At 36.9% G+C, this 144,179-nt stretch overlaps 2 protein-coding genes and 1 pseudogene across 2 annotated transcripts; all 3 read left to right on the forward strand.

Annotated features, from left to right (window-relative positions):
- Nucleotides 1-29,946: 29,946 nt before the first annotated feature.
- LOC141512394 (cytochrome P450 2J2-like) lies at nucleotides 29,947-61,132 on the forward strand. The gene is made up of 9 exons (XM_074221299.1): nucleotides 29,947-30,264; nucleotides 31,224-31,380; nucleotides 38,794-38,943; nucleotides 40,976-41,136; nucleotides 43,093-43,269; nucleotides 47,214-47,355; nucleotides 52,786-52,973; nucleotides 55,788-55,926; nucleotides 57,923-61,132. The coding sequence occupies exons 1-9, from the start codon at nucleotides 30,052-30,054 to the stop codon at nucleotides 58,102-58,104; spliced, it is 1,509 nt and encodes a 502-aa protein (XP_074077400.1). The 5' UTR covers nucleotides 29,947-30,051; the 3' UTR covers nucleotides 58,105-61,132.
- Nucleotides 61,133-77,785: 16,653 nt separating this feature from the next.
- Nucleotides 77,786-106,417, forward strand: LOC141512397 (cytochrome P450 2J2-like). Its single transcript, XM_074221300.1, has 9 exons — nucleotides 77,786-78,320; nucleotides 81,069-81,231; nucleotides 88,257-88,406; nucleotides 90,156-90,316; nucleotides 91,546-91,722; nucleotides 94,667-94,802; nucleotides 97,942-98,129; nucleotides 101,582-101,720; nucleotides 104,868-106,417. Exons 1-9 carry the CDS (start codon nucleotides 78,108-78,110, stop codon nucleotides 105,047-105,049), a joined length of 1,509 nt encoding a protein of 502 aa, XP_074077401.1. The 5' UTR covers nucleotides 77,786-78,107; the 3' UTR covers nucleotides 105,050-106,417.
- A 12,059-nt stretch (nucleotides 106,418-118,476) lies between these two features.
- The window catches only part of LOC141512396 (cytochrome P450 2J2-like), a 46,921-nt pseudogene continuing 21,218 nt past the window's right edge, over nucleotides 118,477-144,179 (forward strand).

Genomic DNA, 144,179 nt, shown 5'->3' on the forward strand with positions numbered 1-144,179 from the left:
AAAGCGGTCTGCCAGTGTAGCTGTTTGGAGTGGGAGGCTTTCGGTGCAGCAGGAGCCCATAGAAGCACCAGTCTCCACTGCATGGGTTCTCTTCCAACTTGCCAACCCATCATCTTTAGGATAGGGCAACAGCGCCCTCTCCTGCTCAATGTGAAGACAGCAGCACAAGGCCACGTCTTGCAGGCTCCTTTAATCCATAATGCTTTTTTGTAAACCATCCTTCACTCCTTCAAATTTAGCTTCTCTATTCTGATGAGAACTCTGCGATGTGCTAATGCCATCAGTGATGCATTTCCTCTGTGGCTGACTCATGATTTTTTTTTATTTTTATTTTTTTTCCCAAAATGAACCATCCTTCTAGATTGTTAGCATTTGAATGGCTAAATCTTTTTCAAGATCCATTAGAAGCAACCATCAACACTCAGTGAGAACTGAGAAACTAGTTTCTTTCCCCAGCAAAGCGACCGAATTGTAGCATTATAATAAATTGGCCCCATCAGCCAATCACTTTGTAATGTGGCTTTTCTCAAGGTAGACACATTTGTCTTGTAGAGCAGATGGCGAAAACAAAACAAAACAAGACAAATACATATAGATATATATGCACATATACGTGTTCTATGCACGTATATAATATGTATAAATAATTTCTATGTATATGTGAATACATGTGTATATAATATATAATTTATATTAATATGTGTGTGCATGTAAAATATATATACTCATAGAGATACAGAGAGAGATAAGGAAAGACACAGAAAGATTTGTTATTTTCCTTGCCTATTTCTTTTATATATATAAATATTATTTTCATTCGTTTGTACATACATGTTTCCAAGTTACAAAATTTCCCTCCACCCTTCCTTCCCACCCCCTTCCCTCAGTAGGGAAAGTCAGGTTAGTATTTTACATGCATATTTTGTTAAATATATTTACAAATTAATAATTTTGGGCATGAGGAATTAGGATTAAAGGAAAGAGGTACAGAAGAGATTTTTTTTTATAAAGTGTTCAGATTCAGTAGGGGTGGTTTTTATTTTGTGCATTTTGTTTTGTTTTGTTTTTCTTCCTCTGATTGGAGATAATATAGATCATTACCAGTCTAATAAAGTTGTCCTAGCTCTCTGGACTATTGTGAAGGAGCTGTTTCCATCAAGGTTGTTCATGCCATAATGTTGTTGATGTGTACATTGTTCTCTTGGTTCTGCCCCCTTCTCTCAGCACCAGATCCCGTAAGTCATGCCATGCTTCTCTAGAGTCCAACCATTTATGGTTTCCTATAGAACAATAATATTCCACAATATTTATGTACCATAACTTGTTTAGCCATTCCAATTGATGGGCATCCCCTCAATTTCCAATTCTTTGCCACTATATTCCTTGCCCATTTTCTCCCAGAAATGCACACTGCAGGCACCAGGGACCCCTACAAGGATTGAAGCCTCCAGCCTTGTCCATTGTCAACCTACTCTAACTTCTGGAGGAAAGATACAGATGGTCTGGGAAGAAAGTTCTAGACTGCAGCCTGATGGAGATTTAATAAAGATGAAGTTAAATTCTTCTTCCTATACTGGCATCTTATGTCCAGGCATGGCCTTCCCTGACAGGTTTTGAAAATCCCAAACAGACCTCTTTCCTCCAGTGCTTCCCCTCACAAGTCTCCCCAAAAACCTAATGTTTTGCCTGAGGAAGGAAGGAAAAGAAGGCAATGACTTTAGACCTGGAACCAGCTGTTTGTTTAGCCTTCAGACTTTCCTTTCAGCCTTTTCAAACCTTTATTATCTCATCTGTAAAATGGGAAGAAACACAGTCACACTCTTAACTTGAGATAAACTTTGTAAAACTACTTGGCTCTTTTAATAAATAATGAACATCCCCTTTATCCAACCTCCCACCACCCATCCATCCAGTTTTATGGAACAAAGAGTTTTGTGAACCATTAAATGGCCTAGAATTATAGGTTATTATTGTTATATTCCAAGTTATTATTTTAAATTCTAATATATATATTTCATTTTTAAATTCCAAAATATATGCTATGAGTTATTATCGTTATATTCCAAGATGGAAGAGATAGACAGTATATAGAGGGAAAGAGCAAATCTGCTAACTGAGTTTATAAAATAAGCCTGTGAAGTGAGTTTTGCTAGTGCTATTAATTGTCCTCCTTTCCCCTGCCATTTTATATATAAGAAACTACATCACACAAGGGAAATAGTGAATTAACCTGGTCACAAGAGCCCCACGGGATGGGACAAATTTGGAATTGGAATCCAGATGCCTCCTTCATCATTCTCCTTCTTCATCCCTTCTTCTCTCATTCTTTCTTCCTCACCTCCTCCCCTCTGATTTTTTAGTGAAAAATTTTGAAAATAGTCAAAATTTAAATATAGTGATTTGTATCATTCTCTTGTGAGTAGTCTCATTTCATTCCCATTTTACAGATGAGGACACTAAAAGGGAATGAAACAAGGGACCGCCCAGCTAGCAAACAGCTGACCTGAGGTTCAAATTGAAGGCTCCTGCCCCCAAGTACATGTTATTTCCATTGCTTCACGTTCCCTTTCTGGCTTTGACTTTGATTTTGAAGCCAAAGCTAAGGCTCAGTTAAATGATTGGTCCCTGGATCACACACAAAGGACTTCATATCCTATCTCCCTCTGCTCCAAGAGACAAACAGGAAAACTCCCAGGATCTATTGGAAGGAGCATGGGCACAACTCCTCAGGCAGAGTGTGCATGGCACAGCTTCCTGGTCCATTGTGCAAATCAATTATGTTCCCCAACAACTCACATCTTGCATATTTAGAATGCATGGAGTTAATATGCCAAACATCTGCTCTCACTAGTAAACATGTCATGGTAACCATCACACTCTCAGACGTCATCGCTACCAGCACTGGTAATAATCGGAGAGAGAGAGAGAGAGAGAGAGAGAGAGAGAGAGAGAGAGAGAGAGAGAGAGAGAGAGAGAGAGAGAGAGAGAGAGAGAGAGAGAATGGAGGATGGAGGATGGAGGATGGAGGATGGAGGAAGGGAAGAAAATCTATGCAGGATGATTGCATTTTTAACCCCCCCCATACATATACACACACCTTGAGGCTAGGGACAGCTACATCTCTCCATGTCTTTCCTCCTGCTATCCATGTCACAGGGCATGTTTTAAAAATGCTGCTGCCACTTGCACCCTTTTTCAAATCCTCTCTTGCTCTATTTTCTTTAGCAGTCTAATAATGGCAGTGGGATGTGTTAGATCTTTGCCAGGGGGGGCATATGTGGTCTAAGATGAGCTTATGACAATTAGCTCAAGAAGAGCATCCTTGGACTAGACAGACAGCTGGAGAAAAGGAAATTATTTTGATCAGGCTCTAAGTGACATTGAACTTGAATCAGAAGCTCCTTCTCTATTGCCTTGAAAAAAAAGAGAGGAATGAAGCAGAATAAACACATGGAGTGCTCTTTGGTAGACACTTTCAGAGCTAGAAGGAACCACTGAGGTCAACTAAACCAACGTGTGAAAGAATCCCCACTAAGATATGTCTGACAAGTGGTCATCTGGTCTCCATAAGAAGACCCCAGCCAAAGCCTCAGAAGTCTTGGTGTGTACTATTAAATAGTCACTAGTTTTGGTCACAGTTGATTTTGCTTATGGATTAGTCAGTGATGCTGATGACACCTTTCCTGTTCTCTCCCACACATATATTCAGATCTGTTGATTAGACCTTCAGCCATTGACCTCCCATCCCCTCATTACCACTATAGCTTTCTTCCAAAATGTAGGCCCAATGATTTGAAAACTAGAGAAAACCCAACTTAGGTATGTACCAATGATCTCTTCCTTTTGCTTCAGTTTCCTCCATGTATACATCTAATTTTGCGTATGTATGATTCCTCTACAAAGTCAGTTAAATCAGCTGTAAAAGCCACAGCCGATATCTGTCCAAACTGCGGGTACATACAGTCTTTATTTCAGGCAGAGGAATAATCAACCAGATTTAATCAATAAGACACTCACACAACAAAGTTTCTGTTTGTAATAGGAGCTTAGATACAACATTGAGGGTAGATAATATGCAATTTATTACATCCATAATGGTGATAGTTGGACAGGTGGAAAGGGAGTTTCCATGATCCAATGTGATGTCAAAGAAAAAGGAAATAGAAGTTTAGTGACTTTTACTGAAAGTTATTAGGGATAGATTTCTGTTCTTGAGGGGAGCAAGACAGCACCCCTAAATGAAACCCCAATACAGAATTGCTCTCCCAACCTTGTGGGAGCTTGTGTGTCAGAAGGTAGAATCCTTCAGAGAGAGGCAGTGTAGAGTAGTAGCAAAAGATCTGAATTAAGAGTCTGAGAACCAGTCTTCAAATCCTGCCTCACATATTTAATAGCTCTGTGGAAATCCCTTAGCATCGTAGTCTCAGTTTCTTCATCTATAAAATGGGAATAATAATAGCACCTGTCTCCTTGGTTTGTTAGAAAAACTTAAATAAGAGAATGGGTGTAAAATCAGTAAAACTGAACTCAATGACTTTTCATAACCCTCCCAGTTCTAAAGCTATGATCTGTGATATTAATAGATTAAGCAGTTGTGGGTGGGAGGAGCATTCTCCTAGGACAGAATTAGATATCTCTAGTTTTCTTTACATCTTTCAAACAATATTCATATGACATGGGTTCCAGATCCTTCTCCATTATAGCCACGTTGCTCTGAACACTTTCTAGTTCCTAAATATTCCTGCTAAAGTTTAACATTCAGATTGCAATGCCATACCTCAGATGTTGTCAGAAAAGGCTGGAGAAGATACTGCAGGATCGAACATATATGTAAATGTGATCTCATTTCAGGAGGAAAAAAAATCTCTGAAGACTTATAACCTGAGCTAGACATTGAGGGTCCTTAAGACTTTGTGACAAATCAAGACTTGGAAACATCCATGAACCTGGACTAGGATCAGGACAAAGCTCTAATCCAGGGACCCACAAGTTCATTAAGGCTGGTCAAGAGAATGCATGAAGGGAAACAATATATACCAAGCTGTGGGAGGGAGGCAGGATCCATACTATATTGTATTTATTTCCTTGAAATAATAGGGAGCCACTGAGTGGGATAATACTATAGAAAGATGATCTTTACCCTGTGATTTAAGATGTATCAGAAAGGGAAAAGATTAGAAGCTGGCATTATTGGAATAATAGAGCAAGAAGCAAAATTCTAATGATGTTCATGTTAGTAGAGAGGAAGGAATGGAGGAAGAGATGTGGTAGATGGGGATAGGCAGCTAGGTAGAGCAGTAGTTAGAGCGTTGGAGTTGGACTCAGGGAGACCTTAGTTTGAATCCTAAATCAATTATTTACTACATCTGTGATGCTGGACAAATCATGCACATGCCCTCAGCCTGTGAAATTGGGGCAATAATAATAATAATAATAGCATCTTCCTTCCTTCCAGGGTTATTGTGAGAACCAAATGATATAATATGTGCAAGCTGCTTTACAAACTCTGAAACATTATATACATTTTAGCCACTATCATTAGAACTATGTGACAGCACTGAATGGACATGGGGCAAGAATGAGAGAGAAAAACTTCAGGCATTCCTTTTGAAGACAGGGACAGTCTTACTTTTATTTTTTCTATCCCTAGAGCTTAATTTTTCCCATTCAATCATTTTATTAGTCTTTTGAACAAATAGCCAATATTAATTTAAACCTTTAATTTGGAAAAATAATTCCAGTCATACTTTATCTCATTTGATCCTCTTATTCTTTTATTAACCCCAGGCGAAAAACCTGAAGACTGAGGATTAAGTGAGGTCTCTAAGGTTATAATGCAAGTAAGTGTCTGAGGCAGTTTGACTTTGAGTCTTCCTGCCACCATGTCTAAGGCTTCATGTCCTACACAACCACAACCTAGTTAACTTTAAATACAGAGGCGTAACAGTAAGAGGGGTATTTGGTGAATGACAAATGAGCAAAGAAAAAGTGGAGAGGAGTCATATGAGATAAGCCAGAAATAGTTCCAGGTTATATGGAACTGTTTAAATTTATTTTATTTTTTTTTTACAATTACATGCAAAAGTAGTTTTCCACAACCATGCTCCTGCAATCTTTTGGGTTGCACATTTTTCTAACATCCTCCCTTTCCTCCCACCTTCCCAAGGCAGAGAACAATCTGATGATATTAGTTGTAGATATACAATCCTGTTTAACTACATAGAACTTTGAAAACCAAGTTTGAATTTCTTGCAATGGAAAGTCAAATTGATGAGTATGAACAGGCTGTAACATGTAAAAAAAGGGAATTATGACTGACAAGTTGAAAAAAGGTCATTAAAAATTGTAGAAGTGAAAAAGAGATGAATGGGACATGTGGCATTATCAGACAGCCCACATGTCCCAATAGAATGATTGTAATATCAAGAGAAAGTAAGGGAGACTCCCAGCACATTGGATGGTCTTCTATTAGTGAAGTCATGAGACACCACAGAGGGAGAACTGTAGCAATCATATACTCCATCCCCGTCACAAAATACCAGCATCAATAAGATGACAAACATATTTTTAAAATATTTCCCTAATGAATCAACAATCAATCGATGCCTGTATTAATCCCCTACTGTATGCAAGCACTGTACAAAGTGCTGAAGATACAAAAAACAAAACAAAACAAAACAAGGAAGAAACACAGTCCCTTCCCTCAAGAAGCTCACAGTCTAATGGGGAAGACAATATGCAGATAACTTACATAGGAGATACTGAATGTGTTATAAGTAAATGGATGGCAGAATGGTGGGATGGACAAATGGATGTACATCTGGAAATTGAGAGTTTGGGCCTATCTGATGTTGCTTAAGGGAGAGACACAAGAGAAATCAATGAAAAGAGAATATTAGGATTCTGTGGGCTCCATCTCTTAATAATTAGACAATTTAGCAGGCACATGGACCAAGCTGTTTCCTCTGTCCTGCTATAAATCCCTTCTGTTGCCAGTTGCTATTAATGGGATGTTGCCAAACATATTTGCTGCCTCTTTGTCTTGGTGAAAACATGATGACAGCAACAAGTGCTGGGAACTGGGGGGTGAGAGTTGGGGAATTACAAAGAGGAAAAATGGTAGGAAAAAACCAATGGTGTCAAATGCTGAGATGAGATGAAGACCAAAGCATTGGCCTTCTCAAGGCTATGCCTGGAGAACAATGGACTTGTGCTGTCTTTGGAGATTTTATCTTATAACAACAAAAATATCCCTCTTTGGTCCCCTTTAATATATAGATATTTTGTTATTTTTATTAGGTCATTTCAGTTGGATTCTATTCTTCATGACCCCAGTTGAGGTCTTCTTGGCAGAGATACTGGAGTGGTTTGCCATTTTCTTCTCCAGATTAGGAACTGAGGCAAATAGGGATAAGCAAATTACTAGGGCTTCAGCTCTAGGATTTTATTCAGTAAGCCACCTAGTTTTGTGTGTGTGTGTGTGTGTGTGTGTGTGTGTGTGTGTGTGTGTGTGTGTGTGAAAGAGAGAGGGAGAGACAGAAAGCTAGAGACAGCGAGATAGAGAGACAGAAAGAGAGACAGACAGACAGAGAATGAGAACCTGAATCACTCTCCAAATATATGACTGCTTATATACAGACATATGCAGACATACATACATACATACATACATACATACATGCCTACACACACATGGATTGGTATGAGAGGACTGGTACAGTTGCATCTGTGGATGCCTTGGTGTCACTCCAAATTGCCAAGGAAGAGGGAAGACTGGAAACATATAAAGAAAAAAGAATAAACTGAGGAAGTTGTAGGGGATGAGGGGAGGTTGATTGTGTCAAGGATAATCTCCATGAATGACTATTCCAAAAATGAGGTTTGTGACTCATCTACCATTCCTCTGATTGTTTGATCATGGAGTTAGGCTGCAGTCCACTTTGGAGACCTGTGTTCTAGAACAGGGGTGGGGAACTTTTTCTCTGCCAAGGGCCATTTGTATAATTATAACATCCTTTGAGGGCCATTCAAAATTATAATTTTAAAAATAAGTCTTCTATATTTAGTTAAACATTTATTTTAATAATAATAATAATAATAATAATAATAATAATAATAATAATAATAAATCCTAGATTTATTGAGTTTCAAGTCCTGCCTGTGGTTGCTGTGACAACACCAGGCCAGATACTTCTTGGCCTTATATGACCCAAGAGCTGGATATTCCATGCCCTGTCTCTACAATAATGTATAAAATACTGAGTATTATGGTACATGTTAGTTAATTGTTAAATGAGGGTAATAAAAAAAACTTCAGGATATACCAAGGATGCTTTTGTACCATCTCTATCTATTGAAATCCAACCTCATATTCAAATATTCAAATGCTCTGTCTTTCATAAAGTCTTCCCTGATTCCTCCAACCAACTATGATCTTTCCCAATAAGAATTTAAATGTCCTATTTGGATCTCGTACAGAACTTCACATGTAAATGGTTATTGTATCCTTCAACAAACACTAACTGCCATATCTGAACACTGTGGGATCTGAACACTTGGCTCAGGAAGACAAAAAAATCTTTGTAGATCTTAATCTTTGGGAAGAGGTTATGACACATGCTCAGATAATTGTAATACAATGAATGAACAAAATGAAAATGAATAAGAGCAATGCAAAAACAGGTAAAACTTGCTAGAGCAAAGGTCAAGTAAGTTTGGCAATCATCACCATCACCATCATCATCATCATCAATAATATCATTAATATGGTGCTTCAAGGTTTACAAAACACTTTCTTTATGCTAACTTACTTGATCCTCACAACAGATCTGTGATCTAGATGTGATTATTATTCCCATTTGAGAAAACTAAGGTTTCGAGAAGTTAAATGACTTGCACAGGGTCATACAACTTGGAAATATCTCAGATAGTATTTGAACTCAATTTTTGTTGACTACAAGTCACCATATTACCTAGTTTCTTTTAAAATTTAGATAGACAACCTAAAAAAAGACCTAAAAAACAAAATAAAATTTAGATAAACAAAGAATGGGAAAATATATTATCAAAATCTTCACAAAGGAAAAGTTCTAAATTATTATCAATTCCATAGAAATTGCTTTAAATCACTAGCATTTTGATAGATAGGGTAGAAATCACTAAGATTAAAAAATTAAAAAGAAAACTCAAACAGTTCCAAGGTTTCATCTCACAGCTAATAAAATATTTAGGATGACAAAAGATAGAAATTATCCATCTTGGCAGACTTATGAAAATATGCTAGCATTAATACATTGTTGGGTGGAGTTATGAAGTAGTCAAACTGCTCTGAAAAGCAATTTGCCATTATGTTAAAAATATGACTAGAATTTCCATTGTCTTTGACTCTGAGATCCCATTGCTCTGTATGTATGCTAGCAAGTCAAAGACAAAATTAAAAAAATATTTTTTGCAACAAAATATTTGTAGAAATACTTTTTTATAATAACAGTCAAAAATTGGAAACTAAAAATCTTCCTGTTCATTGAGGAGAGACAGAGAAATATAAGAAGATGGGTAGATGATAGAGATGATAGACAGAAAACTAGATAATATAAATATATATAATATAAATATATTATATATATATATATATATATATATATATATATATATATATATATATGAAACAAGACAAATAACAAATAATGAAAAGGAAGTCTTGGATAAGAATAGACTGAGCAAAGCCAAAGTATAGAGGGTTTGGGGTAGAATAAGATGTAATAACAAGACAAAGAATTAATAAATTATGGTAACACTCAGAATAATTGGAATCTACTACAATATAAAATAATCTGAGAATTGTTTATTTAAAACTGATATCCTGGGTTTATATCTTGGGTTCTTCTTTACAATTTTACAAAGGGAAAGAGGTGGGTTTTTTGGTTTTGTTTTGTCTTGTTCTTGCAAGGCAGTGGGGGTTAAGTGACTTACCCAGAGTCACACATTTAGGTAGTTATTAAGTGTCTCTGAGGTCAGATTTAAATTCAGGCCCTCCTCACTCCAGGGCCTGTGCTCTATACACAGTACCACTTAGCTGTTTTTTTTTTTGTTGTTGTTTGTTTATGGTTATTCCTCATCACCACCACCAATCTCTTTTATACAATTTAATCCTTCATGGTCTCTGATTCCTCAAACTAACAACTCTCACAAAGCTTCTTCCCCAGTAGGGAAGAGTCCACTGGCTGTCTCTTTCTCTTCTCAGACATGGTGTATCCTTAGGATTTTTCTTCCCTCCCCACCCCCAGGAAAACTTCTTTGTATCATCCTTGTCAGAGTTCCTGAGTACAGAGTATGACAAGTCTTTTCTACTTCAAGGCTACACTTGGCCTTTTAGAGGGTGGCATCTGGATTCCATATCCTAGACAAGTCCCACACCTCTTTTGAACCTGGGGAAGCAGAGAGACCAGTACCTGGTGGTTGAAGTCATATGCAAGTGATTAAAAAAATAAAACAAATTCAGGAACCACTGAGAAGATGAGTAACTTGGAGCCAGAAGCCCTATGAGCTGGTTAACATTTGGTATCCAAGTCTGTAAAGCTCTCAAGTCCCTTAACAAATGTGCTACCAGCTGGGATATGAAGGTTCTTTGTTTCATAGAGTCTTCAAATCTTAGAGCTGGAGGGAAATCAGAGCTGTTTTGGCCTGTCCAGGGACTCTTGGTCTGGGATTCAAAGATCCTGAAAGGATCCATAGTTGAAATTCAGCAGGTCCATGACCTTGGCCATGTGTGTGTATGGGGAAATACCATCCATCCTTATTTTCACCAGCTTCTAACTGAAATTTATAATTTTCTTCAATTAGGAATTCAGACAACACATGCTATTCTGAAAGGGGTTTGCAGATTTGCCAGACTGACAAAAGGGGCTATGATACAAAAAAAAAAAAAGATTAAGAATCCTTGATCGAGTCCAGTCACTACCTTAATAAGAACTAAAAATATTCACATACACACACACACACACACACACACACACACGAGTCTATCTATAGCAATCCTGGAATCAGAAGGACTTGAGTTCAAACCTGCCTTGGAATGTCAACACTTTCTAGCTGAGTCGCCTGGGGCAAGACTCTTAACCTCGATTGCCTTGCATCCAGAGTCATCTCCAGTTGTCCTGATTTGTATCTGGCCACTGGTCCCAGATGGCTCTGGAAGAGAAACTGAGGCTGGTGATTTAGCACAGAACCTCCTCACTAAAATCCAATCCATGCACTAATCAAGGCATTACCTCCCTGATGTCATGGTCTTCTTCCAGAACAAAGGACAAACATTATCATCCTCATCATCTTCTTTATCATCATCTTCATCATCATCAACATCTTCAACATCTTCAACATCATCACCCATACCCAAGTCATCTAGTCTTTGTGAAGGGAATTATTTCATTTCCTCCTATTCTCCACTTTACCATTTGACTTTGGAAAGCTATCATTGCCATTATTGTTTTTCCTAACATCAAACTTAAATCTGCCTCTCCATATCTCCTACTCATTGCTCCTGAATCCACTTTCTAGAGTCAAAAAAACAAAACAAAACTAATCCCTCCCCACATATCAGCTTGTCAAATACTTGGTGACAACTATTATTAAGACAGATTTCCAAATTCCTTCCACTAATTCACATAGGTCTTGCTCTTAAGGCCTTTAAGCCTTTATAATGGAATTAAAATTTGTTCTGTTCCTTATTCACTTCATCTTAGTGAATACACTCCTTCTTGGAGAAAGTATGTTACAGTGCTCTGGGGTCAGAGAACCTGAGTTCAAATCTTGCCTCTTACAAAAGAAAATCTACACTTTTAGGTCTTTTTTGTTCTGCTAAGGATATCGACATGCCCTTTTTTTGATATTTATCAAGTTTGAAGTAGAAATCAATTTGAAAAAAACAGTAAAAGGAACTAGAAGGGTAAAGAAAGAAATTTGAATCTAGATTTTCTGACTCGACATGTTGGGTTTTTCTTGGTAGATCCTGTAATACCAATTGCTTTCCTTTGATTCTTGCTACAGGATTAGAAGTAGAAGAAGCAGTGCCATTGTTTCCTTCCTTATTATAGAAATGAGAAAACTGAAGCTAGAGGTCACTTGGCAGGGGAATATCCAATATTATGCCAAAATTAGAACTACCATGCATATATTTTGTTGTTCCCACTGATCTTTGGGAAAAGGAGAAATTCATGCAGGAAAGATTCTTTGGAGTAGAAGAACCTGAATAATTTATTGGGCTTCCAAAGATGAATAAGTAGTAGGCAAAGAAAAGAAGAAACATTGTTGGATATTGTGAAAACAAGTCATTCTACTGCTCTAACCTCAGTTAAAAAATGCTCTAAGTCCTTTACAAATCTGCATTCCCTTTCCTACTTCCTCTTCACACTCCTCATGCCCCAGAAACTAATGACATCCATCCCCAAGATGGTGGTCTGAATGTGAGCTAACATGTTAAGAGCATAGCTTAAGGCCAAGGAACAGGGTCTTTCTCTTCAAATCAAACCCTTAACCTGGGTCTCATTAGCACCACTGCTCAGGACCAAGTTGTTCAGAGAGGTATGAGAACCCTGGAACAGGTCCCAGTTGACAAGAGTTCCTTAGGCTATGTGGACATCTGTTCCTAAGCATTTTTTTTCCAGGCACAAGACCACAAAGAGTCCCAGATTCCTGGAGTGTGGATATATGGCCATTAGCCTCTGATTAGAAAAAGATGCAAAGAGAGAACATACTCTCAAAATGTGATTTATGACTTTTGAGGAGGGGGGGGTAAGTGTAACAGTGGCCTTTGTAATGAATGTGTCCTTAGATTCTCTATCAAGAATATAGGCTAGAAATTACTTGGCTTCAAAGAAGGATTTGGTAAAATAGAGCAATATGAGGGAGACATCTTGGATGTCAATTGGAGGTTCATAGATTTAGAAGGTTGAATAAGTCTTAGAATTAATCATCTAAACCAACACTGAAACTCAGGGCTAGAGATATTAAGTGATTTGCCCAAAGTCGCATAAGGAGAGACTATAATTGGGTCTAGACTTGTATCATCAAGTAGATGAGGGAGAAACCAATTCTGTTTGGCCTCAAGAGGCAGAACTAGGACCAGTGGTTGGAATCTACAGGAGGTAGGTTTTAGCTCAGTTTTACAGAATGTATTCTAAACATGAAAGATGCCCAGTAATAGAATAGGATGTCTCAATACGTAGTGAATTCACTGTCAACCCAGGTCTTCAAGTGGAGGCTAGATGACCAAACACTTTTTGGGGATATTGTAGAAGTGATTAGTGCTTCAGGAGTTTTTCAGGATAGAATCACAGACTTTCAGAACTGGAAGAAGTCCAAGGCAACTCATAAAGTCCAACCTACCCCAATAATAAGAATCTATACCATAATCCAGTAAAGTGGATTTGGCAAATAGATTACAGAGTGCTATTTGCTAGCACTGAGACAGGACATTGTTGTTTTCCTCCTTCTTGGATCCAGGTTCCAATCCTGGTGGTAGTCTCTGAGTGAGAAGGAGCACTAGCACCCCAGAGTTTGTCTTCATAGTGAAGCAGGGATCCTCTTCACAGTTCCGGGCAGAAAAGTGTGCTTGTGATCACACAAAGACCTAAGCTACTCTCCTATACCTAGGAAAGTAACAAAAACACCTTTCCTTAAGATCATAATACTTTGAAAAAACAGAAAACTTACAGAAGTGTCTCTGGAAAAAAGTAGACAAAGCACCTGGACCTTGGGACAATGTGCCTTCCACCCTAGAAGCAGATCACCTCTTTAATAATGAAGTAAAAGACAAATAATAAGCTGGGAAAATGAAATAACCATAGGAAAAAATTTGACCATAGAAAGTTACTATGGTGTCAAGGAAGATCAAAACATACACTCAGAAGAAAATAACAAAGTCAAAGTTTCCACATACAAAGCCTCCAAGAAAAAAAATATGAAGAAATGTCACAAAAAATTGGAAAGAGATAATACCTTAAAAACATGAGTCCAAATGGTAAAAAAAATGTTTGTTTTTTTAAAAAGCCAATGAAGAAAAAAATGAAAGTTAATGATTTTACAGGAAATCCAGAAAAAATAAAACAAAACTTAAATAATGAGAAAAATGAAGAAAATTTTAAAATTCTCTTTGGAAAAACAATCTGGAAACTAGATCTAAGGAAGATATTTTTAAAAAATAAACCATATCATGGTATGAGAACAATGATGAAAGAGATTAGACATCATGTTTCAAGAAATTATCAAAAACAATTGCCCTGATATTGTCAATTTAAGGAATTTTGGGAACTCTGAAAGAGATTCCAAAATGAAAGATCCTAGGAATATTACAGTCAAACTCCAAAGCTCCCAGGTCAAGGATAAAATATTGTAAGCCATTAGGAAAAAGAGCAATTCAAGTAATGTGAAGCCACAGTCAGGAGAGCACAAGATTTAGTAGCTTCTACATCAAAATATCAGAAACCTTAGAATATGGAATTCAGGAGAACAAATGAACTAGGGTGACAACCAAGAATCACCTATTCAAAAGAATTGAGTATAATCCTTCAGGAGAAAAATGAATTGAGAACTTTGAAGCATTCTCAATGAAAAAGGTCTTTGATTTTCAAATAAAAGAAACAAGAGAAGCATAAAAAGGGTAAATAGGAAAGGAAATCAAATGGGCTTAATAAGGTATAATTGTTTATATTCCTTGGTACTTGTAACTAAAAAGAACTTTCTCATTATTAGGTCAGTTAGAAGGAGTTTTATAGACAGAGAGCACAAGTGTGAGTTGAATGTGACCGGAGGATATCTAAAAAAAAAAAAAAAGGATTAAGTGTGAGTGAGAAATGTCCTGGGAGAAAAGGAAAGGGAGAAGTTAGAATAGGGTATATTATCTCACATAAAAGAGGCAAGAAAAATATTTTACAGTAGAGAGGAAGAAGGTCCACCAGAATTGACTTAAGGAGGGAATAACATACACACTCAATTGGATATTGAGACCTATCTCATTCTACAGGAAAGTAGGAGAGGAAAGGGACTAAAAAATACATGGGCCACAGAAGGAAGGGCATTTGGGATGAAGAAGTAGTGAGAAGCAAACACTTTTGATGAAAGACATGGTGAAAGGAGGGAGATAATAGAATGGGGGGAATAGAATGGAGGGAAATATAGTTAGTAGTAACTGTAAAAAAAATTGAAGCACATTTCTCTGAGAAAGGCTTCATTTCTCAAACATAAAGAACTGAATCAAATTTTTAATTGATCCAAATCTATGAATCAGATGAAGTAATCAATGCTATCAATACTCCTATGAAAAAAATCCTAACTCATTATTGATTGTAGAAATGCAAATTAAAACACTTCTGAACTAGTACCTCATACATATTAGATTAACTAATAGGACAAAAAAGGAAAATGACAGATGTTGGAGTAGATGTGGTGGGAAATGAGACATCAAGTCACTGTTGGTGTAGTTGTGAACTGATTCAACCATTCTGTAGGGCAATTTGGAATTTTGCCCAAAGAGCTATAAAAGCATGCATATTCTTTGATGTAGCAATACCCACTGTAAGATCTTTAACTCAAAAGAGATTTTAAAAAAGTAAATAAAAAGGAATAAGATCTATTTTTACAAAAATATAGAAGCTCTTTCCTGGTGGTAAACAATTGGAAATTGAGGGGATACCCATCAACAGAGTAGCAGCTGAACAAATTATAGTATATGATTATGATGAAATATTTTTCTGCTATTAAAAATGATCAGTTGAGGGAATGCTCATTAATTAGGGAATGCCTGAAAAAATTTTGGTGAATGAATGCAATGAGAAATGATGAACAGAAAAAAACCTGGAAAGACTTGCATGAACTGATCCAAACAGAAATGAGCAGAATCAGGAAAACAATGTACTTAGATCAGTGACGTCATGTGATGATCAACTATAAATGACTCAGCTCCTTTTAGCATCACAATGATCCAAGGACATGTGAAGGAAAATGCTATTCGTACCAGATAAAGTCCATACTGATGGATTCTGAATGCATATCAAAGCATGTTTTCTTCAATTACTTTATTCTATTCCATTGTTATTTTTTCCTGTTTAACTCTGTTTCTTATTCCACAATTGAGACAAATATAAATATATGTTAAATATGGCACCACTTGTATAAACTGTGAAAATTATTTTTCTAACTAAAATAATTTTGGTAGCTTTCTTAGTATGGTACTGAATAAATAGAATATTCTTGAACAAATTATCATCTTTTAGTATATTAGTTCAGTTTACCTATGAACAATTAATATTTTGCAATTAATTAGCTCTGATTTTATTTGTATGAAAAGTGATTTATAATTGTATACATAAGGTTCCTGGGTTTGGCTTGGCAGTCAAGTATTTTGTATTTATACAATTGTTCTAAATATAATTTTTTATCTATCTCTTGCTAATGGACTTTGCAGATAATATATAAAGTGTTAATCATTTCGACTAGTTTTTTTAATTGATTCACTAGGATCCTCTTAAGTATACCATCATTTTATCTGCAAAGAGTAATACTTTTATTTTCTCCTTGCTTCACGGAAGGCATCACATCCAAATAGCAGTCTTTAATGAAACAAGAATGGCAAATGAAGAAAAGCTTACTGAAGTTAGAGCTGAATATACTTTTGGGGGGGGAGTGGCTTCAATGAAGGGGAACACTATAAAACTGACATAGATTGTGCAATCAAAACTAATATCTTCAACAAGCTCATATGCCTACCAAAAGAAGTATATGATAGACTCATGACATGATTTTCCCTTGTAGGAAAATGCCATGCCACCATCACAGATGTCTGTATTCCCACCATGATGATCCTGATGAGGTCGAAGGAACATTTTATGAAAACCTGTAGACCCTCATCAATGTGCCAAAAGAGAACAAATTTATAATACTGAGTGATGTTCATACTAGAACAGCAGAGTACCAGATATAGCAGGGAGTTCTTCAGAAGATTAGAGTTAGAAGGAACAACAACAATGGTTACTTGCTACTGAAAACTTGTACATCTCATGACCTTTTCATCACTATTGTCTTTTAGTTGACACAATAAAATTTCACAGATAAGCCCTCACAACAAACAATGAAATTTTATAGAATATGTCACTGTAAAGAGAATAGATAGACAAGGTGTGAAAATGATGAAGGCCATGAGTGCTGTACTAATCATAGACCTATTCTCTACAAGCTAAATATTCATATTCAACAAAAGCTTTGGGCCCAGCCCAAGATGACTATCAGAAAACATAATGTCAATGGATTAGAGTGCCTAGCTGAGTCAAGACAGGGTTGGCAGTAGTGGAGCAGAAAGGGAATGGTCAACATTCAGAGATTTAGTGTGTAGCCTTGCATATACTTTTCTGAGTCAGTACATTCCCCCAAACCAAGAATGATTTGACAAAATGATGGGGAAATTCAGAAGCTGCCAAATTAACAATAAGAACTCCATTGGTTTTATTAGCAGGATAGTTTATCCATCTCTAAGAAGGCAACTTTTAACTACTCCAAAAATATCATGCAAGCCAAGCTAGAGACATGCAGGATTCTTAAGAAGGCAGATGAAACTTAGTTTTATACTAATAGTAACAATCCAAACCACTTTTATGATGCTCTGAAATCTATTTTGGGCCAAAGTCCTACAGTACACCTTAATAGCTCAATGCTAATGGAGTCACACTGATTAGTAATAAAGACTTGATCCTAGACAGATGAGTCGGACCCTTCTAGAGTGTTCTTAACAGACTAGTGTCAATCAGTGCTGAAGCCATTGACCATTAGGTTCAAGTCAATCTCTTGTCAATGTTCAATTTCCTACTGAAGAAGAAGTTTAAATATCATTTAGCTCCTTTCATGTAGCAGAGCACATGGCACTGATTCTATTCTAGCTGAGATTTAGGAAGTGGGGAATCTATTGGTCATACAAAAGCTGACTGAATTTCTCAAATTATATGGCAAAAGGTTATCCCAGGAATTCATGAACATCTCTATTGTCCATCTCTGTCAAGATAAAGAAAATAAATGGTCCTGAAACAATCTCAGGGGAATCTCTCTTGGTTATTGATGGCAAGATTATTTCCAGAGTCTCTTTAATAGACTGATTTCTCATCTTGAAGAATGTCATCTACCTGAGAGTCAGTGTGGTTTTGGAAAGGGTCAAGGAACAATCAATAGGGTATATGCTGCTTCATATCTTCATGATAAATGTCAGGCGAACAAAGGTCAGTACACAAAATTTGTTGATCTGAACAAAGTCTTGGATACTGTCAGTCATACGAGATTATGGACAATTGCGTCAAAATTTGGTTTCTTGGAAAAGTTCATCAGTATTGTATGTCAGTTTTATGATGGCATGTTTGCCTGTGTTCTGAATAATGACATATTTTGTTCACAGTTTGTTTCCCAGTCATCAATGGAGTTGAATAAGACTGTGTGCTTGTTCAATGTTTTTTTAGGTAAATTTATAATTTTAGCTATATTTGTAATTTTCAGCTGTATTGCCAAATACCTTCAATGAAGAAAAACATAGCATGAAGTTCAGCTACCCCATTGATGGATAAACTACCCGATCTAAAGTTATAGTATAAAGATTCAGGCATCAAAAATGTCTGGTATTGGCAAAGAAATAGAGTGATGGATCCGTGGAATAGACTAGGTACAAAAGGGACAGCAGGAAACAATTATACTAATCTGCTGTTTGATAAACCAAAACACTAACTTCTGGGATAAAAACCTCTCTCTTCAATAAAAACTGTTGGGAAAATTGAAAGTTAGTATGGAAGAAACTTGGATTAGACCAACATTTCAGACCCTATACCAAGATTAGATCAAAATAAATACAGAATTTAGAAAGAAAAGACAATATCATAAAGCAAACTAGGAGATCAAGGAATAATTTACCTCTCAGATCTATGGAAAGGGGACCAGTTTATGATCAAGGAAGAGATGGAGAACACCATTCAAAACAAATTAGACAATTTTGATTGCATTAAATTAAAAAACTGTTTGCACAAACAAAACCACTGTAACCAAGATCAAAAGAAATGTAATAAATTGGGAAATAATTTGTACAACTATTATTTCTCATAAAGGACTCATTTCTAAAATATATAGAGAACTTCTTCAAATTTATTAAAAAACTAACCATTCCCCAACTGACAAATGATCAGAGGATGTGCAAAGGCAATTTACAGATGAGGAAATCAAAACTATCTGTAGTAATAAGAAAAATTGCTCTAAATCATTACTGATTAAAGAAATGCAAACTTAAGCATCTCTGAGGTACATCTCAGGCGACCAATATGACCAGAATGGACAATGATCAGTGTTGAAAGAGATGTGGGAAATCTAGGGCACTAATACATTGTTGGTGGAGTTGTGAACTCAGCCAACCTTTCTGGAGAGCAATCTGGAATTATGTCGAAAGGCCAACAAAAATGCACATACCCTTTGATCCAGCAATACCACTATTGGTCTCTACCCTGAAGAGATCATGAAAAAGGGTAAAACCATTACTTGTTCAAAAATATTCATAGCAGCCCTGTTTATGGTAGCAAAGAATTGGAAATTGATTGAATGTTCCTCAGTTGGGTAATAGCTGAACAAACTGTGATATATATATATATATATATATATATATATATATATATATACATATATATATATTATATATATATATATGTATATGTCATGGAACACTATTTTTCTATTAGAAACCAGGTGGAATGGGATTTCATAGAAACCTGGAAAGACTTGCCTGAACTGATGCTGAGTGAGATGAGTAGAACCAGAAGAATGCTGTACACCATAACATCAACATGGGGTAGATGATGGACTTGCTCATTCCATCAATGCAATAATGAGGGAAATGTTAGAGCACCTGCAACAGAGAATACCATCTGTACCCAAGAAAAGAATTATGGAGTTTAAACATGGACCAAAGTCTGTTATAACCACCAGTTACATTAAATGGAGAATATTTGAATACTATGGATATTAAGTTCATTTACCTTGGCAGTATCATTTTCTGGAATGAGCACATTAATATTTATGTTGACAAATGTATTGCCAGAGATAGCTCAGTATTTGGAAAGCTGCAAAGGAAAGAAAGTGGGAGAGAAAGAAGTTACCAGATTCAATACCAAACTGAAACTCTATAGAATCATTGTATTGACTTCATTGTTGTATGTCTATGAAACCTGGCCAGTATACCAGTGCCATGCGAGGAAAATGCATCACTTCCCTTTGAAATGTCTGAGGAAGATTCTGAAGATCATCTGCCAGGATCATGCACTGGACTCTGAGATTCTATCTCAAACCCAATTATCAATCAAGGAGCACAATTCTGTTGGACTGATCACATACACTTTCCTAAAAGACTATTTTATAGAGAACGCACAAAGGGGAAGCACTGGTCAGAAGAAGAGATCAAGGTCATTCTACAAAACCTTGGAATCGTTTGCATGACATGAGAGACATTGTACAAGACTGCCCAGCATCGATTACTTTAATTAAAGAAGGTGTTGTGCTCTATGAGCAAAGCAGAATTGAAGTTCCACAAGAGAAATGTGAGATGCACAAATTTAAACCATATTCCTTAAATATTCACATGGACTATTTGGGCCTAACCTGTGGGAGAGCATTCAGAGCTCATATTGATCTGATCAGTCACAGTCTGACACGCTATAACTTGACTCTAACTTGGGGATGTCATTTTAGTCCTCCTCAAGAATGAAGAACAACAATCAATCAGCCTATTCTAATTTCTTCAATTTCTTTTTCTTTTCTTCTCATTGTAGGTAACATTTGTAGTCTAATGTGTAATAATAATGGAGATAATGCGTATCCTTTCTTCCCCCCCCATCTTGCTGGAAAAGTTTCTAGTTTATCACCATTTAAGTTAATGTTTGCTGATAGCTTTAGATAAAGGTTACTTATCATTTTAGGAACTCCCTTTCTTTATTCTTATGCTCTCTAGTTTTTTTGTTTTGCAAGGCAAAGGGGTTAAAGTGACTTGCCCAAGGTCACACAAGCTAGGTAATTAATAAGCATCTGAGGGCAAATTTGAACTCAGGTCCTCCTGACTCCAGGGCTCGTGCTCTTAGCACCATGCCACCTACCTGCCCCATTCTCTAGTGTTTTTAATGGAAATTAGTGTTGCATTTTGTGAAGGCTTTCTCTGCATGATTTCTAGTGGGTTTCTTATTGATATGGTCATTTATGCTGATAGTTTTCCCAATATTGAACAGAATCCTTCATTCCTGTTGTAAATAACATCTGGTGACAGATAGTGTATGATCCTTCTGATATATTGCTATAATATTTTTGCTAGTATATTATTTAAATTCATTACAGAAATTAGTCTATAATTTTGTTTCTGTTTTGGCTCTCCCTGGCTTAGATATCAGTATCATGTTTGTGTCATGAAAGAATGTTGGTAGGTCATTGGGATCAATTATTCTTTAAATATTTGGTAGACTTCATTTGTGAATCCATCTGGCTCTAGGGATTTATTCTTAGGAAGTTCACTGATGATTTGTTCAATTCCTTTTTTAAGATAGAGTTATTTAAGTATTCTATCTGTTAGTCTAGATAATTTACATTTTTGTAGGTATTCATTCATTTTCTTTAGATTGTCAGATTTATTGTCACATAATTTCACCCCTTTCATTTTTGATATTAGTAATTTGACTCTGTTCTTTCCATCTTTAAATCAAATTAGTCAATGGTTTATCTGTTTTATTTCTTGTTATGAAATAAGCTTCTAGTTTTATTTATTAGTTCAATGGTTCTCTTATTTTAAATTTTATTAATCTCTCTTGAGTTTTGTTAATCTCTCCAATTTGGTGTTTAACTGGAGATTTTTAATTTGTTCTTTTTTTAATTGCATGACCAATTCATTATTCTGATTTTTGCTGTTTTTTTATGTAAGCAATTTGATATATAATTTCCCCCCTAAGTACCTCCTTCTTTGCCTCCCATAATATTTTGGTATGTTGTCTTGTTTTTATTTTTAAGTCAAATTATCAATTATTTCTGTAATTTGTTCTTTGATAAATTTTTTTGGATTATATTTTTGATTTTCAATCTATCCCTTTATTGCATATTATTGAATATAATTTTTATTGCATTATTACATTATGGTCTGAAAAGAATGCATCTACTTTTTCTGTTTCTCTTTGTAAGATTTTTCTTGATGTATGTACATTTTTATGGGTGCCATGTTATTACTATTCCCATTCAATTTTCTTCAGAGATTTATCATATCTAACTTTTTTATTTATTCAACTGCTTAACTTCTTTCTTGTTTGTTTTTTATTTGATTTATCTAGTTCTGAGAGGAGAAAGTTGTGATCTCTCACTAGCATGATTTTATTGTTTATTTCCTCCATTTAACTAATTCAACTTTTCCTTCATGAATTCAGATGTCATCCCATTTAATGTATGTATGTTTACTATTGATAATACTTCATTTCCTGTGGTCCTTTTTAGCAAGATATAGTTTCCTTCCTTTAATTAGATCTATGTTTTCTTTTGTTTTCTCTGAGGTAATGATTTTTACTCCTGCTTTTTTTCATTGCTTCAATTGAAGTATAATATATTCCTCTCTGGCTTCATATCTTTACTCTGTGTGTCTTTATGCTTCAAATGTGTTTCTTATACACAACATGTCAGAGCATTCTGGTGTTTAATTCATTCTGCTTATCTACTTCTGTTCCATGTGAATTCATCCTATTCACATTTATGGTTATGATAATTAATGTTTATAGCCCTCCAAGCTAATTTCCCCTTATCTCTGTCTCTCTCTCTCTCTCTCTCTCTCTCTCTCTCTCTCTCTCTCTCTCTCTCTCTCTCTCTCCTCCTAACTTGTATTATCTACACAAATCTGCCCTCCCTTTTATTAGTCTCCTTGTCCCTGAGTTCTTACAATCTATTACATTACATATAATCTGTAATACATAAGAGGAAATTGTGCGAGGATCCATGCTTCATTGGGTTTTTTTTTTTTTGCAGGGCAATGGGGTTAAGTGGCTTACCCAAAGCCACACAACTAGGTCATTGTTAAGTGTCAGAGGTCGGATTTGAACTCAGGCCTCCTGACTCCAGGGCTGGTGCTCTGGCCACTGCACCACCTAGCTGCCCTTCCATTGTTTTTTTCTTACAGGGGCAAATAAAGGAGTCAGTGACTCGTTCATCCTCATCCTGTGCCAAAGTCAACCAGAAGAAGATCGGTCTATACAACTCGAGCTTCTTGAAGTCATCACAGAGCGCGATCTGAGAACCAACATCTATGGGGTCTTCAAACTCTGCTCAAAGATTCCCCGGAGGTCCCCATCCTTTCAGCCAGCGCCCTCTCCTGGGAGACAGCCAGAGTGGTGTGGAAGGAAGCCGAATGTTCCACTGTCAGTGTGGCCATTTATACCTCCAAAATGATGTTTTGTTGATTGTCTTGAAGCCTTGGTTTGGATGGGCAGCACCGAAGAAAAGCCTTCCTAATGACTGATTGTACCTGTCTGAAGCTGTGATGGGCTGCCCCAGAGGGGGCTGGGTGCCTTTACTGGAGGCTCATCCTGTTCAATGATAATAACAATAGAAATAAGGCTATCTAGGGGTGTCTAGGTGGCGCAGCAGATAGAGCACCGGCCCTGGAGTCAGGAGGACCTGAGTTCCAATGCGGCCTCAGAGGCTTCATAATGACCTAGCCGTGTGGCCTGGGGCAAGCCACTTGACCCCACTGCCTTGCAAAACCCTAAAAAGATAAAAATAACAAAAATAAGGCTGTCTAGCATGTTTATAGAACTTTTTTTAGGTTTGTGCAAGGCAGTGGGGTCAAGTGACTTGCCCCAGGCCACACGGCTAGGTCATTATGAAGCCTCTGAGGCCGCATTGGAAGTCAGGCCCTCCTGACCGCAGGGCCGGCGCTCTAACCGCTGCACCACCTGCCCCCCATCTAGAACTTAAAGCTTGCACCTCACTTCCCATGTGTCGGCTCCGTAGGCCCCAGCTAGATGAGCCCTTGTCGGGGGGCCCGGGGGAGTCTCCTTCAGGGACCCCTGAGACGAAGTGGCCCCGGGCCCCGCGTCTGCTCCAGCCCACGGTCCTGTCCGTGTCTGACCACTCTGAATCCGGACACAGAAGCCCGTCGCGGCCTCAGGGCCCCTGCGGGAGGCCTCAGCCCCTCGGCCCGTGCTGCCAGCCCCGCCCGCCCCCGCCCCCCGAAATCTGCAGGCCTGGGGGGTCAGTCCTGAGTCACCGTCTGTGCGGGGCCAATGCGGGCCGGCCCACGTCTGCGCCCCGCGCCGTGGTCACGTGGCCGGGCTCGCCCTGTCCTCCGTCCCTGCCCCAAATTAGTGAGCAAGGCGAGCCCGGGCCGGGGCGTGGGGCCGGCCTGCAGCAAAGGCCCCCCGGAGCGCCCCGCAGGGCCCGCGGGGCCCGCCTGGCAGCCGGCCCGGGCCGGGCAGCAGCGGCCCGCGACGGGGCGCCCCTGCAGGAGGGGCGCCGGGGCCACCCCGTGTCTCAGGAGCCAGAAGCGGGGCCGGCCAGACCCCCCCCCGCGCCCCCAGCTTGTCTCCGGGGGGCTCAGCCCCGGGGCGGGGCTGCCCAGAGCCGGGCTCCAGCCGGGCTGCACGCGAGGGCTGGTGCTGCGGACAGCGGCCTGCGGGGCCGGAGCCGGCCACCAGGGGGCGCCGGGGGCCCGGCCCGGCCACTCCGCTCCGCTCCGCACCCGCTGCCGCCCCGCCCCGGCGCTCCGCCCTCTCTGTCTGTCTGTCTCTCTCTGTCTCTCTGTCCGTCTGTCCGTCTCTGTCCGTCTCCTCTCTCTGTCTCTCTGTCCGTCTGTCTGTCTCTGTCCGTCTCCTCTCTCTCTCTCTCTCTCTCTCTCTCTCTCTCTGCTCTGTGTGTGTGTCTGTCTCTCTGCTCGCTCTTTGTCTGTCTCTCTGTTTCTGTCTGTCTCTATCTTTGTTTTCTCCCTCTGTCTCTGTCTCTCTGTCTGTCTCTTTGTCTGTCTCTGCCTGTCCATCTCTGTCTCTGTCTGTCTCTGTCTCTCTCTCTTTCTCTCTCCTCTTCTCTCTTCGATCTCTCTTTCTCTGTGTGTGTGTTTTGTGTGTCTGTGTCTGTCTCTGTCTGTCTGCCTCTGTTTCTCTCTGTCTCTGTCTGTGTGTGTCTGTCTCTCTCTGTCTTCCCGTCTCTACCTCTCTCTCTCCTGTTCTCTTTTACACACACACACACACACACACACACACACACAGACACACCATTCACAGGCTCATCAGGATGAAATATTCCATCTTCAGTTTGACTCTTAAAGCCCTTCCTAACCAGTCTCCTTCCTCAGTTTCCACACTTGTCACCCTGCCCCATTTCATTGGCTGTCTTTTGCACAGGTTTCCCTGCCTTACTTTTCTTCCTTTGACTTCCTTCGGATCCCCTGGACAATCTGACCTTCCACAAGAAGTCTTTTGTGGTCCCCCTCGGTGGCGGGCCTTTCCCCTCTCTTGATTCCCTCCAATTTGACCTGTAGGAGTCTTGCTTGTGAGAGAGCTCGATGGGGCAGTGACGAGCACTCCTTTCCTGGAGTGAGAGAGACATCCTGAGTCCGACTTTTTGTCAAACACTTACTAGTTCTGTGACCCTGGGCAAGTCACTTAACCCTCTTTGCCTCAATTTCCTCATCTATAAATTCAGCTGGAAAAGGAAATGTTCAATCCTTCTAGTATCTCTGCTAAGAAAACCTGAACTGAGTCCACAGAGAATGGAACATAGACATGTGTGTGTGTGTGTGTGTGTGTGTGTGTGTGTGTGTGTGTGTGTGTGTGATCTGTACAGATTAGATAGAATTTGGCTAGAGAAAGTGGGGAGAGGGCAGCTAGGTGGCGCAGTGGATAGAGCACTGGCACCCTGGATTCGGGAGGCCCTGAGCTCAAATCTGGCCTCAGACACTTAATATTTACCCAGTTGTGTGACTTCAGGCAAGTCACTTTAACCCCACTGTCTTGAGAGAGAGAGAGAGAGAGAGAGAGAGAGAGAGAGAGAGAGAGAGAGAGAGAGAGAGATTAAAGGGACCAGGACAGAGTCTGGAGTAATACCCATGATCAGGGAGGATGAGAAAGATGGAGGTTTATTATGCATCATTCTCTTTGGCTAAGTGGTGCCACAGTACATAGAGCCTGAAGTAGGGAAGACCAATACTAGATATGGGAGCAAGCCATTTAAGCTCTGCCTGCCTCAGTTTCTCCAATTTTAAATTTGGAATACTAGTACTGCCTACTGCATGAGGTTACCATGGGGATCAAATGAGATAGTATATAAAATTCTCCTGTAGGATTTAGTTGCGATCTAAAGGAAGCTGAGGAGACTGGTTTTCAGGGCAGAGGAGGGGATATGTAAGGTCCAGATGTAAGATCCAACCCCAAGAAAACGACTGGTGCCTAGGGCGTGTCCTGTTCATTGAACAGCCAAGGAGCCAACATCACTAGATCAAAGAGCACTTGGGCAAGGAATTACCTGTAACAAGGCTGGAAAGGCAGGAGGGCAAGGCTATCAGGGACTTGGAATGCCAACCAGAGGATTCTGTATTTGAACCTCAAGGAAATAGGAAGCCACTGAAGTTTATTGAGGAGTGGGGGAGGTGTTAAGGTCAGATTTGCACATTTGGGCCTTAATAGTAGTTAACATTTAGATAGTGATGATGACGTGCTGTGCACTTCATTGTTATCTCATTTAATCTTCAAAAATCCCCCAGAGGTAAACACTATTGTCACCCCTATATTACAGATGGGGAAACTGAGGCAAATAGAGATTCATGTCAGGAATCAGCTGGCATCTGAGTCAGATTTAACAGTGTTTTCCTTCCCCAAACCTGGAGCTTTGCCTATTTCACCCAGTAGCTGCCCCACGTGATAAACGAGTGGAGGGTGCACTGGCATGGGGAAGACTTGTGAGGTGCTTTACAAATGATCTCCTCTGATCACAATGATCTTGGGAGGAGGGTGGTCTTATTGTCAATTGAGACTGATGAATGGTGAGTGACTTTCCCAGAGATTCAGTATCTGAGGCAGGAAGAGGACAGAGGACAGGAGTGGCTGCCTACTCCTGAGCAAGTCACTTGGCCATTCAATGTCTAGATTTGCTTTCTAGGGTTCTATATATCATCTGACTAGCTTTGTAGGGCCCCTATGTTTTGAAATGCAGCTGTTAGATTTCTAGTCCCACCCCATCCCACATCCAAATTCATTAAGAAACAGGACTTTCCCTGGTCTCATCTGCATACTTTATTAGTGGCAATGGAAAACCAAAATTTAATACTGATAAGAGAACAAGAGAGTAATAAGGAGTATAAGTGTGTGGATGTTGCATGTGAACTGTAGGAGTGGTTTGCAGGTATTTGTGGGGGTTGGGATGGTAGGGTGCAGTCGACAGAGAGTTCCCAGTGAGATTGATGTTTGCTTACTGGGTCTTAGTGCCCTCCTCTCTGACTCCAAAATTTGGGGAAAAGGAGGAGAGTGTGCTGACAGGTGGCTTCTATGTGAATGGTTCAATTCAGACTTCACACTTAAATGGGAAAATCTCAGGGGTGGGGACTATTCTGAAGATGGAGATCGGCATGCATGGGCATGCAGCTACAATACAATACCTACTCTAACTACCTGTCACTAGCTGGTTAAAAGCTTTGGTTGGCAAATTCGCAGTTATGTCTATTATTCTTGGGTTCTTGGACTATTTTCACTGCTAAAGATTTGGGGGAGTAATTTTCAGGTTCTGGAAGCCAAAGGTTTCTGAAAGACCAAAGGATAGTAGCCAAACTTTTGTTTTACAATTTACATTGTTTTCTTTATTTTGCATTTTGATTTTCCAGCTCTAGTGATTGCAGGTTCTAGATTTACTTAAACATAGAATATGCCTTGGGAATATTTCTTCCAAATCACTTAATAATAATGAATAATAAATAATAATAATGAATAATAATGAATGAAGATATGAGGAAAAAAGGTTGATATATTTGGTGTGTATCAATGGGTAAGTCACATACCCCAAATCATAAGTTAGATCTATTGCAGCATCATTATCAACAAATTGTAAAAGAATTTAGAGTTAAACAGACCTCAAAATCCATCTATTTCAAATTCTTTTACTCATTTTACAAATGAGTAAACTGAGGCAAACAGGAGTAAATGACTTGCTCCAGGTCACATAGATAGCCTGTGTCTGAGGTCAGATTTGAACTCAGGAAGATGAATCTTTCTGGCTCCATGTCTGGTGTACCACCTGGGTTACACAGGTGTTAAATCTTAGAGGAAAAATTTGAAAGCAAAGTTGGGTTCAAATATTGCTTCAGATTTCACTATGCAATTTTTCTGGGTCTCAGTTTCTTCATAAGTGAAAAGAGGCATTTGGTTTTAATGATTTCCAATATCTCTTCTAGCACCAAATCAATGATCTTCTAAGCAGCTTTGTAAAATAACTTCATTTCCAGGTACATACACATTTGCCTTTGTAAGAGTGTGACAAATTAACAAGCAAAGGAAAAGATAGTTTTGCAGAAAATTAAGAAAGCAATACATTCCAACTGAATAATGTCGAATTTCTTTTTATTGACATTTTGTTTTATTTTTCCAATTCCATGGTATGAAAGTTTCCCAACATTCATCCATTTTGCAATGAATACATATTTACATATGCATGTAAGTATATACATATTTATAAAATATATTTGCATAATTATAAGATACACAATTTTTCTTCCACCCTCCCTTGCCCACCTCCAGAGCTGAAAGGTCTAGTAAACTTCGCTACATTGATGTTGCATATGTTTACATATTATCTTGTGTCTGAGGAATAAAGACTAAGGGTAAAGAAAGAAAAAACCTTGGGATTGGAAGGAAAAACGTAAGTGAAATTATAAAAAAGTGAACACTGTTAATGGAATAATGATTTTTCAAGAGAATCTATGAGCTTTCTCTCTAACTCCTTAATGGAAGGCAAAGAATGATTCCAAGAGAGACTACCCCTGATGCATTAATAGCTGTTTTGAATACTCCACTATACACTAGGGAGATCTTGTCAAAGTGAGATGATTACAGAAGAGACAGACTCACAAGTAGCAAACTGCCAATGGTCCCCAAGCAAGGTATCCATTTTCTAGAAAGAAAAAGCCTAGAAGATGATTGGTTCCTGCTATTTCAGACTGTGGTTCATTCTTGTTAAATTCTTCCATAGTCTAGAATGGGAAGATGGGTTAGAGTGGCTGGCTGGCTGGGTTACAGGGCTGGTGGAGACCCACTAGCAAGCTTTGCAATAATGCAGGTGGGGTGGGATAAGGGGCTACTTTAGGATGGTTGCAGCATCAGAGGAGAGGAGGGAGCACATGCAAGAGATGGGCAAGGTTGAAGGCAGCCACCCTGGCACTGTAGTAGATTATAGGGTAAAAGATAGCAAGGAATCCAGGAAGGTTTCTAGGTGATGAGCCTTGATGGCAATAGCAATTTAGGAGGTAGGGCAGGGTTTGGGGCAGGGAATAAAGAGTTCAGTTGAAGCTGTCTTCTGGACATCAGTTTGAGATTGCTAAAACAAGTAGGAGACCCGGTCACTTTGCTGGCCTCCCTGGACCTCAGGCTGCCTCATTCCTAAACCAGGGTTATTGTTCTGTGTCCCTTCTGGTCTCAAAGCTCTGGCCCTGTGATTTGGGTCCAGTTGGACGAGGCTGTCCATGTATGGAGCTTCTGGCCAAGTTCTCTCTCTCGGGTTGCCAGAAAGCAAGTGTGGTTTCTTTTCTGGGTGGGTGGGTTTGCTCCCAGGAGGCAGGCCCTGGTAGCAGACAGAAGGCTGGGCTACAGAGAGGAGGCTGGCATTCCCCGGAGCTCACCCTATAAAGGCAGCCCGGGCAGCAGCATTCAGGAGACAAACACAGCCTGGGCTTGGTCTCTTGTGAACTCTGCTCCTGTTGGCTCCCCAGCTGTTGTAGGAAGGGGAAGAGGGAGGAGCTTGGCTGCTGAGGCCTCCACGCCAGAGCTGGCAAGGATGCAGCTCTCTCTGAGAAATATGCTCCCTTCCCTTTGGGAAGGAGCCCCCCAGCAGACCCTCCTGCTCCTCTTTGCCATGCTGCTGATCCTGGCATGGTATCTGCAGAGGAGGTGGCAACATCGAAACTACCCCCCTAGCCCTCCTAGACTCCCCTTATTGGGTAACTTCTTCCAGATGGACATCAAAAACCCCAAAATCAGCATCCAAAAAGTAAGGAGTGAGACGGGAGGGTGAGAATCTCCTGCTATGAGGGGGCCTGGGAAGTATGGTTTCTGCAAAATAGCCATTATTTTCTCAACTTGAAGTCCTTCAGTTTCTGAGAATCTTAACATGAGACCAGCCTTCAGGCCCTGCCAAGCTGCCAAGGCTTCAGATAAGGAGGTGGTGACAGACTCTCAGGGTGGGTGTTCCCCAAGGGCAAGTTCAGAGAAGCTCATGATCAGGGAGGCAGCAACAATGATTTATTTTTCTTCTAGTCTCTTTCAAAGTCATCTATTGAGTTCTGAAAGGGCTTTGATCAGTGTCAAACTGGGAAAGAACCAATGGATCTATCAGCTACAAAGACTTTCCTAAGTGTCTGCTCTGGGCTAGTTCAATGCTAGGTGCTGGAGAGTAAGAAACTGAAAGTAAAAGTGCCCTTTCTTCTGGGAGTTTATCCAATTCAGTGAGGTTCCTAAACTCTGAGCTGCTCTTTGTCAGATAATCCTAATCCAGAATGCTGCTTTGAATGCAGTCAGCTCAGAGTCTGGGATACACTTCCTCTTCCCCTGAATATTTTGGAATTCCCAATTTCCACCAAAACTCAGCTTCAGGGGAGCCATCTCCTGGACAAAAACTTCCTGGCCCATCTCAAGTGTTAGTTGCCTGAGATCACTTAGAATTGCCCATTTATGTAATCTGATTTTACTTACATATATGCACAAGGCATTGCTTTCTAATGCCCGCTTTTCAAGGCAAGGACATATTGCTTTATTTGTAACTAAGGCAGCTCCTGGAAGATCACTTGGGATATAGTTGGATGCCTCAGTGCTTGTTGAGTTGAACTCAACTGGATTCAATGAAATGGAATCACTGAACTGAGTGGACTTCATTAGAATGGATTTTTTACCTTGCTAGAATGTCATCTGATAACAGTACAGCAATAACAATAGCACTACTTTCTTTTTCAGCTTACCAAGAAATATGGAAATGTTTTCTACATCCATATAGGCAACTTTAAATTTGTAATGATAACTGGAATGCCGCTGATCAAGGAGGTCCTGGTCAATCAGGTTTATATTGATCGCCCCATACTTCCTTTCCACTCCCATGCTTTTAAACCACATGGTAAGTTTTTTTTTAATTAAGTTATTTTTTGGCTTCTTTGAAAGATATCTATGACTCCTGTCCTTCATCATTCCTGAAGCATTTGTACGTATTATCGAGTTTTTGACTACAAGAATATGAGAGAAAAATAGAGTCATTTGAAATTTCCTTCCTGGGATTGAGAGAGAAGACAATGAGAATGGTGAAGGGGTTCAAATTCCTTCCATAGGAAAATCAGATGAAGGAGTTTGGATTGTTAGAACAAGAAAACTCAGTTTGGGGAGGAGGAGTGAAGGGAAACATGGTGACTTTCTTCAAGTATCCCAAGGTCTCTTGAAAAGAAAGGTGTTAATTTGTTCTTCTTGGCCTGAGACACAGAAGCGAAATGTGAGAATGATGGAGGGGAACCAATGGTTGATGATAGGAAAAACTTGTACCTATCAGAGCTGTCCAAAAATGAAATGATTTTCTTCAAAGTTGGTAGATTTCCCCTCCCTGGAGGTCTTCAAGCAAAAGTTGTACGATATACTTTGCTGATATTATTTGGTGGGAATAAGATCGCCTGGATGACCTCTGAGATGCCTTCCGACTTCCAATCTCTATTGATTTATTGTTGTTTGCTCATGTCCTTTGGCCCACGTGATGGTTCAGTGCCAACAGAGCCAAACCTAGAAGTCTCAGGTCAAAGTCTTTTATTTTCTTTAACAGTACAATAAAAAGATGATTGCACATAAAACTGCAATACTACAATGCCAAAATTAATAATCCTTTCAAATCTACAACAAAATTTTCATGTTTCTTTTTTCCTTTTTTCTTCCTTCCCTCAACTTCCTAGAGATCGTCGTATTTAGAAATGACATATATGTATATGCCAAATTATTCTATATATACTTTTCCAATGTTTTGGATGTAGATAGCATCTTTCTTCAGATTTTTATAGTTTTATAACTTTAGAGGTAATTTGCATATTCATAATAGAGAAAATAATCATTAATGCAAAGAATTCTTGGAACAATATTGATTTTACCATATACAATCTATTGGTTCTACTCTTTTCACTATTCATTACTGAATGCAAGACTTTCCATGTTTCTCTAAGATCATTAAGTTTATAATTTTTCATAGCACAGTACTGTTAGATCACAATAATATACCACAATTTGTTCAACTAATTGATGGACTTCCCTGCAACCAGAAAGAGAGCTATTATGACCATTTTAGAAGATAAAGATTTTTAGAAGATAAAGATCATGGTAGTGGAATTGCTGAGTCAAAGGGTATTAGTGTCCCAATTTTCCCAATATCCCTCAACACCTCTTACCCTCCCCTTCAATCAATTTGCCCAATCAAATAGGTATAAAATAATATCTCAAGGATTTTTTAAAGCTTCATTTCTCTAATCAATAATGAAATCCAACATTTTTTTTTATCTGATTATAAATTGTTTTGATTTCTGCCTGTTCACATCCTTTGACCATTGAATCAGTTGGGTAATGAATGATATTCTTTTAGATTAGACAGTGTTCTTTTTATATTAATGAGAAACCATCTATAACTCTCCCTCCCCTACAGATACCCAAAGAAATTTCTGCTTCCCTTCTGATCATGGCTAAATTTGTTTTACTTGCACTAAACTTTTAAATTTAATGAAATCTACATTATCCATTTTCACCCCACTTTGTTCTCTATCTCTTGTTTATTCAAAAATAATTCACCTGTTCACCATACTGATAAGCAATATCATCCATGTTCTAATTTTCTTTAAAAACCTCTATATCTAGGTCATGCTTCAATTTTATCTTTATCTTGATAAATGACAAGAGATATTTGGTCCATGGCTAGTTTCTGCCATGCTTTCCAGTGTTCTCAATAAGTTTTGCCAAAGAATGAATTCTTATCCCAAAATCTTAGGTCTTTACATTTGTCAAATACAAGTTTACTGGGGACAGCTAGGGGTTACAGTGGATAGAGCCAGGCCTGGAGTCAGGAGGACCTGATTGAAATCCAGGCCCAGACACTTGATAATTATCTAACTGTGTAACCCTGGGCAAGTCACTTAATCCCACTGCCTTGCAAAAATAAAATAAAATAAAAATTAAATCAAATGTAACTTTATTGTTGGCATCCATTATTGCAAATTATATCTACTTTATTCTATTGCTCTACCTTTATATTGCTTTTCCTCTACCAGGTTGTTTTGATAATTTCTCCCTTTAATACAGTTTAAGATTTGGTACTACTAAATCTCTTTTTTTTCACAATCTCCTTTGATATCCTTAACTTATTTTTCTTTTTTCTAGATAAATTTTGGTTTTTTTTTATAATTCAGTAAAATATTTTTTGACAATTTCAGGATGGCATTGAATATACAAATTATTTTGAGTAAAATTTTCATTTTATTATATTGTTTCAGTCTATCAACCAACCATTAATATCAGTTATTTTTAAATGATTTTAATTATATAAAAAGATTTTTTAAGAGAATTCTGGAAAATGATGGTGTAGGTCAGAAAACTTCTTGAAGTTTTTTCAGTCCTTCAATATCCATATTTTTTCCATCCATGGTTACACTCAATGTTTCTGAACAAGGGATTCTTGGCTGCAACCCCAGATCCTTTGCTCTTTAAAATTTTAACTTTCTAAGACTTATAGTACTTTAGGAAAGGAGTTGTTAGGTCTTGTGAAATCCTTATTTTTTTCCACAATAGAAAATTTTTTATTCTTATTGCTTGCAATATTTTCTCTAACCTGGCTGTTTTGAAACTTGATGATGACATTCTATTAAGTTTTGTTCTTGGGATCTCTTTTAGGGAGTGATCTACTTTACTTTCTTGTTTTAGAACTTCAGAGCAATTTTTATTAAAAATTTCTTATAATTTTGAATCCAGACTCTTTTTTTTAAAATCATAGCTTTCAGACACATTGACAAACCTTATTTTATTCTTGATCTTTCTCCTGATCAGCTGTTTTTATAATTTTATTTTTCTAGTTTTATTATGTCTTGGGTTTTTTTGTAATTTCATTCAATTCCACTCTCCAGATTTTAATTTTTATGGAATTTTTTCCTCAGGATTTCATAGTTTATTTTTATTCCCAATTGATTAACTTTCTTTTAATGATTTTCTTGGATTTATTTTCTATAAGTGGAAGGAGACCTTTTTGAATGTGTCTTGTGAGAAAATGTGAAAAGGAGTTAGCGTGAATTATAGATAATTATTCTTTTATAACACAGAAGAGAGAAGAATTCATGTTTCTAAGATTTAAGGAATGAAGGCATGTGACCCCATTGGCCTAGTGGAGTAGAGAAGACAGGGATTGAAAGAGTCACAATGTAAAGGCTTTGACAGGGAGTCATTAAGGCTAGTGTAAAAGGATTAAGGGCCCAAATGAAGTAAGGTATTATTTGACTGGATACTTTTAGTCTAGACATTCTAAGGGTCTGTGATTCTTTTCCACATCATTAATGGCCCTCCAGCCATTTTTTTCCCATATTGTCTGACAGATTATGCTCATGTCCTCAAGACTTTAGTCAAAATAGCCTTGGCACAGTTTCCCAAATGCCCCTTTCTACCACCTAGACCAGTCATAGGATCACAGATTTAGAACTGGCAGGAAACTTAGAGGTCAACATGTCTAAACCCCCAAAACTCATTTTTCAGATAATGTCATTGAAACTGAGATCAAATATCAATCACAATTTCAGCCCAGAACTTCATATCTCCAAGACCAAAGCTCTAGCATATGAACCATGTTTTGATTCCATGTATGCCCTCCATTTGGAATATACTCCTCCCCCTCAGTAGCTTCTTAAAATCTTTCAAGAACCAATTCACAAACAACATTTCCACAAAGTTTTTCCTTGTCCATTATAAATTCTTCTTTGTCAGCTATCAAAGAATTTTGTGCTAATCTTGAATTAGTATTAATTTATAATAATGATCCCTAGCAGTGCTTAACATGGGACCCCTGATATAATAATAATGTTGATTGGTATTTATGCATTTGTAGAGGAGTTTCTAGCTTAATTTTACAACAAAATAGAAATTTAATTTCCATTAGAGCTCAAGAACTGTAACACTACCCATCTCCGTTTCATCATTTAATGCTCATCTCTCAGTTTCAATGACTTTATCTGTAAAGTAAGATCAAAATGGGTACAGGATTTAGACATAAAGGACAATACCATAGATCAAGTAACAGATCAAGATATTCTCTATCTGTTGGATTTATGGAAAGGGGAGAACTTTATGATCAAACAGGATTTAGAGCACATTACACATTTTAAAATATAGAGAGAATTGAATCAAATTTTTAATATTATAAGTCATTCCTTAATTGAAAAATGATCAAGGGAAATGAACAGGCAGTGTTCAAATGAAATCAAAGCAACACATGATCATATGAAAAAAATGATCCAAATCATTATTGCTTAGAGAAATGCAAATTAAAATAACTATGAGTCAAGTTGGCTAAGATGACTAAAAGGGAAAATGATCAATGCTGGAAAGCTTGTGGGAAGATTGGAAGACTGATGCAGTGTTGGTGGAATTGTGAACAAATGCAACCATTCTGGAAAGCATCTTGAACTCTGTCCAAAGAGCAATCAAATTTATCATACTTTGACCCAATACCAGGCTTATATCCAAAATAATTTATAAAAAATGGGAAAAGTTCTACATGTTCAAAAATATTCATATCAGTTCTTTTTATAGTGGCAAAGAATTGGAAATTGAGGGAATGCCCAACAATTGGGGAATGGCTAAACAAGCTATAGTACATGAATCTGATGGAGTACTATTGTTCTATAAGAAACCACAAATGTTCAGACTTTAGAGAAGTGTGGAAAGAATTACGCAAACTGATGCTAAAGGAAGGGAGTAGAACCAAGAGATCATTGTACACATATACAACATTGTAAGTTACTCAACTTTGATGAATGCAGCTCCTCTTGGCAGTTCAGAAATCTAGGATAACTCTGGGAGACCTACTATGGATAGTACCATTCACATCCAGAGGAAAAAAACAAAAATAAAACAAAAAATACCACAAAACCACAGAATCTAAATGGATTCTGTTCATTTTTTCAAAACTGCACTTCTATTTTTCCTTTCTACCCCATCTTTTTCTTTCTTTTCCCTTAGTCCTAATTCCTCATACACAAAATGATTAATATGTAAATATGTTAAACATAAATGTATATCACAAATTTTGCCAGACTGCCACTGAGGGGAGAGGAGTGGGAAGGAAGGATGGTAGAAAAATGTGTAATTTATAACTATGCAAGTGAATGAATATTGAAAAATGTTGATGAAATATAATTAGAAAGATAAAATTTTTAAATGTTAAAAAAACAGCAGAATTAAACAGAAAAATAAATCATCAAATACAAGACTCAAAAGAGACATAAAAAGGTTAACAGAGAAGAAAAAAACTGAATCCTTATACAGGAAGATGATACCGGTCACTCTTGAAAACTGAATCTCTATCAGATAGAAGGTGTGACCATAAGTTGAATTTAATGTAAGGTATAAAAAATAATACATGAAAAAAAGATCACAATGGAAAAAGAGATAAGACAGAGGCAGAATAGGGTAAATTATATCACATGAAAAAAGTCAAAGTACCTATTACATAGAGAAAGAAGGGAGGGGATAAGAATTGCTTAAAATAGTATTCTCATTGAATTTGGCTCAAAGAAGAAATAATACATATAAACTGTTGGTTTTACAAATTTATCTTATCCTTACTAAAAAATTATTGTATAGAGTTAGAAAAATAGTAATAAACTTCATCTGGAGGAACAAAAGGTCAAGTCTATCAAATGAATTAATGAAAAAATGCAAAGGAAGGAAACCTAGCTCTACTAAATCTAAATTATATTATAAAGTAGTAGTCATCAACATTCTTTGATGCTGGCTAAGAAATAGAGTGGTGGGGTCAGTGGAATACATGAGGCCAAAAAACAGTAGTAAATAATCATAGTAGTCTACCGTTTGGTAAACTCAAACAATCCAGCTTCTGGGTTATGAACACAGATTCACAAATCTACCCAGGGAAACTTGGAAAGAGTATGGCAGAAACTAAGCATAAACCAATAACTCATACCCTATTCTAAGATAAGGTCAAAATAGATACAGGATCTAGGCATTAAGGATGTTACCATAAGCCAATTAAGAGAGCAAGGAATAGCATATCAAGTAAAGGTACAGAAAGGGAAGGAATTTATAATGAAACAAGAGACAAAGAACACTATAAAATGCAAAATGGATAATTTTGATTACATTAAAGATTTTGCCCAAAAATAACTAATTCAACTAAGATTAAAAGGAATACAGAAAGTTTGGAGATAATTTTTACAGTTAGCATTTCTGATAAAGGACTCATTTCTAAAATATGTGAAAAAAGAACTGAGTCACATTTATAAGAAGACAAGTCATTTCCTCATTAATAAATGGTCAAAGGGTATGAACAGGAAGTTTTCAGATGAAGAAATTAAAACTATCTATAATCATGAAAAAATGCTCTAAATTATTATTGATTAGGAAATGCAAATTAAATCAATTCTGAGGTTCCACCTCACACCAGATTGGCCAATATGACAAAAAAAAAAAAAGAAAATGATCCATGTTGAAGAGGATGTGAGAAATCTGCGACACGAATTCACTGTTGGTGGAGTTGTGAACTGATTCATTGATTCTGGAGAGAAATTTGAAACGATGCCCATAGGGCAATTAAACTGAGCATACCATTTGTTCCAGCAAAATCTCTATAGGTCTAACCAAAAAGATCATAAAAATGGGAAAAGGACCCCTATATACACAATTATTCACAGCAACTCTTTTGGTAGTGGCAAAGAACTGAAAATTGATGAGATGCCCATCAATTGGGGAATGGTTGACAAAGTGTGATTACTTATGCTGAGTAAGGTGAACAGAACCAGGAGAACCCATTAACTGCAATATTTTGTGATCATGATCATGTTTAGCTCTTGTCAGCAATACAAAGTTCAAAGTCAATTATAAAAGACTTTGAGAAGGAAAATGCCATTTACATTCAGAGAAAGAACTATAGAGTCTGAATACATACTCAAAATAATATAAAAACATGAATTTTGAAAACTATTTTTCATGTAACTGGAAAAAACATTTTTGATAAAAGACTTTCAGTGTTTACATTTATCCTATACTCAAACTTTAAATGTTATTTTCCCAATCAATGTGTAGTTCCTTGGGCACAAGAGCTGTTAAGCCCTTATTTACTCTTTGTATAGCCCAGCAGAGTGCTTAGCACCTAGTAGGTGCTTATAATTATAAATTATTGGTTCAAATGAATTCCATTGCCGTTGGAGGGGATAACCATGCCAGGAGAACTACATATATTTTGAAATACTGACATGCTATTGATTTTATTGTTGTTATCATTATTATTTTTCAGGCTTAGTAATGTCCAGTGGCCAAAAATGGAAACTGCAAAGAAGATTTGCCTTAACAACCCTAAGAAACTTTGGTTTGGGAAAGAAGTCCCTGGAGGATCGCATCCTGGAGGAGACCCAGTTTCTCACTGAGGCTATAAGGGAAGAAAATGGTGAGTAGTGGTTAAACATAGACATTTTTAGCTGATTTTGATTGTCCTTTTGACCAAATGATGCTTAAAGTGAACCTATAACTGTAGATGGGAAGAGCAGGTAGAGAGCCCCTCCATAGACTAGAAAAAATGAAATGTCCTCCCACCACCCATGGAATGTTTTCAAAGACCTAATATTGCTTTCTATGAAGAAATGAGGCAGTAAGTAAGGAATAGAGCCCTTGATGTTTCATTCTCTTGAATCCCACTTTAATCATTTTCTTCCATCAACACAGAGACTATTACAGACTTTATATGTTTCACATGGAGTTCTCTCTTGACTAACCACTTATCACACTCCTTACACACATACACACACACACACACACACACACACACACACAGCACACACAGTCTTTTCTAAATTATTTTTCTTCCTATTCATTCTTTTCCCTTTCTACTTAATCATCTACTTCATTCTCTTTGTATCTTCCCTCTCAACTATATCTTCTATTTTGCTCTCTTTCTAAACATATATGTGTGTCTACATATATATATATATATATCGTTATCCTCATTTTATAAAAAAGTTGCTATTATTCTAATCAATCATTTATTTCCTTTGTACCAAATAGAGAAAACTTAGTAACAAATATGAATAGTCAAGCAATATAAATTCTTATCTTAGGCATGACTACAAATGTATATCTTATTGCATAATCTAATTCTATCACCTATATGTCAGGAGGAAATTAGCAGGTATCATCATTGGTCTTCTGGAATCATTCTTGGTATTACCTTGAGCCAAGTTCTTATGCCCATCTAAGTTATCTTTCTTTTTACTTGTTTTTATGCTTCATTTTTCCTTCTCTTCATTCTTTCACCCTCATCCACTTCCTTTGTCTTCTCCGCTTTTGTTGCTGGCTTTTATCATCATACATGGAGCCCATCAATCCTACCCTCCGCCCCATTCTATGAATGAGTGAACTGTGAAATGGAACAGTTAAGGGACTTGCTCAAGGTCAGTCAGTAATTGAATAAATATTCATCAAATGTGCTGTACTAAATCCTAGGGATATAAAGAAAGGAAAAGGAATATCTCTTTTGGGGTAGCTAGGTGATGCAGTGGATAGAGCACCAGCCCTGGAGTCAGGAGGACCCGAGTTCAAATCCATTCTCAGACACTTAATAATCACCTATCTGTGTGGCCTTGGACAAGCCACTTAACCCCATTGCCTTGCAAAAACTTTAAAAAAAAAAGAGTGTCCCTCTTCTCAGGGAGCTCCTAGGCTAAGGAGGGAGACAACCTATAAATAAGCAAATACATACACATACAATATAAACAAGAGGAACTGAAAATAATTAACAGCAGGAGCACAAGAACAAAGTCACCCAGTTTGTACATATCTGAGGTTGGACTTGAATAACTATCTGAGATAGATAAGATCTTCCTGACTCCTTTTTCCATTACCAGTCTTATAATGCTTCCCTTCCTAATTCATCTTTTCATAGCTTTTTATTTTATTCCACTGTCTTCAGTTGTAATTTCATGTATGTAATTATATGTATGCAAGTAGCCCCCAGTGTTTATAGTCATGAGTATTGATATATGCACACATGCATCTATGGACATACATGCCTGCATGTGCCCATACCCATTACGAAAATGGCACATTTTTGTGAAACAAGGGACATGATATTTCAGATATAGAATCATAGGGAGACCAGAAGGATCTTCGGATGTCCAATCCAATTTCCTCATTTTGTTGATGGATAAACAGAAGCAAAAACAGGTAAATTGCTTGTAACTAAAATAGGACAATGACATCCCAAGTCTTGAGGAAAACATTATAAAGGTGACATGATCTTTCCCTTTTTTTCCTTCTCATATCTATCTAAGCCCTGGATGGTTCTGGACAATTATAACAAAGTAGATGGCTGGGGATGGGGAGGAGATGAGGGAAAAAAATTGTTTAGGAGAAAAAGGGAGACAATTCGGCAAAGAACATAAAAGAAATGAATAGCCTGTGGCCTTTTTTCTTCTGGTCAACAGGACAGCCATTTGACCCCCACTTTCAGATCAATAATGCTGTTTCCAACATCATCTGCTCCATAACGTTCGGGCACCGGTTTGAGTACCATGACTCTCAGTTTCGGGAGCTGCTGAAGATTTTGGATGATCTCACAATTCTGTCAACCACCTGGGAGTCTCAGGTAATAGACCATCCCTTCCTGGGTCAGGCTGGTTTAGAGCCAACTGGGCCCTATGTCTCTCCATTTGAAAAGAAGCAACTATGACTGCAGGAGACTAGAGGAACTGAATCAGCTTATGCAGGAGTTCTCTAAGCAGTGAAGGGACTGAGAAGGGCAAAGGAATAATACAGTGACATGAAAGAACCTGCCTGGAAGAAGCAATGCATTTGGGATAATGGGAAAGAAATGTCTACAGTTTTCAGTATTTTTTTCTAAAATCTTTATCAGAATGATCAATTTACAAACATTTATTAAGCACCTGCTGTGTACTAAGTATTTGGCTAGGAGATGGAAACACAAGGAAAGAAATGAAACAGTCCCTGATCTTATGCATTCTCTTTTTTTAATTTCTGTTTTATTTTTCCGCTGATTACATAACTGTGTACCTTCTACTAGAGGGGACAACATGCTCTCAAATCCATGCAAATAAAAGAATACAATAGGAATAGCTTTGAGAGGGGGGAAATTAGAAGTCAGGAGAACCAGGAATAGATTCCTGGAGAAGCTGGCTCTTGAGGAGAGTTTCAGGGAAATGAGGAATTGTATCTTCATCTCTGCAGGGGGAAGTAGGAGAGAGGAGAGAGAGAGAGAGAGAGAGAGAGAGAGAGAGAGAGAGAGAGAGAGAGAGAGAGAGAGAGAGAGAGAGAGAGAGGCAGAGACAGATACAGGGAGAGAGAGAGAGACTGCAAAGTGGGAGGAAAATAAGGGAAAGAGGAAGGATGCAGGGAGGTTCAGAGACAGAGAGGGGAGAGAGACAAAATGAGGAGAAAAGAAACAAAATTAAAGATGAGGATCATTTAATTTTGTTTCTTCTCTCCTCATTATGATTTATGATTTGTAAAAACCAGTACATGTATATATTACTTCCCACCTTAGTACCTTGTATTGACTGTTCCTCCTACCTGAAATGCACTTCTTCCTATCTCTACGGCTTGGCTTCCTTCAAGAAACAGTTCAAATTTTACTTTCTACTGCAGGTTGTTTTGCTTAGTCCCTCCAGCTGCTAGTGCCTCCCCCTCTGAGATTCCCTTTCCCAAATTCTACAAATATCTTGCAGGCAACAAATTCTTTCCATGCTGTTTCTCCCAGTACAATGTGAGCTCCTTGAGAATAGGGTCCAATATTTCTTCCCCTTGACTCAAATGCCCAACACTTACCACAGTGCCAACACATTGTGTAAGTGCTCAACAAATCTTTATTGCTGGATTGATTTCTTTAGATCCCCACAATGATCCTTTGACAGAGTTGCTATAGATATCCCCATTTTACAGATGAAGAAACTGGCTGAGAGAAGCCAATGATTTATCCCATACTTAATAAGGGTTTGAATCAGAATTCTAACTCAGGTCTTTCTGAGTCTTATTCCAGCATGCTATCCGCTCTGACTCCTAGTTGGTCAGTGAGTGACTTAGAAGCCTGTCTAAAGAAGAAAAGAAGGGGAGAATTGTGCATAACATTAACTCTTACTTTCCTATAAGGATCAAAAGTGAAATTCAGAAGGAAATTCTGTGACAATAAAGGGAAATACAGTCCAAAGTTCTAGCAATTTATTTAGACAAATTATCTTCCCTCCTTCCTAGCAGCTTGTGAGATTACCTAACTTAGTGACATCTTAAAAGAGTTATTTAGGTGTATGAGGATATGGCCAAGAGTTTGGTATATGAGACAAGAAAGGGTTTGGATGCCAGTCTTTTGGTTAGGAGAGCAAAAATATGGCAGGAGGGACTGTGATCACAGGGATGGTGGATTTTAGGAGCAGTTGAATATAGAATTAGGGTAATTTCCATGACACCCAAGAAAACCAGTTAAGGACACTGGCCTGACTTAGGATGAGGATGATGAAAAGATAGGGCACCCTCATAGGAAATAACACTCATCCCTCCTTCATTTTCACCTTGCCCATTTTCTATTATTTAGCTCTTCAATATGTTTCCTTGGATAATGAAATTCCTGCCAGGATCTCATAAGAAGCTCTTTAGAGAATGGGAAAAGTTAGAGTCTTTTGTAGCAGAAGTGATCAAGCAACACAAGGAAAACCTGAACCCAGATGAGACCTTGGACTTCATTGATGCTTACCTGAAGGAGATGCCCAAGGTATTGGAGACAACATGTGGGCACTGTGTTTTTAAAAGCAAAAAAAAAGTACAGAATTGGGGGGATGTGTCTTAAAATGTTCAAAACTTTACTGCTGCTTCTTAACATATATATGTGTCTTCAAGGACAACCCTGGGGGGATAAGTGAGATAAGTAATGGAACTTGGTAGTGAGACATTCATTGTATTGTTTCATTCACACAAAACTTTGGAATCTGAAGCTGAGTTTGAATGAAACTCTTTCTTGTCTCCATGTCCCCTGTCCTATTCATTAGAACCTACTCTGCTTGAGATTGATATTTGACCTGACATTTCATCTCTATGAATTCATCTTTCTTTTCCTCTATATATTCCCTCTCCTATCCAGACTTAAAGTGTATATATTCTTCATAAACCTAACTATCACTATTAAAATAAGTTAAATTATCAATCTTATTTATACAATCAAAATATAACCATCTTAGAGAATATTGCAATGGTCAAACATGTGGGAAACTTTGCAGCCCATGACCCCCCTGAATACTATGTAATCAAATTTAAAATGCAACTTAGAAATATTATATGAAATAAACAAAATACAACAGAACTCAGATAATATAGGTTAATTAATTATGTGAGGAACAGAAACCAAGGAAAGTCTGAGAGGAAAGGTTAAATTGATCATTAGGCCATCAAGTAACAGGGTAGGATTTATCTGATTGTCACATTCTGTTGCTGGATGTCTTTTTTTTTTTTTTTTGCTTGCCCAGTGTTTATGTGCTGTGGTGCCTAGCTGATAAGGGAAGAAGAGAAACCAATTTAAGGTCAAGAGACTCCCACAATTGTCAGACCATCTCTAATAGTCCTGTTTCCTATCAATCCGGCCATGGGGGTGGAGAAATTCTGGTAAAGGCAAGTGAGAAAGATTCCTTGCTCAGCATACCCCTCTCTATGAAAACATCATTGTGCAACTCATGCCACCATTATTTGGTTGATTGGTGTAATCCTATTCGACACTGGATGACTATTAGTAGTCACCACAAGATCTTTTCATATGGTTTAGTGGCTGCATTTCTATTTGACTTTGATATCATTGGAATTCCTTCACAACTTCAAGATTTTATGATTATGGTCTATATAATTCAAGGGTGTTGGACCTATTTGAATTCCAGAATCTGGGAATAAATCACTGTTTTAAGACTCAGTGTCTTTATTTGAAAAATGGATTTAATATTATTGGCACATCTTAACTCACAAGATTATAGAAAATAGCTAACAAAATGTAAAGCAATTTGATAATATTCACTTTCATTTTTATTAAAAATGAATCAATGGACTAATATGCCTTTTTATAACTAGAAAAATAATAATGTACATAGAACATGAAGGCCTACAAAAATGTTTTTCCTCCAAGCAATGCCATGAGATAGCTAGCAAAAGTATTATCTCCATTTCAAAGATAAAGAAATTGAAACCAAAAAAGATCAAAGGATTTGTCCAGCAGTCACAGAGCATGAACATAGGAACCCAGTGCTCTGCTGTTTTAGGAGCTTGAAACAGGTGAGGGTAGACATAAAACAAGAGGAAGGTCATCTAAGCAACTATATACATTATAGAGCACTGGACTTGAGGTCTGGAAAAATTGGGTTCAAATCTGATCTCAGACACTTAGCTTCATTACCCAGGGAAAGTAAATAAATCAGTTTGCCTCAGTTTCCTCAGCTATAAAAACAGGATAATAATAGTTCCTATTTCATAGGGTTGTTGAGATGAGCAAATGAATATATATATTTTTGTAGAACCCTTATTGCAGTGTTTGGTATATGATGAGTATTATCTAAAAGTATTCATAATTATTCTCCATTTTACAAACAATTTTATTCATTCCAAAAGGAAAACAGGCAGCTACTAACATTCACATTAATAGAAATTTAGTAGAAGGAAAATAAGGAATCAGATAATAAGAAGGAAGTGAAAGAGATCTTTAGTAGAAACAAAAATAAGGAATATGATAATAAGGAGAAGGAAGTGAAGGGTAGAAGAGGAGGGGCAAGATGAGAAATGAGGAGAAAGAATGAAAGAAAGAAAGTAAAGGAAGAGAGAGAAGAAAAGGAAAAAGAAAAGAAAGAGAAACAATTTAAGACAAACAAAGATGCAAATTCAATACAAATGTCTCTAGTTATGCTACATTAAGCTTCATGATATAGAACATATCCTGATCAGATGATAGAAAAATCCATTGGCCTCATAATCACCTTCTAAAAATCTGATCAGAATGTAATATGTTTCTGTGTGTTACACTGGTTGGGGTGATTAGAAATGGATGGTGGTAGAAGCATGGGGTTGAGCAATGGCATGATGTAGCAAAGAATGTTAGATTTTGTTCAGGCGTCAGTATTCATAAATCATTTTTTTCATTTATTAGCCTTATAGTTCTGCACAATTCACCCAGTTGTCTCTGAGCTTTAGTTTTCTCATCAGTAAAACAAATCTCACTTTTCTACATGGGTTTGGTGAGAAAAATACTGAAAGGAACTTCCCAACCCAAGAGAAATAGGAATTGTCACAGGTAGAACCAAGATGGTGGAGGAAAGGCAGGAACTTGCTTCAGCTTTTCCCAGTTTTCATAGAAATAATTTTAAATCAAGTCCCAAAACAAATTCTTGAGAGACTGAATCCATATTAGGAAATGTTCAAATTACTTTCCAGGTCAAAATAATTTAGAAGCATGGCAGGTCAGGCCTATCTCACATGAACAAAATGGGAGCCCTGCCTAGTTTAGGCAATATATGGGCAAGCTAGTAGGAGGCCCTAAACCCAAAACTGATCAGAGTCCGGATGAGCAGGCTACAACTTATGAAGCCTACACACAGATGCACCAGGTAAGCTGCCAACCCCTGAAGTCTACTGCGGCAGACCCTAATAGACCAACACAGCAGCAGACAACTTGTAGGAGGGAAGATTGAAGGACCACCCCCCACCCCCAGCTCTTATTTTTTTAATTTTTTTTTTTTTTTTTAGTTTTTGCAAGACAATGCGGTTAAGTGGCTTGCCCAAGGCCACACGGCTAGGTCCATTATTAAGTGTCTGAGGTCACATCTGAACTCAGGTCCTCCTGACTCCAGGGCCAGTGCTCTATACACTGCGCCACCTAGCCGCCCCTCCCAGCTCTTTTAAGAAATTAGACCCAGCAGTGCTGATCAAATGGAATTGATCTGTAACTATGGCTGTGGGCAAGGAGAACTGGGCACATACCCTAAGAGAGTGATACCCCAGGGAGCAAGAACATATTCAAGAAAGCATGGTTAGGACTTAGGTAAAGAGAAATTCTTCAGGTTGAACTCCGAGATAGAATGAAGAAAAATAACACTAATAAGATCCCAAGATCTGGGACAGCATTATTCACAATTTGGGATTAAAACTTGACATACATGATATAAAGCTGCTAAAAATAAAATATGATGAAGTAAAAATAACACTGAATAAGCAAAGGATAAGACAACCCAACCAATGATATCTACTGTGCTGTCAAAGATCATCTGGTGTAAGGCAAAGAGCTTTGGTTCTAGTACAGATTCTGGGTTCAGATAGACCAAAGAAAGGTTGACAAGCTGGAGTGGAGGAGCTTCACCCCATTAATTCTCACCTCAATCAACAAGTTTGGAAGTCAATCAGCTAATCCTCTGCAGGGTCTGCCCACATTTGGAACTTAAGATGTTATATAAAAAGAATGTTAAAATTATTTTTACATAAACTTAGACGAAACAATATTTCAAAGACAAAAAAAAAAAGAAATAGGGACTCTCATTCTAACAAACAGGTATTGTATTCTTGGTGTTAAAGAAAAGTCCAAGATCTGGAACCTTGACTTTTCTCAAAGACCATTGAGGTTGCAGTGCTTCATGCTTTAAGAAAGCCATAACAATGTTTGGATTTATCAACTAATCTGTTGTTTTTTTTTTTTAGTTTAAGGATGACACCCGTTCAAGTTTTAATGAAAATAATTTAATCTACTGCACTCTGGATCTCTTCATTGCTGGAACAGAGACAACTTCAACCACTCTGAGGTGGGCCCTGTTGTATATGGCCCTTAATCCAGAGATCCAAGGTACAGTGATGGTGCCAGGTTCTGAACCCCATTAGCATTATGCACTGATTTCACATTCAAAGTCTACCCAGCACTTTGCAAACATCATCTTTCAATTCCCATTGGAATGGAGCAGACATTATCATTTTTCATAATCATGAAAAACTTTAATTTTTTCAGTTCATTACATGATGGTAGTCATTGATTATGGCAGGAGAAGAGTAAAGCATTTATATTCAGAAAGATGTGAGTTCAAAACCTGCCTCAGGTATTTAAAAAAACCATGTGACTCTGAGCATATCACGCAATTTCTCTTAGTCTCTGTATCCTCATAGTAAGATCTGTAAGGGTTATATGTCTGTGTGCATATATGGCAATATTTAATTAATAATGATAAGAATAGCTGTTATATTTTTATCATTATTAATTATTATTTCCATGCAGTATAAGTATTTTGGTAACATTTTCAAAAGAAATGGTATCCTATTAAATATGATAAATCTCAATAGATTTCAAAACAGAAAGATGCTTTTGTTTTAATTGATATTTTATTTTTCCAATTACATTTTATAAAAGTATTTCAACATTCATCCACATGCATATGCAAACTTTTAAGTTACATGGTTTCTTTTTACCCTCCCTTCCCACCTAACCCCTCCTCTCAGTGATGAGCAGTCTGATGAATATCATGCAAACACATTTGTGTTTGACATGGTTATAAAGTAGTCATTTTCCACATGAGGAATTAGGGTTAAGGACAAAGAAAGAAAACCATGAGATGGGAAAAAATATTAAGTTTTCAAAAAGTAAATGTAGTGTTCATTTGGAATCTGTAGGATTTTTGGTTTTGTTTTGTTTTTCTTCCTCTGGATGGGGATAGCGTTTCCCATAGCCAGTCTCCTAGCATTGTCCTACCTCTCTGATCTGTTGAGAAGAACTGCATCCATCAAGGTTGATCATCTCATAATGCTGTAATTAGTGTGAACATTGTTCTCTTGGTTCTGCTGCCTTCACTCAGCATCAGTTGCTGTAATTTATTCCATGCTTCTCTAGAGTCTGACCATTCAGAGTTTCTTATAGAATAATAGTACTCCGTAACATTCATATACCATAACTTGTTTGGCTATTCCCCAATTGATGGGCATTGCCTCAATTTCCAATTCTTTGCCCCTGAAGAAAAGAACTATGATTAATATTTTGGAACATATAGGACTTTTTCCATTTTTTATGATTTCTTCTGAATATAGGCCTAGAATTGGAATTACTGGGTCAAATGATCAGTTTTATTGCTCTTTGGGCGTAGTTCCATATTGCTCTCCAGAATGGTTAGATCAGTTCACAACTCCACCAACAATGAATTGATGCCCCATCTTCCCACAATATTTCCAAAATTAATCATTTTCCTTTTCTGACAACCAGTCTGGTAGGTGGGAGGTGGAACCTCATAGATATTTTAATTTCCTTTTCTCTAATCAATAATGATTGGACTACTTTTTCACATGATTATATATGACTTTAGTTTCTTCTTTTGAAAACTATCTGTTCATATCCTTTGACCACATCAATTTGGGAATGACTTGTAACCTTATAAATTTGATACAACTCTCTATATTTTAGAAATGAGACATTTTCAGAACCTCTAGCTATGAAATTTGTTCCCAGTTTTCTGAAAACAGAAAGATTTGTGATTTTTATTATATTAAATGATAATTATTCAGTCTCTTGAAGGCCATAGGGTCTTTAGATTTAGAGTTATAAAGGAACTTAAAGGCCGTAAAAGCCAACCCCTTCATTTTAGGGATGTGGAAACCAAACTTGAGAATAATGAAGTGATTTGTTTAGGCCATACAGATGTGTCTGAAGTGAGATTTAAATTCAGGTCTTCTTGACTCCAAGTCCGGGGCTCCATCTCCAGGGATACCTAGCTCCCTCAAGAGCTCCATACTCTAAAAGCCAAGGCATGATCAAAAGTCCTATTTCCTAGTTTACTAAACTGTGAATAACTCATATCATACTTAAGCTAAAGATCAGAATAAGGATTCATGAACCAAATGTGGATTTGCAAATGTTTAGCAATAATTGCTTGGAGAAATCCACAGCAATCAGGCAGTCACATTTGGGTTCTCCTTACACATCTCCCCAAAATGGAGCATCCATTCTACATTTCCAAGGCAATCCCCAAAAGTAAGCAGCCATATGGCATCATGGAAATCAAATCAAGTATTTATTATTTATTTACTATGGGCCAGGCACCAGAGACACAAGTACAAAGAATCAAGAATTGCTTCTTCTTTGCAAAGACTTCCTGATGAAAGGAAACTGACTTACAAAGCAGAAATTTGTTTTCTTGTCCAGGTTTCCTATCCAAGGAATCATAAGGCAATGATCAAGACATTTCAGACTGTAGCGAGTATTTATATAACCTACAATGTGTCACATACAGTGTTAAGATTAGGAATATAAAAAAGGCAAAACAGCAACAACCAACAATGAGGCTCTATTCTCAAGGAGTTCAAATCTAATGGAAGAAATGGCATGCAAACAACTCTTTATAAAAAATGATACAGACATAAATTGGAATCCTCCGTTTTCCAATCATTAAAATGGGGCCAAAATATTATAGACTTAAAGGAGACATGATAGTGGCCTTTAACTATCTGAAGGACTCTTGTCCTTCATAAACTCATTCTCTTTGGCACTTGTAGATATAAGTAGTTGCAATGAGTGGAAATTTCAGGAAATCTAATTTATTCTGGAGGTTAAAAGAGATCTCTCCAAGCCCTTATCTAATGCCTCTCTGTAATGTAGATGTGACCTCAAAGTCTATGTCAATAGAATGACTTTGTCAGGTTCTAACATGATAGAAAGAAAACCTTCTCTCTTGCCTCCTTTTTGTAACCACCAGTACTTAGCACAGTGTCTAACATAGAATAGGCTCTTTATTCTTTATTGCATTGAATCAAAAGGCATAGAGTATAGTCTTAACAATTAAATCATACATCTTGAAGCTCAGCAGTTCAGGAAGTTGAAGAGTACTTGATGAATGCTAAGGCCAAAGCATCTTGTGATACAAATAATGATAAAAAAAGGACCCTCAACTGTCTGCAGTTAGCCACTGCTTCTATAATGATCATGGCCGAGTGATGGGAAATGGACATTGGTGCCAAGAATCACATTGCCAATAAGCTTTAACTCAGCGATTACCTACTCTAATCTATATTTATATTATATATTACTACTACATATTAGGTGGCTTATTTATTACATGATACTTCATTTATGAAGTAATATGTATCATAATTATAAGCTTAGTTAAAAACTTCTCTAAAGGGACAATTACATTACAAATATCAGGGCCTGAATTTAAGAATTCAAAGTTTCCCTTATCTCTTCTCACTCTATTGATGTTCCACCTTTTTCTCTGCCTTCACTGACTACCAATCTCTTAACTCCACATTCCCTCCCAGACCATTATACTAAGCATGAGTGACATTCATCTCCCTTTTCCATCTTGAACCCTTGTTGAATCAGTCCAATTCATACTTGCCCCACTGTAGTATCATCCATCTTGGCCTGACAAGTTTCAGGCTTAATTCACTTCCACTCTCACTGTCCTTCATTCTCACTCCTGTGCTGTTAAATGAAGGTAAAGAGGGGCAGCTAGGTGTCACAGTGGATAGAGCACTAGCCCTGAAGTCAGGAGGATCTGAGTTCAAATCTGACCTCAGACACTTCATAATGACCTAGCTGTGTGGCCTTGGGCAAGCCACTTAACCCCATTGGCCTTGCACAAGCCTAAAAAATAAAAATAAAAAAAAAAATAAAGGCAGGTAAAGAAAATCATAAAACCATTTGTGTCAACTACAAATTTATCTAACAATCTCGTAATTATCGCTATAAAGAAACGTTATTAATTGCTTCCGTACCATTGTCCTTTTGGATTTTCCATCAACAAGATCCTCTACCTCTTGGCTCTGGGCATATTTTCTAGTTGTCCCCTTGTTCATCTAATGTCTCCCCTCCTTATCTTTTCTCCCAGATTTTCTTGGCGTCCTTCAAGTCCTGGATGAAAACCCATGAGCAGCAAATAGTCTTTCAAAATCCACCTTCATCTTAGTGCTTTCCCCTCTGTCATTATTTAAGTAAAGCCAAATTGAAAGAGTTCAAAACAAATGTGAGATGCTCAGATTCATAGAACCTATTCCAAATGATCACATGGCCTATTTGTGCCTCATCTGTGGTAGAACATTGTGAACTTGTACTGATCTGATCAGTCATAGCTGGAGACAATGTCACTGGACTCTAACATGGTTATGTCATTGTGGTTCACTTTGAGAATGAAGGGAACAACCAATCAACCAACCAACACTCAATCAATCCTCAGTTTATCCAGCATATGTCTTGCTTTCCTGTTGCCACCATTATTAGATTGTGAGATCTATGAGTGTCTGGTCTTTCTTTGGCCTTTCTTTGTCTTCTCACTGTTTATAGTAAAGTACGTGATAGTACCTGATAAATAGGAGGTACTTATCAACTTGACTTGAAATACTTTCCTTCTGTCTCCATGGTTCATCTCAATTGTTGTCTCAGGGATAAGCTCCCATAGTGGGGCAAATTATCTTTGTTCTAATATTACCATCTTCTTCAGAAATCCCTTTTTGGGGCGGCTAGGTGGCACAGTGGATAGAGCACCAGCCCTGGAATCAGGAGGACCTGAGTTCAAATCCAGCCTCAGACACTTAATAATGACCTAGTTGTGTGGCCTTGGGCAAGCCACTTAGCCCCATTTGCCCTGCAAAAATCTAAAAAAAAATCCCTTTTACAACTGATTGACTTGAAAGTCAGAGAATATTGGACATTATATGTAAAGCTATAAAACACATATAATCTAAATAAATAAATGTAAGGTCTTTGAGACATTCTAGTTTGAGCTGATTATTTTAGAGATAGGGAAGACAAAGTCCCAAGAATTTCGGTGAACATTCACATAGCGATTGATAAAGCTGAAAACTGAATCTGGATCTTCTCTCTAGCCCCAGCCTATTTTCCATGGTGCCACATTCCTGAATACATAAACAAGTATAAACAATCAAGTCTCTACTTTTCTAGGCTAAAGAGTTTGGTACTTTGGTGAAGTGTCCATCAAAATTTCATTTAACCACAGATGTGATTGTTATTTTCTCACATAATCAGAAAAAACCCCAATCAGATAGGAGGGGAAAGAGAGCCTTGAGTTCATAGGTACCTATGTATATGTCTCTAAGCAAGTCGCTTAACTTCTGCTGTTTCACTTTCATCTATAAAATGAAGATAATAGCAGCACTGTCCTCCTGGCATTTTTGTAAGGATCAAATGAGATATTATTTATGAAATATTTTACAAACCCTAAAGCACTCAATAAATGTTAGTTATTATTTAGGTCTCAAAAAAAACTCTCCATCTTCTTTCTAGAGAAAATCCAAGCTGAGATTGACACAGTGATTGGCCAATCCAGGCAGCCCACCATGGCTGATAAGGAGAAATTGCATTACACTTATGCAGCAATTCATGAAGTTCAGAGAATGGGGGATATTCTTCCTTTCAATGTGGCCAGGATAGCCACAGTTGATACCACATTGGCAGGATATCATGTGCCAAAGGTAAATGACTTTTATTCTCATGAAACTCAAGGGGATCCAAGGCTTTCATCTACCCTGTGGGATGGTGGAGTAGAAAGTGAAAAAGAAACCTAGATGGTAGAGCAAAGGTTATTGATCTAGCAAGCCTGAATTTGGTCTTTATAAACATATATTTTGGAGTAGTTAGATGTCTTATTGGATATTGTATTTGCTCTGGCGTCAGGAGGACTTGAATTCAAATATGGCCATAAACAGTTGACACTTATTAGCTGAGTAACCTAGACACGGGACTTAACCCCAATCGAGTTGGAAAAATAAATACATATAGATAATAGAAAGAAAGAAAGAAAGAATGAAAGAAAGAAAGAAAGATGATAAAGAATACAATAAAAACAAATAAATATAATATATAAATAAATTTATATTACTATATAAATGATTCATTGCCATATAATTGGGTTTTCATAATCCTATTTATGTAATTTATGCAATTTTAAAATATTCTTAAAAGGGAGGCATAAGCTTCATCATACTGACTGAAAAAGGACTCCATGTTTAAAAAAAATGGTGAATAATCTTTGGAATAAGATCTTAAAGTCATTGTTTCTCATAGTTGGATGAAAAAAAATCACTGGATTTGGAAGCAGAAGGATTGGGTTTAAAGCCTAGTTTTAATCCTGAGTTTAAACTCCTTGTGTCCACTTAGATTTCTGATGTCAGCCAACCAAATTTGAGATGCCCCTCTGGAACTCAGTTTCCTCATTTGAAAAATAAGAAGGTTTGAGTAAATGTTCAGTAAATGTCCTTCCACCTATTCCCTATTCTAGCTTCGTATGAACATACCACATCTAGCACGGACACTTCCTAACTTTTTTTCTGGCCAAAACAAATAATATTTAATAGGACAGCATGGGTTCTCAGTCACAATGGGTACATAGATTCAGACAGACAATGAGTACCGAATTCTGAAACACTTATTTGCATCTTCAATCTCCTGGATTGCACTCCCGAGTCCTGACCAGGACAGTCCAACTGACACATTCCTGGAACCCAGGCTCTAATTGAGGCTGCACTGCTTTAAAAGGCCCTAAATGGAAACTAAATGGAAATCATCATGAACAAATCATTTCAACAACTCCAGTTTTCTAGAGCTTCCTTACCTCCAAAAGACTTGCCCTCATAACCACATCCCAGTTCCGTGGAATAAACATTTTTATACAACTATTATTTCCCTACTGTGTTCAGTGCTGTTGAGCTTTAAACCCAGGACTTTTGACAAAGGTATCATTTATTTGTCATCTTCTGAATCAATAGCTACACAGAAAATCCTGTCCAAAATCCAAAGCACCAAATTGAGTACAGAGATGGTTGTCATTTATTTTGCATTGGCACTTGTTATTCACAACAGTCTTGGGAGAGAGGGGCTATTGTCATTTGCATTGTACAGAAAAGAAAACTGACTCAGGCAGAGGGAAAGGGACTTGCCCAGGATCACACAGTTAGTTAGTGAGGATCAGATACAGATGATGGATGATTCAGGAGGAAGGAGAGCTTATGATAGAAGAAGACAATCAAGGAGAGATTTGTAGAAGAAGAGGTAAGCAAACTGGACTGAAGGATGGATTTAGAGAGTTCTGAGAGAGAAGAAAAGGAACATTTTAGGGAAGTGGAATGAGTTGGGCTAAAGTGGGATGGGAGATTTAGTTTAAGGATGGAAACAGAAGGACAAATTGGAAAAATCTAGAAGACCAGAGTTCATATTCTAAGTTGTGTGATCATGGACAAGTCACTTAACCCCTTTATGGTATGAAAAAATTGGAATGGCCTCTGGGTGATATACCGCCAAGATTTTATATATTCTAGGACACAGATTACTCACAAGGTGTAGTTTGTAGGTCATGTTTGTTCTAAGATCTCCAAGTCCAAAGATAGGACCACACCTGCTCACTCAAAGAGCTATAAGAAGGCCTGGGAATAAGCGTTTCTCTGCCCTCTTCTCTGCCCCATCTTTGTCTAACTCTAAATCCCTACTATGAGGAGAATTCTTTCCAAATTGGGTTATCTAAACAAATCCAAGCATTTCATTATAGTCAAATACAAGAAAGTTGGAAATTCCGATCCAACCAGGCTCAGTGGGTGCAGAGCTGGAATCAGAAAGGCTTGGGTTCAAATCCACCCTCAGATGCTTATTGTATAACCCTGTTCAGGTCATTTCACCTGAAAACCTGTTTCCTCATCGAGAAAATGAGAAGGCTTCTAGTCATAAATAGGTCATCGTAATTTTTAATCAATCTATATCAAAGATTATGAATGGACTCCCTTATCTCCAATTCCCTCTGTCTTTCACAGTATCTTTCATTTCTAACCATCATTTTTATATGATGTCTGAAGGAATTTATTTATTTAAGGGACATTGTTACTACCTAGTTTATTAGGAGGTATTCAGGTAAGATGTGGGCCCAGGTGGAGCAGAGATCCACTGGAAGACAAATTGCAATATGACTCCATAATGCCAGGGTACTTAGCTTGGGGTTCATGAACTAGATTTTTATTTTTGTCTTGTTGCTTTTCAGTTTCCTTTGTTATTCTATGGATTTTATTTGCTTCATTTTAAAATGTGATTCTGAGAAAGGGTTCAAAGATTTTGCCACATTTCCAAAAGAATATGTGACCCCAAACAGCTTTGAAACAAAAGTTCTACACCAGGCTAGACCTTTAAAAAACTGTGTGGCCTTGAATATTTCTTTGCCCATCTGGCCCTCAAACCCCTCTTCTATGGACCATATCCCTTCTACCTCTAAATTCCTTGGATTCATTTTTTTCTCTTGTTTTCAGGGGACCATGGTGCTGACCAACATGACTGCATTACTCAGAGACCCTAAGGAGTGGGCAACCCCAGAAACCTTCAACCCAGAACATTTTTTGGAGAATGGTCAATTTAAGAAAAAAGAGTCCTTTCTGCCTTTCTCAATAGGTGAGCTACACTCAGTAGAAAGGAAGACCTCAGCTAGGTGGCACTTTTAATGATAAGGATCTTTGCATTTTTTGAAACCTATAATCAAGTGATGGGGCAATTTAAGTAATAGTCAGTGACTGGGAAAAAAAACATGACAACAATATGTAAAAAAGCAGATGTTTGGATGGCTTTTTAAAGACTACAAGATTGTAGTTTCACAACTGTTCCATTAGGTAGGTAATACAGGTGCCCATTTTACAGGTGAAGAAACTGAATTTCAGGGAGGTTAAGTGATAGACTCATAGTCACAGAGTTGTGAAGGGTTTGAGATGAAAGCAACCTAGTCCCTGCACTCCATCCCCTCTGCCTCATGGATACCAAAGTGTGATGGACTCAAGAAGTCTCTAAAGTAGACTTGCATTTTCTTCACAAGAGTAACTGCATCCATTTGAATATAAAACCAATAAGCAAGTATGGAAGGGACACGGCAGACATCTGACCCTGAGCTGTCAAAGGAGTCAACAAGTGTTGTTTGTATTCTTTAGAGAAGAGAAATATGATCTAAGTGAGGAAAGTTTCATCATTGGATCCAGATTTGCCTGATAGATTTATAGACCTTTGGCAGGGAACCCTGAATTCTCCTAGGTGTAGCCACTCACAACCTCTGGCATTCATTCATTAACTATCCTTGGGCAGTCTTACTTAAAATTTCTGGGCCTCAGTTTCCCACCTATAAAATGAGGGGACTGCACTAGATAGCCAATATGATTCCTTCCAGCTCTGAAGCCATGACCCAAGAATCCCAGGAATTCAAAGGCAGAGGACCTGAGTTTGAACTGTGTCTCTTTCTAGTGTGATTTGAGTGAGGGGGATGCTCTTAGACCTGATTTTTCATAGGTAGCCTGGAATGTCCCTTCATACCTGTGATATTCTGATGCTAAGTACAAACTATGTATTTCAATAAAGGGAAAGCATTTAGAAGTGGGGACGCCCTCTGAGAAGAACCTTGCAGGGTTTGAATGGGCAAGAGCAAGGAGGAGTTGCCAAAGAATCTGGGTCAGCATCCTGTGCAAAAGGAAGAAGGTGGGGACAACAATGTCCCAACAAGCTGGGCTGCCCCATTCATCCTCCTTGGGAGCAGCATAGACACTTATCCAGTAGGTCATTTTAGGGAACACTTCTTTAGGACATTTACGAAATGACTCTTGAGGCATCAAACCCTATTTATGTCCTTCCCATACAAACTTACATTTATAAAAATATTTAAATTATAAAAATGTAAAATCATTTAGATTTAATGAATTTAATTTTTATTCATAAAGAATTGGAAAGTTACTAGATAATAACTAGAATTCAGATCAGCCTCCAAGGTTGGCATATGTCTTTACGTTGCCATGTTGCTGACCAGGTGGCAATATTACCTGCCTTTTACGTAGGAAAAAACTGAGGTTGAGAGAAGTTAGGTGACTTGGAGAAGGTCATACAGCCTCTATATATCAGAAGTAGGCTTTGTACTGAGAGCATCCTCACTCCAGGTCTGTCTTTATCTGTTCTGAAGCCATATTAAATTCCGAAAAGGGATCTGTTTTTCTTTAGGCTATCTAGAAGCAGGGTCTTAGATCCAGAGCTAGAAGGTCCCTTGGAGACCGTACTGTAAAACTCCCTCCTTTCACAGATGAAGAACCGTGTCCACTAAAGTTAAGTGAATTAATAAACTTTCACCTGGATGAGAAGCATCCAATGTGGGATCTGCCCCCAGGTCCTCTGGCTATAGAAGCAGTATTTCACCTCTGTCCTAAGTCTCTGAGATCATTGGCCACCTGGTATGTGACAAGGAGCAAGGAAGACTTGCTCTGACTGTTATTAGTATAGTGGCTATGGACATGTCACTGAAGAGCTTTAAGCCTCCTCCAATGCTGGGATTCAGATCCAGACCCTGAAGACCCCTTACCCCCAACATACTGCCTATACCAAAATTAGTGGGTTCACTGTTTCTGATCTCCTTGCCTTTCAGGTAAGAGGGCCTGCCTGGGAGAACAGCTGGCCCGGGCCGAACTCTTCCTCTTCTTCACTTGCCTGCTGCAGAAGTTCACCTTCCAGGCCCCCCCAAACACCCAGCTGAATCTGGACTTCAGGGCGGGGGCAACCTTCTCTCCTGCCTCCTATCAAATCTGTGCCCTTCCTCGAGGGTTGTAGACCAAACTTGGCCTCCAGCATGGTCTTCCAGGGGGCACAGGGAAGGACCTGGAACCATCCTCATCCTCCACAGTCAACCACCCTGCCCTTTGGAGTCTGGGTGGGGAAAGGGAGAAAGGTCAAACATGGGAGAAGGGGGCGGTAGAGACAGAGACAGAGAAAGAAGCAGTATCCTCATCTCCCAATCTGCACTTTCCTGTCTAGAAAAAGGGGAGGCATTAATGCCCCTGAAAAAGGAAGTACAAATAGTCCTCACTGGATTTAGAGTCCAAGAAGCTAGTTTCAAATTCCAGCCCTACTATCTACTAGCTGGGTGACTTTGGGCAAGACACTGGAACCTCTGTCTCAATTGTGTCATCTGAAGTCCCCTCCATCTCTTGATAGCACAAGCAGAGGACCATTGTTTTTCCTGTTCTCCCTCAAACAGTGGGGCCAATCTTTTTGTTGTTGTTTGGTTAATTATGGGTTTCTCTCCTGCCCTTATAATTCACCCAATGGGTTTAAGGGATGTTTCAGAGAATTTACATGATTTACAAGAGGCGTCAATAGTTTAATGAGGATGTTTAGAGATAAAAGTCCTTGGGGGACAGAAATTGTTTTCTTTGTCTCTAAACATAAACGCAATAGCCCAGGGCCTACCATGGAGAAGGAACCCAATTAATTTTCACTGATTATTTCTTCTCTAAGTCACTCACTCTCACATTCATTATTTCTTTTGACTTCCACATTTTGAAATAATAATTCATCAGCTGATGTACCAGGTTGCTCCTTCCTATTAAAAGCCTTGTTATAGATGACAAACCATAATCACTCCGCTATTAATTATAGTCACATGAGGTGAGGAATGCCCACAGGTGACCATTGTTAATCTATTAAAACTATATCTATTTCCACAAAGTTCCCCTTTTCTAATAAGAGATGTTTACACAAGGTAGATTTCCATGTGGCTGATGGGAACCCTTGTAATACCCCAGTCAATCAAAAAAATGTAAATGCCCATGTGAATCAAGGTGATCAATGTTCTTCATTTATTGCCTATGTTCCTCTTTTTAATATTCCTTCATTAACCTATGAGAATGTTCTGTGAATTCACAATGAGGTCCTTGTACCAAATGAAGTTGTCTCAGATCCACTTTATTGGCAAATTGCTAGCTATAGCTAACAAAGTATTTATACTTGGAACTATTTTCATTTAGCTTCTCTTATTTGCAGATTTGTAGATTTTAAATCATGACTCCAGCAAGCATCTAAGATGAGTAAGCAGACTCAGTTTACAAAAGAGGAATCCTGAAGCATTTACTCTAAAACTGAAAATAAAAAGAAATATATTAAGAATGTCCTTGGAAAAGGGATGGTGATAACAAGATCTGCCAGTTTTAGGAAATAGAACCAACAACCCCAGTCCAAAGTGATTTCATATTTCTCTGAATACTTTTTCCATTTAATTCATTTCAATTCAGTTCAGTGAATTGAATTCATTGCTTCTAGAATTGTGCCAACTTTGTGAGAACTGGTGGGGATAGAGCATCAAAATTAAAAATAAATAGAAAATCTTCATGGTGTTGGGTGTCTGTATCATTCCCTAGGCAGTAGTCTACAAGTGAAATCTGTTTCCCTAGAATTTCCCTAGATGATCATTTGGGAAACAAAAGAAGATATTACAACTTCCACTTCCCTCTAATTCACTTCAATTTAAGAAAGGAATTATTTTTTACTAATATTTAATATGTGTTTCTACCCTCCTCCCTTGGAATTCAAGGCAAGCTTAAGGAAGAGTTGTGATTTTACAAGTGGAAGTTGATGGCAAGCTAGCACAGGGTCATTTGTTTCCAGAATTTTTCATTTTTTAAATATATCAAGCATTTATTTGGGCCTCATCACCCACTACTGTGTTATATGCTGAGTATAAAACCATGTTAACATACTTTTATTAAGCACCAGCTATGAGCCAATTACAGTGTTATACAACTGTGGTCTCTGTCCTCAAGGAGCTTACATTCTAAAAGGTGAAAAAACTACATCTATATAAAATATAGACACAGTAATGGGAGGCAGTCTCTGAGAGAAAGGGCCTGGCAGCTAGGGACAAGGGCTGCAGAGGCAGGAAAGGGCCCCCTCCAATGAGGCTGATTTGAACTGATTTTTGAGAGAAGTCAAAAAATAGAAAAATAAAATAAATGGATTTCCAAAGGGAGAAACATCTACCATAATGCTGAGGATTTGGGAGTCATGTGTGGTGTGCCTGGTAAAGTGGATTGATGGGAGATGTTATCTCGTTTTCATTCAACTGACCTTCAACCAAAACCTTTCATGCCAACCCCCCCCCCCACAGATTGAAGATCATGCCAATACTGTGATTCACCAGTTGTGCTGTGATGTTTGTCCGTCATTCTCAAAGAAGACCATGACATCAGGAAGGTGACGTCATGACAAGCACATGAATTGGATTTGAGTAAGGGGGGGGGGGCCATGCTATGTCATCAGCCTCATTTTCTCCTCCAGAGTCGTCTGGATCCAGTGACCAGATATGGATCAGGACAACTGGAGAGGACCCTGGATGCAAGGTGATCAAGGTTAAGTGACTTGCCCAAGGTCACACAGCTAGTAAGTGGCAAGTGACTGAGGTTGGATTTAAACTCCCATCCTACTAACTCCAGGACTGGAGTCAGAAAGACCTAAGTTCAAGTTTAACCTCAAATAATTACTAGCTGTATGGCCTTGGGCATGTCATTTAACCCACTTTGCATCAGTTTTCTCACCTATAAAATGAGCTAAACTAAGAAATGGCAAACCACTCCAATATCTCCACCTAGAAAAACCCTGATGTAGTCACATGACTGAAACAATTGAACAACTAAAAAAATCCTATATTTATTTTTCACCTGGAGATACCAACTGTTGAAATTATGAAGCCACCTTGACTAGTAGTTCATTGGAAAACAAAGTTTTGTGGCCAAAATATAGTTGGGAACTAACCGGAAAAGAAAATGTTAATATTTTCAGGCTAAAATCACCCTTGGAAACAGATTTTTTAAGCTGTTTAAACATCTTCCCAATTAAGAATTTCAGTGGGTTTCACTGCCAATTAGTTTATAGGAACAGTGGTTTGACATAAAGGAAGGTGGAAATTTTCCAGTAGACCAAATCTTTCTCATAACTGAAGGATGGCAGTAAAAAATGAGAAATTTGAATTATTAAAAAAAGTCAGTGAGTCTTTTTTGTTGGTGTATTTTTTTCATGGGGAATTCTCTCTTTCTGTTATGATAGTTGAAAACCAAGAACAGAATAAAACTTAGAATAAAATACAGGAATTACTGCATCACAGAGTCTCAGACCAAGGTTTCCCCAAAATGATAAAGCATATATTAACAATAATACCTTTGCTAAAATGCCAATATTTACTGGTATAGTTTGACAATCCTAGTGAATCAACTAAAAACCTAATTGACACAATCAACAATTTTTGATAATCTGCAAGATACAAAATAAATTCACACAAATTATCATTATTTCACTATATTACCAACAAAATCCAGCAGCAAGAAACAGGAAGAAAAATTCCATTTAAAATACCTATAAACAATAAAAAATACTTGAGTCTACTTGCCAAAAGAAACCCAAGAATCATATGAACACAATTAAAAAAATACTTTTCACATAAAGTCATATCTAAAAAAACAGAAAAATATTAATTACTTATGAGTAGGTCAAGCCAATGCAATGAAAATGATAGTTCTATCCAAATAAATCTATTCATTTAGTGCCATACTAATCAACTTACCAAAAATTATTTTATAGAACTAGGAAAAATGGGATGGACAGTAGTACCAGATCTCAAATTGTATTAGTCACAATTATCAAAACAATCTGGTACTAGAAACAAAAAGAAGCAGAGTGGTGTATCAAAACAGATTAGGTACAAATTGCAGTATATGAAATGACCAGAGTGAGATGACCATATGATAAATGCAAAGTTCCAAGCTTTTGGCACAATAACTCATTATTTGACAAAAACCATTGGGAAAACTGGAAAAGAGTAAGAAAGAAACACAACTATAAATAAACATCTCACATCACATAAATAAGGTGAAATTGGGCACATGATTTTCACATAAAGGATGATGCCATAAAAAAATTAGGAAAACAAAGAAGAGTTTATTTATCAGATCAATGGATTAAGGGAAGAATTAGAACCCAAAGAAGCATAGAGAACATTTCAAAATGTAAAATGTATATTTTATTATAAAATTTAAAATTTTTTCCAAAGGAAAAAAAAAGCAAAATAGTATTATTACATAAAATTTAAAATTCTGTTCAAAGAAAAACAGTCCAACTAAAATTAAGAACAAAACAGAAAACTGAGAAAAAATTTGCCAAAGATAGCTCTAATAATGATTATACTTCTCAAATACATAAAGAACTTGGTTAAATTTATAGGAAAAAATAGATCATTCCTCTGTTGATAAATGGTCAAAGAATAACAACAGGCAGTTTTCAGACAAAGAAGCTCCAGTCACATAAAAACAGTCTAAATCACTATCAACTTTGAGACAGTACCCATCAGACTGGTTACTATGACAGAAAAGGAAAGTTATAAATGTTGTAACACATGTGGGAAAGCTGAAACATTAATGCATTATCAGTAGAGTTGTGAACTGATTCAACCTTTCCAAAAAGAATTTTGGAACTATGAGCGGAAGTCTATTAAACTGGATACTATTCGATTCAGAAGACTACTGCTAAATCTACATCCTGAAGCTATTAAGAAAAAATGACCAGTGGAGGGGGATTGGGGAGTATTTGAAGAAAAACATAGCAACTCTTGTTGGATGGATCGTTGATGGATTTGCTGGATAGAAGGCTTGCCCATCAATAGGTGAATGGCTAAACAAGTGTAGTTATATGATTTTGCAGGAATATTATGATGCTCTAAGAAATGACAAATGGGATGATTTCAGGAAAACCTAGCAAACTTATATGAACTAATGCAACGTGAATTGAGCAGAACCAGGAGAATTTTGTACATTTTAACAGCAATATTGTATAATGAAGAACTGTGAATAATGCAGCTATTCTCAGCAATGCAATGATACAATTCAATGAGTCCAGAGAAAGAAAAGAAAGTCTAAATACAGACTGAAGCATGCTATTTTTCACTTTCTTATTTTCATTCCTTTATTTAAAATTTGAATTTTCTTAAACAAAAAAGACTAATCTGGAAATATTTCACATGATTGAACATTTATATCCTATATCTTATTATGTATCATTTTAGAGAGGGTAAGGGGGAGTAAGTGAATTGAAAAGTTAAAAAAGATGCTAAAATATTTTTAAGATGAAATGGGGAAAAGTAAAATAATATATGTCAAAAGATGTTTTCAAAGAAATTCCTTTTTAGTTTGGGTTATTCATTTGAAGATGGTTAGAAACTGAACAATGTTTTATTATGGCCAACTTTAAAATCACTGTATTGAAACTGATTGCTTTATGTATTAACACATTTCCTCCTAACACCTTTTATTTCTATTATAGTAAGTATGCCGACTTTTAAGAGAATTCATTCTTTCATTAAATAACATCTTATAGATAGAAGTCTTGCACTTCCTTCTCTGTATCTGATTCTCCAGATGGTGGAGAATGTGCCAAGTATGAAAACTGGGTTCAGAATTGTGGTTTGCATTTGAGTTTCCTGAATATATCAACATGAAAAGTGACTAATTTAAAAATGAAAATTCACAAGTCTAAAGGATTCCCCAATTTGATTTTTCTATGAGTAATGCCATAAGATTTGAACTAACTTTCATTATTTAACCTCATTATAGACCTAGGCAATATAAAATTTTCTTAAGATCAAGTTTTAAACTGAATTTCAGCAGAGAAGAGGAATTCTACAATAGACTTGAATGAGAGAAATTAGATGGAAACAGCTTTGAGACCCCACTCAAACATCAGGAGATGTTTCTTGAGAACCAGAGTGCCAAATGAGATGAGATATTAGCGGCTTAAGGTATGATGGACTGATACAATAGACTATTTCATGTTTTTCTTAATTACTATTTTCTTTTTCCCTTTTCCCTGTAAGCTCTGCTTACTAAAGGAGGCTGTCCTCACTGGGTCATGTCAATAAATCTGTCGATCTCTTTTCCTCCCCCCGCCACATTGTTTCTCCTCATAAACCACATAAGTAAATTAGCAACAACAAAATAAAACCTTTAGTGAAGTGATTGTCATATCAGGTATTAATTAATTGAACAGACTGAATCTCACAACAAAATCAAATGGGGAAATGACAAAAATAATTATTAGTAATCAGTTAATAAAAGAGGAGCTTCAGGTATCCTTTTTCCCTTTTGATCTCATTTAGTTTCCAGGTCAAGGCAGTTTGTGACAGAAAAGGCTGATGATGAGAAAATGAGGTTTACTCTTCCGGCCAAGATGGCGGAGAGAAGCCAGGCACAGTTCTAAAGTCTCCTGATCTCTTCCCCATCTATCACGTGAAACAAACCTCTTAGAAGAAATCCGAACCAGGAAAGCCAGAAAGAAAAGCCAGGAGAGGAGCACCTACCTCAGGACTCCTCTCCCGCAGCGGCCTGGGCTGAGTCCCGGCAGGTGAGGCCGAGCTCCCAGGGAAGAGCAGCCAGACCAACAGCTGAATCGGACCCGGGAGTCTGAGGGCCCGAGAGCCGGAGCTGCTGGAGCAGCGGTGGGGCCGGACGCAGGGGGCCTGGGTCCGCGGGGAAGCAGAGGCGCTGGTGTTGGGGCTGTCCCCCTGGAGCTTGGGGAAGGGGCCGCGGGGAGAGGTCTGGTGCAGGAGAGCTGCGGACACCATCCCGGGGCTGAGAAACTCTGAGCCCAGGCCTCCATGGCACCGAGGCCTCTTCTCAAACAAATGCAAATTACTTCTGCCTCAGGCCCAGGTGTGTGAGCAGAAGAACCAGCCCAGCTGAGGAATGACCTCAGGCCAGGGTAAAGCCCACCATGGAGTGAAGGCAAAAGAATTCAATTGCTCCAATGCCCTCCCTCAAGCAAAGGGAGAAGGCCTCACAACCAAGGTCACAGACACCCCAGAGAGGGCAACCAGCACCTCCTACTGGCCAGCCAGAGAAATTGCACTCAGTAAAGCCTTTAGAGATCCCAAGCCCAGGGGAACCAGCCTCCCCCCCAACTCAAGGTCTTAGCGTAATGAAGAAGGGTCAGCGGAAAAGTGGATGCATAGAAAAGTTCCAGGAAGGGAAAGACCCCAACCCAGAGAGACCTGGAACCTCTGAGGAGAATACAATCTGGTCTCCAGCACAGAAAGACTTCCTTGAAGAAATAAGGAAGGAGTTTAAAAATCAACTGGAAAATTTGGGGGAGACAATGAATACCTTGCAACAAGAAAACAAAACCTTAGAAAGTACAATTGGACAAACACAAAAGGAGAATAAATCTCTCAGATCATCAATTGGACAATTACAAAATGAGAATAATTTTCTCAGATCCTCAAATGAGCAAATGCAAAAAGAAATTAATTCTCTCAAAACCTCAATGGGTCAAATGGAAAGCTCTTTCAAAAGTAGAATCGACCAATTGGAAAAGGTTAATGAAGAAAACTCCTCCCCCCCCAAAAATAATGGAGTCTACAGAAACTAATGACTCCACGAGACAGCAAGAGTCATTTAAACAAAATCAAAAAATAGAAAAAATAGAAGCAAATGTGAAATACCTCATCAACAAAACCACTGACCTCGAGAATAGATCGAGGATGGGCAACCTGAAAATTATAGGACTTCCTGAAAACATTGAAGAGAAAAAAAGCCTGGCTTAATATTACAGGATCTAGTGATGGAAAACTGCCCTGACATCATCGAATCGGAGGGCAACATTACTTGTACAAAAATATTTATAGCAGCCCTGTTTGTGGTGGCAAAGAATTGGAAATCCAGTAAATGTCCTTCAGTTGGGGAATGGTTTAGCAAACTGTGGTATATGTGTCCTGGAACACTATTGTTCTATTAGAAACCAGGAGGGACGGGATTTCAGGGAAACCTGGAGGGATTTGCATGAACTGATGCTGAGTGAGATGAGCAGAACCAGAAAAACATCATACATCCTAACAGCAACATGGGAGTGATGTTCAACCTTGAAGGACTTGCTCATTCCATCAGTGCAACAATTGGGAACAATTTTGGGCTGTCTGCAAAGGAGAGTGCCATCTGTATCCAGATAAGGAGCTGTGGAGTTTGAACAAAGTACAAGGACTATTCCCTTTAATTCAGAAAAAAAAAAAAGCCAGATGTCTTATTGTTTAATCTGGTTACCTCTGAGAATTCTGTTCTCTTTAAGGATATGATTTCTCTCTCATCACACCCAATTTGGATCAAGGTACAACATGGAAACAAAGTAAAGACTGACAGAGTGCTCTCTTGTGGGGTGGGGGTGGGGGGAGGGAAGCAAGACTGGGGGAAAATTGTAAAACTCAAATAATATCTTTAATAAAAATTAAAAAAAAAAGAAAATGAGGTTTAATCTTGAACAGAACCACAGCTAACTGTGGAAGCTTAGTTCTGATTAAAAGGTAAAGACCATCTTGTCTGGGGAAATTCTTATCATGACCCCACTATTATTCTTCAGAGATAACACTGAGTGGAGAATAGATTTGTGCATCTAGATTGCCCAAAGCAGGAGTGGTTCAGATAAAGATGACACTCTTTGTCTAAGAATAACATAATCCAAGACACATTCCACAATCCCTCATTGAAATAAGCCCACCTCTCATTATAATATTCATTTTCTCATTAATTGTTAACCAATGAGGTGATTTATTTCTGTTGAAAATACCCACAGTGACCCCCAAAATTCATCTTTGGTTTTTGGGAAAAAAAGATACTGACCTCAGTCTATTGATAATAATCAAATTCTAGCAATAATTATACATGGATTATAAATTAGACAGAAATTACATCTCTCAGTCTTTTCTTTTGTCACTTGATGGTGATATTTTGACCAGAAAGGAAACTAGGGAATGGGGCATAGTTAGGAGGAAAAAAGATAAGTAGTTTCATTTCTGAAATATTGAGTTTCAGTTGCATATAAAACATCCAGTTTGAGATGATCAATAGGAAATGAGTCATCCAGGATAAAGTGATCTTCCCATAAGGGAGATATTGGTGCCCCATAGATACATATGTGAGTAATCTATAGAGATAAAATAACTAATACCACAGGAACTGATACATTTGTACAAAGGAAATGTGGAGAGAAGAAAGGAGAGACCAGCTCAGAGCCTTGGGTAATGGACATGATCACAAAGTATGATTAATACAGAGGCTTATTACATCTCAGTCTTTTCTGGCTTTGTGGAAGCAGAGTTTTAAAATCATTGACCTCATTTTCCCCAGATATAAAATAAGAATTACTGTTTCTACCTCATAAGCTTATTAAATACCAAAGGGAAAGAAGGGACAGAGAATAAGAAGGGTGGGGAAAGGCTTCTTATAGAAGTCTGGAAACCAGGGAGGTCATAATCAGAATAAAGAAGGGAAAGTGTTGCCATAAGAAAACACCAGAAATCTATTAATGGAATGTCTTATTCATGGAACAACCTGGAAATCAGTGTCACTGTAACACAGTGGGAAGATAGGAGGGGTTAAGTCTATGAAGGATGTTTAATGTCAAACAGAGGATTTTATATCAGCTCCTGGAGACAGTAGGGAGTTTATTGGGTTTACTGAATGGGGGTTGAAGTGGTCAGGCCTGCACTTTAGGAAGATAATAATAATATTTATATAATAGCTACATTTATATGTAAGTGCTAAGCAATGTGCTATTCAATGTATTATCTCATTTCATCCCCAACTCTGTGAGGGAGGTACTGTTATTACCTCCATATCACCAGATGAGAAAATTGAGGGGAAAAGAAGTTAGGTCACTTGCCCAGAGATCACATAGCTGATTTCTGAGCCAGATTTGAATTTGGGTCTTCCTGATCTAAGTCTAGAGTTCAATCCATCGCACCATCTAATTATTCCAAATAACAGCTGAATGGAGGATCCAAAATAGTGGGGAAAAAACTCACAACTAATATTTATAATAGAGCTTGAAACTTTGCAAAGCTTCACAATTTATCTTATCTGGTCTCAAATACAACCTTGGGAGGTAGGTATAATCATTATCTTTATTTATAGATGAAGAAACTGAGGCAAAGGTAAATCCCGATGACCTTGACTTCATAGCTACAGCCTAATCTATTGTGAAATTTTATTACTGACCAACTGGAAAGATATTGAAAAACCTCACCCTGTAATATAAATTTATGTGTGTCTGTGCTAGGGTGGTTACAGTGTCAAAGGAGAGAAGGGGGTAAATGTGAGAGATATTATGAAGGCCTTGGCATTGTTATGGGGATGAGAGAGTAAGGAGTTAAGGAAGATTCCCAGGTGGGGAATCTAGGTGACATGGATGGTGATATCCTCAACCATAATAAGGAAATTAAGAATCGATAACGACATTTATTTTGGAAACGATAATGGGTGCTATTTTGGATGAGTTGGAAGCTAAGATGTCTAAAGGTCATCTCATTTGAGATCTCTATCAGGAATTGGAGATATGCAACTGGTTCGTGTCCTTCATTATCAAAGAAGATGAAAGTAACACTAGGTTTGAGACAAATTACAGCATGTCTGACTGGGACTGCTCAGACCAGTATGAACTCAGAATGCTCTGCCACAGGTCCAGCACAAATAGTTCAGGTGAACAACTAAGTTGGGTAATAGAGGTCAACAGAGGGCAAGGTTGTATAAATATGTTTGAAAACCATCAAGTTCGATATGAACAGTGAATCTATAGCAGCCAAGAACATCAACAAATGAAACAGAGAAGTGGGAAAGGAAAAAAGGATCCAGGATAAAAGTGATTCTCCATCCCTGGACAAGTAGAATAAACATTTAGCATCTCTGCAATCTATGTTATATTCACTTTATTTGCAGATAAAGTTCAAATTTACTTTTACTTAATATCCTATAGCAATGAAATCACAAGTCTAATCTTAAAAAAAAAACTGTTATGGGCTTTGTAGGGTTCTTACGCTTTGAAATGTAGCTGTTAATTCTGTATTACAACCATCCACACTCCCAAATCCATGACTAAGCAGACAGAACATTCCCTGGCCTTGTAGGTATAAAACACTGAGTGACTGTGGAAAATCAAAATTGAATATTGGTATAAGAAGAGAAAAATAATGGTGAATATGTTTGGAGGTTGAATATTGGTGTGGCTTGAAGGTATTTCATGGCAGGGGGTGGGGGGTGGACATGATTGAAATTCACCCTTGATCTCTGATGGATTGTCTTGTTTCCTCCTCTGGAATATATGGAATGGGTGGAGAATTAGAGGGGGGCAAACATGGAGTTCCTATTGAGATTGTGTATTAACTGGGTCTTAGTGCTCTCCTTTCCAAGATTAGGTGATAATGAGGAAAGAGTGCTGACAGATGGGATCTATTTGAATGGTACAATTCTGAATCCAGATTTAAATGGGAAAATCTACAAGGATTCAAAAGATCTTGAAATGATGGCGATTGAGATGAGTGGACATGCACCCATAAAGCCAGATAGGCTATAACTCAATGCAGCTAGTTGGGAATAAGCTTTGGTTGATAAGTTCCCAACCGTGCTCATTATTCCTGGGATATTTTCCTGTCTCTGTGAAAAAACTTTGGAGAATTACTTTCAGGTTATGGAAGTCAGAGGGTTCTAAAAGGCAAGTGGTAGGTAGCCAAGAATTTTTATATTGCTTTTCATATTTTACATGCTAGTTTCCCACCCCCTAGGAATAAAATACCCCAGCTTTATAACATCATTGATCATTGAACTGGAAGATAGCTTGGAGATATTTCTTCTAATTCCGTCACTTTATAGATGAGGATATGGAAACAAAAAGAGGTTAATTTACTTGATGTGTTTGGATGAGTAAGTCACATACCCCAAAACATTAAGTGAGGCCTACTTTGTCAACAAAGTGGAGAAGTATTTTAAGCTGAAAGTTAAAGGGGACTCAGAGGCCCCATTATTGCTGATTGTTCAGTTATCGGCATGTTAAGAATCACTCTGAGAGGGGTGGCTAGGTGGCACAGTGGATAGAGCACCCACCCTGGAGTCAGGAGGACCTGAGTTCAAATCCGACCTCAGACACTTAATAAGTACCTAGCTGTGTGGCCTTGGACAAGCCATATTGCCTTGCGAAAAATAAACTTAAAAATAAAAAAAAAATCACTCTGAGACCAAGGAATGCAGGTATAAAAAATAGAGTTTTATTAAAGAAATAGCAACACAAAGAAAGTAATAAGAAAGTTAGGAAGAGTTTAAGGGAAAGTGGAGACAGAAGGGGGAGGGGGGAAAGGGAAGGGAGGGAGGGGGAGAAGGGGAGAGAGAGAGAGAGAGAGAGAGAGAGAGAGAGAGAGAGAGAGAGAGAGAGAGAGAGAGAGAGAGAGAGAGAGAAGGACTTGGGTTAACCAGGCCACATGGGGAAGCCCATGGAACTCTACATGAATTAAGGAAGAGCCTGAGAAAAGCCTCCTTTTGGTTGGGAAGCCAGAAGAAGCAAGAGACTCCAAAGGCAGCTGTTCCTGTTAAATACCCCTCCATTGCAGGCGGGACAGAGGGTGATCCTTGGGGATTGATCTCACACCCAGGAGCCTGGTAATTTCCAATAGTAATCTACATACTGCTCCTTCCTGTTCTTTCAACATGTTATTTCCTGCCCTCCACTGTCTACTGCCAAGGTTAGGTGAAGGGGAAAATGGGGGGATAAAATATAAACAACAGGGTCAAGAGGAGATGAGATATAATCAACAGTGTCCAAGGGAAGCAGAATCTCAAGAATGGGAACCTCCACCCATTTAACAGATTTTGTCTCTGCTATAGTCACATTTCTCTATATCTATATGTGCCAACTTTTCCATTTTACAGATGAAGAAATTTAGATAAAATAGTTAGATGACTTGTTCAGGATTACACAGCTAGTATATCTCTGAGTCCAGGTCTGGTGATGCTGGAATGCACTATGCCCCCTAGGTTGCACAGGTATTAAATCTTAGAGGTAATTTATGAAAGAAAACTTGGATTTTAATATTGCTTCAAAATTTGCTAGGCAATTTTTCTGTGACTCAGTTTCCTCTTTTGTGGGAAGAGGCAGCTTAACTTAAATGTCTCTAAATCTATGATCCCCTAAGCATATTTGCAAATAATTTCATTTTCAAGTAAAAATTTGCCTTTTGGGGTGGTTAGGTGGCACAGCGGATAGAGCACTGGCCCTGGAGTCAGGAGGACCTGAGTTCAAATCTGGCCTCAGACACTTAATAATGACCTAGCTGTGTGGCCTTGGGCAAGCCACTTAACACCATTGTCTTGCAAAAACTAAACAAACAAACAAACAAACAAAAATTTGCCTTTGCAGGTAGTAATTAAGAAGCAGACAAAAAAGAGAGTTTTAAGAGTGTCTGTGTCCTTTTCTAATGGGCAGCTAGATGTTGCAGTGTATAGAGCACTGGCCAGGAGTCCACATCTAGCCTCAGACATGTCTACCTTGTGTGCCCTTGGGCAAGTCACTTCCACCCTGATTGCCTCTCATCCAGGGCTATCTCCAATCCTCCTGATTCATACCTGTGCACTCCACCCAGGTGGCTCTGGAGGAGAAAGTGAGGCTGGTGCCTTAGGACAGTACTCCTACTCAAATCCAGTCTATGTGCTTGTCATGACATCACCTCCCTGATGTCATGGTCTTCTTCAAAAGTGAAAGACAAACATTATTATTATCCTATGTAGGCATCCATTCTATCTCCTTTATAGAAAACCAAGAATGCTTCAGAGGAAAAAAAAAGCATCCATGCCTTTTCACCGATTATTTTAATATCCTGATGTGTCTGTCTAAGCTTTTATCAGGGTGAGATCATTGTAGAAGAGAAATAAACACAAGTAGCAAACTGTCACTACTTCCTAACCAGGCTATCTATTTTCTAGGAAAAAGAAAATAAAAACCCAGACAGCTATTTGTCCCGGCTGTTTCCAACTATGTAACATTTATGTTAAATTATTCCAGAGTCATAAAGGGGAAGATGGATTGGAGTGGGTAGACTTTGGAGGCAGGCAGACTCACCAGCATGCTTTGGTAATATGCAGGTGTGATGTGATAAGGAGTTATACCAGGGTGATTGCAATGTTAAGAGAAAAAAGGGTGTGAGTGGAAGGTAATAGAAAGGTGAAGTCAACGATCTTTGGTACCATATAGGATGTATTGGGTGGATAATGAGAAATCCAAGATGGTTCATAGATTATGAGTCATGAAAGCAGTAGGGAAATTGGAAACTAGGGCAGGGTTCAGGGGAATTTAGTTTAGGAAGTTTACTGTAGAAATAGCTTGAGATTTCTAAAACCTACTTGGAGATGTGAGAGGCGAGGTCAACAGAGAGATTCTGGCAGAATAGGTAGGGTTGAGAATTGTCAGCAGAAGGAACGTAGCTAAAAGACACGAGAGCTGAAAAGATCACAAAGACAAGTAATGAAGAGGGAGAGAAGACAGCCTAGGACAGAACCCTGAGGGACACCCATGGCAAGGGGGGCATTATCTGGAGGAGGATCCAGGAAAGGAGGCAGAAAAGTGAACATTGGAGGAGAGGCAGGAGAAAGGATGTTCTGAGACCCATGAAGCAGAGAGTAGCAAGAAAGAGAGAATGATCCCTAGTATCAAAGACTTCAGAGAGGTCAGTGAGAATGAGAATTAGGAAAAGGCCATTGTGTTTGGCAACTAGGAGATCATTAATAATCTAGAAAGAAGAGTTGGAAGTGACCTCAGGGGCATTTAGTTAGCTAGACCTAAATTTAAATCCCACCTGCTATAGAAAGCTCTCCTCAGTTCTTCTTCCTTCTAGTACCTTCTCTTTGGTAATGATACACTGTTTATCCTATTTAGAGTTTGTTTTGTCTAAATTTGTCTATTTCAGTCCTTCATGTCTTTTTTGTATTCTGAAGACACATGATAAGGGTCTTTTAATTGATTTTAGACTTTAATACAATTTTAGATCTGGATTTCTTTGCATTTTTTCATTAACTTATTTGATATTCTTGACCTTTTGGTCCTCCAGATGAATTTTGTTACTATTTGTTCTAGTTCTGTTAAATAATTTTTGGTAGTTTGATTGATAAAATACTTAACAAGTATTATAATTTAGGGAAAATTGTCATTTTTATTATATTAGTTTGACATACCCCTGAACGATCGACTTTATTCTAATTTCTTAAATTTGATTTTATTTGTGTGAAAAATGTTTTGTAGTGGTGTTCATATAATTTCTTCTGGTTTTGTCTTGGGAGGTAAACCCCCAATTATGTTATGTTCCCAACAAATACTGTAAATGGAATTTCTCTTTTTATCTCTTGCTACTTTGCTTTATTGGTCATATATAAAAATGCTGATTATTTATTTGCTTATTTTATATCCTGCTACTTTGTTAAAGTAGTTAATTGTTTCAAATAGATTTTAGTTGATTTTACAAATTTCTCTAAGCATAATATCCTTTCCTCTGCAAAGAGTAAGAGCTTTGTTTCCTCATTGCCTATTCTAATTCCTTCCATTTCTTTTTCTTCTTTTATTGCTAAAGCTAATGAATGCTTGTACCTTATTCCCATTCCATAGAATGTTTGTTGATGGTTTTAGATAAATACTTCTTATCATTTTGAGGAAAACTTCTTTTATATCTGTGCTCTCTAGCATTTTTTAATAGGAATGGGAGCTGTATTTTGTCTCAAGTTTTTCCAGCATTTAGTTATGTTAATTTCTGTTAGTTATGTTAATGATATAGTCAGTTATTCTGATTTTTTCCCTATTATTGAACCACCACTGCATTCTTATTATAAATCCTACCTGATCATAGTGTATTATCCCAGTAATAGCATGCTGTAATCTTTTTGTTAATATTTTATTTAAAATTTTTGTAACAATATTCATTAGGAAAATTGTTCTGTTCTTTTCTTTGTTTTGACTCTTCCTGGTTTAGGTATCATCATTCAATTAGTGTCATAGCAGGAATTTAGAAGAACTCCTTCTTCCCCTATTTTTTCAAATTGTTTAAAGAGAATTGAAATGATCTTTTTTTTTTAAAAAACTGTTTGGAGGAATTCACTTGTTAATCTATCTGGTCCTAGAGATTTAACTTGAGGAGTTTATTAATGGCTTTTTCAATGTTATTCTTCTGAAATAGGACTTTTTCTAAAGAATTTAATTTAATTTTATATTAATTTGGGCAATTTTCATTTTTGTAAGTATAAATCTTTTCATTTAGATTGTCAGATTTATTGGCATAGTTAGGCAAAATTGCTCCAAATTATTCATTTAATTTACTTATCATTGGTGATGAGTTCACCCTTTTTATTTTTCATAGTTGTTACTTGGTTTTTCTTCTTTTTTAATAAAATTCATCAGATGTCTATTTTATTGTTTTTCATAAAGCAAACTGTTAGCTTTATTAATTAGTTAAATATTTTCAATTTTATTGATTTCTCCTTTGATTTTCAGAATTTTTGATTTGGTATTTAATTGGAGAATTTTAATTTGTTCTTTACTATCTTTTTTCCATGCACAATTCATTGATCTCTTCTTTCTCTACTTTATTGCAGGAATTTAAGATAGAAAATTTCCCCCAGCTGTTTTGACTGCACAAAGTTTGGTATGAAGTCTCATCATCATCCTTATCTTGGATGAAATTGCTAATTATTTCTATTATTTGTTGTTTCTTTCACTCATTATTTAAAATTAGGTTATTTAGTTTCCAATTAATTTTTAGTTTATCTTTCCATGGTCCTTTATTACAAATAATTTATTGCATTATGATCTGAAAGGATGTATTTAATATTTCTGCCTTTCTACATTTGCTTGTGAAGTTTTTATGCTTTAATACAATTTTTGTTTAGATGCAATGTACTGCACATTAGAAGTTATATTCCTTTCTATTCCTATTCAATTTTTCTAGAGGTTTAATATATATAATATATATTATTTATATACATATATAAATAATATATGTTGTATATATAACTTTTGTAAGTTTTTATTCTTCTTAACTTTCTTCATGGTTGTTTTGTGGTTAGATTTATCTAATTAAGATAGTTGAAAGATGATAGTCCCGCACTAATATGGTTTTGCTAGGTAAGTCTGCTTAGATTAAGATTTTTAACTTCTCTAAGAATTTGGAGGCTATTCTACTTAGTGCATATATGTCTAATATTGAAATTACTTCATTGCCTATGGTACTTTTTAGGAAATGTAATTTCTTTATAGATCCTTTTTAATTGGAGCTAGTTTTTTTTCTTTTTATTTGTCTGAGATCAGTATTGCTACCCATGCTTTTTTCTGTCTGTTCCAGCTGAAGCAAAATATATTCTTATCCAGTTGTTTTATCTTTACTCTATGTGTACCTCTGTGTTTCAAATGTGTTTCTTGTAACAACATGTGGAATATTGGCTTTTAATCTGCACTGCTATCCACTTCCACTTTATGGAAGAGTTCATCCCATTAACATCCGCACTTATAATTACTAACTCTGAAATCCTCTCCATCCAATCTTTACCCTATTTGCATTTTTCTCTCTCCTTTCACCTTATCCCTCCTCACCAGTGTTTTGCTTCTGATTGCCATTCCCTCAGTCTCCCTTCCCTTTTATTCTTTTATTTTTCCCCTTACTATTTCCCTCCCTTGTATCAGTCTCTTCTTACCCTTACTTCCACTTTCCCCTCCTTCTTCTTGCAGGATGGGATAAACTTCTAAATCCAGCTGGAATGTCCCTGAGCCAACTCTGTTCTAAGTAAGATTCATTCAACGTTCAAACCCTTCTTTTTATTTTTTTTTAATTTTTATTTATTTAAGGCAATGGGGTTAAGTGACTTGCCCAAGGTCCCACAGCATGACTTTTTTTTTCAAGTTCTCTACTGTCTCTTGCTTGATTTTTAAAATGCTTTCAGCTCTTCCAAGTGGATTTTTTGGATTTCACATGTAGGCATTTTGTCACTTCTTTCCTCTTTTGAAATGGTGTTTTGATGTTTCCTGTCTAAATAATAATTTTATATGTTTAGCACTTTTTTTTGCTTTTTTACTCATTATGAAAGTTGGGGGGGGCAGCTAGGTGGTGCATTTGATAGAGCACGGGCCCTGGAGTCAGGAATCCCTGAGTTCAAATCCGGCCTCAGACACTTAATAATGACCTAGCCCTGTAGCCTTGGGCAAGCCACTTAACCCCATTGCCTTGGAAAAACTAAAAAAAAAAAAGTTGGGCTTTGCTCCTTATGCTCCAGAGGTTTAGTTCAAGCTTATTGTGCTGGAGATTGGGATCCTGGTCCCTTACTTTTTGCTCTGGCATCCCATATGTTCATGGTTTGTTCCCTGCACTAATGTAATCCAACCATTCTCACCTTCTGCACCTGTATCCTGCAGCTCAAGCCAAGCCTCATAGCTTTATTTGGGACTCACAATGCCAACCTGTTATGGCACTGGTCTGCTGAGCCAGGACCCAGTTCCTGACTGAGCCTCCCTATCTAGATTGAGCTTTATACCCCTTTTACTCACACCAGAAAGACATTTTCTGAAGTTCCTTTCAAGATACCTTGAACTGAAAAAAATGTTTCACTGTTTTTTGTATATTCTATGGCTTTAAGATCTTGTTGGAGACATCATTTAATTGTGTTTTGGGGAAAGGTCTGAGAGCTTCCTAGTTTCTGGATACCATCATGACTTCACCCAGGAAGTCCCCCCAAAATTGCATTTAATTTATAATATAATTCCATTCCAATTTAATTCAAATGTGTGGGGATTTTATTTGAATTATTCCAATTTATAAGAATTTTATTCAAATTTGTTTCAGTGATATTTGAATTTTATTCTAATTGTCGCAATTCATTCCAATCATATTATTCTATCATTTTGATTGTTCCAGCTGAAAGTCCCTAGAACAATTCATTCTATGTATATTAGAATTTTATTCCAATGCATTTCAATCATATTAGAATTTTTGATTGATTCCAAATATACTGGAATTTAATTTCGATTATTCCTGTTCTATTGGAATTTTATTATAGTTTATTCCAATTCTATATTTTTTTTTAGGTTTTTGCAAGGCAAATGGGGTTAAGTGGCTTGCCCAAGGCCACACAGCTAGGTAATTATTAAGTGTCTGAGACGGGGATTTGAACCCTGGTACTCCTGACTCCAAAGCCGGTGCTTTATCCACTACGCCACCTAGCAGCTCCCTCAATTCTATCTTAATTTTCTTCTAATTATCTCAATTTATTCCAAATTTCTTGAAATTTCATTATAATTATTCTAATGTAATTGAAATTATTTTCTCTTTGTAGTTCAAAGATTCACTAAAATCTATCTACACAAGCCTCAGGAGTGCTAAATCTCAAGATCAGATCTCTTCTCCGTTAGTTCTCAAGCCCATTTAGAGGTAGCATGCAATGTGGAGAAGAGGGTGGACTTAGGCCAGCTGAGTCAGGTTCCAGAGAAGATTCTAAAGCTTCCTAAGAGACCTGAGCTCTTTCAGTTTCCTGGCCACCCTGGAGCTCCTTTTATTGCTCCTCTAAACCAGAAAGTGACTTCTGACTTCCTTCTGGCCTCAAAGATCTGGCCCAATGATTGGCCTCACTGGGTGGAGCTATCTGTTGTGTGACAGTTCCGGCCAAGTTCTCTGATCCCCAGCCCAGGTTTCGATGGATGACAAATGTAGGGAGGGGTGCTGTTTGTTCCCTGGAGGCAGACTGGCAGAAGACAAAGGTTTGGGTCACAAAGGGGCGGCTGACACTCTCTGGAGCTCACGGGGCTAGCCCATAAAAGCCACCCAGCAAGAAGCTCCAAGGTGAAAAGCACAGCTGCATTTTGCTTCTTGTGAACTCTGCTCCCATTGGCCCCACAGCAGTTGTTGTTGCAGGAACAGGAAGAGGGAGGAGGAACTCAGCTTGTGTGGCCTTGACTGGGGAAGGATGCAGCTCTCTCTGGGAAAGATGCTCCCTTCCCTCGGGGAGGCAGCCCCTCTGCACACCCTCCTTTTCCTTTTGGCCATGCTGCTGGTCCTGGCTCACTATCTTCAGAAGAGGAGGCAGCATCGAAACTACCCCCCTGGTCCTTCTGGCCTACCCATATTGGGCAATTTCTTCCAGATGGACTATAAAAACCCCAAACTCACAGTCCAAAAGGTAAGGAGTGAGATGGAAGGGTGAGAATCCACTGGTTGTGAGGGGACCTTGGGTATTGTGCTGTCACAAGCCTAGATGACCATCTCTGCTCTGACCTAGCTGGGAAGCAGCCCCTTGCAGTGGAGGAACATCTGATTGGGGGCCTAGAGGACCTGGGTTCACATCCCCCTTCTGATCTGTGGGACCAGGAGAAACTCCTCTGCTCATCACTTGTGGGATAGGCGATTGTAGAGTGTCCTTTGGTATGTGTTCAGGTTTATGGCCCTAGGTCCTTTCTGACTCCATTTCTATGATTCTGATCCAATGAGATAATACTTACGAATTACTTTAAACAGTGATTGGCACATATTAAGCATTGTACAGATGTCAGCTACTATTAATGTTATTATCTATGAAATGGCAGGTGACCTCCCTGAGAGACTGTCGTTTGCTGTTTTGTATCCCTGCTGCTTAGCACACACTTACTGAATGTTCATTCATTAATAGACTCATTTGCAGAAGTTGTATAGGTAGTCCGGTGTGCCTTCAACCTCTAGAATCAGAGGTTCTTAAACTGCTGACCACTGCATTTTATTACACTTGGTTTCCTTTTAATTTGATATATTTTATTTTATGCATAGAAAACTTTCAAAGGCTTCACCAGATTAACAATGACATACATGAACATATGAAAGGTTCAGAACCCGTGCTCCATGACTCTGATCTTAAGACTTCGGAGAAAGCACGGTCTTTGATTTTCACTCACTTTCTTCATCTATTCCAGTTGTTAATATTAATACTGTTAACATCCCAGAAGTAGTTCTTTCCATGAACTTTACATATCACCTTCCTGATGCATATTAGGTATTATCTCTTCATATGCTACCTCATAATTATTTCACTTTTTTTCTTCATTCAACACACACTTGGACCTTTCTGACAGTCAGGCTGGTAAAACCAATGGACATTTCCTCAGAACCATGGTTTTAAATCCATAAAAATAGAATTATAAGAGAAATTAATTATAATGAGATATAATTATTAAAATTTAAAGAAATGAAAACCAAGTTGTCAAATTCAATATCTTCTTCAGAGAAAGTGTGCTTATGAAATAATTTTTGTACCCTAGTATAAAACTTTACATTTATCCCTTTAAAATTTTACCTTATTTCATTTAGCCCATCAATTTTTTTTGAGTTGATTCCATCACCCAGCTACCCATTTTGACTTAGGGTTGACTTCAAATCTGAGGAGCAACATAGCTGTCCTTATTCAAAGTTATTGATAAAAATGTTAGTTCAGGGCCAAGCACAGATCCCACTACGAATAACCCACTGAAGACTTTTTTTTTTCCTGAGACACTCAAGTTAAGTGCTTTGCCAAGAGTTATGCAGCTAGTCTGGATCACAGGAAGGATGAGAACCCAAGATCTTTATGGTGCTGATGCTGATTTTCTATGTAATATCTTGTGATGATTCCCAGATATGATTGATAGAATTCTTGCTCATTTGTAGAGAACTTCACAAGTATTATCTCATTTGCTCCTCAATACACACCTTTGAGTAAGCTACCACTTATGTAGAAACTAAATCTTAGAAAGGTTCAGCAAGTAGTCCCTTGAAGGTTCAAAGGGTTCAAAGATCTTGCTAGATTTAAAATCATAAGAACTTGTCACATTCTACCCTCACTTCACCTCTTTTGTTTTCTTTTTGAATTGTAAATATTCCTGTTTCCTGAAAATAGTCATCAAAGCCTGTGAATTTGAGGTCCTTCAAGTCTGAGGTTCTTGAAATAGCAGAACTGCATTCTGAGGTCCAAACAAGCTTTACTGGCTTCAGAGAAGGGTATGGTGACAGGCTCTTAAGGAATCTGTTGCCTGAGATGTTAGCCTCAGCATTGATTAATTTTTCCTCTAGTCTCCATCAAAGACCTTCTATTGAGTTTTAAAAGGACTTTGATCAATGTCAGTAGGGGAAAGACCCAAACAATCAATCAGTTAACAAACATTGTATAAGTATCTGCTTTGTATCAGGTTCAATTCTAGGTGCTGAAGATTAAGAAAACAAAAATAAAACTGTCCTTGTCCTCAGGGAGCTTGTATTTTACTGACTCCAAAAGAATTTACTAATGGTTCTAATGTTGACTTCTAAGTCTTTCTCACATATCAAACCGAATTACTTTTTGGCATACATTTCTAGTCCAGCACGCTGCCTTGAAGGTAAGCATCACTTCAGAGTTTTGATAATGTTCCCTCTTCCCCTGAATCTTTTGAAAATCCCTGTTTCTATCAATGCTCAACTTCAGAGGGTCACCTCCTGCAGGAAGTCCTAGTCTCCCCTGAAATCACTTAGAATTTTCTTTCATATAAATTCTATATTTGTATATACATAGATAACTTGTTTCCAATGTCACTTCTTTTTTTTGCAAGGCAAATGGGGTTAAGTGGCTTGCCCAAGGCCACACAGCTAGGTAATTATTAAGTGTCTGAGACTGGATTTGAACCCAGGTACTCCTGACTCCAGGACTGGTGCTTTATTCACTGCGCCACCTAGCCGCCCCCCAATGTCACTTCTTCAAGGGAAGGAACGGTTTGGTATTTGTCTGATCAGCTCCTAGCACAGCACTTGAGATATTAGTCTCAATTCGGTGGAATTGAACTGAAAATTTGGAATTGATGTTTCACATTGCTAGAATATCAACTGAAACACTATAGACAAAAATAGACTGAAATACAATGGAGATTTGAAATTTGAACTAATTCTTTTTCAGCTTGTCAAGAAATATGGAAATGTTTTCTGCACACATGTGGGCAATGTGACCTTTATGATAGTATCTGGAATGCCACTGATCAAGGAAGTCTTAGTCAACCAAGAGCAGGTGTTTATTGATCGCCCCCAAGGTCCTCTCCACTTTCATCTTTTTCAATCATTTGGTGAGTTTATTTTAATTACAATAGATAGTTATCATCTCTGGATTCTTTTAAAGTATTATATATTTGATTCTTGTCCTGTTGTTTTTATCCTGAAGCAGTCCAACCCCTTATATAGGTATTGTGACCACAAGAAATATGATAGAAAAAAATGAAATTTCCATCCTTCATGTCTGAGAGTGGAAGAAGAATAGGACTGAGGGGGGCGGGCAATACTAATAGTGAAGGTGCTCACATTTAACCTATAGGCATTTTGAAGCTCTATTGATAGAAAAGTTAACTTGGTCTTTTTTTTCTCTTTGTTATTTTTTCCAATCACATAGAAACAAAGTTTTCAACATTCATCCATTGGCAAATTTATGAGTTCAACATTTTTCTACCTCCCTCCCTTCCCTCCCCAATGGTGGCAAACAATCTGGTAAAACTTGTATATGTACAATTGTGTTTCCATATTGTTCATGTTGTGAAAGAGAAATTAGATCTAAAGAGAAAAATAGTGAGAAAGAACATAAAAGAAGTTTTTAAAAAGTGAACATAGTATGCTTTGCTCTGAATTTAGACTCCATAGTTTCCTCCTTTGGTTGTGGAAAACAGTTTCCATTACTGGTCTCTCAGAATTGTCTGAGTGCTGAATTGTTATAAAGAGTGGCATCTATCTTGGTTGACTATCTCACAATGTCGTTTTAACTTGTTCTTGGCCCAAGAAACAGAAGCAAGGGTGAGAGTTGCAGAAGGGGTACATTTGGGCTTGATTCTAGGAATAAGCCTCCCAACTATTAGAGCTGTTCAGAATGAAACGAAACAGTTTTCTTCCCCTCATTGAAAGTCTTCAAGTAAAAGAATTTCAGTATATTTTATTGGTGGTATTTGATGGCTATAAGCTAGAGTGGATGACTTTTGAGATCTCTTCGAACTCTGAATCTCTACGGGTTTATGATTCCACAAATAGGTCCTTTGACCTTAATAATAGTGTAGGTGCCAACTGTGCCATCTGCATCTGAAGAGATTCAATAAAATCAAAATCCAGATCAAAGTCTTCTTTTTCTGTAAATAAAGATGATTGCATATGAAACTGCAATTCTATTATGAACAAACTAATATTTCTTTCAAATATACATCAAAGTTATCATGCAAATGTCTTTTTCCCCTTTTACTCCTCCTAACTTTTACTCCATAGAGGTGGCTACCTTTAGGAAACAAGTAGGTATATATAAAATTATTCTATACATACTCCTATTTATGATTCCATTCTCTGGAATCAAATAATATCTTTCTTTGGATGTGTTTTATAGTTAATTTGGGAATTTATAATAGAAAAAACAAATTATTAACTCAAGGTTATTCTTAGGGTAATATTACTCTTATTGAATACAAGGTTGTTTGGGTCCTATTCATTTCATTCTTCATTAGTTAATTCATTTTTCCATGTTTTCTAAGATCACTGAACTCATCATTCCTTATAGCATAGTACTATTTCATTGTGTCTTGGCTCAGTAGGAGGGCAGATAAAATTCAGGTTTTTCATAACTAATGACAATCCAAAGTGCTTTTAGGTTTTCCTGAAGGCTATTTATTGACCAAAGACATAGTACATCTCAACTACTCAGTGCTGAAGGAGCCACATAGTGTTAGGGACATGATTCTAGTGAGATGAGCTGAATGCTTCCCTGCTGTTCTTAACTAACCATCATCAAGCAATGCTGAAGCCATTGATCATTTACCTCAGGTTCAAGTCAATCAGTCTCTAGGTAAATTTCCATCCCAAAGAGAGAGTAGATGGCCTTGGAGTCAGCAGTACCTGAAATCAGATTGAAACATACATTTTTTAAAACTTAAACATATTACCCCCACCCCCCAAAATAGAGAAACCTCAAGAAAAATAAAATAAAAAAGGTGTTTCATTCTGTGTTCAGATACCATCTACTATCTCTTTGAGATGAACAGTATTCTTTATCATAAATCTTTCAGACTTCTCTTAAGTCATAGCATTGTGAGAAAAGGTAAGTCATTCACACCTGATCATCCTGAATTATTATTATTAATATATTACTCATATAAGTATTTTACTAGGAGCATCCTGTACATCATTTCCCATAATAGAGCAGTATTTCTATCTCAATCACATGGCACAAATTGTTCAGCCATTCCTCAACCTCCATTGCCCTGCAAACAGTGCTATAAATATCCTTATACATATAAATACTTTTCTTCCTGTTTTCCATCTCACCCAGCTGTGACTCTGCTAGACCAAATAGTAGGTGTGGTTCTATAGCCCTTTGGGCATAGGTCCAAATTGCTCTACAAAATTATTGAATCATTTCACAACTCCTCCTGACCCCGGGCCAGTGCTCTATCTACTGTGCTACCTAGTTGCCCAGTAAAAGTACTATTGAAAGTGCTATTTCACAAGATATTTTATTTGAGTCTTTGGGATTTTCCAAGTATAGTATATCATCTGTCAAAAGAAATATTTTTATTACTCATTCCCTACTCTAATTCTTTCTTTTTCTTCTCAGTTGCTATTACTAAAATTTCTAATACAATATCAAATAATATTGTTGACAGTAGACATTCTTCATCATTCTTCATTTATAATCTACCTGAGATCTCTTCTTTTTCCCATTAGAAATAATGCTTGCTGATGTTTTTAGATAAATCTTTTTTTAATCAATTTAAGAAAAAATATATTTGGTCCATTATGTTCAAGTGTTTTTAAAAGAAATGAAGCATGCAATTTATCAAGTGTCTTTTTTTTGCATCCATTGATAAAATTTGCTTTTTACTTTTATTATTGAAATAATAAACTATATTTACAATTCATTATGTTACTTTTCTCATGTAAGACCATCCTTACATTCTTGCTGTGAATCCCATTTGACCATAAGGTATAATCTTTGTAATAGGTTATTGTAATCTTTTAGTTAGTATTTTTTGTGATTTTTGCATCCATATTCATTAATGAAATTGTTCTAAAATTTTCTTTCTCTTTTTATTCTTCCTAGTTCAGGTATAAATATCATATTTGTTTGGTAGAATCCCTTTATCTATCATTCCAAATAATTTATATAATGTTGGAATTAGTTGATCTTTAAAAGTTTCATAGAATTAAATTGTAAATTCATAAGAAGTTTGTTTACAACTTATTCAATTTCTTTTTCTAAAATAAGATTTTTTAGATATTCATTTCCTCTTCATCTAATCTAGACAATTATATTTTTGTATATTTTTTCCACTTCACTTAAATTGTTATATCATTGAGTAAAAATAACTCCTCACAGTTGATTTAATTCCATCTTTGTTAGTGTTAAATTCACCATTTTTAATTTTAGTAGTTTCTTCTTTCTCTTTTAATTACATTAACCAATTTTTGTCTAATTTCTTTTTTCATAAAACCAAAATCTCACTTTTAATATTTAGGATTTCCAATTTAGTATTTAATTGGGAATTTATTTCTAGTTTTTATTCCCTAGTCTGTTCTTTCTCTATCTAGGATTCAGTTTTTTTAATCTCCAATTGATTTTTAATCTTTCTTTCCTTAGTCTGTTATTACATATAATGTTTATTGATTTATTATTTGAATAGGATATTTTTAATATTTCTACTTTAATATTTAAACTTGGTTTTAAATTTTTATATACTAATATATTCTTACTCTTTGTTATCATGTTGGGATAATGGCACACTCCTTTTTATTTCTATTCAATTCTCTCCAAATATCTATCCTATTTAGTTTATATAAATTGCATTTACCTCCTTAATTTCTTTCTTATTTTTTTGGTTAGAGTTATCTAGTTCTGAGAGTGAAATATTAAAATACCCTACAATTGTGCTATTACTATCTATCTCCACCTGGTATTTTTGTTTCAAATACTGAAAGTCTTTAATTTCATCAAATATCCCTTTTTCCCCATCCAAAGATATATTCAAAGTTGCTGGATAAGTTTTTTGAGGTGTTTTTTTTTTTGCTGCAAGTGCTGATCCTTTGCTATTTGAAATTTAATTTTCTAAGACTCATGTTCCTATAGGGCAGGAACTGCTGGGGCTTGTGAAATTCTGATTGTTTTTTCATAGTATTAAAATTTTATTGTTGTTGCTTATAATATTTACTCTTTAAACTGATTATTTTGATTATTAATAATGACGTTCATATAAATTTTTTTTCTTAGGATTTCTTTCAGGATGTGATCAGTAGATTTTTTTCTATTTCTACTCCCCCTTCTTTTTCTAGAATTTCAGTGTAATTTTCCATAATAATTTCTTGTAATATTGAATTCAGATTCCTTTTTTATCATACATTTCAGATTTACTGTCAATAATATGTCTCTCTCCTTGGTCTGTTCTTCTGATCAGATTTTTTTTGATGAGATGTTTCAAATTTGATTGTATTTTCCTAGTTTTATTACTTTTGTTGTCTTGTAATTTCATTTGATTCCACTTGTCAGAATCTAGTTTTTAAGGAGTTATTTTATTCCTTAAGATTTCATATTTTTTTCCGATTGGTTAACTTTTAACAATTTTCTTGGATTTATTTTATGTTTTTTTAGAGGTCAAAATCAAAGCAGGAACAGATGGTGGGAGACATTTAGGGACATGCCCTGTGAATGAATGTGAAAAAAGATGGTATGAGCAAGGATTACAGATACCTATTCTTTTACTATATGGAAGAGAGATGCTGCTAAGACTTAAGGAATGTGGATATGTGAATACATCCTCTTAGAGAAACTGGAAAACTAGGCATGTGTTCTAAATTTGACTTTATACTGGAGGAGAGAAGATAAAGGATTGGAAACGTCCCTTTCAAATCTTTGATAGGGAGTCATTAGGGTACAGTAAAAACTTTGGCCCTGCCTAGTAAGGGACCAAATGAACTTAGGTAGTGTCAGACTGGGTGACCCTAATGGATTCTTCCAGTTTGGACTTTCTGAGGATCTGTAATTTTTCACTACATCGTTGTTGGCCTTTTAGTCAATCTTTCCATCTTTATCTGTGACAGATCATGATCCCATCCTCCACCATTTAGACAAAATAGTCTAGGCACAGTTTTCCAAATGCCCTTCTCCACTGCCAGTCCAGCCATAGGATCACATTCATAGCTGGTAGGAAACTTAGAGGCCAATAAACCCCAAATTCCACTCCCATTTTACAGATGATACCTCACATATATCCGAGTCACAATTTAAACCCAGGTCTTCTTAACTCCAAAACCAACTCTATAGCTTATGAACCTTGCCTTAACTCCATTTGGAAGATTCTCCTCCTCCCAGCCTTAGCTTCTTGAAATCTTTCAAGAATCAATGCCCAAACTTAACTTCTCCATGATGTTTTTCCCTTGTCAATAATAAATTCTTGGATGTCTGACATCAAGGAATTTTGTACTAGTCTTGAACTTGTATTAATTTATAATAATGATTCATGCCAGGTTTAACAATGCTTAATAATAATGTTAATGATAATAATAAATGTTTGTTGATGTGTATTTATATATTTATAGAAGAATTTGTGGTTTACTTTCCCAACAAGATGGAAATTTAATTTCCATTAGAGCTCAATCACTCTAATACTGCCCGTATATCTTCATTTAATGTAGGTCTTTGCTCATCTTCAAACCCTAATAAATTCTTGCTCACAAAAAATGATTGCATTCAGGGTGGATACTTTGACATTTGAGAAAATTATGGGATTGCAGAGGCATAAGGGACCTCAAAAACTGGTTAAGACTGCCTAGACCTGAATTGTAAAACCCTTTGATGATTGGCAACAAATAGTCATAGACTCTGCTTGAAGAAAGGCAAGAATTGGTAGGCCAGCACCTTTCAAAGAATTCCATGAGACTCAAGGACAATCCAACTTCAGTTCTCCTCCTTACATTTTTCATGATTGCTCCTGTCTTTGACCTCTGGTGCCAAGCACAAAAAAAAGCTAAATTATCTTCCATATGACAACAGCAATAAAATGCTTCTGATGTTCTACTAGCTTCTCTACTCTTTTTTTTTAAATTTTAACAATCTTATGATTTATTTGTCAGATTGTATAATATAAAAGCCCCAATCACTGTAAGGTTCCATGATTCATCTTGGCCTAGACCCATCTCTCTCTATTTTTTTCCTTTTCTTTTTTCAAGGGCACCACCATCATTTTTTTGATCATCAATTCACTCTTCAAACTGTCACTGTTATCATCTGCTCAACATGTAGTTACTCTGCCTTTGAGGCAAGAAGGTGAAAGTATCTCAGACCAGGTGCCTCAGGCTAGACTATCTACTGCATTTAAAAGGCATTACCTACCTAAAAGTAGGACCTTCAAGGGACCTGTCTAGGAGGAACCCAGTCATAAAGTGCAAAGCATACAACTTTGAGAAGTAATGGTAATGTCACAGACTGTTGTCTCAATTCCAATCTCAACTATGCCACATCTGCCTGTTTGATCATGGGTGCTTTAACTCTACTACAGAGACCATAAATTGATGGGATGACCATATTTTTCAAATGTCAAATGTATGTTTTCCAAGAAGACTATTTTTATGGAAAAATTACATTGGGGGAAACAACCACATGGAGGTCAAAAAAAGTCATAACAATGACATTCTCAAAATTTCTCTAAAGAACTTTGAAACTGGGGGTGGAGCCAAGATGGAAGCATATGAACAGCCTTTCCTAGAAGCTCTCTCAAAAATATTCCAAAAACCTTTAAAATTATGGCTCAAACTAAATTGTCAAGAGACAGAACCCACAGAAAGATTCAGTGAGGCAATTCTACCACCCAGGGTAACCTGGAAAATTGTGGGAAAGCTCTATTCCATGGGAGTGGAGGGGGTGGTAGCACAGCCAGGATTATGGCTCCAGAATTGTCTGCCCTTCCTGTTTGTATTTCCATCAGACTGTTTGGCACATAGTAAGTATTTGTAAAGTAATTTTTCAATTGAATTTCATTGCTGTTGGGAGGAATAAACATGCCAATAAAATTACAGATATTTTGAAATGTTGATATGAATTATTTAAGGTATTGTTGTTTTTATTAACATTTTCCAGGTTTAATCATGTCGAATGGTCAACAATGGAAGCAGCAAAGAAGATTTGCCTTAATGACATTAAAAAACTTTGGTTTAGGAAAGAAGACTCTGGAGGATCGGATCCAGGAGGAGGCCCGGTATCTTACTGAAGCTATCAAGGAAGAAAATGGTGAGCACTGGTTAAAATGAGATAATTTCACTTAGTTCTGATTGCCCTTTTGGTCAAATAATCATTAAATATAATCTGCAATTCCAAGACAAGAGACAGGCAAAATATACTTCCAACTCCCATCAAATGTTTTAAAAAACCAAAGTAGGTCTCTTGGAAGTAACTGGGAAGTAAACAAAGATAGATCCCTTGTTGGTTCATTCTCTTGAATGCCATGACACTCATTTTCTGCCATAAATGTATTGTCCGTTACAGGCATTCTTCATTCTCCCATGGACTCCTACTCACCCATATATACCCCACTCTGCCTCTATTCTCTCTTGCTGTCCTTCTCTAAATTCTTTTTTTCCTAATAATTTTTCTCTCTTCTACTTATTGAAACATCTACTTCCTTTACTTGGTATCTTCCCTCTCATTCTTGTCTTTCTTCTTTTCTCTTCTGTTTTGCTCTCCACCTTTCATCTATTTATCTATAGCTATCTATGATATTTATATATATATATATATATATATATATATATCTTAGACAGATATAGAAAGATATCCATCCATACATAGATACATAAAGAGATATGGATATTTATAGATATATATCTTATATTATATAATAGAACCCTTTCCATATAAAAAAATTTTCATTTACTCATTTTCTTTCCTTCTTCTCACAGGGAAAAAACCCCAACAAAATCCTAATAACAATATATATATATATATATATATATATATATATATATATATATATATATATATATAGTCATGCAAAACAAATTATTTTCTTGGTCATGTCCAGAACTATATATATTGTATCTAAAGTCTGTTAGAAGGTATTACCTCTCTGTTAGGGTGTGGATAGCAGATGGTCTTCTGAATCACGATTGGTATTGCATTGATCCAAAATTTTAAGTGTATCCAAAACAACCTTCTCAATATTGCTATTTTAGACATTCATTTATCCACTTTTCTTCTTTCTATACTTTCTTTTTTTTCTCCTCCTTTTCCCATCCACATGCACTTCCTCTTAATCTTCCTCTTTTGTTGCTTCCTCTTATTGTCATAGATTTAGGCTAAGAATGAAACTTGGAGTCCATCCATCTAACCTTCCCTCCCATTCGGAAGATGAGTGAAGCAGTTAAGTGACTTGCCCAAGTTAGTCAGTCAATAAATATTTATTAAATGCACTGTGCTAATTCCTGGGGATATAAAGGAAGGAGTTCCAGGTCTAAGGGAGGGGCAGAGATAACCTGCAAACAACTATGCAGATATACAACATAAACATGAGAAATTGGAAATAATCAAAAGTGCAAAGCCATTAGAACTAAGGTCAATGTCAGCGGTAGGATTTAAGGAAATGTCTGAGGTAGGTTGGGTCTTTCTAGTTTACATACCTATGACCATGGCATTTCCGATATAGAATCATAGCTAGAGACTAGAAGGACCATCAGTTATCTAGGCCTTTTTACTGAGGAATTAACAGAAGCAAAAGCACATAAAACCCCAAAGCCACATGGATAATGCATGTGAAACAAAATATGACACTTAAATTCCAAGCTTTGAGTAAAACAATAAAAAGTGGCCATGGTCTTTTCTATCTTCCCACATCAACGTATGGAATAGCGGTTCTGCACAATAACAAAGCCATACTGGCTGGTGGGAGGGATATGATGAAAAATGTTCGGGAGAATCATGAGGTTTTGTAAAAATATGAGTGAGATGACAAGAAACCTGTCCCCTTTCTTTCCTGGCCAACAGGGCAGCCCTTCGACCCCCAATTTCAGATCACCAATGCGGTTTCCAATATCATCTGCTACTTAACATTTGGACATCGGTTTGAGTACCATGATTCTCAGTTTCAGGAGCTACTGAAGGCTTTGGATGATTCCACAGTGCTTTCAACAAAGTGGGAGTGCCAGGTAAAAACACCATCCCTTCCTTGGCAGGGCTGGCTCTGCCCCAACTGAGTCTGGGTTTCCTCCATGAGAAAAGAAACAAGTGACTGTGGGAGACTCAGGGAGCTGAGTCAGCTTGTGGGTGAGTTCCTCTAAACAAGAAAAGGAACTGAAAAGGGCAGAGAAAAGAAGATTTTCATAAATCTTTTATAATCTTTTATAAATCTTTCATAATCAGTGACATGAAAGAACCTGCCTGGGGGACTCAATGCTTTTCCAGAAAACTGTGATCCCTGAATAATGGAAAAGACATTTCTACAGTATTAAAGTTTTTTCCTTAAATTTTTACCAGGACAATCAATTAAAAATATTTATTGAAGACCCATTGAGTTATAAGAACTGTGCTTGGAAATGGGGAGACAGACACAAAAAAGCAGCCCACTGACCTGGGGGGGTCAAATAATAATAATAATTAATAATTAATAATAATAATAATCTTTCATTTCCCTGAGAGGAGTAAAATAGAAATACAGAAGGGTGATCAGTGAAGATTATGATATTTGTCCTTCATTCTTAAAGAAAACCATAACATCAGGAAGGTGATGCCGTAACAAGTACATGAATTGAATTTGAGTGGGGGGGGGGAAGGGGCTGTGATAAGTCACCAACCCCACTTTCTCCCCCAGAGCCATCTCGACTCAGTGATCAGATATGAGTCAACATGAATGAAGATGTCTCTGAATATGAGGCAGTCAGTGTTAAGTGACTTGCCCAAGGTTACACAGCTAGTAAGGTCTGAGGTGGGATTTGAATACCACCTGACTCCAAAGCCAGTGCTCTATCCACTGTGCCACCTAGTTGCCCTTAATGAATGGAGATTGGCCCTGTAGGGCCAAGGTACCAATAATTTCCTTAGGATAAACCCCTCCCCTCTTTCCTGGTAGGCTGTGAGACTGTCTGATTTCGGAAACAGTTACTTAAATGCATCCAGGTATTGCCAAGAGTCTGGTAGATGAGACAAGAGATGGTTGGATACCAGCCTGAGGGTTAGGAGAGAATATCATGGGAGAAGAGACTGTGGTTACAAGGACGGTGGATTTCAGGAGAGGCTTGGCATGGAATTAGGATAAATTCAGTATCACAAAAATGGTCCAGAACATTGATTTAAGATGATGAAGATGAAGAGATGGGGCAGCCTACCAAAAACTGACCACTCAACCTTTCTCCTCCTCCCCACTTTTTATATCATTTAGCTCTTCAATATATTTCCTCGGATAATGAAACTCCTGCCAGGATCTCACCAGAAACTGATTAGGGAATGGAAGAAGCTGGAGTCCTTTGTTGAACGTGTGATCAAACAGCACAAGGAAGACCTGAATCCAGAGGAGACCGGGGACTTCATTGATGCTTATCTGAAAGAATTGACCAAGGTAATGGAGACAACATGGAACATACACAAATGTAAAATCAAAAAAAAAAAAAAGAAATTGGGAGATGTGTGTTAAAATGATCAAAATTTTATATATTCCACTTAATTGAAATAACTTTCCTAAATGATAACCCTAAGAGGTAAGAAATATAAGTAATAGAGCTTGCTATTACTTGCTATTATTAGCTATCTAACAGATAGCTAATAATTTTGTTTATTTTTGTTTTACAACTGGAAGGGACTATAGGACTCATGGAGTTCAATCTTCTTTTTTAAGAGAATATAGAAGTCCATTGACTTGCCCCAGTCACACAGTTATTAGGAATCTGAGGATGAATTGGAACCCAAAACTTTTGGATTCCAAGTCCCTTCTCCCATTCATTAGAATCCTTACTTATTGACATGTCTTGGACCTGATATTTCATCCCTATGGCTTCATCTCTCTCTCTCTCTCTCTGTACCTTTTTTCAACTATAATTGAAGATATTCTATCTACTCCTTATCCAGAATTATAGTGCATTCGTATTATTTATAAATAATTTATAATAATTTACAATGTTATTAATAATATTTATAATAATTTATGAGGTTTATAAACCTCAAAACACTATAAAAATGAATTAAAATATCAATCTGATCTATGCCATCAAAATATAAAAAGATTTGGAAATGTGTGCAACAATCAACCATGTAGGAAGCATTATGACCCATGTCCCTCTTGAATGCTATAGAATCATTAAAGTATAATTTATAACTATTTGACAAATAGAAATTCATTAAAACATAGATAATGTAAGCTGATAAGTAGTCCCCAAAGGGATCATTTCATATGGTTTAGTGACCTATTTGAATTCCTTTACAACATTTCTATAAATTACCACCAAAGTCTAGAAGCAAGAGATAGAAAAAGAATCTCATTTAAAATAACTGTAGGGAATAAAAAATTCTATGGGAGTCCACCTGACAAGACAAAACCCAAGAACTTTATGAACAAATATTAAAAACACTTTTGGGGTGTCTAGGTGGCACAGTGGATAGAGCACTGGCCCTGGAGTCAGGAGGACCTGAGTTCGAATCTGGACTCAGACACTGAATAATTACCTAGCTTGTGGCCTTGGGCAAGCTACTTAACACCATTTGCCTTGCAAAAATCCTTTAAAAAAAACACTTTTCACATCCACAGAAATTTCAGATTTAATCATTTGAAATAATATCAATTTTATGAATATAAAACCAAATCAAGGTAATAAAAATAATTCTTCCCAGGTTGATTTCCTTATTCACTACTATACCAATCAAACTAACAAAAACATATTTCATGGAGCTTGAAAAAGAACAACTGAATTCATCTGCAAAAAGAAAAAGTCAAAACATTTAAAGAGAATTAGAGAAAAACATTCAAAGGAAAGGGGCTTGCCGTACCAGCTCTCAGAATAGATTCTAAACTATCAATCGTCTAAATTTATCTGCTATTGACTGAGAGTGATGAAGCAATGGAATTGGTCACAAGATGCAGTAGCAAATGACCCTAGTAAGCCAGGGTTTGAAAAACGCAAAGATTCCAGCTTTGGGGATAAGAGCTCACTTGGACAAAAAAACAGAAAACAGTTGAGAAGACACTATCTATAGACAAAAATCGGATACCATATAACAAAATATGATCAAAATGGGTATGATTTACACAAAAAGGGTGATACCACAAACAGATTAAGAGAGCAAGGTATTGTCTGTGACATTTATAGAAGAGAGAATAATTTGTCACCAATCAAGATATAGAAAACAAAATTATTGGTTTTGATTATATTAAATTAAAAAATTGTTTTGCCCAAACAAAACTAGCAATATTAAAAGAATACAGAAAGTTGGAAAAGGATTTGAACAAAAGTTTTCAGATGAAGAAATCAAAATTATTTATAGTTATATGAGAAAATGCTCTGAATCACACTGATTAGAAAAATCAAATTAAAACAAATCTATGATATTACATCAAAATTATCTGATTGGCTAATTTAAAAAAAGTCAAATGATGAATGCTGGAGATAATGGAGAGAAATTGGGATACTGATTGAGTGTTGGTAGAATTGTGAACTAATCCAATCATTCTGAAGAGTAATGTGGAAATCTGCCCAAAGGTAGGCAATCTGTGCATAGCCTTGGATCCAGCAGTACCACTTAGTAAACCTATATTCCAAAGAAACCATTAGAAAGGTATTTATACGAATGAACAAAAATATTTATAGCAGTTTTTTTGTGTTAGTAAAGAATTAGAAATTGAACAAGTTATGATGTGAATGTAATGGAATACCATTGTGCTTTAAGAAATGATGAGCAGGTGGATTTGGAAAATCCTAGAAAGACTTAGATGCATTAATGCATAGTGAAGTGAGCAAAACCAGGAGAACATGGTTTAGTTTCAGCACCACCATGAAATAATCCACAATGATTGATTGATCTCTTCTTAGAAACAAGTAAAACAAGGCAAGTCCAAAGGTCTCATGTTGCAAAATGTTATTCACATTCAGAGAAAGAACTGATGAAATGTGAATCATATCAAGTTATATTATTTTCACTTTATTCTTTATTTCATGTTTTTCTTTCTTTTGTTCTCTTATCACACCATGAATAATACGGAAATGTTTTACACGAATCCCCATATATGTCCCATATGAAATTGCTTATCAGAATGGTGAGGGATAAGGGGTAAAAGAAAGGGAGGAAATTTAGAACTCAAAATTTTATATACAAAAGAATGTTAAAATTGTTTTTATATTTAAAAATTCTAGAAAAAATATATTTTTAAAAAAGTATTTCAAAGACAAAAATAGGAACTCTCATTTGCATAAAAAGTTACTGAATTCTTAGAGGTAAAAGAAAATTTAGGATCTGGCAGTTCAGTTTTCTCAAGATCCATTCAGATTGAAACTCCTTTCTTTTTTTAATGTAAGGAGAACATCCATTCAAGTTTTAGTGAAAAAAATATAGTCTTCTGCACCCTGGACCTCTTCTTTGCTGGAACAGAGACAACTACAACCACTCTGAGGTGGGGACTGCTGTATATGGCCCTTCATCCGGAGATCCAAGGTACAATCATGGTGACAATCTTTTACATCCCTGCTATGTTCTGCCCAGAAGTGTAACTATTTACAGTGAACTTGAAAGTCTTCCATAGACTTTGAAAAATATCATCTTCTTCCAATTCTTATTGGAAAAGAGCAGCAACTACCACTTTTAGCAGTCACAGAGAGACTGCTTTTTTAGCATGAAAATTTCATTCAGTTCCTTGTAGTCTGGCAGGTCCTGGCTGGGGCAGTAAAAAGAGCATAGGATCTGGAGTCAGGAACAGGTAAGTTCACAGCCTGTCTCAGCCACTTACTTACCATGTGAACAAATCACATAATTTCTCTCATATCCCTTCTCATGTGTAAAATGGAGATCATAATAATAGCCCTTAACTCAGTTATTCTCAGGATCAAACAAGTTAACCAACATAAGGTGATTTTTAAGTCCTCATTTTTTAATACCAGATGTTATTTGATTAGTAATAATTATTATTTATTGCACTATATTTTTACTGGATAACAAAAAAGTAATAAATGTATTTCTATCCTATTAAATCTAATAAATCTCAAGAGATTTCAAAATAGAAAGAAATTACTGATTTTCATTATATTAATGATAATTATTCAAACTCCAGAAGGTCATGAGGTCTTAAGATTTGGAGTTGAAAGGTACCTTAGAGGCCATAAAAGTACAAGTCTCACATTTTACAGTTGTGGAAACAAGGCTGAGAGAAATGAAATGATTTCCTTGGGGCTACACAGGTCGGTAGTATCTGAGGTGGATTTAAATTTAGTTCCTCCTGACTCCAAGTCCAGGACCATCTCTAGGACACCTAGATGCCTCTCCCTCAAGACTTCCACATTGTGGGGATGGCTAGGTGGTGCAGTAGATAGAGCACCGGCCTTGAGTCAGAAGGACCTGAGTTCAAATCCAGCCTCAGACACTTTAATAATCACCTAGGATGGGGCAGCTAGGTGGTGTAGTGGATAAAGTACCGGCCTTGGAGTCAGGAGTACCTGGGTTCAAATCTGGTCTCAGACACTTAACAATTACCTAGCTGTGTGGCCTTGGGCAAGCCACTTAACCCCATTGCCTTGCCAAAAAAACCAAAACAAGACAAAAAAAGAAACCAAGAGTTCCGCATTGTGAAAGCCAAGGCATGAGCAAAAGTTATATTCCCTTATATCAAGTATATTGTGGCATGTCATATCTTCCTTAAGTTAAAGATCTAAATGAGGATTCCTGAACTGAATATGTATTTGCTGATGCTTAGCAATAATTGCTTGGAGAAATTCACAGTTCTCAGGTTGGAATTTGGGTTCCCCTTAAAGTCTTACCTAGAATTTAACATGCCTTATACCGATCTGAGGCAATACCCCAATGTATCATTCTAAGTAGTCATTTAATATGATGAAAACGTATGTGTCTACAATGGGTCAGGCACGGAGGACCCAATTTCAAAGAATGAAGTAAACCTCCCTCCATGCAAGGATCTCATAGGGAAGAAAACTGAATTGGGAGCCAGAAGTTTGTAGATTCCCATCAAAGTCAAGAGTTGTTGAGCAGGGCATTTTAGTCAGTAAATAAGCATTTATTAAAAACTTGTAATATGCCACACACAGCACTAATTGTTGTATCTCTTTTTTGAAGAAGACAAATAACATCAGGGAGGTGATGCTGTGACATACACAGGAATTAGATCTGAATGAGGGGGTGCCAGGTGAAGTCACCAACTTCACATTTTCTTCTAGAGACACCTGGGTCCAAGGCGAGGATATGGATCAGGAAGTCTGCAAATGACTCTCAATGCAAGACAGTCAAGGTTAAGTGACTTGCTTAGGGCCACACAGTTAGTAATGTCAAGTGTCTGAGGGTGAACGGAAACTTAGGTCCTCCTGACTCCAGAGCTGATGCTAAACTCACTATGCCACCTATTTGCCCCTAAGAATGAATTACAACAAAAGGCAAAATAACCACAACCAATGAGACTCTAGGTTTTCAGAGTTCACATTTAATAGGATAGAAGACATACAAAAAGCCTTTCACATTCACCTTAATCTTAGTGCCTTTCCCTCTGTGATTATGTGAGCAAAGCAGAACAGAAGTAGCTCCAAAGAAATGTGAGATGCTCAGATTTAGAGAATTCTCATCAAATATTCACATGGCCAATTTGCGATTGATCTGTGGTAGAGCATTCTGAATTTGTATTGGTCTGACCAGTCACAGTTGTAGCAATGGAACTTGACTCCAACATAGTGATGTCATGTTTTTCAAGAATGAAGGACAGCAGGCAACCAATGAACCAATAGTCAACTGATGTCCAATTTATCCTGCATATGTTGGTGTGCATGTTGTCTCCATCACTAGATTATGAGCTCCTCCAGTCCAGGGTCTGTTTTTTGGACTTCCTTGCTCTTCTTAGTGTTTAGAATATTTCATGACACACAGTGCATCCTTAATAAACTTTTGTTGGCTCCACTTTAAATACTTCGTTTCTGTCTATCTGAAATTACTGTCTTGATCTTCAGAACGCCTTCTACATCTGGTTGACATAGAAGTCAGAGACCATTAGACAGTAAATTTAAAATTATAAAAGTTTATAAAATTATATAAATAAATTTAAATAACTTCAAGACAGTCTAAAACAACAGGATTATTTTAGACCTCAAATGTCAATGCCTTGCCAAAGAACAGTCACATAGTGAGTACTACTAAAGCTGACATTGGAATTCAGAGCTTCTCTCTTACTCTAGGATGCTGTCCATGTTACCCCATTCCAGGAGGCCTTTCCAGCAACTCAAATATTTTTATTTGTCAATGATCCATCATGTCTCCACCTTTCCAGGTTAGAGGGTTTGGCACCTTTAGTTAAGTGTCAAACAAACTTTCATCCAACTACAGGTGTGACTGTGGTTCTACCACATGATTAGAAAAAGACTCAAAGGAAAGGAGAGGAAGCCCTGAGTTCAAATCTGCCTAGATATGTGACTTCTGTCTGACTCAGTTTCATTTACAACATGGGGCTAAAAACAGCACTGTTGTCCTGGCATTGATGTAAGGATCAAATGAGATAATATTTATACAATATTTTGTATACTCTAAAGAACTCTGTAAATGTGAGCTACTATTTAGGTCTCAAAAATCTCCCTCTTCTTTCCAGGCAAAATCCAAGCTGAGATTGACAGAGTGATTGGCCAATCCAGGCAGCCCACCATGGCTGATAAAGAGAATATGCCCTACACTAATGCAGCCATTCATGAAGTTCAAAGAATGGGGGATATTATTCCCTTCAATGTTCCCAGGATGACCACGGTTGATACCACATTGGCAGGATATTATGTACCAAAGGTAAGTGGCTTTTGCTTCATTAACCTATGGTGACACTATGGCTTCCATCTATCCTAGAGTGTAGGGGAGAAGAAGGCATAACAAAATACATAGAGTGTAGAACAAAGGCTATTGATATAGCGTATCAATTTGATCTTTAAAATATAAATAATTGGGGGCAGCTAGATGATACAGTGGATAGAGTATTGCTCCTGGATTCAGGAGGACTTCATTCGAATCTGACCTCAGACACTAGGTGATGATATTTGTCCTTCATTCTCGAAGAAGACCATGACATCGGGGAGGTGTGCCATTACAAGCACATGAATTGGATTTGTGGGGAGGGGTGCTGTGTTAAATCATCAATCTCACTTTCTCCTTCAGAGCCATCTGGGTCCAGTGGCCAGATAGGAATGAGGACTACTAGAGATGGCCCTCACTGATGTGAGGGAATCATGATTAAGTGACTTGCCCAAAGCTAGCAAGTGTAGTGTCTGATTCTGGATTCGAAAGCCTGTGCTCTGACTCCAAGACCAGGGTTCTATCTACTGTGTCACCTAACTTTCCCAGGCACCTAAAAGTGGTCTAATCTGGGCAAGTCACTGAAGCCCTATTGACTCATAAAAATAAATAAATAGATGTAAGTAGATAAATAGATGGGCAGATAGATAACATCACAAAAAAGAAATAAATTTAAGTAATAATGTAACTATATATACATAAAAGTCACTGTTGTGTAAGTGGGGTTTTATTTTTAACCCTAAGTATGCTGCTTTACACGTTAAGAAATATTCTGAGAATAAGGTTCACTAAACTGTCTGCTAAATGGTAAGTGAAGATACTTTGAATTAACATCTTAAAATCACTGATGGATGAGAAAAATCATTGGATTTAGAAGCAGAGGGACTGGGTTTAAAACCTAGTTTTAATCCTGAGTTTAAATTCCTTCTGTCCACCTAGCTTTCCTATGTATGCCATCCCTATGTATGATACCACTCTGCAACTCAGGTTCTTCATTTGAAAAATAAAGGGGGGCAGCTAGGTCGTGCAGTGGATAGAACACCATCCCTGGAGTCAGGAGTACATGAGTTCAAATCCAGCCTCAGCTGTGTGGCCTTGGGCAAGCTGCTTAACCCCATTGCCTTGCAAAAAAAAAAACTAAAAAGAAAAAAAGAAAAAGAAAAGAAAGGTTTTGTCTAGATGGCTATTAAATGTCATTTCAGATGTTATGAACTCTAGAGTCCTATGAGTTCAATGGATCTAGTGTTGACTTTCCCCCACCTTCCTCTGGCCAAAAAAACAAATCACATTTACTCTGACAACATCAGTCACAATGGGTAAATAGATTCAGAGAGCCACTGAGCACAAAATTCCAAAGGAGTTATTGGCATCTCCCAGGTCCTGAATTGCACTCCCGGGTCTTGGCCAGGGCAGCCCAACCACCACCCTTAATCTGAGGCTGTAATGGAGGCTGCACCTCTTAAAGTGACTTGGAGCCCTTGCGACTAAATGGAAATTACAATTAACAAATTATTTTAATAAAACTTCATTACCTCAATAGCAACACCCCAGTTTTTTGGAATCAACATTTATTGAGCACCTAAAGTTTTCTCGGCACCATGCTAAGTACTGTTGAGTTTTAAACTCAGGTCTCCAAAACTTAGTTCCATTCCTTTTTCATCTTCTGAACTGATAACCACATATAAGACCCTGTGAGAAATACAGCACAATGATGAGCACAGAAATAGTGGTCATTTATGTGGCACTTTTAGTTTACAAAGCTCTTTATAAATATCTCACTTGTTATTCACAATAATCTTGGGAAGGAGGTGTTACTATGATTCCCTACAGAAAATTGAAGAAGGCAAGGGAGTTGACTTTCTTAGGTCATGTGTACCAGACATAGGAGATAGAGTCAAGGAGGAGGGAGAGCTTATGATAGAATGAGGTGATCTAAGATCACTTCAAAAAAGAGGAGGTGAGAAAACTGGAATTTGAAGGATGATGGATAGGATTTAGAGAGTCCTGAGAAAGAAGAAATAAACATTTTAGGGAAAAAGGTATGTGATGGGTTGATATATTAAGAAGACTCAGTTTCAGTTTGGAGGCTGAGAGTAAAAAATGGAATAGCAAGGAGAGTATTGAAGTTGGAGAATGGAAGACCAAGGTTCATATCCTGAGCTGTGTGACCCTGAGCAAGTCACTTAATCCCTTTGTGACATAAAAAAGGGGATGGACTCTAGGTCCTTCCCAGATCTACCACCATGAATTCAAACATTCTGGGAAGCAGAAATTCATCCCAAGAAGTAGTTTGAAGGCCATGTTTGTTCTAGGATAGAAACAAGGCCACAGCTGCTCATTCATATAAACAGGAAAGGACTGGACACACCTATGTCACTGTTCTCATCTCTGCCCCCATCTTTGCCTAACCCTCTGACTCTCTCTCATGAAGAAAGTTTTTTTCTAACCAATTTATTTAAACAAACCCAGCTGTGTCTTATAGTAAGACACAAAGAAGCTGGAAGTTCCAACCCAACCAGACTGAGTAGATAGAGACCTGAAATAGGAGTCAGGAAGACCTGGACTTGATTCCATCCTCAGAGGCTTACTGTGTAGCCCTGCATTAGACACTTCATCCGAAAGCCTTAGTTTCCTCATCTATAAAAATGAGAAAGATTCTCGAAGCCTATGTGATTCTAATTTTTAGCTAATTTATATCAAAGATTTTGAATGATCTTCCTTATCTCAGTCCCATCACTCTTTCATTTACCATCACTTCTTAAAGACCCTCTGAAGGAATTTCCTAATTTAAGGCAGATTGCTACTTGGGAAGCTTTCTCACTTACGACCTAATTCATCAGTAGGCATTAGGTAGGGTGTGCTCTCAAAGGGATCAGAGACAAATTGCTCAGTGCCTTTGGGCATCCCACTTGTCCCAAAGCAGCCATTTAGAATAATGCAGTTTGGGGTCATCTCCCCTTTCTGGGGATACCAGGGTGACCTCGAGTGAGTCTACCCTTCCTTGCTTTAGATTACTCATCTGTAAAATAAAAGGCATGGACCAGGTGACCTCTATATTTCCTCCCAATCCTAAATGTGACTCTCTTAAGACCAGGGTTCTTACTTTGGGCTCCATGAATTAGCATTTTTTTGGTTTCATTTAGCTTGTTTTTGTTGCATTTCAGTATAATCAGTTTCCTTTGGATTCCTCTGAGTTTTATTTGATTAATTTTTAAATGTGACCCCAAAAAGGTTCCAACCTTCCTAAAGTCTATGAGAAAAAATTGGGAGTCCCTGTTCTAATATTTTTGGAGTTCTACAAACTATATGCTATATATACAAGCTACACACTATACTTTAAAAGCTGTATGACCTCAAGAGATTCTTTGCCCATTTGACCCTCAATTCCTTGATTGGCAAGGTTCCTTCTTCCTTAAATTTCCTTTGACTCAGTTGCGATCTCTTGTTTCCAGGGGACCATAGTAGGGACCAACTTGTATTCCTTGAACCGGGACCCTGAGCAGTGGGCTACCCCAGAAACCTTCAATCCAGAACACTTTTTGGAGAATGGTCAGTTCAAGAAAAGAGAAGCGTTTCTGCCTTTCTCAATAGGTGAGTCACATTTAGCAAGAAGGGGAGAACCAACCTTTGTGAAATTAAGAAAAATTGCACACTCTACTTTCAGAAATGTACAACCATGAGACAATGCATATACTAATACCATTCATTGATTGGGAAAAATACATATATAACCAAATTGAAAATAACAGATTTTTGAATAGTTTTATAAAGTCAGTCAGACAGATAACACCCCTTTGGAATTTCACAGTCAGATGAAGAAATTCAAACTTAGGAAAGTTAAGTGATCTATCCACAATCATACTCCCAGGCAAGTGCATTCTGTCCATTATGTCACTAAGATGCCAAAGTGTACTTCCAGCACTTAAGAAATCTCTAAAGATTTGTATTTTGTTCACCCTAAGAGCACCTGCAACCAATTTATAAGCTAGTTTCCTGGGGACCTAGCACAGGGAATTGTGTTTGTGTGCGTGTCTGTGTGTGTGTGTGTGTGTGTGTGTGTGTGTGTATGTGTGTATGTGTATGTGATTTATATAGCACTTTGCAATTTCCAAACTGTTAATATCCCTATGGGGGCCTACTTCTTATCATGTCTCACTTGGACCATTGAAATAGTCTCCTAAATGATCTCCTTGCTTCAAGTCATTCCGTAAGCTGCCACAATAATTTTCCTAAAGTGTATGTCTGATCTTATCACCCCCAACCCTTCTCCCCTCCCTAAGGAGCTTCAAAGGTTCCAATGGCCTCTGTGATTAAATACAAACTACCCTGAGATTGAATACTCTTTGTCACCTGGCCTCATCCTGACCTCCCCCTCATCCTTCTATTCTTCCTGGCCCACTCACACTACACTTATCTCTTATCTTGTCATTCCCAGACCTGGAATGCCCAACCTCCCCATTTTCACCTATTGGGAACCCTGGTTTCCTTCAAGGTCTAGGTCCAGTGCCACCTTCTACAGGAAATCCTTCCTGATCCTTCTCTTCTGTGCTTGTCTCATATGTCCTTATTTATGAAAATGTATTCTTTCTCATTAGAATGTAAGCTCCCTGAGGGCCTGAACCATTTTTACTTCTTCCTTTTATCTCCAGCACTTAGTTCAATTTCTTCCATATTGTAAGGGCTGCTAGGTGGCCCAATGGATAGGGTGCTGCTCTTGGAGTCAAGGAGACATGTGTTTGAATTCAACCTCAGAAACTTCTTATCAGGGCATCACATTCAACTGTTGTTTGCTTCAATATCCTCATCTCTAAAATGAGGAGAATGACATCATTTTCCTCCAGGGTTGTTTTGAGGATTAAAAAAGATAATATTTTTAAAATGTATTGCCAACTTTAATTTGGCATAAGTATTTATGGATTTTATTCATTCAGGATTTTATGAATGAATTGTTAGTTTATACTTCCCCTGGCTGTGATCAAGTTTTTTGTAGAATGCTTTGTATATCTGTTATCACCAGAGCTAAATCATATCTTGTTATTCTGGAAGTTCTTTTATCTTATTATCTAAAGGGATGAGGAAAGGACATGATCATATCACTTACTGTCTCTGAGTCTCAGTTTCCAGATCTCTAAAATGAGAGAGTTGGACTGGATAGCCTCCTGAGGTCCTTTTCAACTCTCAATCTCTTATTTTCTGGTGTTCCTGGCTTCAAGGCCTGCCCTCTGTTCATTTGGCTATGAGCCTATATCATTTCTTTTCTTCCAATGCCAAAAGGAAAGTGTAGGGAAGGGAGCTGCTGGCATGATATTTTTCACAGAAACAATAACAGATGAAGGTTTTGGTGTTAAAAAGTCATGGGATCATGCAGGTAACCCATCCCTTGCTTCCATGATAGCAAACAGCTGGTGTGATGAGCTCTAAGAGGGTTGGCATGCAGACTTGGTCTCCTCACGGTCAGATTAGCACTTTTTCCCATCAGAAACATCTTGAGCTTCCTGAGAGCAGCTCCCAGGAGAAAGGAATGAGGACAATTTCTTCATGTGGTTGGAAAAGGTGACAAGGTGTGCAATTAGCATTGAGACCTAATCAAAGCTGATGGGGTCTATTCAGCTCTGCCTCCTTCCTAAGCCTTCTCCTTCAGGAGAGTCCATAGCTTCAAGTTGAGCTGGTTCTGAGGCAAAGACCCCACTGCCCTTCACAGTCCTTATATCTAGGTAGGACCCAGTAGAGACAAGTCAATACTTTCTCTGCTTCTGTGAGGCTTAGAGGGCTACTTCAGGCCCAGGCAACTGACGATTTGCCCAATACCTCACAGCCAGTAAGTGTCAGAGGCAAGGTCCAAATGGGGCTTTCTGAAGAGAGCAGCAGAGCTTTTTCCCCATGATGCTGAGGGGAGCAGATCGATATAAGGTTAACACGAATTATCCCATCCCCCCCAATACCCCAGTGAGGCATGGATCAATATTGTCTGTGAAGGACAAATAATACCAATATTAATTGAAGCAGTAGCTATCAAAATCAAAATCAAAATCATCATACTACTACTAACTAGCATTCATATGATCCTTCAAGGTTGGCAAATACCCTTATTTTGTTACTTTGTAAGCCAGATGGTATTATTACCCCATTTTATACATGAGAAAACTGAGGCTGAGAGCAGTCAGATGACCTGCCCAGGGTTACACAGGTTCTGTGTATCAGGAGGAGCCATTTGAACCAAGGGCTCCCTGACTCCATGTTCACCATTCTCTGCACTGTACCTGCCTGGCTTAAATTCAAAGAAGGGACCTATTTTTCCTCAGTCTATACAGAAACAGGATCTTAGATCCAGAGTCAGAAGGCCTTTGGAGGTCACATCATCCCAATTCTCTCTTTTCCCAGATGAGGAAATTAGGGCACACTCAGGTTAAGTGAATTAAATCTATTCTCACCTGGGTAGGATGTATCCAGGGTCAAATCTGACCCCAGTTCCCCTGCCTACAGAGACAGCATTTCACTTGTCCTAAGTCTCTAAGGTTGGCAGCAGCTTGATATGGTGGATATAATGTCTGCCATGGAGCAAGTAAGACTTGGATTCAAATTCCCCCTCTGAATGTTGTTACCATAGTGGTTAAAGAAGAGTTTTAAGCTCTCCTCCAATGCTGGCATTCAGACCCAGGTCCTGTAGACCCCTACACCAACCCACTATCAGCATTGAGCATTAGTGGGTTCACTGTTTCTGATCTCCTTGCCTTTCAGGTAAGAGGGCCTGCCTGGGAGAACAGCTGGCCCGGACTGAACTCTTCATCTTCTTCACTTGCCTGCTGCAGAAGTTCACTTTCCAGGCCCCCCCAAACACCCAGCTGAGTCTGGACTTTCGAGCTGGTATCACCTACTCTCCTGCCTCCTATCAAATTTGTGCCCTTCCTCGAGGGCTGTAGACCAAGCTTGGCCTCCAGCATGGACTTCCAGGGGGCACAGGGAAGCACCTGGAACCATCCTCATCCTCCATAGTCATGCCCTTTGGAACTTGGAACTTCAGTCAGGAAAGGGAGAAAAGTCAAGGAAGCGAGAAGAGGAGAGAAAGAGGCAAAGGTGGGGAATGAAGATGTAGCCCAATTTGAACTTTCCTACTCAAAGTAGAGACACTAATGCCATCAGAAGGAAAGCACAAAGAGTGCTTTCTGTATTTGGAATCCAAGGTCCGGGCTTCAAATCCCAGCCCTGTTACCTACTAATTGGGTGATCTTGGGTGATTCACTTGAAGTTTCATCATCTGAAATGAAAAGGAGGAGGATCTTGGAAGTCCCTTTGGACTCTGACCCTAAAACCCTGTGATACTATGAACAGAGGACCAATGCTTTGTTCTCCCCTGCCTCAAGCAGTGTGGCCAGATGGGGTTTTTATCTGGTTCATTATTGAGTTCTCTCCTATTCTTGTAACATACAATGATTGTGATTTGAGAGGAAGTTTCAGAGAATTTACATCAGTTACAGGAGGCATCCATATGTCAATGGGGATTATCCTTAGAGATCCTTAAAGATTTTAAGTTCCTTGCAAACAGAGATTATTTTCTTTGTCTTCAGACAAAAAACCAACAGTCCACTGCCTGATATGACAAAGTCCAATGATTTCAACCAATATTTCATTATTTCATATTTTATATTTCAATATTTCATATTTCATACTCACCAATTATTTGTTCTCTAAATCACTCATTCTCATGTTCTTTAGTTCCTTTGATTTTCACATTGTAAAATACTAATTGTTCAGGTGATGTGTTGGGTTCTTCTTACCTAATAAAAACCTGTGATAGATGATAAATCATAATCGTTCCATTATTAATTATAGTCACTTTCTCTGAAGGCAGATATGTTTCTTCCTATGTCCTTTATAGTTAATTTGGATTTTATAATAGTAAAAATAACATTGACTCAAAGTCATTCATAAAACAGTTTTATTGTTACTGTAAAAAGTGTTAGCTTGGTTCTGCTCATTTTCCTCTTCCTTAGTTCATACAAGTCCTCTCATGTTTCTCTAAGATGGCTAAGTTCATCATTTCTTATTGCACAGTTGTATTCCATCACAATTATATAACACAACTTGTTCAACCATTCCCCAACAGATGGGCATCCCTGAAATTGTACCCCAAAAAGCCATTCTAAATATTTTTAGAACACGCATAGGATAATTTTACATATACACCTATTTACAATGAATAGTCATCTCTAGGGCAGAAGGTGGAGGAGGAGGGACAGGAGAAAAAAATAAAAAATATATTTCCACTATAAGTTTGTATAATTGAAAGGAAAAGTAATGCATGTAGATTTCAATTTCATCTGCAATAATTTTAATCATACTATGCATTGGAAATACTTATTTTATTCCATAAATTAAAAATAAAATAAATTTAAAAAGAATTAAGCTCTACTGGTAAGACCCTCTCATACTAGGCTATCAAGGAATATTTAATATTATTGATACACTCATGACTATAGAATGAAGCTGGAGAAATCTGGAATTCATTTTGATATCATGCCCTAGGCATCCCAGATCTGCTTTGGGTAGGTATGATAGAGAAGAAGGGTTTCATCTGGGGTTTTCTGGCCAAAATGAGGCCAAAGAGGGCTAGAGATTTAAGCTTTATCTGAGGATAGGAAATTGAGGCAAGCTGTGAAAATATAGACTCCTGTAAAAGTTATAATTTTTTCTGAGCACTTTTTAGGTAGACAAATTAAACAGTAATTTAAGGGAACTTTTAAATAAAGGCATCAATTAGATGATTTTTATTCTGAGTGAGGGAATTAATCTGCTGAGAGCAAAGTAGGAAACCATGAAAGATGAGCAAGGAGTTACTGTTTTTCTAAACAGATGCTTGTCATGTATTTAAGTAACTGAGTCAGAATAAATTTAAAAGACATAAATGAGGTAAAATGGCAGAGACAAGCAAAGAAAGTAACACATCTCAACTTTGCTTCCTGATCCCTCAAACTCTGAATACTCATGTCTGTGATTTTTGTTTAAATATTAAGACAGAGGGATGGCTAGGAGGTGCAGTGTATAGACCACCAGCCCTGGGATCAGGAGGATCTGAGTTGAAATCCAACCCCAGACATAATTAATAATAACCTAGCTGTATGACCTTGGGCAAGTCACTTAACCCCATTGCCTTGCAAAACAAACAAAAAAAGACTAATAGGACTAGTTAAAACAAAATTATCTTTCCATCTTTTGGTGGTCAAAATGAAGAGACAGAGAGGGAACGGGGAACTTTCCTTCAATTTACAAAAGGTTTTTCATATTTGAAAGTGCACTAAGAGAAGGGATCTTTTTTCTGAGTATTTCCTTGAATTGAAACACTGCCATTTTTTCCTTTTTGTGTGTATACCAGTTATTCCTCTTTTAACTAGTTAAAATGCAGTTTATGGACACTATGACTGTGTGAACCCAATTTTATCCTGTATGGTGTAATGAGGGAAATTCCACCTTTGATTTTTTAGGGAGCAGAACAGCATCTCAATGCCAGATTAAATAATTAGTCTCTTAAAATCACTAAATAGAAGGAATTTTTTGATCACTCAAAAGTTCAAATTGCATTAGAAATTAATTGTAATTAGGTCAGCTTAAAAATTATTCCATTTTGTAAATCAATACCTGCCTGAGATACAAAAGTATTTCTAATAAAGAATGCCCAGGTAGGAATGAAATGACCCTTGAGCAGATTAAGGGAATTGCTAGTTACTAGACTTATCAATGGAAAAGTCATTGGACTGGGACTATATCCATAAAAACAAAACAAAGCAAAAACAAAAAAAGGCAAAGAATGATTTAAAAAAACTGTAATTGGTTAGGGATCTTCAGTTCTAAAGGTTTATAATCCTAAAAGTTAAATTTGTAGATTATATTAAATTAAGTATAGGGAAATATCTTTACTGACTCATTAATCTGAGTAAACAGAAGGGGAAAAGATGCAAAAATTAACCAAATAACTCCCTAAAAATAGAATTGATCAAATAGAAAAAGAAATATTTAAAAAAAAGCTCACTGAAAAACAATCCTTAAAAAATAGAATTGGGAAAGACATCAGAGAGAAGTCAAAAAGTTGCTTGAACCCTTCCCGGTTTTCCTTGGAAATAATATCAAATAAAGTCTTAAAATGGATTCTGGGATGAAAGAACCCACAAAAACACACAGTGAAACCATTTTCAAGCTCAAGGAATCTTAGGAGGACTTCAGGAAATGTCTGTCTCACTTGGGATAAAGGGGAGTACAACCCTACACAGGAAGGGAACAGGAAAGCCAAAGCAAAGCTCTTGGGTATAGGAACAGATCAGGAACTGAGCCCCTCAGTATGGCTCCCAACTGTGAGTCCATCTCCAGTGCAGAAGACATGTTATGAGCCCTCAGACTTCAGCACAACAACAAAGAAATCACAGGTCTAGTTCAAAAATTGAATGATTATACAATAGGATCTGTAGGGGTTTTATGTTAAGAAATATAGCTGTTTATACTAAGCCCCCATTATATCATATTCCTAAATCTATTAAGAAGCAGTTAGGATATTCCCTGGCCATGTATGCATCGATTACTGAGTGACTGTGGAAAAACAAAATTGAATGCTGGTAAGAGAACAAGAGAATAGTAATGAGTGTGATTGTATGAATGTTGAAAAAGAATGAAGAGAAGGAATATTCTGAAAGAAGGAGAAAGGAAGGGAAAAATAGGTCTGGACTGGACCTTGATCCTTCAGGGATTGACTTATTTACCCCTAGAGTGAACTTTGATTTAGGATATTTGGATAGAGTAGAGAATTAGGGTCAGTAAACATGGACTTCTCAGTGAGATTGATTGTGTACCTATTGGTTTTTGTGCCCTCTTCTCAAGAAATTCCAAGATTTAGGAATAAGGAGGAAAGACTGTTGACAGATGGAGTCTATCTGAATGGTACAATTCTGAGTCTATATTTAAATGGGAAAAATCCAGGGGGTGGGCATTAAAAAGATCCTGAAATGATAAATATCAGAATGAGTGGGTATGCCATATTTACTATAACTGCAGTTAGCTGGATATAAGCTTTGATTGATAAATTCCCAGCAATGTTCATTATTCCTATGATTTTATCATTTCCCTGCCAAAGAGTTTTGGAGGTTATTTCCAAGTTCTAGAAGCCAGAAAATTCTGAAATGTCAGGATGGTAGGTAGCAAGGTTTTCTTCTACATTATATATTAGTTAATGTTCTTTTCATTTTAGTTTTGTAAAGCCTAGCTATATAAAAATTTTTGATCACTGAGCTAGAAGATACTTTGGAGATATTTCTTCCAACTCCCTCACTTTATAGATGAAAATATGGAGACAAAAAAAAGTTAAAGAGGTTGGATTGGTGGGTCTCAATAGGGAAGTCACATATCCCAAAGCATCCTTGTCAACAAATTATAGAAGTATGAAGTTAGAGCTAAAGGACTCTCAGTTGCCATCTACTCCAAATTCTTCATCTAGCAGAGGAGGAAACTGAGACAAACAGGAGTAAGGAACTTGCCCAAGTCACACAGTTAGGCTGTACATCTAAGACCAGATTTGAACTTAAAGGAAGACTCTTCCTGAATCCTCCCACAGTGCTACATTCACTATACCATCTGGGTTATGTAGGCATTAAATGATCAGAGGAACATTTAGAAAGAAAAATGGGTTTTAAGTGTTGCTTCAGGGGCAATCCAAGATGACAGAGAGGAGCCAGGAGTTTTCATAGGTTCTTCCATGTTTTCCTCATTAACAACATTATTGAAATCTCTAAAGAGATTCTGGGGTGACAGAACTGACAAAAGAACAGAAAGGAAAAATTTTCAAATTAAGATACCTAGAAAGGTCTTCAGGAAAGATCTGTCTTTCTAGTGTGTGCGTGGGGGGGGGGGGAGAATATGTCCTGGTGCTGAGAGGGGAGCTAGGCACAGGGAGAGGACCGCAGTAAGGGCAGGGTACAGAGGAGGCCAGCCAGATGCTCTCAGTTACAGCATAGATCTGTGACCAAAGACTCCTGTAGCAGCCTACATGCCTGGACTGGCCAGTCCAAGTCCAGTGAGCAAGTCTGTGAATGGGCTACTCCCCCAACACAAGAAGCTTGGGACAACACCCATCTGGCCCAGGAGCAGAGGTCATATTCAGTAAGGAAAGTCAGAGAAAAGCTTTGATAACAGAAAGCTATTGTGGAGATAAAAACCATCTCAGAAGTGAACAGCAGAATGAAAAAGGGAATAAGAATTGGGCTCCAGTGCAAAATCACTCTTGGAAGAACTCAAAAACAATTTCAAAATTCAAGTGGAAAAATTGGGAAAAGAAATGCAAGAGAAATTCAACATTTTGCAAAAGGAAGCATAAAAAAATTGACTGAAGAATATAATTCCTTTAAAAATAGCATTGGTCAGGGGTGGCTAGGTGGCTCAGTGAATAGAGCATCAACCCTGGAGTCAGGAGTACCTGAGTTCAAATCTGACCTCAGACACTTAATAATTACCTAGCTGTGTGGCCTTGGGCAAGCCACTTAACTCCACTGCCTAGCAAAAACCTAAAAATAGAATTGGACAAATGGGAAAAGAAAATAACTCCTCCCAAAATACAATAAGTCCAATTTAAAAAAGAAAGTAATTCCTTTAAAAGCAGAACTGATTGGGGGCAGCTAGGTGGCACAGTGGATAAAGCACCGGCCCTGGAGTCATGAGTACCTGGGTTCAAATCCTGTCTCAGACGCTTAATTACCTAGCTGTGTGGCCTTGGGCAAGCCACTTAACCCCATTGCCTAGCAAAAACCTTTAAAAAAAAACAGAACTGATCAAATGAAAAAGGAAATGCAAAAGCTAACTGAAGGTAATGCCTGCAAAAATAGAATTGGGCAAGTGAAAACTACTCAATCTATCAGACATCAAGCAACAATTAAGCAGAATAAAAGAAATGGAAAAATAGAAGGAAACATAAAATACTTCACTGGAAAAATAACTGACAGAGTTCAAATCTGGCCTCAGACACTTAATAATTATCTAACTGTGTGGCTTTGAGCAAGCCACTTAACCCCATTTGCCTTGCAAAAAACCTAAAAATTAAGTTTGGGCAGCTAGGTGGCACAGTAGATAGAGCACCAGCCCTGGAGTCAGGAGTACCTGAGTCAGGAAAAACAGTTGACCTGGAAAATAGATCCAGGAGAAGTCATTTTAAAATCATTGGACAATCTAAAAGTCATAATCAAAAACAAAAATCCTAGACAATATATTTCAAGAAATTGTTAACAAGAATTACCCTGGTATGCTAGAACCAGAGGGGAAATTATCAATGAAAGAATATAGAATCATGTCCTGAAAGGGATCTCAAAATGAAAACATCAAGAAATATTGTAGCAATTCCCAGAATCATCAAGTCAAGGAGAAATTACTGCAGACAATTCAAATACTAAGTAGCCATAGTCAGGATTACACAGAAACTGGTAGCATCAACATTAAAGGACTGAAGGTACTGGGATATAATATTAAAGGAGGCAAAGGAGCTTATAATATAGCCAAAAATCGACTACCCAGCAAAAAGGAGCATACTCTTCCAGGAGAAAAGGTGGAAATTTAACAGAAGAGGTTACTTTCAAATTTTTTTTTCACAAAAAGACTAGGGTTGTTCAGAAAATTTGATATATTAAAAGGAGACTCAAGATACATTCAAAAGGTAAACAGAAGAAAATAAAAAAAGAATGTCATTTAATAAGATTAAATTGGTTATATCACTACATGAGAGGATGATACAACTCTTGAGAACTGTATTTCTTTTGGAAGGATGTACTTTATTTTTTTGTCTATTAAAGATTTTATTTATTTTGCGTTTTACAATTTTCCCCCCAATTTTACTTCCCTCCCCCTATCCCCCCAAAGAAAGCAATTTGTCAGTCTTTACTTTGTTTCCATGTTGTATGTACATTGATCCAAATTGAGTGTGATGAGAGAGAAATTATGTCCTTAAGGAAGAAACAAAAAGTATAAGAGATAACAAGATCAGACAATAAGATATCTGTTTTTTTTTTTCCCTAAAGGGAATAGTCCTTGAACTTTGTTCAATATCCACCCTTCTTTATCTGGATACAGATGGTATTCTCCATTGCAGACAGCTCAAAATTGTCCCTGATTGTTGCCCTGATGGAATGAGCAAGTCCATCAAGGTTGATCATCGCCCCCATGTTGCTGTGAGGGTGTACAGTGTTTTTCTGGTTCTGCTCATCCGGCTCAGCATCAGTTCATGCAAATCCCTCCAGGCTTCAAAGGGATATACTTTAGGGTTGTTTTTTTTTTTTTTTTGCAAGGCAAATGGGGTTAAGTGGTTTCCCCAAGGCCACACAGCTAGGTAATTATTAAGTGTCTGAGACCAGATTTGAATCCAGGTACTCCTGACTCCAGGGCCAATGCTTTATCCACTGCGCCACCTAGCTGCCCCTAGAGGGATATACGTTAACAAAATATTTGTCTATAAATTTATTTTGATGGGATGACATAAAAGTACAGACATCTAAACAGAGGATTGTACTGGGAAGGGAAAAAGGAGTCATAAAGGAATAAGTTATGTAACATGAAGAGACACAGAGGAATTTTTACAATAGAAGGAGAGAAGGGGAGGTGATAATTGCTTGAATCTGACTTCCATTTGATATGGCTCAAAGAGGAAACAACATTTACACTCATTTGGGCTTAGAAATTTCTCTCATCCTACAGGGAATTAGGAGGGGAAAAGAGGGGGGGAGGAAGGAGAGGCTCAGTGAAGGAAGGGCAAAAATAGGAGGGGAAGGGGAAAAGAAAAGCATTGGGTGAGGATAGAGAGAAGGGTAGATAGAGGAAGGGACAGAAGAAAACACTGGTGCAGAGGGATAGGATGAAAGGAGAGATTAAAGCACAAATGAAGGGAAGATAGGATAGAGGGTAATACAGAGTTAATAATCATAACTGTTAATGTGAATGGGATGAAATCTCAAAAAAAAGGCAGTGGAGAGAAGAGTAGATTTAAAACCTACAGAATGTTTTTGATAAGAAATACATTTGAAGTAGAAATATGCATACAGAGGCAAGATCAAAAGCTGTAGAAGATCCGGCTTCAGTTGAAATGAAAAACAGGTAGGGGATAGCAATCTTTATCTGAGGTAAAACAAATAAATGAAACAAGTTCTCAATTCAAGATATCATGGAGGAACTTCAGAAAAAAAATTTTTTCACCTGGGTAAAATGGGCGTATCACCCAGTGAAGAAGGAAGAGGCAGCCAGAAAGCCATAAGAAATTTTTAGCTGCAGTGCAGCTCAGGTCCAGTCTCAGAAAAACAGAATGTAGCAGACCAGCAGTGAGGGTCCCAACCCCAATTGGGAAGAAAAGGTTTGAGCCCCAGGAATGCTGGTACAGATGTGATGGAGTCAGGTTATCCTAACATATAGAACAAACCACTAGCACCTGAAATGCTGAATGGAATCAATAAGCCAGGGACCAGATCCCCAGCCCCAGCACAGAAAGCTAGTAACTGTGCTCCCTTTTCTTCCCTTTGCCTGAACTATCAAAATGAGCAAAACAAAAAACAAACAAAAAAAATCTTCTAAGCATAATCTAAGGATGATAAATGTGCCATCTCAGAAAAGGAAAGCAGTGACAAAATGCCTATACGTGAAGCCACAAAGGGGTTTTTGAATTGGTTTCAAATTCCAAAAGTCATCATAGAAGAATACAAAAAGGATTTTAAAAACCAAAGAAGAGAGGAAGAAAAAAAAATGGAGATATGAATTGTTCAAGAAAATTGTGAAAAACTGACTGAAGAAAATAATACCTTTAAAACAGGCCAAATGGATAAAGAAATTCACTCAGTTAAAAGTAAAATGAACAAACTGGAAAAAGAAAACATAAAAGCTAACTGAAGAAAACAAAATGCTAAAATTTAGAATAACCCCAATGGAAACTAATGACTCCATGAGACCCCAAGATTTCATCAAATTCAAAAGGCTGAAAAAATAGAAGTAAATAAAAATTATCTCTTGGGGAAAATGACCAACCTGAAAAATAGATCTAGAACGGACAATTTGTGAATTATTTATCTACCTGAAAGCCATGCTTAGAAAAGAGACGAGTTAATATCATGCAGAATATTGTCATGAAAAAGTGTCCTAATGTCTTAGAGCAATAAGATAAAATAATCCTTGAAAGAATTCATTGATCACCTAAGAAAGTGATTCCAAAATAAAAACCCCCAGGAATATTTTAACCAAATTTCAAAATTCTCAGCTAAAGGAGAAAATACTGCAAGCTGTCGAAAGGAAGCAATTTAAATACCAGGCAGGCACAGATAGGATTACACAGGACTTTTCAACGTTATCATTAAAAAAATCAGAGGACTTGGACCATGATATTCTGGATGGCAAGAGAACTTGAATTACAACCAAGAATCAAATATCCTGAACAATTTAGTATATTGTTTAATGAGAAATGATGAAGTTTCAAGAAAATAGAGGACTTTCAGCCGTATTTGATAAAAAAAAAGTGTGGAATTGAGAGAAAATTTAATCTTCAAATTCACAATTCAAGAGATATGTAAAAATGTAAATGAAAAGAAAAAAATTATAGTCAATAAAAGTACCAAAAATGTTAGTCAACAAAAGTAAATGTGGAAACAATATTTGTAACTCTTGAAAATTGTATTTCTCTTAGGACAGATGAAAAGAATATAATTAGACAGAGTGTGTGAGTATAAATTGATCATGGTGTGATGATGATTGATTTTAGCTCATGAGGGTTATATTTCTATTGGGAAAGTTGGACTGAGTATAATTGGAAAAAACGGTGTGAGTACATAAATTGATAGTGATTATGTGAAGGTTCTGGAGAATTGTACTTCTCTCAGGATAGCTGAAAGAAGTGTATTTTGACAGAGGGTATGGGTAAAAGGCATGTATAAAACAAATAAGGCATGAAAAAAAGGATTATACTAGGAGAAGGAGGAAGAAAAGATATTAGAAGATATTCAATACCACATGAAGAGGCATAAAGGACCTACTATAGTAGGGGGAAATTAGGGAAAGTGGAAACATTGAGTAAATCTTACTCTCAACAGATTTGGCTCAAAGACGGAATGATATATTCCCAATTAGGTTTAGAAATTTATTCTAGTTTACAAAGAAGTTGGAGGGAAAAGAGGAAAGGACAGTGTGAGGTAGGCAACAACCCAGAAGCAAAAATCTTAGTAAAGAGGGATTAGGGAAAAGAAGAAAGATGAATTCAAATGGGGGAACATAGAATAGAGGTAAATATAAAGTTTTTGTAATCAAGATTAGAAGGAATACAGAAAGCTGGGAGATAATTTTCACACCTAGTATTTTAGATAAAGCACATATTTCTAAAATATATAGAGAACTGAGTCAAATTTAGAAAAATACACATCATTCTCCAGTTGATAAAAGGGAATTAAACTGGAAAATTTCATATGAAGAAGCTAAAACTAACTTATACTCATATAAAAAAATGCTTCCAATCATTAGTGATCAGAGAAATGCTATTTAAAACAAGTTTGAAGTACCACCTCATACCTACCTGATTCAATAAAATGACAAAAAAAGGGAAATGATCAAAATTGGAATACCAATGCATTGTTGGTGCAGTTATGAACTCATCTACCCATTCCATAAAGCAATTTGGAACTATGTCTAAAGGGCAATAAAACTGTGCATGCCCTTTGACCTAGCAATGCCACTATTAGGATTATATCTCAAAGAGATCATAAAAAGGGGGAAAGGACCTACATGTACAAAAATATTTATAGCATCTCTTTTTGTAGTGGCACAGAAGTGAAAGTAGAGGGGAGCCCATCAACTGGAGAATGGCTGAACAAATTGTGGTGTATGAATGTGATGGAGTACTATTGTTCTCTGCATGTACATACATATTTGTATTTCAGTCTCTCTGTTCTCTAAATATATATTTACACAAATACAAACATATGGTCACACATACACACATATGCACATATATATGCAGATAGTCTTCTTAGTTGCAAGATGCAATCGCAGCAGAGTTCCAACAAGGCTGAGGACCCTTTAAAGACTTCATCATGCTATTCACTATTTACAATATATTTATCACTTAAGACAGACAGGATTGTCAATTTGGGGGGTTAAAATCTGAGTTTGAAAAGTGATTGTGATTTTGCCAACTGGTGTGAAAGTCTTTAGACCAATTGGGTTTGTGGGTTGTGTCCCAGTGTTCCCTGAAGGATCATTCAGCTAGCAATCTGCCTTTAGAGAAAAAAGTCATTAATTGTTCAGAGAATACACGTGGGAGTAAAAAAAAGTCAAAAGGATAGTTCTGGTCTCAACAAAAGACAGAATCTTATTGGCTTAATTTCCCTATTGTATTGCTTTGAGGGTTAAAAAAAGGAATGTTTCCCACCTACTTGCTTTACTCTTATGTATAGCTGAGGAAGTAGTAATGTGTCAATTCTGAGTTTCATATGGAGTCAGAACAGAAGTAAGGATGTTTGTTCCTGATCCCAGTTTTTTTCCCCTCCCAAGGCAAACCTATATAATCAGAGCAGATACATAAAAATTTATACCATTTTTCTTATAATTATATAAATTAACAACCAGCCAGTTAGGATAGTGCAAAGCTTTGGAACCTGTTGCTACATTCATGTTTCTATAGAAATTGAGATCTTTTAGCCTTTCACATTGCTAAGGGAATATTAGGCACAGAACTTTTCTGTGTGAGAGAGCATAGATTTGAATGGAAACAGACCTCAGAGATCATCTAATAGAGACATGTCAACCTTCAGACTTAAGAGAGCCACACACTGATATTATCTATGCTGTGTGGCACCTTTTATTTTGTTAAACATTTCTCAATTACATTTAAATTTGCCCCAGGCTACTCAAGGGTCATAAGCTCTGATGCTTCAGTCAGGAACCTTGTATTTCATGACTCTAGTTCAACTTCCTCAACAGAAGGGGAAATAAGAGACCAAAGAAGCAAAACTGAAAGAGATGAAATGCAAACCCTGGTTTTCTCTCTCCAAATCCAGCTTTCTACCAAGTGCTCCTTGAAAGCCATTGGAAGGGGGAAACAAGGATTTCCATTCACCCTTGGGTCCTGGTCCCAGTCTCACCAATTGAAGAAGGTTTAAAAAGCAGTCCCAACATTTAGAATTGCCTACCTCTCAGAGAATGGTGTTTTTCATCTTTCTTTTGTCCCGAAACCCTTGGGCAGCCTGCTGAAACCTGTGGATCTTTTCTCAGAATAACATTTTAAATGCATAAAATAAGATGCATAAGATTATGAATGAAATTCCAATTATATAAAATATAGTATAATTTATTCCACTCATTCCAATTATTCCTATTTGTTTCTAATAAACTGCAATTTTTATTCGTTACCTCATCTTTTCTAATTTCATTGAAATTTTATTTCCATTACATTGGAATTTCATTGCAATTTAATCCAAATGTGTATGAATTTTATTCAAACTATTCCAATTATTGCAGAATTTTATACTTGTCTGCTCCAGTTTATTTCAATTATAAGGGAATATTATTTCAAATATTCCAAGTATATTGGGATATTTTTAACATTATTCCAATTTATATTTGAATTTTATTCTAATGCATTTCAATTATATTCAATTTCATTTTAGCTGATTCTAATTCTATCAGAATTATATTCTAATTATCCCAATTTGTTCCAAATCTATTGGAATTTTATTCTAATAGTCTAAAAAAGTCAACATTATTTTCTCCCATTGACATTCATAGATATGGTGGAATCTATTCACACAACCCTCTGGGATTACCAAATTCCAGGCTTTGAGCTCCTCTACATTAGTTCCCAAGTTCCATTTGGAGGCAGCTTGAAAAGGGGAGAAGAGGGTTAACAAGCCAGCATGGGGCTCCAGTGAAGGGTGTGAAACCTATAAACAGTGAGGGGACCTTGTCAGTTCCTGGACTCCCTGGACCTCAGCTAACCTCTCTCCTAAACAAGGGGGTTCATTCAGGGTCTCTTCTAGCCTTGTGATTTGGATTCCATTAGTTGGGGCTGTGTATGAGTGGAACCTTTTCACAGCACTCTGGTCAAATTATCTCTTTGGTTGCCGGCAGACAAGCCCAATCTTCTTTTCTGGTGGGGATGGTAGCAGAAGCTCATTTATTCCCGGGAGGCAGGCCCTTGCAGAGGGCAGAGGGCCTGGTCTCAGAGGGGAAGTTGGCATTTCCTGGCTGGTGTATAAAACCAGCCTGAGCTCTGACTCATGTGAAATTTGCTCCCATTGGCCCATAGCAGTTGTTGTTGCTGCAGGAACAGGAAGAGGGAGGAGGAATTCAACTTGGGTGGCCTCGGTGTCAGAACTGGGGAAGGATGAAGCTCTCTCTGGGAAAGGTGCTCCCTTCCCTTTGGGAGGCAGCCCCTCTGCAGACCCTCCTCCTCCTCTCAGTCATGCTCCTGATCCTGGCACAGTATCTTCAGAAGAAGAAACAGCATCGAAATTATCCTCCAAGCCCTCCTGGGCTACCCATATTGGGCAACATCTTCCAGATGGACTTTAAAAACCCCAAAATGAGCATCCAAAAGGTAAAGAGTGACATGGGCCCTGGGACCTTGGATAATGTACTGGATGGGGCAGCTGCAAGCCTGGATGTCCATCTCTACTTTGTCCCTATCTGGGAAGCAGCCTCTTACAAAGGAGGACCATCCCATTTAAGGCTTAGAGGACCTGGGTTCACATCTTCTTCTGATCTATGGGATCTGGTCATCACTAATGGAATGTGTCATTGTGGTGTTTCATTTTATATGCTGGTCAGGATTAAGTGACCCCTGAGGTCCCTCCTGACTCCATTTCTGAGATTCTGACCCAATGGGATAATTGTGAAGGGCTTTAAACAATGATTTTATTATAAAATGGCAGCTATCATTATTTTTGTTATTGTTGCTATCTAAAAGGGACAGGTGACTCCCTCAGAGAATGTCGTTTGCTGTTTTGTAGCCACAATTCTGTTTCATTAATTAATAGACTGACTGGCACAAGTTGCATAGGCAGCCTCTGAGCTCTTTTCAAACTCCACATTTCAAGTTTTAGTTGAGGCCATTGAATTTTAGTTAAAAATATTTTGGATCACTGTTTTATTATAATTGGTTTCTTTTATAATTTAATTTTTTTTATTTTATGCATAGAAAAGCTTTCTTCTGAGAAGTGACCCATAGGATTCACCAGAATAAGAAAGGAACAACAAAAACAATAGCAACCCACTACACACACACACACACACACACACACACACACACACACACACACACAGACACAAGGTTAATATTCGAGGTCCATACACTGACCTTAAGGCTTTGGACAAATGATGTCAGGTCACTGATATTTATTGACTTTATTAGTCAATTCTGGGTCTAAACAATATGTTGTCACCACCCCGGAAGTGGTTTTTTCCCCCTATTAATTTCACCAAACAGTAACAATGAGTTTTTTAATCTACCATATCACACTTCTGGCTCAAATGAGGTCAAACCTATTCCACATCCTATAAGCAATGTTTCACCTTTTTGGTGATCTGCCACTCATACTGGTGAAACCAGTGGATATCCACCCAGAATCATGGTTGTAAATATATAACATAGGATTATAAACAAACTGATTATAATGAAGTGCAGTTGTAAAAATTTAAAGAAAACAAAATTGCCAATTTTTTTCAGATCAAGTGCAGTTGTGAAATTATTTTTTGTACATTAGTGTGAGATGTTACATATATATATATATATATAAATATATATATATATATGTATATCCTTTTTGAATTTCACCCCACTGAAAATATTTCTTAATTGACACCATGACCCAGTTACCCTTCTTCACTTAGTATCGATTTCCAGAGGAGCACCCATCTGTCTCTTTATCCAAGTCATTGATGAAATGTTGGACAGCCCAAGGTCAAGCCTAGATTCAGGACTGACCATTTGCCTCAGACATTTTAAGGTTAAGTGCCTTGCCCAGAGTCATTCAGCTGCCAGGAGTCAGGGGTAGGACATGAACTCAGGTTTTTATGGTGCTGATGGTATATCTTTATGTGGAATCCCAAGCTGCCTCCCAGGTTAGATTGAGATAGCCCTTGTTCATTTGTTAAGAATGTTGCATGCCTTAATCCATTTGATCCTCAACACATCCCTTTGAGAGAGTTACTACATTTGCAGAAGCTAAATATTGGAAAAAGATTCAACAACTGGTTCCTAACAGAAGTCAAATAGGATCTGAACCCATTAGACCATATCACATCATGCCCTTCATTTCATGGTTTTTTGAAGTTTGAATATCCCTGGTTCCTGAAAATAGTCAACATATGCTATCAACCTGAGGTTCTCCACTGTCTCAGGTCCTTGAATCAAAAGAGCATCCTTCTCTGGTCCTACCAAGCTTTAATGATTTCACATAACAGTGTGGTGACAGACTCTTGGGGTAAAGGTCAAAGGTAAAGGTAAAGGTAAAGGTCAAACCTTATCAGAGAAGCTGAAGACCAAGTTGGTGGTAGTATTGTTTGATGTCTCCTTTAATCTCTTTCAGAGATCATCTACTGAATTTGGAAAGGGCAGTGATCAGAGAAAAAGATCCAATCAATCAATTAATTAATATGCTTACATTTTATAAGTACCTGCTAAGATACTATTCTTGATGCTGGGGATTAAGAAAGAAAAGAAATATAACTACCCCTCCTCTCTGTGAGTTTACATCTAACTCAATGCAATGAAAATACTAATGGATCAAACAGTTGACCTCTAAGTCTTAATTGTGAATTAATCTGAGTTGCTCTTTGCATATATTCCTAGCCCAGCATGTTACCTTGAATGTAGCAGCCATTTCAGAGACTGAAATACACTCCCCTTTCTCCTGAACTTTTTGAAATTCCCAGGTTCCATCAAAGCTCAGCTTCAGAGAGCCATGATCCCTCCCTTCCTGATCCCTCCCAGCTTCTAGTCTTCTGGAAATCAAGTAGAAGTTTTTATTTGAATGTATTTTGTATTTATTTATATATGCACAGAGCATTTCTTTCCTTTTTTCTTTTTAAAAATTTTTAAATTTATTTTGTTTTATTTTATTTATACATTTTATATATTGATATATAAAATGTTATATATATATATTTATATATTTTATTTAATTTATTTTAAATTTTAAATTTATTTATTTATTTTCATCCATATGCATGTGCAGGGAATTTAAACCCTAACCCAAAATGACTGCTTGGAGTCCTCTCAAAGTGGCAGCAAAGGGTTCAAATTCAATTCGGTTCTTGCAAGAAGCGGGGCAGTTCCTAACTCCATGAGAGAGAGAGCAGGAAAAGCTGAATTACAGAAGCTGAAGCTGGGTTAAAAAAAAACCCCACAAAAACCACAGCCCATTTCTGCTGACCCTAACAACAAATGGTCAGACTTGAGGGGGTGTACCTAAGCTTTCCCAGGAAAGTTAGTCTTTGTTTACATCTTATAAGGTTAGGGTAACATCATTTTTGTAGTCAGAGATCCGGGTTCTCATGCTCACCTGATTCTTGAGAAACAGAAACTGAGGCCTATGGCTTAGACTAATTTAACACTATGTTTCTGAAAAGTCAGCACTTAGGCCCCTTACATGCACATGTATATTTTTAATTACAAAATTTCCTTCCACCCTCCCTTCCCACCCCGCCTCCCCTCAGAGGCTAACAGTCAGATTAGCATTGTACATATTTTGATAAACATTTACAAATTAGTAATTTTCAGTATAAGGAATTAGGATTAAGGGAAAATGATAATTTTTATGAAGTGTTCAAAGATTCAGAAGGGTACGTGTTCTGTTTTGTTTTGCTTTTCTTCTTCTGGATGGGATAATATAATCCATAGCTGATTTAATACAGTCATCCTAGCTCTCTGAGCACTGAGAGAGCTCTTTCCATCAGGGTTGATCATCTCACAATATTGTTGTTGATGTGGACATTGTTCTCTTGGTTCCACTCCTCAGAAGCATTTTTTTTTTCTAGGTTGGTTCCTCAAGGGAAGGAACCATCTGTGACTTTCTGCTCAGCTCTTAGCACAGCACTTGAGCTATAGTTGGAGGACCCAGTGATTGTTTGGGTGAACTCATCTGAAGTCAATGGAATTGGATGAGACCCAACTGAGAGGATTCCATTGGAATAATTTTTACATTGCTAGAATATCATCTGATAATAGTACAGACGTAAAAATACCTTGAAAGACAATGGAAGTTTGCAACTTAAAATGAATTCTTTTTCAGCTTTCCAAGAAATAAGGAAATGTTTTCCGCATGCATATGGGCAGTGCAAGTCTTATAACAGTAACTGGATTGCCACTAATCAAAGAAGTCCTCGTCAACCAAGAGCAGGTGTTTATTGATCGACCCCGAATTTCCTATCCAAACCCATGTCATTAAATCACTTGGTGAGTTTTTTAAAATTATGATGAATGTTTTTCATGTCCAGGTTTCTTTAAAAGATATATTTGATTCCTGTTCTTTATCTTTTTTGAAGAATTCCAACCCATTATAAAGGTCTTTTGACAGCAAAAAATATAGAGAAAAACAAATTCTTTGAAGTTTCCTTTCTTCATATCTTGGGGGGGGCGGGAAATAGGACTAAGGGAGAGAACAATGAGAATGGTATAGGATAGAATCAGTTGAAGGAGTTGAATGTTTTAATTTAAGAATGAGAAGACTCAGTTTGGGGGGTGGGGCGAGTTCCAAAAATGAATGTGTCCCAATTTTTCCAATACTCCTCCATGACCTGCCACCCTTCCCTTCAATCATTTTATTTTAGATTTTTTTTGCAAGGCAAATGGGGTTAAGTGGCTTGCCCAAGGCCACACAGCTAAGCAATTATTAAATGCTTGAGACTGGATTTGAACCCAGGTACTCCTGACTCCAGGGCCGGTGCTTTATCCACTGCCACCTAGCCACCCCCTCCCTTCAATCATTTTAGCCTACCTGGTAGGTACAAAATGAACTCTTAAGGTTATTTTAATCTTCATTTCTCTAATAAATAATGATTCATGGCATTTTCTCTATGACTATTAATTATTTTGATTTTTTCATTGAAAAACATTCTGTTGGGGAATGATTCATTCTTTTGCATTTGATAAAGTTCTTTCTATATTTTAGATAGGAGCCCTTTATCTGATAAACTATCCATAATTTCTCCCAAAATTTCTGTTTTCCTTCTGAGCTACATTGGTTTTACTTTGACTAAACTTTTGAATTAAATGTAGTCAAATTTATTCATTTTCACTTAACTATATAAATAGTTCACCTATCCATAAGACTGATAAATAATATCTTCCATGTTTTTCTAACTTTCTTGTAAAATTTCACAACTAAGTCATATATCCATTCTGACTTTATCTTTGTAAATGATAGGAGATGTTGGTCCATCTTCAGTTTCTGTCATACTGCTTTCCAGTTATCCCAACAATCTTTATCAAATGATGAATTCTTATCCCACAATCTAAGTGTTTATAATCATCAACTATAAGTATATGATAATTACGTGCTGCTGTAAATTATATGTTTTCCTTTCCATTGAGCTACCTTTCTACTGCTTATCCAATACCAGATAGTTTTGCTCATTTCTACCTTATAATACAATTTAAGATCTGGCACTACTAAACTTCCTTCCCTTATACTTTTTTTTTTTACTTTTTTTCCTTCAATAGCCTCAGCTTCTTTTGTATATTTTTCCAGGGGAATTTTGCTACTATTTTCTAATTCAGTAAAATATTTTTTGGTAATTTAATTGGAATGGCATTGAATGTATAAATTATGCTGGGTAAATATTCATTTTTATTATACTAGCCCAGCTTACCAATTCATTACTATCTCTCTAATTATTTGAATCTGATTTTATTTTTATAAAAAAAAGTTTTTTGAGAGAATTCTGAGAAGGTGGTGGTATAAGTTGGAAAACTCTTGGCTCTTCAAATTTCCTCCACAAAAACAAAACAAAACTATATTACCTCAGAGCTGCAGAAATAAATATAGGTTGAAACAGTTGTTCTCCAGATACAACTTGAGAAAACTCCCAGCCAAGACCTGACCCCAAGAGCAGAAGTGATGTAGAAATACCTCAAGGACCACTTTGTGGAATTAACAAAAATAATCCCTAGGGGCACCTGGGATTGGGAGGTATCCTCAGCCTTAGAAACTTTACAGTGTGGGATCCTAAGGTTGGGCAGACTGAAGGGCCTTCTACTTTTGAGGACTACCAAGCACAGGTATCCTGATCAAACAAGTCCTGCATTGTACTTTCAATCCCAGGGGAAAGAGGCTAGCACACTTTGAATCAATGTAAGTAGCAGAGGAGCAGGATCCTTGCTGGCTCCTGAGGTTTGAGACACTATTCCCCATACCTCTGGTTTAGAATTTGATAAAAGCAATTAAAATAATAACAAGAAAAAAAGCAATTAAATAAAAATGAATAAACAAGGGAGAAAGCACTCATCTATAGATAGCTACCATGACACAACAAAAGATCTGGATCCATATTAGGAGAAAGATTGGGAGTTAAAGAAGCTTCTCCTTTTTATTTTTTTTCCTACTTTTTCCTTTTAATTAACTGATCTTATTTGATTGTTTTTAATGTATAAAATCTTGTCTTCCCCGTCTTTAGGATCCAAGCCTAAACTGGTACTGATTTTTTAGGCAACTGGCATGCATTGCTTAAAAAATAGATACCATGGGGCAGCTAGGTGGTGCAATGGATAAGAGCATTGGCCCTGGAGTCAGGATCACCTGAGTTCAAATCCAGCCTCAGACACTTAATAATTACCTAGCTGTGTGGCCTCGGGAAAGCCACTTAAACCCATTGCCTTGAAAAAAAATCATCATCATCAAGAAATAGATATCAGAGGATCCAACATTTTGTTTTCCGCAGTCACTTCATCTTTCATATACTACAAGGAGACAGCAAAGGAATAAGCAGAAGGGGAGAGCAAGGACCGTCTTTTTTCCTTTCTAACCCCTTCCACCTTTACTCCTTGTCTGATCACGGACTTTAGTTCTGGGCAGACACTTAGGATCATAGATTGAAAGTGAAAGGTTGCTTAGCCATTTCCTAACAGATAAGGAAATTAAGGTCTAAACAGGTTAAATACTTGTCCAAGATTACATAGGTACCAAGTGAAAGAGCCAGGATTTCAACCCAGATCCTGTAATCCTAAATCTGTCATCTTTCTGATGCACGACAATGCATTTACTATTATTTCCCTGGGGCGAGTAACAGGCAACACACCTTGGGCTGGTATGGGAAACAGAAGGAGAAATCAAGGTTTTTCTTTTTAAACAGAAATTCCTGCTTCAAACCACCTGTCCCCCTTTTTTCACCCCTTGGCTCTGTTCCTGGGATGGTATCTTTCAAACACATCTGTGAAATCATTTGGTCGGGTGCTGCCAAGGCAACCACAGTTGGACTTGAAATTCAGTAAATCTTGGAGTTTTTTAGGAGTGAATTAATTAAATAGTTGGTCAAAAATAACAGGTTAATTTTGAAGTTTTGATCCTTGACAGAAAAAAAGGTTCCTTATCTCTACTTTAGAACCATAGCAAGGTAAACAGAGAATTCTCATTTGTAGAGAGTATTATAGTTTTCAAAGCAGGTTGTCTCATTTGATTAACCATAACCTTTTGAGGGCAAATAGCATTGAAATTCATAGTGACTGACTTGGCAATTGGCACAGTAGGGATTGTAATCGAAGTTCCCCAATCTTCTACTCCATGGTTAATCAGTACTTTCCTTAGCAAGGCTTTGTTTCTCAAAAGGCAATTGACTCAGTCTCAAAGGTCTTTATTTGACTTTGAGATGTGGTTCATATTTCTCTCTTTCTCTCAGTTCTGATTGTCCAATATTGTTAAATTCATCAAAAACAAGTTTGCTGAATTGGGTTATACACATCCAGGACCAGGTGAATTAGTTTAGGGTGGGAGATGGGCAAGGTAGATGCCTAATAAGCATAATTATAGGACATCATTTTTTATTAAAAGAGAAGAAGTCATAGGGTCATAGATTTAGAGGTAGAGAGGACATTTAGAGGTTATTGATTCCATCTCTCTCATTTTAAGGAAACCAAGGTCAAGAGAGGTTAAATGACTTGGACAAAATCACACAGGATTTGAACCCATATCTTCCTGACTCAACTCCCAGTGCATTAACAACTATTCCATACTATATGACAGAGTTCTCAACAGAGATAAGACAGAAGGAAATATATGGAATGGAGAAAGTGCTGGACTGGAAATTTTCTAGACTTTGGTTCCATTTATAGTCATATATGATCACAGGCAAGTACTTGCCTTCATCATCTTGGTTTCTTTACCTGAAAAATGGAGGAGTTGAAATAACACGGAATAGTGAAGAGTCAGAGGACCTGAATTTAAATCCTACCTTTGGCGCTTTCTCCTATGAGATATTAGCTTAGACACTTAACCTCTTTATTATAAACTCTGTTTTCTCACTTGTCAAATGAAGGGGCCAGATTGCAAGGTTGCTGAATCCTGTTGGACTCTATCTCTCCCAGTTCAAGAACAGCAGTAAGAAATGCTTATTATGTGTCCCTCAGTATCCATTGTTTTTCTCCTGCTCTCAGCCAATGGCAGTGCATTGTTTATCCTTACAGCAAATTAAGATTCTCCTTTTGTCACCAAATCCCAGCAACCTGGAACACAGATTACAGGGTATGGAGTGGGAAACCCCAATCTTCTACCCAGTCTTAGCCATGAATAATCAGGAGCCCTCTTCCTTGGGAGGGCTCTCTCTCTCTCTCTTCTCTCTCTCTCTCTCTCTCTCTCTCTCTCTCTCTCTCTCTCTCTCTCTCTCTCTCTCTCTCTCTCGGATTTTCCGTCACCTGTAGCATCCATTTCTTGGCTCTTCTACTTCATAGGATCAATCAGGTTGGTCTCAAAATCCTTAAAGGCAGGACAGAGTTTGTCTGCTCAGTAGTTAGCATGCTTACTCCACACTGATGCCATTCACTAGCACTGACCTCAAAGTAAAGTTGGCTTTTCTCTTTACACCATCTAGTGCTTTGTTCTGGAACATTGCTAGTCATCCAATTCAATCTTGTTGCCCAATAGCACCATGGGGAAAATTTGCCCTGTGGATACTGTTTCCTGAAGAATGCCTCCCCCTCCAGGAATTCAGGGTATGAACAGAATCTTGGTCTCTGATATCAAAGGCTCTTGTAGAAACTGGATACCATGAAGCAGAATCTCTCCTGGCTTCCAGGGTCCCATGGCTGTAAGTTCAAGATTGTGTTGCGAATTGGCCAAGGTCACATAGCTAGTAAGAGTCAAGTGTCTGACGCTGGATTCAAACTCCTATGCTAACTCCGAGGTCAGTGCTCTATCCACTGTACCACCTAACTGCCCCTATGAAAGATAGGTTAGTGCTGAAGCTCAATGTATGGTATGAGTCTAAAAAAATAAATTGCAGTAGGATCAAATGGATCAATTATCTCATGCAAATGATGCATAAAAAGGGGAAAGATGTTGCAAAAGCTAATGGGGAGAAGGCAAGTAGTGCTGAAACCCAACTGTCATTGGGAAAAAGAGGATCACCATATATATCTAAATTCAAAAAAGAAAAAGAGGGTAAGGGGGAGGCATTGATGAAGGGCTGGATAGGTAAAGAAATAGGAGGGACAGGTAGTGGATAAAAGTAAAGCAAAGGGGAGAGAAATGATAGGAATAGGGTGCAAAAGAAAGTGAAGAAAAAGAGGAAAGAGGAAAATATAAGACAAGTTATAGTTTAGAAGGTGGGATGAATTTTTCTATAGGGTAGAAACTGATAGTTGAGTAAAACTTTAAATTCAACTCTATGGTGTTTCCAAAAATGCTATTAAAATGAAAGATAAACATACACACATGAGGTCAGACATAAAATTTATTATGTTAAAAAAAGGCAGGAGTAGAATGCATGATCTCAGACAATATTAAAGCTAAAATAAATTTAATCAAAAGAAAAATAGGGAAACTATACTATATGTCATCAATTCTATTCAATAATTTTTTAGATTATACTAGATCATATAAAATACCTCAGAGAATGTCTATCAAAACAGACACAGGAATCACATGAATGTAAACATAAAACACTTTTTATATAAAGATTTAAATAATTGAAATTGTATTTACTGTTCATAGATATGTAAAACAAATATAATAAAAGATGAATTTTACTTAATCTATATAATGTCATACAAATTAAATGACTAAAAATTATCATTCTGAGTTAGAAAAAATAATAAAGTTTATTTGTAACAATAAAGGGTCAGAAACTTCAGAGAACAGGGGAAAAAAAGATATAAAGGAAATAATTCCAGTCATTTCATACATGTAACCATATTATAAATTGAGAGCATTATTGAAATATAAAATTGATCATTTGATTGTTTTAAATAAAAGTTTTCTTGTAAAAATAAAATGTATGCACCTAAGTTGCATAAATAGAAAATTGGGAAGATGCTTTCATAGAAATAGAATCTGGTTGCGTTAGAATATTGCTACGGTTTAGAAAATAATTGATTCAGAAAAGTTTGGAAATACTTGGATTTATGGAGGATACTATCTGACTTCAGAAAACCAGATAACAAATGAAGAGAAGTGTGATAGTGTGATACAGGCTTACATATGTATATATGTGTGTGTGTGTGTGTGTGTGTGTGTGTGTGTTTGATAATAATTACCTAGGCAGATATGGTGTTTATGTTTTTTTTTGCAAGGCAGTGGGGTTAAGTGGCTTGCCCACGGCCACACAGCTAGGTAATTTTTAAGTGTCTGAAGCCGGATTTGAACTCAGGTACTCCTGACTCCAGGGCCAGTGCTCTATCCACTACATCACCTAGCTGCCCAGTGTTTATGTTTTGATGATGATGTTTGTCCTTCATTCTCAAAGAATACCTTGACAAGAGGGAAATGATACCATGACAAGCACATGACTGATGGGGCAATGTGCTAATCCCCCAGCCTCATGTTCTCCTCCATAGCCATCTGGATCCAGTAACCAGATATGAATCAGGATGACTGGAGATGGTCCTGGATGTGAGGCAATCAGGGTAAAGTGACTTATCCAAAGTCACATAGCTAGTAAATGTCAAGTGTGAGGCTGGATTTGAGCTCCCAACCTCCTCACTCCAAGGTCAGTGCTCTATTCACTGCTACCTAACTACCCGTATAAACATTCATGTACATATTCTTCTATATACACATAAGAACATGCAATTATCCCTATAAAAATGTATAGAAATATATAAAAAGTGCACAGCAGAGCACAACAGAAAACCCATAAGGAAAACTGGACAGATTTGAAGACAATGAGCAGCATTTACTATTCAGGCTTTCTTGAAAATTTAGATTTTATATTAAATCCTTTCCTATATTCTGCTGTGTACATGATAATGTTTTGTTTTTCTTTTCTTATTGTTCAATTAAGTTTAAAATGTTTTTGAAAAAGTAAAAATATTTTTTATACTTCCTATGTGTGTTGTTTGGAAGGTGGTCTCCCAAATATTTTATACTGTCTAGAGTTATTTTAAGTAGGGTATTTTTAAACTATATCCCATTGTAGAGTTTTGATTATGATATATATATATATATGAGATATATGATTATGATATATATTTTATATATATGAAGGCTGACAATTCATATCCTATTACTCTAATAAAATTATTGTTTCAACAAATCCTTGAGTCTTTGGGATTTTCTAAGTGTCTGAGTCAATCACGTTCTTTTTCTTCTCTTGTTGTTATTGCTAGATTGTCCAATAATATTTGTGACAGTGGGCTTCTTTGTTTGACCTATAATCTTACTGGGAAGACTTCTACTTTACAATATATAGTATAAATCATGCCTGCTGTTAGTTTTAGATGATTTTTTTTATCAATTCAAGGAAAAGTCCATTTATATCGATATGTTCAGGAGTTTTGAGCAGAAAATGAAAGCTGTACTTTATCAGGAATCTTTTCTGCATGTAGCGATGACTTGTTTAACTTTTATTAGTGATGTAATAAATTATGTTATTTATTTTCCTCATTTTAGACAGTCACTATATTTCTGGTATAAATCCCACTTGATCATAATGTATAATTATATAATGTATTATTGTAATGTTTTAGTTAGAATTTTATTAATATTTTTGAAATTTTACTAGAATTTTCTTTTTTCTTAGGTTTTTTTTTTTTTTTTGCAAGGCAGACGGGGTTAAGTGGCTTGCCCAAGGCCACACAGCTAGGTAATTATTAAGTGTCTGAGACCGGATTTGATCCCAGGGACTACTGACTCTAGGGCCGGTGCTTTATCCACTATGCCACCTAGCCAATCCTAGAATTTTCTTATCATTTTACTCTTCCTGGTTTAGATATCACTATCATTTTTGTTTCACTATCTATCATTTCAAATAGTTGATTTAATAGTGGAATAAGTTGATCTTTAATTGTTTTAGGGAAAATTTTTTTTTAAAAAATGAATGTTTTAGAGAATTCACTTGCAAATTAAACTGGTTTAGTGCTATTCTTTTAAGAAATTCAATTATAGTCTGCATAATTTCTTTTCCTTTAATATGTTTATATAGCTATTCTATTTCCTCTTCTGCTAATTTAGGAAACTTATAGTTTTATAAATATTTTCCATTTTACTTCAATTGATAAATTTAATGGCATATAATTGTGCAAAATAACTCCTTACAATTGCTTTAATTTCATCTTTGTTAGCAAATATATTCATCCTTTTTTATTTTTATACTAGTGATTTGGTTTTGATCTCTATCACTGATATTAAGTAAATTTTTCTTTCCTTTTTATAGAACCAAAGCGTAGTTTTAATTATTAGCTCAATGACTTTTCTCTGAATTTTATTAAACTCACTTTTAATTTTGAGGATTTACAACTTAATATTTAACTGGGAATTTTTAATTTGGTCTTTTGCTAGTTTATTTCAAATTACATACTAATTCCTTAGTCTGCCCTTTCTCTAGTTTATAGATGTGAGTAGTTAGAAATTTGAATTTTCTTTTAATCTAAACCTCTATTATAATTTGCTGTATTCAGTAGGTTTTGATTTTAACGTCATTCTCTTTAAGAATAATTATTTCTATCATGTGTCTAAGTTGTTAATGCTTTAAGTTTTGACTATTTAATCTCCAAAGTGTTTTTAATCCATCTTTCATTGGCTACTTATTAAATATAATTTTATTGCATTATGATCTGAAAAGGATATTTTTAATAATTCTGATTTGTTGCTTTTAAATATATTTTTATTTTTAATAAATTTGTTTCTTTTTGAAATACATGTAAAGACATTTTTCACAAATCATTTTTGTAAGATTTTGAATTTCACATTTTTCTCTCTTCTTCCCTTCCCTCCCCACTCACCTTGTCAGAGAGTAATCTAATATAGGTTATACATATTTAACTATTTTAAGCATATTTACATATTACTCATATGGTGAAAGGAGAATCATAAAAAAATAGTCAGATTCAATTACTTAAATCTAATTTTATTTGTGTGAAAAGTGTTTTATAATTGTTTTTATTTAGTTTCTTAGTTTGCCTTGGACAGGTAGATTCCCAAGTGTTTTATATTGTCTACAATTACTTTAAATGGAATTTCTCTTTCTAACTCTTACTTTTTTATACTTTTTTGGTAATATATAGAAATGCTGATGATTTGTACAGATTTATTTATATTATGCAAATTTTCTAAAGTTGCTAATTGGTTAATGTAGTGTATTAGTTGATTTTCTATTATTCTCTACTGAACACATTATCATATCATCCACAAAGATTGAGAGCTTTCTTTCTTCATTGTCTATTCTAATCCCTTAAATTTCTTTTTCTTCTCATTGTTAAAGCTATTTCTTTTTTATTTTTTAATTTAATTTTTTTTCAAGGCAATGGGGTTAAGCGACTTGCTGAAGGCTCACACAGCTAGGTAATTATTAAGTATCTGAGACCAAGTTTGAACACAGATCCTCCTGACTCCAGAGATGGTGCTCTATCCCCTGTGCCACCTAGCTGTCCCTAAAGCTAACATTTCTCAAAGAATATTGAATAATAGTGGATATAAGAGATATCTTTGTTTGACCCTTGATCTTACGGGGAGTGCTTCCAGCTTATCTCTATTACATATAATGCCTGCTGATAGTTTTAGATAGATACAGCTTATCATTTTAAGGAAAACCCCCATTTATGCCTATGTTCTCTAGTGTTTTTATTAGGAACGAATGCTCCATTTTATCAGACCTTTCCAGTATCTGTTGAAATAATTCTACGATATTTGTGAGTTTTGTTATTGGCATGGTCAATTCTGCTGACAGTTTTCCTAATATTGAACTACCACCACATTCCTGGTATAAATCTACCTGATCATGGTGTATTATTCTGGTGATAACTTGCTGAAAGCACTTTGTCAATATTTTATTTAAAATTTTTGCATCAATATTCACTGGGGTGAATGGTCTATAATTTTCCTTCTCTGCCTTGACTCTTCCTGACTTAGATATTAGCACCACATTGATGTCATAGAAGGAATTTGTTACAACACATTTTTCCACCTATTTTTTCAGATAGTTTAAATAAAATTGGAATTAATTTTTTTAATATTTGGTAGAATTTATATGTGAATCCATCTGATCCAAGAGATATTTTTCTTGGAAAATTCACTCCCTGATAGCTTGTTCAATGTCTTTTTATGAAATGGAGTTATTTAAATACTTAATTTTCTTTTCAATTTAAAATGAGTCAATTAATATTTTTGAAAATATTCTTCTATTTCACTCACATTGTCTGATTGATGTACAGTTATGAAAAACAGTTCTAAATTATTGCTTTAATTTCCTTCTCATTGGTTGTGAATTCACCAATTTTAATTTTTGATACTGGTAATTTATTTTACTTCTTTCCTTTTTTAAATTAAACTAACCAAAGGCTTATCTATTTTATTGTTTTATAAAGCCATCTCTTAGTTTTATTTATTACTTTAATAGTTTTCTTCCAGTTTTATTAATCTCTACTTTGATTTTCATAATTTCAAATTTGTATTTAATTTGGGATTTTTAATTTGTCCTTTTCTCTACCTTTTTTAATTGCATGCCCATTTCAACTGATCTCCTCTTTCTCTATTTTATGAATGTAAAATTTTAGAAATATACAATTGCCTCTAATAACAAGTTTTGGCATGTTGTCTCATTTTTGTCATTGTCTTGGATGAAATTGTTAATTATTCCTATGACTTATTTTTTGTTCTACTCATTCTTTAAAATTAAGATATTTAGTTTCCAATTAATTTTCAATCTATCTTTCAATAGCCCTTAATTATACAATATTTTTATTACATCATAATCTGAAAATGATGTAATTAATATTTCTGCCTGTCTACTCTTGGTTGTCAGATGTTCAGTTTTTATGTAGGTGACATGTACCAAGGAGAAAAAGATATATTCCTTTCTATCCCCAATCATTTCTCCAGAATTCTATCAGATTTAACTTTTCTATATTTCTATTTGCCTTCTTAACTTCCTCCTTAATTATTTTGTGATTAAATTTATCTAATTCAGATAGAGGGAGGTTGAGGTCCCTCACCAATATAGTTTTGCTGTCTATATCATCCTGTGATCCATTTAGTTTCTACTCTAGGAATTTGGATGCCTTTTGGCATATATATGTTTAGAATTGATATTACCTCATTGTCTATGGTACCTTTTAGAAAGACATAGTTTCCTTACTTAATCTTTCAATGAAATCTATGACTTTTGTTTTGTCTGAGATAAGGATTGCTACCCCTGTTTTTTTTTTTTCACTCTGCTAAAGCAGATGTGAGACAATCAGGATATATTCTGCTCCAGTCTTTTATGCTTAATCTGTGTGTATTTCTCTGCTTCAAATGTGTTTCTTGTAAACAACATATTTTAGGATTCTGGTTTTTAAATCACTCTGCTATCTATTTCAGTTTTATGGGAGAGCTCACATTCACAATCATAATTACTTACTCTTTATTACCCTCCATATTATCTCCCTTCCATTTATACTTTTCTTTTCCCTTTCACTGTATCCTTCCTCATCAGTGTTTTGCTTCTGAATATGTCCCCTTCGTTCCTTTTTCTTTCCTCTTTCCCCTTTTACTTTAACCCTCCTGTCTTTTCTCTCTTCTGTCAGTCCCTCCTTCCCTTCCTCCCCCCTTGATCTTCCTAATACCTGAAGGGTAAGATAAATTTCTAAACCCAACTGAGTTCTATGTGTTATTTCCTCTTTGAGTCAAATCTGATAAAAGTAAGATTCAAAAAATTCCCACAGCTGCTTTCATTTCCTCTACTGTAATATGTCCATTGCGCTTCTTCATGTGATATAATTTATCCCATTCTCCTCCCTTCCCCCAACCCAGCACAATTCCCTTTTTAATGTCTTAAGTTTTTTTAAATCATCCAATCAGATGAATTTATAGCCATACCTTCTGACTAAATATTCTAATGGAGATACAATTCCCAAGAGCTATGTGTATAATCTTCACATGTAGGTATTTAATGAGTTTTATCATATTGAATAACATCCTTTTTTGCTTTTTCCTTGATTACAACAAGTTATCACTAGGATAATACATGATTATTAAGTAGGATTTATCCCAGGAATGCAGGTTAGTTCACTATTAGGAAAATTGTTAGTATAATTCATTATATCAATAACATACCTGTCAGAAATCATATGATCATATCAATATATGCTGAAGAAGTTTTTGACAAAATACATCACCCATTCCTACTAAAAACACCAGAGAGTGCAGGAATAAATGGACTGTTCATTAGAAAAATAAGCAGTATCTATCTGAAACCATCAACAAGCATCATATGCAAGGGGGAGAGGCTAGAGGCATTCCCAGTAAGATCAGTGGTGAAACAAGGGTGCCCATTATCTCTACTACTATTCAATATCATATTAGAAATGTTAGCCTCGGCAATAAGAGAAGAAAAAGAAATTGAAGGAATTAGAATAGGGAAGGAGAAAACAAAATTCTCAATCTTTGCAGATGACATGATGGTCTACCTAGAGAATCCAAAAAAAGTCATCTAAGAAACTACTAGAAATAATTAACAACTTTAGCAAAGTAGCAGGATATAAGATAAACCCTCACAAATCCTCAACATTTCTATATATGACTAGCAAGATGCAGCAGAAAGAGCTAGAAAGAGAAATCCCATTCAAAGTAACCTCAAACAAAGTAAAATACCTGGGAGTCTACCTGCCAAGGCAAACTCAAAAACTTTTTGAAAACAATTACAAAACTCTTCTCACACAAATAAAATCAGATTTAAATACCTAGGAAGACATCAACTGTTCATGGATAGGTCACACTAATATAATAAAAATGACAATTCTAACAGAACTAAACTACTTGTTTAGTGCCCTACCAATAAAAATTCCAAAAAAAAAGTCCTTTAATGAGTTAGAAAAAGTTGTAAGTAAATTTATATGGAGAAATAAAATATCCAGAATTTCCAGAGATTCAATGAAAAAAAGTGCAATAGAAGGTGGCTTAGCCTTACCAGGTCTAAAATTATATTATAAAGCATCAGTCATCAAAACTGTCTGGTATTGGTTAAGAAATAGAGTCATGGATCAGTGGCATAGACTAGGTGCAACAGCAGGAAATGATTAAAGTAATATACTGTTTTATAAATCCGAAGATTCCAGCTATTGGGATAAAAACTCTCTCTTTGATAAAAACTCTTGGGGAAAATTGGAAGTTAATATGGAAGAAACTTTTAGATTAGATTAGACCAACACCCCAGACCCTATACCAAGATAAGATCTAAATGGTTACAGGATTTAGACATAAAAAACAATACTATAAGCAAACTAGAAGATCAAGGAGTAGGTTACCTGTCAGAGCTATGGAAAGGGGAGCAGTTTATGACTAAGGAAGAGATAGAGAACATCATTCAAAACAAACTAGATAATTTTGATTACATTAACTTGAAAAGTTTTTGCAAAGGCAAAACTCCTGTAACCAAGTTCAAAAGAAATGTAATAAACTGGGAAACAATTTTTGTAAATAGTATTCCTGACAAAGGACTTTTTCTAAAATATACAGAGAACTATGTCAAATTTTCAAAAAAAAATCCATTTCCCAACTGACGGACAAATGGTCAAAGGATATGTAAAAGCAATTTACAGATGAGGAAATCAAAGTGATCCATAGTCATATGAAAAATTGCTCCAAATCATTAGTTATTAAATAAATGCAAATTAAAGCATCTCTGAGATACCAACTCACAGCTCTTAGATTGGCCAATAGGATCAGAAAGGACAATGATCAATATTGGAAGGGATGTATGAAATCTGGGACACTAATACATTGTTGGTGAAGCTGCGAACTCATACAATCTTTCTGGAGAGCAATTTGGTATTATGCCCAAAGGGCAGTAAAAATGCACATACTACTGGGTCTATAACCTGAAGAGGTTGTGAAAAGGGTAAAAACATCACTTGTACAAAAAGATTTATTGCAACCCTGTTTGTGTTGGCAAAAAAAAAATGGAAATTAAGTGAATGTCCTTCAATTGGGGAATGACTTAATAAACTGTGGTATATGTATGTCATGGAACACTATTGTTCTTTTTAGAAACCAGGAGGGATGGGAATTCAGGGAAGCCTGGAGGGATTTGCATGAACTGATGCTGAATGAGATCAGTGGAACCAGAAAAACATTTTTCACCCTAACAGCAACATGGGGGTGATGATTAACCTTGATGGACTTGCTCATCCCTTCAGTGCAACAACCAGGAACAATTTTAGACTATCTGCAATGGAGAATGGCATCTGCATCCAGAGAAAGAATTATGGACTTTGAACAAAGACCAAAGACTATTACCTTCAAATTAGGGGAAAAAACTGTCGTACTATTATGTAATTTTACTATTTCATACTTTTCTTCCTTAAGGATAAGATTTCTCTGTCATCATATTCAACTGAGATCAATGTATATTATGGAACCAATGTAAGGACTAACAATGCCTTCTGTGGGGGAGTGGAGGGAGGGAAGCAAGAATGGGGATAAATTGTAAAACTCAAAATAAATAAAATCTTTCTTTTAAAAAAATCATCTATTTCATTAAATATTCATTTTTCCCCTGAAAGAGTATACTGAATTTTGTTGGATAGTTGATTCTTGGTTGTAAGCCAAGTTCATTTTTATTCCAGAATATCATATTCCAGACCCTTCAATCCTTTAATGCTCATGTTGCTAAGTTTTGTGTAATTCTAACTAGTTCCTTGATATTTGAATTGCTTGTTTCTGGCTGCCTGCTGTATTTTCTCCTTGACCTTATAATTCTGGGATTTGGCTATAATATTCCTTTGTGCTTTGATTTTGAGATCCCTTTCACAAGGTGATTGGTGAATTCTTTCAATGACTATTGGTCATTGAAACTAATGGTTCTAGGATATTGCAACAAGTTTTACTTGATTTCTTGAAAATTTTGTCCAGGCTCTTTTTTTGGATCATGGCTTTTAGGTAGTTCAATAATGCTTAAATTATCTCTCATGGATCTGTTTCCCAGGGCAGTTGTTTTTCCATTGAGGTATTTGACATTTTCTTCTATTTTTTTCATTTAAAAAAAATTTTAATTGACTGATTCTTGATGTCTCATCATTGCCTCCATTTGCCTCAGTCTCTTATTCAAGGAATTATTTTATTCAGTTAACTTTTGTATCTCTTTTTCCATTTGGTCAGTTTCTACTTTTTAAAGAACTTTTATCTTTTCCATTTTTCCAATTGTATTATTAAGGGATTTATTTTCTTCTGTCAATTTTTATGCTCCCTTTTGCAAAATGTTGAATTTCTCTTACATTTCTTATGCTAGGTGAGGTGCCTGCCCCCCAAAACTTCCACAATGAGAATACTAGCAGCCTTCTCATTAGGCTGGGTCATTCTATGTTGCAGACCTAGCCTACTCTGTTGTTGGCCTAATCATCTGTGACTCCAGAAAGCATCCCCCGCAGATCTCTACTGTGGCTGAAAAAATCCACCTGGCTCTCTCCACAGACCACACATGCTGGTTTCAGCTCTTTGCTTCAGCACCATTACCAAGTACTGGTCACACTTCTGCTCTCCCCAAGAAAGATTTTGTTGGAAAATGGGCATTTTTTTAGAGGCTTGGTTAGTGTTATTTTTGTGGGAAATCTGGGAGAGTTTAAGAAAGTTCTGACTTCTCTTTGTGATCTTGGCTCTGCCCACCTATAGTATTTTAATGTAGTAAAATATAGTAAATCTTTCATACCATGAGGAGAAAAGTGTGTTCCTTACTATTTCCATTCAATTCTTCCCAAATATCTATCATATCTCATTAATAATAAGTTTTAAGTATACTATTACTATTAATAATAACTAATAAACACTAATATAAATAACATTTTCTTATAAGTATGCAGTTTGATCTTAATCAAAGCTTTATAATTTAGTCTTTAATGATTTCCTTAAATTTCTTGAGTACATTTTATTGAATTTTCCATTGACTTCTGGTCTTTTTGCTACAAATACCTAAAATTTAGTGTTACTAGGGAAAACTTTATGGAGAAGTTAAGTTTGTGATTTGATTCTTGAAAGATTTCAAGAGGCTAAGGGTGGGGGGTAAATATAGAATAAGGCATGGTTCATAAACTAGATTTTTGATCTTAGAGTTAAAAAGACCTGGGTTTAATTGTACCTTTGATATTTGTGAGCTCTCAACTTCAATGACTTCATCTATAAAATTGGCATGAGATTTGGATTGATTGACCTCTAAGTTTGCCATTTCTAAATCTATGATCCTAAACTGGACTGGCAGTATAGATGAAGGCATCTCAGTCAGCATGGGTTCCCAAGATCTGTGCTTCCTAAAGCAGTGTGCTGATCACTATATTCCAAAAGGCCTTACTTTTCTAAAAGTTGGTCCTTCTAAGGAATGTGTCTAAGAAGCCAGTGTTAGAACAGGAAATAATATTCCTATGAGACAATGAGAAGTAATGGAAATGTCATAGTCTGTGTAGTCTCATATTCTAGGCTCTTCCACATTTTCCCTGTATGATCTTGGGAGATAAAACTCTAGTACAGAGACAACAAATACAAAGAATTTGTTGTCCAAATGCCAAATGTATTGCCAAAAGACTATTTTATGGAGAACTCACATGGTGCAAGTGCTCAAATAGTGGTCAAAAAGGTGATAAAAGGACTCTTAAGATCTCTCTTCAGAACTATGGAATTTCTAAAGCCATCTGAATGTATATGCTGTTCCCTGTTTGAGCCAAATCCAAGGAAAGTAAGATTCAAGCAACTCTCACCCACTCCCTCTATACTATACTATACTATATTGCTGAGCATCTTTATATAAAGTGATTTACCATATTCCCCTTCCCTCTTCTTGCCATTATAGTACAAACCCATTTTTAATGTCTTACTTTTTTATATCATCCCACCAAAATCAACTTAGGTCCATATTTTCTGATGAACTATGCTCTCTTTAATAGAAATACATTTCTCAAGAGTTTAAAGCTAAAAAAAATATTTAATGTTATTTTTCCTTATTTTTCAATTACCTGCAAAGATAATTTTCAGCTTTCAGCTTTTTGTAAATTTTGAGTTCTACCTTTTTCTACTTCCCTACTTTCCCTCCTCCCTCCCTCCCCATGACCCATGACAGTGAGTAATATGATATAGGTTATACTTATATAATCATGTTTGACATATTCTTACACTAGTCATATTGTGAAAGAAGAATCAGAACTAAAGGGGAAAAAACATAAGAAACAGGAAAAAAGACATGAGTTTTCAAAAGTGAAAATAGTATGCTCTGGTCTGCATTCAGAGTCCATAGTTGTTTTGTTTTTGTTTTTTCCCCTCTGAATGTGAATAGCATTTTCCTTCACAAGTCTCAGAATTGTCCTTGGTCACGGATCTGTTGTGGGGGGAGCTAAGTCCATCATAGTTGATCATAATTTATACAGTGTTCTCCTAATTCTAGAAGCATTACCAGTAAGATCAGAGATGAAATGATACCCATTATCACCACTATTTTTCAATATTGTGCTAGAAATATTACCTTTAGCAACAGGAAAAGAAAACAGGTTGTAGGAATTAGAATGTACCTAAAGGGAACAAATTGTGGTATATGAATGTGATGGAGTAACTATTGTTCTGCCATAAATCACGAGCAGGAGAAATTCAGAACAGTCTAGAAAGACTTGCATGAACTGATGCTGAGTGAAGTGAACAGAACCAGAACACTGTACACATAAACAGCCCCACTGTAATGAAGAACTGTTTGATAGTCAACTCTTCTAAGTACTACAGTGTACAAAGACAATTCTAAAAGACTTGTGATAGAAAATACCATCCACATCCAGAGAAAGAACTATGGAACCTGAATAATGATAAAAAGCATGTGATTTTCACTTTTTAAAATTTGTTTTATGCTTTTTTATTTCTCATGGTTTTACCCTTTTGTTCTAATTCTTCTTTCTCAATTTGACTAATATGAAAATGTTTAACATAATAGTACTGTTATAAATTATATAAGATTACTCATTGTCATTGGGAGGGGGAAGGGAGGAAAATATGAACCTTAGAAGCATATAAAAATTAATATGGGAAAGTATCTTTTTCAGATCATTGAAAAATTAATTTTTTAAAAAGGACTTCCAAGTATTTCCATGTACACTAAAATTAAACTTTAAGTGTTATTTCCTCAATGAGTTCGTAAATTCTTGGCCAAAGGAGCTGTCTGGCTTGTACTATTTGTTTACCCAGTAGGGCATTTGGCATTTAGTGGGTGTTTTTTTAAGCACTTGTTCAATTAAATTCCATTGTTGCCAGAGGGAATAGTATCGTTGAGATGAATTGTTATTAATGTTATTGTTCTTTTATTTTCCAGGCATACTCATGTCTAATGGTGAAAAGTGGAGACAGCAAAGAAGGTTTTCCTTGATGACCCTGAGAAACTTTGGTTGGGGAAAGAAAACCCTAAGAAAACCCTGGAGGATCGGATCAGGGAGGAGGCCCGGTATCTCACTGAGGCTCTCAGGGAAGAAAAAGGTGGGCACTGGTTAAGTACAGATATTTTCAATTACTTCTGATTGTCCTTTTGGTCAAATAATGATTAAAGAGAATCTGGAACTGTGAGTGCGAAGAGCAGGTAAAGAAGTCATTCCTAGACTAGAGACAGGCAAAATGACCCCTCACCACCCATAGAATGTTTTCATAGAGGCAGTATTGTCTTCTAGGAAGAAATGAGGCAATAAGCAATAGTTCCTGGCTTTGTCTTGTCAGGTAAACTCCCAAGTATTGTATGCTGTGGACAGCTATTTACAGGGAATTTCTCTATCTCTAGCTGTTGGGCTTTGTAGGCAATGTATAAATGCTAATTATTTTTAATTTGTTTTGTATTTTTTTCCATTTACATGCAAAAACAGTTTTCAACATTTCTCTTTTCGCAAGCTTTTGAGTTTCACATTTTTTCCCCTACCCCCCTCCCTTCTTTCCCCACTCCCCATGGCAGTAATCTGATATATGATATATATATATATATATATATATATATATATATATACATATATATATAATCATGTTTAACATGTTTTCATATTAGTCATATTAGGGGAAAAACCCTAAAAAGGAAAGCAAAAAATAAAGACTAGAAAAAATGTTTTTAAAAAATTTAACATAGTATGTTTTGCTCAGCATTCAGCTTCATGATTATGGCAATTTCCCTAACAAATCTCTCATGGTTGTCCTTGATCACTGAACTGCTCAGAGAAACTGTGGTCATCCTAGGTGATCTCACAGCCTTACAGTTAATGAATATAATGTTCCCCTGGTTAGGCCCACTTCACTCAGCATTAGTTTGTGCACATCTTTCCAAACTTTTCTGGGTTTGCCTGCTCCTGATTTCTTACAGAACAATATTAATAAACCATAACTTGTCCAACCATTTCCCAATTGATGGGCAAACCTTCTATTCCTATTTCATTGCTCCTATAAAAAGAGTTTCTATAACTATGTTTTTTGGACATGTGGGTCTTTTCCCCTTATTTAATGACCTCCTTGGGATACAGACCTAGTAGTGGTATTGCTAGACCAAAGGGTATGCACAGTTTTATTGCACTTTGGGCATGGTACTAAATTATTCTCCAGAATACTTGGATCATTTCACAACTCCACAAACAATGCATTAGTGTTCCAGTTTTCCCACATCCTCTCTGACATTGATCACTTTCCTACTTTTTGGTTATTTTTAGCCAATCTATAGGTGTGAGGTGGTTACCCCCCCCCCCCCCCGCACACACTAAGACATACCTGTCTCTATTTTCGCCTGTTAATCTTCTCTAAATTCTTTTTTTTCATAATCATACTTTTTTTTCTATTTCTATTTACTGAATTATCTACTTTCTTTTTTTGGTATCTTTCCTCTCATTCTTCTCTTTCTTCTTTTGTCTTCTGCCTGCCCTGATGTCCTCATTTTGTAAAACAATTTTTCCATTAATCATTAATTTTCTTCCCTTCTTCCTTCCACTGGGAAAAAATCAAACTCTAGTAACAAATATACATAATCTAGCAAAATAAATTCTTATCTTGGCATTCCCAGAAATAGATATCTCACTGTGTAACCTAATTCCATCACCTGTCTGTCAGGAGGTGCGTAGCAGAATTCATCATTAGTCTCGTATCATGGTTAGTATTGTGTTGTTCCAAGTTTGTAAATTGTTCTTTTCACAATGTTGTTACAATAGATGTTCATTCTTTCACTCTTCTTCCTATTTTTATGCTTCTTTTTCCTTCTCTTCTTCCCCTCATCTTCATCCACATCCCCTTTGTCCTCCTCTTCTGCTTTTTCCTTTTATTATCATAAATTTAGGAGAAGAATGAACCTTGGAGCAAATCAAATTTACTTCCCATTATACAGATGAGGAAACTGAAGAGTAGGGTTCAAAGTCAGGGAATCAGTCAATTAATATTTAGTAAGTGTTAAATCCTTGGAATAGAAAGAAAGGAAAAGGACAGTCTCTGTCATTAAGCAGTTCCTAATCTAAGGTGTTGGTGGTGGGGAGACAACCTGCCAACAACTATGTACAGATACAATATATCCAGGAAAAATGGGAATTAATTCAGAATGGGAGCATAAGAACTAAGATCACCCAGTTTGTACACAGCTGAGGTAGGATTTAATTTAAGTAAATATGTAAAGTAGGTGGGGTCTTCTTGGCTCCAAGCCTAGCACTTTACATTATCTTAGACTGTCTCCCTTCCATAATCACCTTCTCATGTCTGTTCTTTTCATCCCTCTTTCTCCAGGATGATTTCAGTATGCTGAACACACACACAAATATGCAGCCCCAACCTATATAGCCATGAGTAGAGTAGCGGTATGTGCCCATAAACATCTATGGACATACATGCACATATGTGCTCATGCCCATTACACAAGTAAGCAGACTTTGTAAACCTATGCAATTGAAATTTCCAAATATAGCTTCAGAGATCTAGTCCAGAAGGATCAGCAGAAGTCCTCTAGTCCAACTTCCTCATTTTACTGATGAATAAATGGAAACAAAGACAGATTAAGTAACTAGCCCAAAGCTCCATAGGTAACCAATATTGAAAAAAAATGTGCTAATTACATCCCAAGACTTGAATGGAATATCAAAAAGTGAACTTCTTTTTTTCCTCTAATCTATTCAAGCAGTAGATGGTTCAGGACAATATTATTTTTATTTTTTTAGAGGACAACGGTGTTAAGTGACTTGCCCAAGGTCACATATTGATGTAATTATTAAGTGTTTGAGGCTAAATTTCACTCAAGTCCTCCTGACACCAGGGCCAGCATTCTATCTACTGAGTGGTTCTGGACAATATTGACAAAGCAAATGTATACTATTTGGGGAGGAGGTGAGGGAAAAATTATTTAGCAGCTCTGCTCTATTCCTTTAAAGAGTGAAATGAAAATTAGCTTTCCAATTTCTCTTTCTGATCAACAGGACAGCCCTTTGAC

This window comes from Macrotis lagotis, chromosome 2 (genome assembly GCF_037893015.1).
Source record: "Macrotis lagotis isolate mMagLag1 chromosome 2, bilby.v1.9.chrom.fasta, whole genome shotgun sequence".
NCBI classification, from domain to species: Eukaryota; Metazoa; Chordata; class Mammalia; order Peramelemorphia; family Peramelidae; genus Macrotis; species Macrotis lagotis.

Bases quoted from the DNA above. Each gene is read 5' to 3' on its own strand.
- LOC141512394 (XM_074221299.1), top strand. From the start codon at position 30,052: ATGCAGCTCTCTCTGAGAAATATGCTCCCTTCCCTTTGGGAAGGAGCC. The intron at 43,270-47,213 runs GTATTGGAGACA...TTTTTTTTTTAG, and splicing joins ACCTGAAGGAGATGCCCAAG to TTTAAGGATGACACCCGTTC. The intron at 47,356-52,785 runs GTACAGTGATGG...TCTTCTTTCTAG, and splicing joins CCTTAATCCAGAGATCCAAG to AGAAAATCCAAGCTGAGATT.
- LOC141512397 (XM_074221300.1), top strand. From the start codon at position 78,108: ATGCAGCTCTCTCTGGGAAAGATGCTCCCTTCCCTCGGGGAGGCAGCC. The intron at 88,407-90,155 runs GTGAGCACTGGT...CCTGGCCAACAG, and splicing joins AGCTATCAAGGAAGAAAATG to GGCAGCCCTTCGACCCCCAA. The intron at 98,130-101,581 runs GTAAGTGGCTTT...TCTTGTTTCCAG, and splicing joins CAGGATATTATGTACCAAAG to GGGACCATAGTAGGGACCAA.